Source organism: Lagopus leucura, unplaced genomic scaffold, assembly GCF_019238085.1.
Source record: "Lagopus leucura isolate 7727_CA_CO unplaced genomic scaffold, USGS_WTPT01 Super-Scaffold_100037, whole genome shotgun sequence".
Taxonomy (NCBI): Eukaryota; Metazoa; Chordata; class Aves; order Galliformes; family Phasianidae; genus Lagopus; species Lagopus leucura.
This window is the reverse complement of record NW_024962286.1, coordinates 4063703-4202632: the sequence shown is the minus strand read 5'-3', so window position 1 is coordinate 4202632 and position 138930 is coordinate 4063703. Positions and strand designations below refer to the sequence as shown.

The 138930-nt window shown below is 46.5% G+C and overlaps 8 protein-coding genes and 1 long non-coding RNA gene across 17 annotated transcripts in view; 5 read left to right on the top strand and 4 right to left on the bottom strand.

Annotated features, from left to right (window-relative positions):
* The window catches only part of MXRA8 (matrix remodeling associated 8), a 19172-nt gene extending 5896 nt beyond the window's left edge, over positions 1-13276 (top strand). The window contains exons 3-10 of the mRNA XM_042883244.1: positions 28-336; positions 486-587; positions 1841-2299; positions 6022-6180; positions 6385-6415; positions 7390-7466; positions 8028-8105; positions 8984-13276. Coding sequence (XP_042739178.1) covers positions 28-336; positions 486-587; positions 1841-2299; positions 6022-6180; positions 6385-6415; positions 7390-7466; positions 8028-8105; positions 8984-9009 — 1241 coding nt within the window. The 3' untranslated portion in view covers positions 9010-13276. The remainder of the gene's footprint in view (positions 1-27; positions 337-485; positions 588-1840; positions 2300-6021; positions 6181-6384; positions 6416-7389; positions 7467-8027; positions 8106-8983) is intronic.
* A 5247-nt stretch (positions 13277-18523) lies between these two features.
* On the top strand, positions 18524-75177 carry DVL1 (dishevelled segment polarity protein 1). Of its 2 annotated transcripts, none has more exons than XM_042883278.1 (15): positions 18524-18752; positions 42186-42255; positions 46953-47074; positions 51097-51209; positions 56685-56823; positions 60804-60897; positions 61113-61182; positions 61970-62109; positions 62384-62460; positions 62938-63005; positions 63839-63916; positions 67240-67371; positions 67452-67619; positions 68119-68325; positions 70906-75177. In XM_042883278.1, the coding sequence occupies exons 1-15, from the start codon at positions 18583-18585 to the stop codon at positions 71319-71321; spliced, it is 2064 nt and encodes a 687-aa protein (XP_042739212.1). In that variant the 5' UTR covers positions 18524-18582; the 3' UTR covers positions 71322-75177. The 2 variants fall into 2 exon arrangements, with proteins under 2 accessions (XP_042739212.1, XP_042739211.1); XM_042883277.1 differs by having other exon boundaries at positions 63839-63988.
* A 9-nt stretch (positions 75178-75186) lies between these two features.
* On the bottom strand, positions 75187-82421 carry TAS1R3 (taste 1 receptor member 3). 2 transcript variants are annotated; one of them, XM_042883275.1, is made up of 6 exons: positions 81438-82421; positions 80989-81289; positions 79803-80582; positions 79325-79528; positions 78924-79044; positions 75187-78315 (listed from the first exon to the last, which is right to left on the bottom strand). In XM_042883275.1, exons 1-6 carry the CDS (start codon positions 81641-81643, stop codon positions 77390-77392), a joined length of 2538 nt encoding a protein of 845 aa, XP_042739209.1. In that variant the 5' UTR covers positions 81644-82421; the 3' UTR covers positions 75187-77389. The 2 variants fall into 2 exon arrangements, with proteins under 2 accessions (XP_042739209.1, XP_042739210.1); XM_042883276.1 differs by lacking the exon at positions 79325-79528.
* A 582-nt stretch (positions 82422-83003) lies between these two features.
* LOC122186522 (ceramide-1-phosphate transfer protein) lies at positions 83004-85861 on the bottom strand. The gene is made up of 2 exons (XM_042883279.1): positions 85739-85861; positions 83004-85040 (listed from the first exon to the last, which is right to left on the bottom strand). Exons 1-2 carry the CDS (start codon positions 85858-85860, stop codon positions 84518-84520), a joined length of 645 nt encoding a protein of 214 aa, XP_042739213.1. The 5' UTR covers position 85861; the 3' UTR covers positions 83004-84517.
* Positions 85862-85912: 51 nt separating this feature from the next.
* On the top strand, positions 85913-93396 carry INTS11 (integrator complex subunit 11). The gene is made up of 17 exons (XM_042883204.1): positions 85913-86167; positions 86255-86352; positions 87041-87114; positions 87291-87519; positions 87630-87728; positions 87827-87861; positions 88455-88593; positions 88722-88786; positions 89338-89527; positions 89698-89781; positions 89901-89990; positions 90630-90792; positions 91294-91401; positions 92000-92061; positions 92149-92291; positions 92553-92682; positions 93233-93396. The coding sequence occupies exons 1-17, from the start codon at positions 86140-86142 to the stop codon at positions 93296-93298; spliced, it is 1803 nt and encodes a 600-aa protein (XP_042739138.1). The 5' UTR covers positions 85913-86139; the 3' UTR covers positions 93299-93396.
* Positions 92982-99776, bottom strand: LOC122186477 (lysophosphatidic acid receptor 6-like). Of its 2 annotated transcripts, XM_042883206.1 has the most exons (5): positions 99054-99776; positions 98479-98612; positions 96124-96250; positions 95012-95970; positions 92982-94250 (listed from the first exon to the last, which is right to left on the bottom strand). In XM_042883206.1, exons 3-4 carry the CDS (start codon positions 96126-96128, stop codon positions 95022-95024), a joined length of 954 nt encoding a protein of 317 aa, XP_042739140.1. In that variant the 5' UTR covers positions 96129-96250; positions 98479-98612; positions 99054-99776; the 3' UTR covers positions 92982-94250; positions 95012-95021. The 2 variants fall into 2 exon arrangements, with proteins under 2 accessions (XP_042739140.1, XP_042739139.1); XM_042883205.1 differs by having other exon boundaries at positions 95012-96250.
* A 95-nt stretch (positions 99777-99871) lies between these two features.
* On the bottom strand, positions 99872-123316 carry PUSL1 (pseudouridine synthase like 1). Its single transcript, XM_042883207.1, has 8 exons — positions 123224-123316; positions 122187-122244; positions 116089-116276; positions 111261-111410; positions 109966-110139; positions 103584-103638; positions 101137-101299; positions 99872-100010 (listed from the first exon to the last, which is right to left on the bottom strand). The coding sequence occupies exons 1-8, from the start codon at positions 123280-123282 to the stop codon at positions 99982-99984; spliced, it is 876 nt and encodes a 291-aa protein (XP_042739141.1). The 5' UTR covers positions 123283-123316; the 3' UTR covers positions 99872-99981.
* LOC122186479 lies at positions 106865-109807 on the top strand. The gene is made up of 4 exons (XR_006181135.1): positions 106865-107030; positions 107124-107236; positions 108574-108670; positions 109503-109807. It is a non-coding gene; the product is annotated as an uncharacterized LOC122186479 (long non-coding RNA).
* Positions 123317-125246: 1930 nt separating the features above from the next.
* ACAP3 (ArfGAP with coiled-coil, ankyrin repeat and PH domains 3) overlaps positions 125247-138930 on the top strand; it is a 66227-nt gene continuing 52543 nt past the window's right edge. For all 6 annotated transcript variants that reach the window (XM_042883200.1, XM_042883197.1, XM_042883202.1 and 3 more), the window contains exon 1: positions 125247-125333. In XM_042883200.1, coding sequence (XP_042739134.1) covers positions 125287-125333 — 47 coding nt within the window. In that variant the 5' untranslated portion in view covers positions 125247-125286. The remainder of the gene's footprint in view (positions 125334-138930) is intronic.

The window sequence follows — 138930 nt, the reverse complement described above, 5'->3', positions numbered from 1 at the left end:
TATTCTTTCTTTGCTCCTTGCCCTCAGTGCCAGCTGATGCCTCAAACCCAGACAGCGTTGTAGTGTCAGTGTTAAACATCAGTGCAACCCGGGGCTCGCAGGCTGTCCTGCCATGCAAGAGTTACCGCATGGTGTGGACTCAGGACCGCCTGAACGACCGCCAGCGTGTGGTGCACTGGGATGTGTACAGCACCTACTATGGAGACAACAAGATGGAGAGGCTGTGTGACATGTACTCAGCAGGAGATCAGCGTGTCTACAGCTCCTACAACCAAGGGAGGATCTTAATGCCCCAGAATGCATTTACAGATGGCAACTTCTCACTGGTGATCAAAGGTACCAAACAGGATCTTTTTCTCTTTTATCCCTAAGCTTTGCAAAGGTCTTTTGGCTTCTGCGCAAGCATTTGCTGAATAGCACAAATGACAAAAGTAGTTGGCTCAGCATGAAACGTTCAACTTGTCCTCTCTTCTCTCTTATGCTAGATGTTGCAGAGAGTGATGCAGGTATATATTCGTGTAATCTTCATCATCACTACTGCCACTTGTATGAAACTGTGAAAATTCAACTAGATATCACTAAGAAAGGTAGGTGTGACAGCATGGTGTCCCTTTCTGCAAGGGCAAGACTGGCAGCTGAAGTCCAGTGGTCCCCAGGTCTGAGCTGAATTCACAGTGGGGCTTGTGTGCTGATTCACAGCAGGCATTGCATGCTATTCTGCTAGCATCAGAGAGCACTGTGGATGAAGGCTTTTTGCCCATGCCTGCTCTGTTGCAGCTCAGGACACAGGTGCAACAAGAATCTTGCAGTGTATCAGGAGGCAGCAGTGCTTACTGTGTGGCTTTCTATTATGTTCCCTGAATATCAGAAATTTTGATCAGTGTATGGTTTTATGAAAGCCCTTCCTCTCTTGGCCTGTGCTCAACTCTGCAAAGCCTTTTAATTGTACACTAGCCAGCCCAGTTAGCTAACTGGGCCGTCAATGCTCCAGCAATAAAACATTCCTAGTAACAATCCATCATGAGTCAAGTTAGCCACAAAGATCTGTCTTGTAACGTGGATTGCTGAGCTTAGCTTGAGAAGCCTGTTGTTAAAAAACAAAACAAAACAAAAAAAAACCTCGAATCCAGCTCTGAAAGGAAGTTTCTAAGGGCTGTTGGTACCTCAGTGTGTGCCACCTGCACCTCATAAGCACATAAGTTGTTTAAATAAACCTACACACAGTGCACAAGTAAGGTTGCTGGGGCTGATGGTGCTGGGAAGCAGCTGAAGTGCTGAGTTGTCTAAAAAACTGATGGGATAGAAGTGCAGAAGTGCACCCCTGCTGCTGTTCTCACAGCTTCTATGCAGTAACAACACCCAGGCTGGCCTGTGAGCCCTGGACTGCTCATCTGTGTTTTGATTCCTCTGTTATTCCTTCTTCAACAACAAAACACAGAACAGTGTTCCTTGAACTTCTTCAGTAATTAGGGTATATGTGGGAAGGAAAGCATTTCCTGCTTGGAGAATGAGGCACAGCATATTGAAGATGGAGTCTGTTATTCGTGTTGCATTCATGGTCTGTTGAGAGAATGTTCTTCCTTCATTCTGAAGCGGGAGATGAATTCTTACTTTTAAGGAAAGGAAATGGCTGTGCTCAATGCACCCACCTGGGATGTGAAGATATGGGTGCCTTTGTTCACTGAGTGCTGAACTGAGTGTGAGTGAGGTACGTTACCCCTGTGGCACTTCAGGATCTTTGGAGAGGATGTGTTATAGGATTGCAGGGTCTGAGAGCAACCCGAGGTGTGCATGGGTATCCTTAAGCAAATGGGTAAAGATGCACGTGTTATCTCCACAGCCAAAGCAGCCAAAGAGTACTGGGATGGAGAGAAGGCTGTGATTGTTGCCTTGGAAGGCAGTACTGTGATGCTCCCTTGTGTCAACCGGAACCACATCTGGACCGAACGGCACAGCGAAGAGGAGCAGCAAGTGGTCCATTGGGACAGGCAGCCCCCAGGGGTTCCCCACGACCGCGCTGACCGCCTCATTGACCTCTATGCCTCTGGTGAGCGCCGCTCTTACGGGCCTCTCTTCATTCGGCAGAAGATGAACATCACTGACACAGCCTTTGCCCTGGGGGACTTTTCCCTGCGAATTTCTGAGCTGGAAAATGCAGACGAAGGCACTTATTCCTGCCACCTGCACCACCATTACTGCGGCCTGCATGAGCGCAGGATCTACCAGGTCTTTGTGACAGAGCCAGTGAGAGAGAAGAAGGTGGTGAACCTCACAACCCACAACACTGCCCCGGCCGTAGGTGAGTGGCTTCTGGCAGTGCTTCTGACTGCAGGAGGGGAGGGAGTGTGGTCGAGACAAACCTGTACCACAGACACCTCTGAACTGAAAGTGCCACTCGAAGCAGTGCAGGGGGTTTTCCTGTATGATTTCTCCTATTTGAGCCGTGAGCAATTCCTGCCCTTAAAATCAGAGAATTAGATGAGGTCTTGCCTCCCTCCCTCACTACTAGTGCGGAGCTCTAATGTGCAGGCTGCATTCTTACTGAGCTGTTTCCATTACAGTGGTGTACCTGGGGCTACAAAATATTAGTGAGGATTCTCTGGTGTTGCTTTAACACTGAGCTGCACCCAGAGTGGAGTGTGCCACCCACCAGGGCTGACTACCCTGCCTGCTGTACCGCAGTAACATCATGTCCTGCTGCTCTTTGCTCTGCTCTGCAGAGTTTAAACTCGCTAAAGCAAGCAAACTGTTTTTCTAACAGACTCCCTTTTCTGCTTGCTTTTATGAACCAGGAGAGGGTGTGGAGTAGGGGGTCTGTTCTGTGCTGCCTTTGCTGTTACAACATGCCCCTGTTTGCATAAGCACTTCCCACCCTGCTGCTCAGGGGTTCAAGCTGTGCCAGGTGCCAGACTCTGCAGAATCAACCACCAGGAATTTTCCTCCACCCTTCAGCTTTTTTTTTCTTTCTTTTTTTTTTTTTAAAGCCAATTTTCACATTTTCCACTGCAGTGAGCTATCATTTGACAGCCTGTCCAAACCCCAAACCATCGTGCTTCGTTCAGGCAGAAAAATAAAATCCCAAGTTTAAAAAAAAAAATGCATATATGAAAGTCCCTTAGGTATAGTTCCATATTAACATTTTAAAATAATCACTGTGGCTTAATGTTTATTGGCTGCTTACTACAGAATTTGGACATTACTGCATAGTAATGGTGATAGGAGGACGGTTGGATGTTGATGATGATGTTGTAGTTCCTTCCCAACCTTGTGATTCTATGATTCACACGTTTTTAGATATGTCTGTTCTTCTCTAGCAATTAGTTTTTCTTCAAGTCACAGAAGCCCAAACCTCCCCACTGGGACTAAGGCTGGTGGACAGAAATCCTGGCTGTACTGAAGAGGGGTTGGCCATTGGGGCTGTGCTGACACAGGGACCAGAACACACAAGTATCAGTCTCCCTGCATCTGGCTCTTTTGCTACCCTTGAGCCCTATCTAAACCCACTGTGCAGATGGAAACTACGTTGTTGCCCACCCAGGAATCTTTCTCTCACTGTTGTGACTGTGGCTGAATGTTTACCCCCTGCCCAGCTGGCAGATCCTGCAGGGCTCTCTTGGTTTGGAAGCAGTGCCGCACTGCTGAAGGAATTTGCCTTCCTGAGAAAAGCCATTTTCACAACCAGCTTTGTCCCCTGGGGGCAGGGAAGGATCAGCTGGACTGAGAGCAGTAGGCACCAAAAAAATGCTGAGTCGATGGGAACAGGGAAAGGAGCTGAGATTCTGGAGTGCCTTTTTGAAGCCCTTCGCTGATGGGCAGCCTGTTTGTGTATAGCAGCAAAGGCTGAGATACTGCTCCTCTGTGAAGAGCTGGGCAGAAATTTTCTGGGCTGTAAGTTAAAGCTAAAATGAAACATCAGGAGATAACAAAAGCAAAGCAATGAGGTTTTTTTTTTTCAGCAAGCAGCAATCGTTTCTGGCGTAATTCCAAGGCTCAGAGCTGTTTCCAGACAGGAAATTTCATCCTGTTTTGAACTATAAACATGAGTTCAATTCTGTTCCCAACTCCCAGCAGAAGAAATATGTTGTATGTCTACTAATTTAGTGTATTTTTACTCTGCATTTGTTTTGGAGCAAGTGATTGAAGAATAGCCTATCTTGCAGAACTACTCTCAGTCCTTGCCAGCCTAGGAAAGAAAACGTGCCACGTACCCAGCAGCTGTGAGCTCTCATGGTGCAGCTCTCTCCATCTTTTCCAGCTGAAAGATCTGACCCTTCTACATTCTGATAAAGTAACGTGAAGGCATCTCTTCCAGTTTTTTGTTCCCCACCATTGAGACTTATTTTCCAGCAGTTAGATCATGTGAACGGAGTGGAGGCAGAAGGGAAAACCAAGCTGAGACATACTGAAGGATGCTGGTGATAGAATAAAGCTGCATCTCTGGTTTTGCACCTTGTCATTCTAGTGTCAGAATAAAGTTTCAGTTCAGATCCTACCCTCCCCTGCAGTACTGTGGGAAAGCAAAGGGCCAGGAACAGGATGCATTTAGGTCTGCTGGCTCCATGGCTGCTGCAGTGGCTACCATCTCATTACGGCAGCTGCTGAAGAAACCCTTCGTGATGCAGAGGTTTGTTAAAGTAGAACTGTCACATACACTGTTTGCAGCTTTACAAGTGGCTTTTTTGGTTTGGTATTTCTTAGTGGTGAAAAATACATGCTAGCTTTGAGCAGGACAGCCAGCACAAAGCATCCAGCATTTGGAGATTTGTTGGTTAGCTTAACAAGCTGCTTGCCTGCTCTGCTGCCATGTAGGGTGAGGCTGGACAAAATCAGGGCTCTTGGTGCTGTATTTTTTGAGGGGAATATTTTGTTTCAGGACTCGGCCTTTTTACAGTACTGCGTTGATGGAAATGAGCAGTTTCTAACATTTCCAAATGGCCTCAAAAGGAAAACCAGCTGTTGAAATAATGATGAACTTGCTGGCTTAGCTCGACTGCGACATTCTTGTTCGTGCTGATCAGTTCTGACCTTAACTGGTGCTGGAGATGTGGCTTTGCTTAAAGAGGAATACCAAAACGCTGCTGGGGAAGGCTGTTCGTGATGGAGTACAATTAGCTGGACACAGAGCCATGTCTGATAACAAATGAGACCAGCTGTCTGACTCTCATCCCTATGACTACTTAATCCCAATGTTAAAATCAGTGCTTATTACTGGCTGGCTTGCTTGAGGCAGGCTCACTTCAGAAGGCATTGCTGAATGGCACCGTGGCTTTGGGGATGTTTTCCCAATCTTTCCCCTTATTCCCTCTGACTGGGGTTGAACTCCCAGGAGAACAGTGGTCAAAACCCCTTGCTGGTGCACTCAGCTCAATTCTGAAGGGAAAAGCCTTCCATAGCACAGCGTGTCCTATGGCTTTGTGGTCTGTGCCTGGATTTGTCCACTCCTCTGAGAGTCGCAAGCAGAGAAGTTGCCCTCTTTGTATGTGCAACGCATTGACCTATTTATTTGAGAGCTACAAAAATGTTCCACGTAAAAGTTTAGAGTTACCCTTTCCTGTGCTGAGGAACTGCAGTGCTGCTGCACCCACAAGTGGAATGGAATCTTGGCTTTTCTTTGTGGGCTTTTATTTTATTGATTGATTTTTATTTGATTTCAAAGGGAACTCATTCTTTGGCATTGAAAATTCCTCCCACTCTGTAAATTACAACCTTTGGCCAGGAGTGGCTGCTTCATACTTCAGCTGTCTGGAGCCGAAGCGATGTGGTGTGTGCGTGTTGCAAGGGACCCAGAAGAGGGCTGTGCTACCCCAGAGCAATCCTAGGTTGTCTGTTGTGGCTTCTTGCTGGACTTGCTCTCTGCTGTAAACAAAAGCAACGCACTGATAAGCAGGCAGCAGCATGGGAACGTGCAATGGCCACTGAACATGCTTTTGAGTTCCATGTACGGGCCCACCTGCAAACATGCTTTGCTTTGAATGCCAGTGTCAATTATTGCCTCGTATTCCTTTTTTTCTCTGTTCTCAGATCCAAATGTTGTCAGGGGGCACAATGTGATAAACGTCATCATCCCTGAGAGCCGCATCCACTTCTTCCAGCAGCTGGGCTACGTCCTGGCAACGCTGCTGCTCTTCATTGTCCTGCTCATCATCGTTGTCTTCATCACCCGCAAGCGCAGGCAGAGAGGTGAGTGCTGGAGATCACCACCTCTGGAGTCCTGCTCCATGGCAGGAGAGGTGATTCTGCAATTACTGTGCAGCACAGTGCTTGCTGGAAGCATCACAGCAGAGAGGACTGAGTAGCTGCTATGCGTTGCTGTTATCAGTGGTATGTGGGAGGTGTTGGTTGGATTGGATATAAATGCTCATTCTACTTCTTGTCCTTATTTAGGTTATGAATACAATGTGAAGAAATATGGAGAGTAAGTATCATGATAGAATCTGCTGTCTGTGAGTAGAATACGTAAGAACAAACTTAATGGTCTCTTGCCTCTGTTGTTAAGAGCCTAAAACAGCTGAAGATCTGTTTATGAGAATGCAGCCACCTACAGCACAGACTGTTTGATAGAATTTCTTTGTTTAACACTCTAGTCATTTTTAGGGTGATGTTTCCAGGAAATACATGCTTACTTCGTGGTCGAATATCAGGAAGCAAATTCCATGCTGACAAGGTGTGGAAGGAGAGAATGGCTTGTAGGGATTGTTTGGCACCTCTGGTTATAACTTGGGAACTGATTCACAGACGGTGTTTATGTGAGATGTCATTAGGAGTAGTGGTAAAGGGGTAATGCACAGATCTACTGTAGACTCTGCTGTGAAATGGACCTAAGCCAAGATGGTGTATCTGGGTCCCTTTGTGTTTTGTTACCTGTAGCAAAGTGGAAGAAATGGGAAAGTTCCAGAACAGATTGGTTCCCCAGTTTTCTAGACATTGGTCAGATTTGAGAGGGAAAAGAAGACACGGATTAACCAGAGATCTCTTGGTGTTAGTAGAAAAGACAGTGAAAGCAAGAGAGAGGAGAAATAGATTCCCTAATAAGTAGTATGATCCTGTGAAATCTGTTTGACAGGTTAAGGGCAAACAGAGGAAAAATATCCGTGTGCAGTGGCTGCCAAAGCTGTCATCTCTCTGTCATACTTTCTCCAGGGAAGCTTTGTAGAAACAGAAAAGGATTCTACAGGGATTACTGTGAAAGTCACCAGCATTTAACAAAGAATTAAATCCTCTATGAGTTTTTTCAGCTGTCCTCCAGATGTATAGCCAATAAACAATTTAAATTAATAAAAACAATTTAAAAGTTCTCGAGAAAGCTATTGTGGAAAAAAAAAAAAGTAAGAGGAGCCAGTTATTAAAGGATGTACCAATAACCATTTTTCACTCTTGTTGATTTTCCAGGAAGGATGTAAATCTTAAAGAATTTACAGTCGACACAACAGATCTGACTCAGTACAAGAGTGAAGACATCAGGCTGGGTATGTATCAGCTAGCAGCCATTCTCCAGACCTGTTCAAAACTTGTTACAGCTAAGGACCTCTTAATGACATTTCTGTGTTCATTTTGTAGTAATCTTTGTGGTTGTAAATGCACACTTAGGGGAATCTCACCCCTAGTAAAGGTGCAGCCTTTTAAAGAGCAAGCTGACGTGCTTTGGCTATCAAAATTGCTGCAGTGATGGCCCCAGTGAGCAAAAGGCAGATGTAAAAACTGAGGCAAGGAACAAAAGAGTAGCAGAGGGTGAGCTGCAAACCAGGGCAGCAGCAAACATAGACTGCTATCAGGATGGAAGAATCTGTGGTACCTGTGAGGAGCAGAGAGTTAAAGCATGATTAGTACCAGGAAAAAAATACAACCACCCTAAGATGTAGCCTGTTATTCTGTTGAGCAGTTGATTAACTCTATGAGTTACCCCTAAAGATCTGGAAATGATAGACCTAGGGTGCTTCAAGGAAGGGCTGATCCCTTCCTTGTAAGGCTTTGTTTTCTCTTAATGTTCTAATGGCTGTCTGAATTACATACATTCCTCCCTTATACAGATTACAAAAACAACATCCTGAAGGAGAAGGCTGAGCAAGCCAGAAGTTTCCCAGCAAAGAACATTGATTTAGACAAAGGTAATAATGACCTGCTTCACCCTAATTGGTGGCTGTAGGAACCTTCTGATGGGTTGGAGGAGGGAGGAGGGAAGAGCACAGGATAGCAGTGAGCTGACCAAGCCACAAGCAAATGAAGAATGGTAAACATCATGACAAATGGCAGCAGGAATGAGAAGCCAGTTCTCTTCCTATCCTTTCATCATGGAGCCACAAGATGCAAGTAGTGATTAGGCTTTTAAAAGCTTCTGGCATGACACAAATAGAATTTTTCTTTATTGGGAAAAGAATCCCTAGCAGGGTTGGAATAGTGCATTTTAGATTACAACCTCGGAGAGAGATGCATCTCAAAAATGTACTGGCATGGTCTTTGAGAAGAATCTGCTGTGCAGAAGAGTGTTTTGAGTTGAATTAATTTACGGGCAATAGGCAATCGCTGACTTTATCCAACAAAACAGCTCCTTCCCTCTAGGAGCTGGATTGCCTTTTGTTTACCCAGTCTAAATTCTGGATGCTATCTGTCAGTTTGCAGAGTTGCACTTATGACAAGCTGTGCTTTAGGAAGGTTAGGTCCTGTGACTCCTTTCATACGATTTTAGAAGATATTAAATGTGTCTGAAGTGGCATCAAGAAGAGAATGATCCATAGAGTCCATGAGTTGCCTTGTATTTGCAGTTCCTGATGCAGCTCTCATGATACTTTACGTACATTCTGCAGAGATGATCTGTGTAATAATTTGTATGCCATAAATCTCACTGTGAGGTTTATGAAGATACTGGGAACGTGGCTGACTGCAAATGGTCACTTGTAACTGTATAACTAATTCCATATCACCGTGTGTTTCTTTGGATGGTTTAGTATTTCATTCCAGGTCTGATCTCCGTTTCAATTGCTTTCAGATTTCAGGAAGGAATATTGTAAATGAAGACATTCCCAAGCTGCTGGCTGGACCAGAAGCTTCAATCCAAGATAGATGGAAAAGAGATGCCTTTCATAATACCACGTCCCTCCAGTTACCATACATTTTTCATGTAGAGTTTCTCCCCAGTAAGCATGAGGGTATTTGCAAATGCTTTCTGAAAGAGTTAGGCCATCTGTCTTGCGTGCATTTATGATGGGTTTGGGTTTACTTTTCTTCTGTTGTTCTCCCAGTCCTCCCTCCCATTTTCTTTCTGATATTATTGTTGTTTTTATGCATCAATGATTTTTATGAGCTGAATCAGCAGACCTTTTGCTTTGATGTTACTGCTTTAAATAAACCAACCTGCAACACCAATCTTAGCTATCATTATATCAGGCATTTTTTTCATGCAATGTACTCATTAGAAAAGTAATAGCAAAGCCTGATTGTGGTCTCTCATATGCTGGTGTACATTGAGAGGAAGAGTACTGTCACTTAGCACTTTATATATTCCAGGTACAAAGAATTGCTTATTCAGCCCTGCACAAATAACAATATAAATACCTCATCATACAAACAGGGAAATGTCAACATCCTCATTTTACAGGGGGAAGGGAGGCAGACAAATCTAGTTGCTACCAATATAGTGTTGGGATCAGCTCCAAAGAGCTCTGGGAGTCTAAATTTGTATTTCTCACTCTAAGCTTGTCTGTTGATTTGTTTTTGTTTCAGTGCAAACCAAACCAAATTTGTCAGGAGCAGACACTTCCAGCTGCAGTTGGAGGTACAGTGCTGTAATGCCAGTGTCAGTTAGATCAGATCCAGAAATATTATGGACAGAGCTAAGCTCCTGTGTGGAATCTGGAGCATGATTTTCCTGCAGTCCTTGAGTGGATCCTCCCCACACAGTTCTTGTGAGCTCATCACAGAAAAAGGTATGATTACAGCACAGTTAGACTAACTGTTGAAAAGAATAACTTCCACAAGCCAACCATGAGGAGCAAAACTAACAATGCATTCCACCAAATAGCCTGTCAGGCACTGTCGTGGATCATGGTCCCCAAAAGAAGCAGCCAGGAAGGGATATGAGTTTACTCTTGTAGGTTTTGGCATTGTTCTGGGGAGCGTAAGTGTGAGGCTGTGGGCTGAAGGGCAAGAATTCTGCATCTAATTCTACTATATCAGGTGGGGGTGTCCAAACATTTGGAAGTCAGTAATTACGTGTTACACTACAAGCAAGGTAAAGTGTCAGGAAAGCCAGAAAATATTAACAGCTCCATACAGTCTCTCTGACTGCTTGAGATATGCTGTGGCACCATTCCCAAACCATGGCACACCTGTGGTCCTTTTGTGCATGGATGAAAATAAGGTTTCCTGCATTTGGGAGTGTGCTGGCAACAGCTTGTGTTCTCATGGAAGCATGTAGCTGGCCAGGGATTGCCAGCTTACTCTTTGAGTGTCTGAAGAGAAGAGCAGAGGAAGGGATTGAGCATGGGTAAGGTGACTGGAGCTGGAGCAAGGTCTCCGGGATGTTGTGAGTGGTGGAAGTGTGAAGAGGAGCTTGTGTGGAACTACTGTGAGTGTCAGGAGTGGTTTCAGGCTTGAAGCAGTGCTGTGCTTGCAGCTGCTGCCTCAGTGTGGATTTCTTCCTGTTGTGGAGAATCCTGAGATCTTTGCTGGTGATAAAGTAGCTGTCCAAGGAAGCATCTCCATTTACCACCTAAACAACTGAGAATATCATCTGCTGCCTTCTACAGTGTGTGTCCTGGCAGTTACAGCCACTCTCACCACTTACCACACGTCAGTGCTATGTAATAGGGGTACAGGTTTGGCCAAAATGGAAAGTGATGTCATGGTTGGGTGAAAGTACCTACTGCAGGCACACATACTGTAAAGGTCCAGGGCTTTTTTGAGAGCTATTCAATACTGTGGGCCTCCCAGACATAGGAATCAAGTCTTGTGCAGACCCTTTCTTTCCACTGCTACCAACCTGGATGTCTGATTTACATGCTACAGCTGAGCAAATCCTGATCTTATGATTTGCTCAGTTCTCCTGCTGTTCTCCAGACAATTTCTGTGATTTCTGCCTTTCTCTTCACTTGAAGATACGCTTGTACAAGAGAGTTCAGAGTAGGCAGACTGAAGACTGGTGGTAAGGAGGGCGTGGGGTTGGGCCCAGGTCCTTATTTGCTTTCCCTTCTCCCAGGGTGTTCAGCCATTCCTAGGTTGCCTTTGGCAGGATCTGATTGGAACCCAGGCTGCATTCCTGCAGGTGTGTAAGGCTGCTCTGGTTATTCCATCAGGGTGGCACAGACTCAAATAATTGCCATTAATCTCTTTCTCCCTCCCTTTCATGTCTGTGAGTCAAAGGATGGAGATCTTTACTTGCCAGTTCAAATTGCTTAGCACAGCTCATACAGACATCAGCTCAAAGTGGGGTTACTCATAAACTCCATTTAAATATTTTATTGGACTTCTAGGCTGCAAAATAGCTTAAGGGGAAAGAAATGTATTTGTTCTCTGAAACAAGTGCTAGGAAGAACTTGATGAGTTCCTCATCCTCGCTTTGATCCCAAGTTTGAATTTGGATAATGGTCAGACAAAGCAGTATAACTTTGACTGATCAAAATGGGAGACCAGGTTGAGATCGTGGTCCTTTTTCATCAGCAGAGGCATACGTTGTGTGATTGGGCTGAGGATCAGCACAGTGGCTTTTAAAAGCAGCCTGCCACATCCAGTGTGTAATTTGCTAAGTTAAAATACTGGCTGAAGGAGATCCAGGCAAGATTGCTGGCTATCGACTGGTGTGTTTTCAAACTGTTGAAAGAAACCAGAAAGCTGAGCCCTAAGCTGAAGAGGTTTTTATTTTTGTTTCTTAGTTCAGAGAGTTAACAAGGGCTGTGTGCCCTCCACTACTGGTGAGAAGCCATCTTTTGCTTGTTTTGTGGTGGGGCTTGGTAGGTGATGGTTGATGGTTGGACTTGATGACCCTGAAGGTCTTCTCCAACCTAAATGATTGTGATCTTGCACGTGGACATTAGGAGTGGATCTACAATCTGGATTTGTAGGTGACCACTAGCTCAAGGACAGGACTGTGTTCTGTTCCCACCCTGCCAGAGGCTTGATGTGATTCTAGGCAGGTTGGCTTTCTCTTTCTCCCATCTCTCATCTCAGCCTTTCTCTCTGAGAAATGATTTTGTCTGAGTTACTTGAGACTTATGGTTTTCTTATGACTTTATCTGTCTTGATAGGAAAACTGCAATGCAGGTGGGTTTTTTCCACTGATGTTCATGCTTGTCTTGGCTTTGTTACTCAGTCTGTCTTCTGTAAACTCATTCATTAGCAACTAACTGCGTTTGTTAATCACTCTAAGAATGCTGTAACCTGTAATATATGCTTTCCCTCATTTTATCATTACATGATAATTTGCAGGAGAGAGTACGTGTGTGCAAATTGTAGGCTTAGATTAGTGAAGATGACATAATCATGATCTTAATTGGACGTAAATAGAGAGGAAGGAAAATAAGTACAGATGAAAGAGCGAAGGACCTGCATGGAGTCAGTGACTTGTAAAAAGGAGAAGAAAGTGAAAGAGCCCATTTCAGAGAGTCTGGGGAAAAAAATTTCTTTCCATAAGATGAGGTCTTAATTGAAGAGTAAAAGAGCTTAATTTGAATGGAAGCTCATGCAGCTGTACAGGCAAACAGTGCGTATTGGAAGGTTGGTTGTGACTTCTGCCAGTCTGATCCTGTGGACTGAGAGCATCAATAGCTGGAGCATGCTTTTTCAGTTCAGTTATCTTTGAAATACATGCAGCTAGTGCATTTTAAGGCTGTTTCGTAATGCAAACCAAAGGGTGCTATGTTGGAACACTGGGATTTGTTCTCAGACACAGTTCTGATACAAAGTGCTGCAGCAAATGAACCCTTTGAGTTCATTTGGCTGATACAAATGAAGTTCCAATGCACTTTTGTATTTCTGCAACTGGATGACGTAGAAACAGGGGAGAACTGAAGTGAGGAAACAGTCACACAATGTAACGTTTGTTTGCCAGAAGATGCAGAAGGCCACTGGCATAACAGGCTGGAAATAGAGCCCTTTCTTTTCTGCTCCATGCATGCAATGCTTCCTCTCGAGACTGTGGGGAAGACCTGGTCCGTGCATCTTGTTTCGTTCTTCATTGTTGCAGAATTAATTTTCATGATGATTGTTACTTAACTTTTACCATTTGTCCTTGCTGTGTAACTCTCCTAGCATTTAAGAAATAAAGGAGAACGTAATAGAGTTTCAATTACAGGTTGATTTTATTTCTTGCTTTCTGGAGATCCTGCCTCAGCTATCGCCAGCATTAGCTAATTCTTCCCATTGTTTAATTTCAGAGCATCCTAAAGTGCTTGACAAAGTGCAGTTCTGATGCAGTGAGTTATTCCAGTGATTTTGGTATGGGACGTTCGGCGATTTTGACTTGGGACATCACCATTCGTCTCAGATGTGGGGCTCACAGGCGAATTCTAGCTCTCCAGAATCGTGTGATGAACATTTCTGTGGCTGCACATGGAGTTGGAATCATTTATCAGAGAGATGAAGGCTGGCAGCTCCTTCAGAGTACATAATTTTGCAGGACCAGAAGGGAAGATAACATATCCTGCTGGAATAGTTTATGGCACAGTTTTATAGTTCTCTCCCAGCCCAAATTCCTTCCTTGCAGAACTAACACCTTGCAAAGTTCCTGCTGTGCATTCTGTTCTTGGAGGGCTGCCACCCACTGAGTAGTATCCCAGCTGGTGACAGAGTTCTTTCAGGGACACTGATGGAGGCAGCCTGCATTGCAGTTTGGGTGGATAAAGCAGGGTGCAGGTGCACCTTGCTGAGAGCAAATGACAGCTGTTCTTGAGCAGGTGAAGCCAGGGACCACGTAAAATAAAGGTCTCATCCCAACTACTCTTCCTGGGACTGTTTTAGGACTTCACTGGTCGTGGTTATAACCTGTAAGTTGGATCATTCATTGTTAGGTGAAGACAGATGAGGACTCTTGAGGAAAAAAAGATACTTTGGGCAGAGTGAGATCATCCTGGAGCTGGTCTCTGTTTTTTTCTGCTCCATGCATGCAATCCCACTCACCAGTCCCACTCTGTGTCTCTGTAGGCAGTGGGTCTGATGTTCCAGGAAAGCAGCTGGGTACAAGCAAAAGCTAATTTAGCAACCACAGGGCCTGCTCTGCAGACCACTGAAATTAAATATTTTCATTGTCTTCAAACTGTCCGAAATGAAGTCCAGATTGTCCCCATTTCCTTTCTGCTTTCAAAGTCTGGGGAGAGCCATTCCAGTGGAGAGGGACTTGTTTGTCGTTAGGAACAGATTTCTTAGGGGAAGAAGAAATACTGGGGAGCTGAGAGAAGCAGGATAGTGGTCTGACGAGACATTCCTAAGCAAAAAGCTCCATTGTTCCCTAGAGGTCAAGTTTCTAAACATATGTGGCCCTCTGCACATCAGCTGCTCTGAAGACAATTGCTGCAGGGAAATTTTCCAAGCGCGGCTCTTTGCTTTGGGGAAAGAAAAAGAAAGTGCTGCAGCTGCTAAAAAGAGGTAGGAGAACCAGAAAATGGTCAAGGAAAGATTGAGTGCTTTGTGTTTGAATCCGGAGGTGGTGAATGCCTGCGGAGCTTACTGAACTGCAGGTCTCTTGCCTCCCTCTAGCGGTCCATGCCCTTATTTCCTCCTGAACTGCATCAGGACCGCGTTGTGCGATGAGCTGACTGGCCCAGTTCAGCTGCACGGAGGGAGTATAAGAGGAAACAAAGCATAGGACAGATCCACGAGCAAAATGGCTTGCAGTACATCCTGCTGCAGCATCTTAATTTTATGTGCATCAAACCTGGTTGGTTCCACTTCTCTTTAAGGATCCTTTCCATGTTTAGTTCTCATTCCGTGTCGGTTAATCTTGCTGATGTGAATACAGTGAGATGAAGGGTAGCTGCATGTCTGCAGGTCACTGTGATTCCAGTCTGGAAGGAATCTTCCCCAGCTCGTAGGTGTCATCACTTTGGTTCCACACAATCCACCCTGCTGGCCTCCTTGGACCATCAGCCCCTACAAGGGGATGGGGAGCACGCAGTGATGCTCACTCCACTAAACCAAAAGTCAGAAGAACAGTGGGAAAACTGCCAGCGATGACTCTTGAGAAGAAATAATCCTCCGAGTGAAAGATGATTTTGTTCAGGTGGTTAAAAGATACAAGATCACAGTGTGGGTTCAACTCACAGAGTGTCAGCGAGCTCAGAGCTTTTCTTTTTCTCGTATCTCTTTAAACAAATATGTATTTGCTAAGCACCCAGAGCATGATGAGCCATTGGAATTCACTGAGACAAGCAGCCACCATCGCTCTAATTCAAAGGACCCCTTTTAAAAAGGCTTGGCTCTTCTCTGTGTGGTAATGAAGTGCACTGCTGTATAAATGAAGCAAAGGGTGAGCAGCTTTCATGCCTCAGGACACTATCTGCTCCCTGCAGGGGTCAGTGAGACTATTTGCTCTGTCACGGAGAGCAGGGCACTAATAGCAAGAGATTTTATGCCTTCTATTTATTTTCCACTGAAGTGTTAAGCACTGAACTCTGCAAGAAGCGAGATATTAGCCCTGATGGACCAGTGGTTTGCTCAGGTGGCACATTCTGCATTCCCATGTACGCTCTTTAATTGGATTAGCTTGTGGTTTGACTGTGACATGAAAGTGGGTTATCTCTTCTGTGCTTTATGGGGACGTGGAAGGCTTTTTGTGAGTCATAGATTCAGCCTCATCATGTCTGTTCCAAGGTAGTATTCTGACAATTATACGACTCATTATATTTTCAGTTGTCAAAAGAGAAAGCAAAGCCAATAGAGCAGGAGCAGAGATTTTTTTTTTTCCAGGTTTAATCTTTGTGCAAACACCACCTGCTCCTCTGAGGAATTCGGGAGGTCATTAAGTATGAACTGAAGGGACCAAAGGGCTGGATGGTTACACTTTGCCTGGATTTTGCACTGAAAATACCCCAAAAAGCTCAGTATATCAGAGCATATAGCTTGCACCACAGCTGTCGTGTAGTCATCCCAGAGAGCATTTCCCATTCTTGCCTGGAGCTTCCTGCTGCAGTCAGTATTTCTTTAGGGATTTTTGTATTGACAGTCAACAGTGTCTCCAACCTGTTTCTTCCGTCTCCCCTCCTTTATGATCCTCGTTATATATTCTTACAGCTTCATTTACAAATGCTTTATGTTAACTGGTTTTGCTCTCTCCAGCTCATTTCCCTACCCCCCCATTAGTCCAGGTAACAAAGAGTTGACAGCACACATAGCAGTAGTGATGTACTGATTATCTGAATCCAAGTACCACCTTCATTTTCCATTACTGTAATGTAATTCTACTTAAATGACACCATAAATAGGAGCACAGGAAATAGGGATGTGTCTTTGCTGATCTCCAAGCCTCTAAGAGCATCGACATGTTCTGCTGGTAAAAGAACCATCCCAGTGCCACAGGTAATTCAGTCACTGAGCTGCGATTTACTCCTTCAGAGAAAGCAGATGAATATTCTGAGGCGAGAATGTCCTCTTTCTTTGGAAGTGGGATAGAAAAGAGGTTGAAATCAGCTTGGGATTTTCCTGGGAAGGCTTTTTTTTAATGAGCAGATTCCTTGAAACCCGAATTGCTGTTCTGAAATCTTCACTTTGTGCCTGTCAGCATGGGGGATTTCTAGAAAGAATGGTGAACCCATCCCAAATCTATCAGCTGCACATCTGTCTCACCTGGCAGCAGTGAGAAGCGCTGTGAAATGTAGGAGATGAAGGGTCTGAAGCTCAGTCAGTGCTAAGCATTGCAGTGCAATCTGTCCCAGCAAGCTTCCTCCAGAGCAGCTATTAACAGCAAATTGTTCAGAGCCACAAATATCCCTTCTTTCTTATTAGCATAAGCTCTGGAGAAGCCAACTGCACTGTAGAAAATCTCATGGTTGGCAGGGAGCCCAGAGAACCTACCTCAGCTCTCATGAAATACGAAGGGCAGAGGGAGTCCAAATTCTTGAGGTACTCAAAGGAGAGGAGTCTGTCTGCCACTGTGATGCAGTGGGAACTGTCACTCACAGATGTCTCATAGGCATCTTGCCCATCTCTTGTTGGAAGGAAGCCTCTGGTTGGAAGTTACATCTGGTGAAGAGTATTGATTTAGGTGATAAAGCTTAGAAACAGAATATATATATATAGATATATATATGGTAGCACAATAGGTGTGTGCTAGCATATCCTAGAATCATAGAATGGTCTGGATTGAAAAGGACCACAGTGCTCATCCAGTTCCAACCCCCTGCTCTGTGCAGGTCGCCAACCAGCAGCCCAGGGCTGCCCAGAGCCACATCCAGCCTGGCCTTGAATGCCTGCAGGGATGGGGCATCCACAGCCTCCTTGGGCAACCTGTGCCAGTGCCTCACCACCCTCTGGGTGAAATATGCAGCTTTTCCTGCTGCCATGGCTACCATGGGGCTACAATGGGGCTGACCCCATTGGTACAGTGGCTTACCTGGCATGGAATGGTGCAATGGATTTACCTGGAAAGTGTTCAGTAATTCTTAGAGGCAGAAAGGTTCGGCCTGGAGATAAGAAGGCTGCGGGCTGACCTCATTGCAGCCTTTCCTAAAGGGAGCCTACAAACAGGAGGAGAATCAACTCTTTGAAAGGGTAAATAACTGCAGGATGAGGGGAAATGGTTTGAAGTTGAGAGAGGGAAAATTGAGGTTGGATGTCAGGGGGAAATTCTTTACTGTGAGTGGTGAGGTGCTGGAACAGCTGCCCAGAGAGGCTGTGGATGCCCCGTCCATCCCTGGAGGTGTTCAAGGCCGGGTTGGATGGGGCCCTGGGCAGCCTGGGCTGGTGTTAAATGTGGAGGTTGGTGGCCCTGCGTGTGGCAGGGGGCTGGAGATTCATCATCCTTGGGGTCCCTTCCAACCCTGGCCATTCTGTGATTCTGTGAAAAGGAGGGCGGAGAAGGGACTGACAGCATCAGGAAGCGCTCTTAGAGACACGTGTGCTCCCTGCCCCTAAGTACCCAAAGATCGCAAGCAAAAATGGTTTTATTTCCCCCTTTGGGAACCATCGCTCCGCTCGCAGCCCCTCCCCGGGCCGCCCCGCTGCAGTGCTGCCGTGTCGGCGGGGGGCGGCGGGCGAGAGCCAGGCTGTGTGCGGGCCGAGAGGCAGCAGGAGGAGGAGGAGGAGGAGAGGAGAAGGGGAGAGAAGGAGGAGGGCGGCTCGCCCGCTGCCCCCCCGCTGCCCGCCGGCCCCGGGGCTGGGTGCCGCGGCGGCCCCGCTGCCCAGCGCGGCGGGGGGCGGCGGGAGGATGCGCGCGGGGCGGGAGGCGGCGGCGGAGGCGGCGAAGGGCTGCCGTTCCCGGGTCGGGCAGCTAGAGAGCAGTGCAGGGAGCGGAATCCCGGCCCAGGAGCGTGGCGGCGGCGGCGGCGGCCGGGCGCTACGAGCTGCCTTCCTGTGCGGGGCGGCCGCGGGCTGGAGGCGCTGAGCGGAGCCCCGGGCCGCCTCCCCGCAGCGCGCTGTTCGCCCGCCGCGCTGCCCTCTCCCATGGCGGAGACTAAAATCATTTATCACATCGACGAAGAGGAAACCCCTTATCTGGTGAAGCTGCCCGTCCCTCCGGAAAAAGTCACTTTAGCCGATTTTAAAAATGTCCTCAGCAACCGGCCCGTGCACAGCTACAAATTCTTCTTTAAATCCATGGATCAGGATTTCGGGTAAGCCGGCCGCCCAGGTGGCGATGCCGTTTCGGGGGGGTAGGGGGGGGGGGGGGGGGGGGGTCCCGGTTGCTCCGTTCCGCCTTTCCCTCTGACAGCCCGGATGGGAGAGCACCTGCTGGGCTGGATGGAGGCGGGCGGGCGCTTCCCGCGATGAGGGGCTGCGGTTGGAAGCTCCGCTCAGCGCCCCGAGCCGCGCATTGCGGCACCCGCTGGGCTGGAGGCCCCGCCGGCGGCTGGCGGGGAAGGGGGGGGAGCGGCGGCCGCTAATATGGCGGCCCCGGCTCTGACAGCTCCCCGCCCGGCCGTTCGGAGGCCTCGGCTCGAGCGAGGCTCTGTGCTGAGGTCGGGGCCTGCAAAACGCGTCTCCTTTTGGGGCCGTGCTCGATGCCGGCTCGTGCTGCTTCTCCTCGCGGCTCTCCCAGCCCACCGGCTGCTGTCAGAGCTCCGGTGCCGTTCGGGCGGTGTTTGTGGCCGAGTTTCGCCGTCCTCCCTGCCCGCGTACCGGCCTTATCTACGGTCGATAAAAGAAAAGCGATAAAAAAAGCCGTTCTGACAGCTCGTAACTTTCAAAACCCATTAATCCCTTTGTAGCAAATCGCTTCTCTTTGTACTCGCGTCTGTCGCTGGCACGGCGATTTTTATTTCACGTATCAACGCCTCGCCAGCAGAAAAGAGCAGGTCTGTGGAATACTAACGCCAGAGCCGAGTAACGGAGGGGCTGGGTGGTGAAACACATCGCCCTGTTATGTCCCCTATCCCCGAGACCCAGAGATACCCCTTTTCTGCTCCATCCACCGCGGAATGTGGACGTTGTTTGTTGACACGTATTTCTGATGTGGCAATTCGTTAGCGTTGGCACGCCGCTGTAGGGATTGCTGGCATTGCTCGTGCATTGACTTGTTGTCGATCGGGATTGTGAAAACACGCTTTGGGAAACAGCTACACGAAATGTTTGTTTTCAAAATACAGCTTTTGAAAATGCCTGTTTGTAAATTTCTCTCCTCTCTCCCCCCCCCCCCAATGATGGGGACGTTTAGGAATCCTGGCTCGATGTTTTTGTGGTGCAGCCTCAATGAAGGATGATGGATTTGTTCAGGCAGCGTTTGTGTTCGTTGCCACTGCTTGCAGATGTTGGGTGTGAGGGAGAGCGAAAGCGGTGCTGATGCTGTTGGGTGTGCTGGTGGCATCTCTGGCACGTGTGGGCAGTAAATCCTGCAGTGGATTTGTCTCAAAACTTAAAGGGAGACAGGCTGTTCTCCTTGTCTTGCCCTAGAAATGGTGGAGGATGAAGGGCTGTGAATAGGTGGTTAGGCTTAGCACCTTAAATTCTGCTTCTCTCATTTAAACTATGGTCTCAAATGTAGCCAACCAAGACGGGGGCTTGTTTGTGAGGGATTATACAACATTAAGGTTGGAAACGATTACTAAGATATTAAAATCCAACCCTACCTCCACTGTGCCCCACTGAACTGTGTCCCTCAATGCCACAGGACACCTCCAGTCATGGTGACTCCAGCACTTCATTGGGGGTGGAGGATGACTGCGGACTGCGATGCAGTCAAGAGGCATGAAACTGAATGTGAATCAGTTCAGCAGCAAATAGAGGTTTGTAACTTCGGGGCTAAAAAGGTTCAGAGGACCCCCATAGGATGCTGGCAGCTGAATGCATACAGAGGAGTACACCCCTGACTTTGCTTGGGAGATTTGTGCTGGACCTCATGGTTCACCACAGGCTTCCTGTGAACCCATATGTCACCCTATATTATTAATTCCTGAATTTCTCTAAGCTGTAGCAATCAGTTGTACATGAGCAATGCCACTGACTTTGTGGTGGTAGAGGCACACATCAGGGCCGGGTCGCTTGTAGGATCGGGATGGTGTGTGAACCTGACTTGCGTTCCCACTGACATTTCTAACTGCCTTTTGACTTCCAGTAGAATTTTTATGGCTGAGTTATGATCCAAAATAGAATTGGATTTGTAATAAAAAAGCTAATGCACAATTTCACTGCGCTGACAACAGCACAACCACATCACAGCTCTTTCTCCTTCTGTGTCTGTAGGATGTATTCAGGGTTTTAGGATATCCTAAGAGCAAGCAGCACTTTTCCTTTCTCCCTTTTTCTTCTTCCTGCTATTTGTCACCTTTTCAGTACCATAGAGCACCATCTTATCATGGGTTCATCTCTAATTCCCATGAAGACTGGCTGCTCTGCCCTCAGGATGAAGGTATGATCAAGGCTGCCATGATCCAATCTTCAAGAGTATTCCAACCAGCTTCAGTGTACACCACAGTCCAGGTGAAGGCTCTCACAGGTGCTGCTGCTGAGGCAGGAGCCCATCATCTGAAACAGCTGGAGGTAACCCACACCTCTGAAAGCTGTCAGTCACATTTTAGTCTCTGTTTCACTTGTCAGCCAAACTGTTGTTGCTGGGATAATCTCAATTACCTGTGAAAATTAGAGAATTAGGAGGAATCCACTATCAGTCTCTGCAGTCTCAGCAAGCGTTAATGGTAAATTTGGGCTTTTCTCCTAATCTTATCTACAAGCTGACTTTTGTACTGTTGCAAATAGGTAATTATAGCTGCAGTCACCACTAACCGTAAGAGCGTTGTACACCTAATTTCTGCCTTACCTGCTTGCAGATGCCCTCCAGAGAAGTGTGTTCTGTAAATGGCTCTTCAGCTGCAGTAACATTTTGGTTTTCAGAGCTCTCCTCGTCTGTCCCTGGTGTCACTGCATGCTGGCTGTGCAGAACTGTGATTTGGCACAAGCAGCACTGCTTGGCAGGGTGCTTTGTAAATCCCAGTATGGAGCAAAAAGTCATTCCTGTGTTAGGAAAGCAAATGTTTTCTTGGAGAAGTGGAGCCTCCTTGAGAAGCCAGTGATTGGGAACCAACGCAGCAACCCTGCACATGTTGTTGTAATTAAGGCCCGGCCTTTCCTGGATCCTGAAATAACGCAACAAATAATTGTGTTCAGAAACAGTGGATGTGTTGAATTGTTTCCAGCGGTGGAAGATAGAGTTGCTTACCACTGGGACGGAGCTGGATGTGGACGTGGAGCCATGTCAGGCTGTGCTGTGACAACAGAGCAGCGGTGAGTACCTGCGCTGGGCTGCTTCCAGCTGCCCTCCTTGGAAGGTGAGCTGAGGAAAGCTGCAGGAGTGGCAGGTTTCCTCCTGACTTCAGTTAGCCTTACAGCCTTAATGTTACCCTCTTGGTAAAGCTGTAAAAAGATCTAATGTGTAACTTTTTGGCTTTCCTGGCAGCGTTTCCTTGATAGAAAAACATCTTCCCATGCTGTTTCATTTTCTGTTCTGATTTCTGTGCCACCTCTTGAGGGGATGGACCTGTCTGTGTTCTGCAAGCCCAGGCTTCCCTGTGGACTCTGTCCATAATGTCATATTTGAGATGCAGAGCGGTTAGCTGTGTTCTCACTTGGACTTGACCCTTGGAAGTGCTTTGTAGTTTCTATTTCTGTTCTCATGAGTGGGAAGCTAAGCTGGAACGTCACGGGATTGGATTCATTAATGTGGTGGTATCTACCAAGAGGGAAATGTAGAGAAGGGGCTATTTGTGATGTGTGTTTTATGGGCAGGGAGCGCTGCTGTCGGCTGCCTTTGGTGCTCTCTTTCTTCCAGGGAAGGAGATGGGAGGTCACTTCCTACCACTGAAATTATTGATTCTGAGGTTACAGCTGCATGTCCTTGTAATGATGTATAATGCAATTTTGTTGATTCTCTGATGATTGAAAAATAACAGATAACGGATGCATCTTAGAGGAAGGCTATGGTTTGTGGCGCCGGGGCTGTCATGACTGCAGCTCTGACAGCTGCATAAACTGTGTAGGATCCAAGTGATTCATGATGAATCCGTGTGACAGATCCCGTAATAGAAACACTGATCTGCCTGCTGTAAATATTTGGTATTTTCAGAGCTTTTCTTAATAGCGCTGTTTTACACCATCATTCACTTCCAAAACCACAAAATTAGTAATGCATGTTATTGGAGCGTTCCCACCTTGGAGGCTTCGTTCTGTGGTTTTATCTGTAGGCAGCATAGGATGCTGTGCAGGAGATGCACAGGAAGGGCAGCTCCTTTGCACACATGGGTACAACGTGCTGCTGAATTTGGACCTTCTGGTTTCCTCCTTTCTGTTTGGGGAATCTGTCACCAGGGCAGGGGCTGCTGGAGCAGAGCGAGCCACTCCTGTGCTCTGCAATCTCCATCCATCAAATTCCAAGGGAAGTCTGTCCTGCCATCCTTCTGGGTGAGGTTCAAGTCTTCATTCTTTCCATTGTGTGAACTAATATACTTTTCATTGTGCTTCTTTTGGGAGCACTTTGAGGAGTGGCTTTTAAGGCATTCCTTTGGCATCAGCAAAAGAACTTCCTTTCTAACTGTACTTTTAGGTGCAGCTGTTTCTTGTGCAGAAATTGCTTTTCTTGGTACTCAGTGTCTTGAAAACTAGTGATTGAAAGCAGCAGGAATCCAGCCTGGATGGGATTAAAATCTCAGTTTTTACCTTGCCCTTAAGGGAGATCTGACCAAGAGACAGGAATCACAATTGAGAAGTGTCTGATTGTAGGGATCTGGAATAGTTTAATCATTGGGAAAGCTTCTAGAGACAAGATATTGAAGGAGATACACTGGATGTGTCACCTAGAAAACAGCTTTGATCTGCATGTCAAATTCACAGAAGTCTGCACTCGTGGAATATAACCAGGAAAGCCATTGTAAAAATCCTGCCAGCAAAGAAACATTGGGCAAAGGTGTGGAAGCCGAGTCTGAGCCACACTCCTGAAGGCTTTGGGGCTCAGCTGTGAGCTTGGACAGCTGTTTTCCCCACTGGTTCAGGGCAGAAGTGCCTTTCAGGTGGGGATTTGCCTTTTAGGTGCACTCTCTTTAATGAGAAATTTTTGCTGGTGTTTCAAAGGGATCCTCCAAAGACTGAAGAGCAGCATGAAGAGGTGCATACCTCTGCTGCGATAGTGAGCATGCTGGTGACAGGCTGTATTTTAGGTGGGTTGCAGGCAGGAGATTATCTTGTTTGGAACAGGATAAAAAAGAAGGCAAGGGGTGCCATTTGCATTAGAAAACACGGAGCTGGTGGACTGATGTGCTAAAACTAACAGGTTGGGAAAGTGATCTTTGCAGCTCAGTGACAGAAGCATTGCTGCCGAGTTGAAGACCATGGCCAGGTTACCAACCTGAGTGATGGGCAGGTGGATGAGCAGGTAGGAGGTGCTGTGCCATGAACATTCAGCCTTGAGATACAAGTAAGGATCCCTGACAATACAGCCTTGCAGAGCGCCCCTCTGTGTGCTTGATTTCCCACGTGCATCTCTGCTTTCTGGGTCTCTTTTACCCTCAGTGTTACTGAGGGAAGAGGAGGGCTTAGGAATGAGGAGCTCTGTGGAGGTAGAGATAACAGGGCCAGGTTTTGTGATGATTTGTGTCCTTTCAGGGTTAACCCTCTGCGTTTTCTCCCCCATTCCTTATCTCAGACTGCTTTGTTTGTAGATGCTGGGAGACATCTGAGGCACAGTCAGACTGGAGAGAAGCCAGCAGTTTACTGGGACATGGAGTTAAGGACTGGGGCTTCCACTAGTAATGCAGTCACATAATTAACCATATACGACTTTGCACATGCCTGTGGCATATTTATTGAAAATATCTTTTGGATGGCAAGTGTGTTTGAACAGATGGAGCAGCAAATGGCATCCTTGGTGAGATTTTTTTTTCCCCCCGTCCCCCTTTTTGGCCACGGTTGCTGATCTGTAGGCTAGGAGGGAGGAGGAGGTCTGTAGGAGGAGGGAGCAGTTGCATAATAGTGCAAGTTGTCTTCAGGTCACGCTCGGGCAGCTGCTCTGTGTGATGGAGATAGGGCAGAGCAAGGGGCGAATGCACAGCGTGTTGCTGAGCCCTGGGACCTCTGTGTTGTGGGGTAGCAGGTGCTGATCCCTGGTGAGCTCACCACGAGTCTGAGCTTCTCACTGGGTTTCAGCCAGCTTCCACGTGAGCTATTCTGTCCTGTGAGCAATGCTGGTCTGAAAGTGAAGCTTGCAATGGTAGGAACATGCCTTTTAGTACAGGATTTCCTCCAAAAAAAAAAAGACAAACCCCAACCAAGCTGTTAGGTGAAGTAGGTTGAGTTCAGAATTGCAGGGAATTTAATTTGTTCTTTGAGACAGCAAAAAGAACCAGCACAGGGATGTGTGGTCAGTGAAGGTTTCACCAGTACCTGCAGAAGGTTGGAGTGCTGTTAGTGGTGGAAGAAAACGGGACGTTGCACAGCTGAAGCACTGAGCTGAGACCTGGGAAATTGCAGAATAATTGCACTCAGCCCCAGCTGAGTTAGGGTTGGACTCAGCTGAGCTCTCAGACACACTGAGCAGTGCTGAATTGAGGCCTCTGTTGGCTGCTGGCTTAATGAGGATAGTCTTTGCTTCTTTGGGGTTTTCCCATTTTCTCTGCTGAAATTCACAAACCTTTTTGTTTATACAGAGATCCTGCTCCTTACTGCTTGTATTTATCCAGCACCTGGCTGTTTGCTGTTTGCTGCTTTGCTGTTTGCTGGCATCAGAAAGCACTGTTGTAATACAGATAAGAAAGATGCATACAAGAACACCATGCTAACAGACCCCAAAGGCCACAGCTTTTAACCACACTAGGTTAGCTTATGTGTATTTCATCAAACTGATGCTGATAGCTGTCTGCAGTACAAGCCATTGCTTATTTTAAAGTCCCAGCTGTAATGTGATCCAAATACTTAAAGCAACCACTCTTTCTGCTGGAACCTGAGGACTGCTCTGCTCTGAGGGTGGAGTACGTTACTTTTATTAAAGCTAATGCTATGAAAACATGCAAAAGGGTTACATCAGGTTTGGTCTGCTTCCTGTGGCTAGTGATCAGCAGCAGGACAAGTTAGAAAAACAAGTTTACTACTGTTCATTTAATGAACACCTCCCCAAAGCGAGAGCTCAGGTCTTCTTTCCAGAGCTCAGCCTTCAGCATGTGCACAGAGGCTGTACAGCTGTTGGAAGCATCAACCAGCTCTATAGGATGCGAGTTTGACACCTTATCTACAAGCTTGCTAATGAAAATATGTCTGTGAAGCAGGTTGAATTAAGTGAGACTTATTAAGTAGTATTGTTTAATGATTACCACTGCTGTAGTCTGCTGCAGGAGCGTGAGCGGGCAGCCAGCACCAGAAGCAGACCCACATTCAGCATGGAGGAGTCGGCCATAAAAAGCAATGGAACAGATTCCAATTCTGAATTAAGGAATTCATTTACATGCAGTATTTCAGCCTGCAGAGATTTCCCTGGTAGATGAGGTGGGGCAGAGCTCACGTAACTCACCATACCTTGTAGTCTTTAGAGCTGCTTGGTCCATTTTTAACATCTCTGGGGGAAGTCTGTAGGATGAATGTTTGCAATTACAGCAGGGAGTTGTGTTCACAGCCTGCTCACCTGCCTTGTGAATGGGGAAACTGCAGCTTGTGTTGAGAAGGAGGCACCTCCTTTTGTGTTTGTAAAAGGGCAAGCTTGTTTTGGTTTGAACTTCAGCAGCACAGAGGTGGGTCTTTTCTCTCTGTGTTTATGGGAAGCTGGAAAGGATCAGCGTTATCCTGGAAATTCAGAGTGGTGTAAGAGGTTCTGACATCCAGTCCTGCGTGAAGCCAGGTTTAATTCCAAGTATCTTAAAGCCACGAAACCCTGAATCCCCTGTTTAGCCTTATACATGTATTGCTGCAGCTTAGCATCTAGCTTTTGGTTAAAATGCTTAATCTTAAAATGCTAAGATTTCAGGGTTTTGTTAGGGAAGAAAAGAGGAGCGAGGAAGCTGTTTGGGGAGCACCTGCTGAGCTCAGCCCTGCCCCGGGGATCCCAAGGTCAATGTTCCTTCAGCATCTCCACCTTTGAGCTGCAGGGACCTGAAGAGAACTTGAGAAGGCTCAACGAGGTGGCAGTGTCCTTTTGGTGACCGATGGCTGCAGATAGGTGCAATCTGTGCTTGGTTCCAGGACATCCCACAGGGCCCTTCTCCTGGCAGGACTCAGCCTGCTGTGCACAGAGCACGCAGTGCTGTTGCCAGTCCTTTGTTGCCCTGTTGTGTTTGGGGGTAGTTTGACTGTACTGAGTAATGGAGAAGAGGTGGATGCCCTCTGGTGATGGAGGACATGGCACAGATTGAAACAGATTGGTATTGCTTGGTCCTGTCGTTGTGTTGTGGTGTTTGTTTTAAAGCTTGCTTGTGCCTCTCTCAATTTACTCCTTTGTTTGCATTCTTTTCACATAGGGACTCCTCTGTTATTTACTAAAGCTGATGTCTGTAAACTGCTGCACTGTGCCTAGCAGCAGTCTCTTCTGGTACTGTTTATCAGGTAATTACTTGCCATATCAAGGACTGTTATCTTTTCTTTGGTTATATTATAGGTAAAGGAAGCAGCCTCGTGTTTTGCTAAACGTCTGCTTTCTGTGCTTTGATTGTGATATTACAGAATACCACCGGGGTGAGTAATTAAGCTGGTGTTGATCTGTAAATGAATCCTCTGCTCTGGCAGCCTGGAGTAAATGTCAGAGTGCTGTAGCTTGCCATTGCCAGCGTTTTGAAATCTCTATGTGTAGCTAATGAGAAAAACACACTTGGATCTAGTTGAAGCACAGATATTTGCGTTGAATTGTGCAGAGTTGCAGTATGTGTATGCAACCCCAGGCCCAAAGAACCAACTGTTTTCAGACAAGATGAACTGAGTAGGTGGGTGGAGAAAATGGAAAGGGGGAGCCCAATATTCTCAAAAATGTCTAATATCACTTTTAGTGTTTGTTTAATCAGTGTTTGCTTTCATTCACTTGGCTGGGGTTCTGGCTCTGGGCAGATGATTCAACTTGTCTGTTTTTCCTGTCGCAGCAGAACGTGTTGTTTTTTCACAACCATTCAGGGTAGGTGTAATTCTCCTTTCAGTGATGTTAGAAGAACCATTCCCAATCACCAATTAATGTGCAGAAGCACAGTCTTGTTTGCTTATTCGACTGTTCCAAGACAGGTTATTTTGCATCACATTTCTTTTGTTCAGAGATTGAGCGGTGAATGCTGGCAATGCTGCCTTTAGATTGGCCTGCATTGTTAGCTGGGCTCACAGATCTGGTGTGACAATTGGAAACTGAACGGTAATTGAATCAAATACCCATTGAAAAGCATGTTGTTGATGATAAAATATTTGGAAGTTGCAAGAATGTCCTTTCCCAATGGAATGAAGCTCCGTGTCCATCTGTGGTCTCCAAACAACTCCAACAACTCCAACAACTGTGTGTTGCCCAGGGTGCAGATAGCAGCTCCCCATGCAGTGGTGGTGATGCATAAAAGATGCATACAAGAACACCATGCTAACAGACCACACTTCCCTGAGTGCAGCAGACCTGGTGAGAAAGCAGAACTGAAAAAGCACGAAGGAGGCAGCATCTGTTGGTAGTAACATGATTTCTCCGAGTTCATGGCAGCTCCAGCTGCTTCCTGACCCCCTTTTTACTTGCAGATCTTACAAGAACAAACATTCCTCTCCTTACACACCCTCCAAAAATTGGCAGATGGGTGAACCTCTCCCAGAGCAAAATATGAAGAGGTCAGGTCTGTTGTCCTGAGCGAGTCAAGAGCTGCATCCAGCTGTCTCCTGAGGAGACCCTTTTAGGTATTAATGTTTTCTTGCTTACCCAAACATGAGAATAACCTTCTGGTAGAACTGAACCATTTGCACTGAAATTTTCATCAGTTTCTGGATGGAAACTGGCTTTTCTAGTGGAAGTACAGTGCTGTGTGAAAGCACATAAGCCATTTGTTAGCTGTCCATGCTGCTTCTATCTGTAACCATCTTTATTTTGCAGGATATTTTGTTGCTTTGTCCTCTGTGTGCGTGTCTTTGGACGTAGTGTGGTGAAAATATCCTCCTTTCTCAACTGCAAAAGGCCAAATGGGTATCAGGAATATCGCTGTTGAGGTAGAGAGCAGGGAGAGATGATATGGGCATGCAGCTCTGGATTTTCCTGTGGCCTTCAACTCCCTTCAGTGCCAAAGCTGAGAGAAGATTTTAAGTGTACATCATGTAGAAAACCTTTGATGTGTAGCTGTGCTTTTTCTACCTAGTTACTGCTTGCCTTTTAGCAAGGGGCATTTGGATCGGGCTGCCACTAGAATGGCATTTTCTAAATTAATTAAGCACCAACTGGTGGTTTAATGAGTATGTTGGGGAAGGATGTGACTGGTGATTTTGCTGATGCTGCTTTGGGGTCCCAGCTCTCAGTGCAGGCTGCTGGAACCCAGTCCTCCCATTTTCTGCTCTGGAGTTTAATTGACTGAGACAAGTTGCTGAGCAAACACAGAGGAATTTACAGTGCTTCAGGAAGGAATGACCTAAATATTTGCCCCATGGTTGTGTTGTGGGTTATCTCCATGCTGAGTGTAAGCCACTGACACGAGGGTTACTTTAGGAAATAATGATGGGTTTTGGTTCATTCTCTAGCCTTGGTTAGATGATGTGTTATAGAAATCTTTTGCAAAGGTATTCCAGCATGTAGATACCTAAAGTATTGCAGAGTGATAAGAAGTGCTTTCCACAGGTGCTTTTGACTGTATTTCTGTCTCTTTTGAACTAAAATATCTTTGCTTTTCTCACTGTCTCAAGAACTTTCAGTTTGTGATGTCTGCCATTTCAGCACTCGCGAGCATGAGCCCCAGCAGCTGCTTGGCTGAGAGTGTCTGTGCACATCGATGGATTTCATGGGGGGAAGAGATTCATTCATTCCAGACATGTGCCAGGGATGAAAACCCATCGATCTGAAAGAGCTCAAGTTTGTGATGTGATTGCAAACTGTGCTGAGTCACTCGTGGGGCTCACACCTCAGCTTTCTGTGAGGAGGGGCTTCTGAGGATTCTGCACATAGGCTGCTGTGAGCTGCCTGGGGAGAGTGTGGCTGTGGGGTCATTCACTGCAATGTGCCTCGTGGCCACCCAGGAAAACAACATTTGTCTGCAGCTCATTTTATGCTGTAGGGCAGTTAGCATAGCTGGTCTAACCCAGCCTCTTTCAATGGTGGGGTGGGGGGAAAGGTGACACTTCTTTCTCTTTCCTCTCACAATTTGCTTTGCCTCTTCACAGTTGCTGGTTCTGTGGTCCTTGCTGGGTGTGCTTTGTTGCTGATGGTGTATTGTTTGGACCTGGGGGAATGTTACTCATAACAAAAGCACAGGTTGCTGTTAGATACCTCACTGAGATTACAGCATTCCCCATGATAGCAAAATAGACAATCATCTTCCGTCCTAACAAGCGTCCTGTGGCAGTCCTTACCCACAAAACAATGAAGCATTACTGTGTGATCATAACTAGATGCTTGAAATACTCCATTAATTATCAGAATGTCTGCAGAGGGGCACTGATCATCAGTGATGGCTTGCCTTGTGGCTTGCTGCAAAACAGAAGTGATAGCTTTGGTTTGCTTTGAAAGCACTAAAGGCCCTCTCACTGCTGCTTCCCCTCCTGCCAACTGCAGGAGGAGATCATAAAGGGATGGAGCTGTTATTTCTTTCTTCCAACGAAACCTTGTAGCTGTAGTTAAAAGCGTAAAGCGATAGGAAAAATATTTTGACTCTGTGTCAACTGAATATTACCTGTTAATTTCAGTAATAGTGATACAGATGATTAGAAAGAGAGACAAAGCAGACATGCCTCTGCTCTTCTGCTGCTGTCAGTCGGTGTCCCAGCCCTCTGGGTGTGGGTTGTGCGACCCACGGATGCTGCTGTCTTTGGGCCTTGCACTCCAGTGCAAATGCCAGGGCTGTGTGTCAGGGAGCTGCCATCTGCTCTGTAAGCAGAGCAAGCCAACTGCACCACAGCATATGGAAATTGGTATTCCAGAAGCCCTCGTTCACCAGCAAAATGCAGATGTTCATCACATTTCCCTTTGCGGTTGGTGGTGCACTGGGAAATGTCTTGGTTGTGAGTACTGTGTGCCGCTTCATTGGGCTTCCATGGAAGTTCCTGCAAGTGCAGATGGCACGTGATGAGCATTGCTGCAGACCACGGTGTGCTGTTAGCAGTGGGCAGTGGAGTGGGAAATCTCTGGGTGTGCCAGGCTGGGGCTGCAGGACCTCCATTTGCTGAGCCCAGGGCATCTTTAAGTGCTTGCTTCCATAAGCATTTCTAGCCAGAGGAGTTGATTCCATTTCTTTATACTCTCTACACGATTAAAGAGAAGAAGGCAAAACTTGGAATGGTCTCGTATCAGAACAGATGTACTGCAAGTATCCTAGTCTAGGAAGGAATCCATCTTTGGCTAAACTGTGTGCATACCAGGAAGCAGGTCATGCTTTTATTTTTCCTGTTTATCACCATTAACCAACAGTCAACCTGTTAGGACAGTTGGGAATCTGCCTTCAAAAACTGCCTTGAGTCTTTGCAGTGGAGCTGTGGAGTTTTCCCAGGGCAGCAATTTACCAACCTGTTCTTATGCAGCCCTTTCCATGACTCAAGATAGCTCTTTTGCTTGTGTTCCTTCCTCCATGCTCTGCCTGCACCCTAAGCACTCAGGTTAAGAGCCCGTTGTCTCTCTAAGGTCTCTCACCAGCCTGGGGGCTGCAGCTGAAAGTCTCACAAGCTCTGTGGAGTGAACTTTCTTCTAGTCTTTCTATGCTCAAGCCTCCTCATCCCCTTTCTTTCTCCTTCCCTTTCCAATGTGAAGAGAATGACTGCACGGACAAAGGCACTAGTTTGGGATTTGAGGTTTGACTGCTGTTTTTCTCTCTTCCATCTCCTTTGAATTTGACCTTGAGTAAATGATCCAACCCCTGATATTGCAACCAGTTAAACTCATGCCTCATTTAATACATGCACGTGTTGTACCTTTGGAGGAGACTGTAAGCACATTACAATTACATGCCCAGGCATCTTGTAAATACAAGGCTTTCTCTTTTGGGTTTCAGTTCCCATTTGTAAGATCTTTTAAATAAGCTGAGTCTTGCTGCCAACTGACCCAAGCACTGAGTTTGCAGGCATGGAAGCATACCAGTACAACTCATGGTATCTGATCAGATTTCTTTCCTTTTGTTTAGCTGGATGGCAGAGGCTCTCCCTCCCATCCCCACCCATTGCTGTTCTGTTACAGTTGTTTCAACAGAAGCTCTTTGCAGTGACCAGCTCCTGATCCTTCCACCTCCATCTGGGTGATGCCCACTGTTGAATTTGCTGTTGTGGTGGAATTCTTAAAATTGCAGGGAAAAAAAATAATCATTTGCCAATGCAAAGACTTTTGGGGCTGCTGTCAAAACGTTTATTTCTCGTGACCTATTTTGGTTATAGACCCAAACTGACAAAAACTGAAAAAAAGACAAATGGAACAAAACAAAATGAGCCTGGAGGCTGCTGAGTACAGGGCTGAGGAGGCAGAAAGGATGTGTGACAACATTTGTCCTTATTAGGAAAGGGAGATGCAAAGAAGTGTCTGACACTAATTACATTTTGCTCTTAGCAGGAGAAGGAGCTGCACAGCAGCAGCAGGTGATGGCAGGATGCAGGTGCTGCAGAAAGCAGAGAAAACATGAATATGGAGGAGGCTGTGGGCCAGCTGTGTTGCTTTAACTGGAGATGAAGAGCTGCTCATCTGAGGGAGAGGCAGGATTCCTGATGTCATGGGGAAAGCTGGGGGTATGTGGTCATCACAGATTATCAAGCAAGTGCTATGCTTATAGACGTGCTTGACAAGTTCCTTCGTTCAGCCTATGCAAAAACTCTCATTGGCTTCAGTGGGACTAGAAAGTAAACCTGCAGTGGTACAGTGTGCCTTCCAGAGAGCTTTGGATGCTTGGAATAAAGGTAAAGTAAATAATAGACCTATTGCTTGTGTTGGACTGACAGTGGGTGTAGGATTTGTTTTGCAGTGTCTCATGCAGTGCGTCCTCATCAGCTTTGAATCAATGGTTTCCAAAGCAAGGTGAATACATTTGTTATTCTCAGTGCTTTTTCAGGCCTTGAGCTTGTAAGAATGATCTGTAATGTAGCTGGGAGTCCTGTTCCCTGTGCAGTATTAGATAGATGCATCTGAAGGAGAGCAATCAAACAGTTAATGCTGGAAAGCCTGCCTCTTCTGTCTTTCAAATTGTCCCAGCAGGGGTTGCGTTTCATGGTTGACATTAGCCATGCTGTTCCAGCTCCTGCTTCTTTCACATCCCGCTTTTCATCCCCCCTCCCTCCTTCTGTTTTTTTTTTTTTTTAATACATCTCTTATTCAGTGTGGTTAATAAGCAAATTTGTCATCTGCTTATTTTTGTCTTTGCTAACACACTTCCCCCCCCCCCCCCCCCTTCCCGCTCAGTCCAAATTAACAGTAAGCCAGCGAATTGAAGATAATGCTACTGTGAATTATCCTTTGCTGCAGGGCAGCTTTGCATTTTTAGTGCCAGGCTGACTGCAGTTTGTGCTACCGAAACCAAGCAGTGCTGACAGAGCTGGGCCTTTCCCCTGGCAGGAGGAAAGGAGGGGCAGAGTGGCCACTCAGCAGTGTGTTGTTGTTGGGAGCATCCCCAGCTGCTCGTGGCCTTGGCCTACAAGTCCCCCAGGTGTACACAAGTGCTCCTTTCTTAGGGGGAAAGAACAAAGGGGTGAACATTACTCTCATCCTCCTGGTGTTGCCCTCCCCTGCTGGTGCAGTGTGAGCTCCCTTGAGGAGAATCACTGCTGCTGTGTTCTGCTGCCATTCCTGCACGCAGCGGTTCGTCTGGCCGTGTGCTCTTTGTTTGGGCTGTGCATGTGAAGCCTTGGCTCCTTAAGGCTCTGCATCTCAACCTAAAAGCTGGGAAGGACCTGTTCCCTGGGCTAGGCACTTAATTGGCTCCTATTTGCTGCTAGCTTTTTCAGACCGCTGTAATTACCGTGGTGACACTGATGTGATAGGTGTGAGCCTGTAATGAAGCTGGAGTAAACACGCCAGGTTTTTCAGCTGGTGGGGAAAGGAGTTGCATTGTGCTGTTGTTTGCTCTGGTAACCATTGAGCAGTAGGAAAGCTTTTCAGCTGGGTGAGGGCAGTTTAGGGAATTGAGACCAAAGTGCAGCTCAGTGTGTTTGGGAGCAGGGATCATTGTGTTGTGCTGGCACTGGGGAACAGGCCAGAGATCTCTTGGGAGTGGTGAGGCTAAATCGTGATGCATGGGGATACATTGGCACAGGGTGGTAAAATGACAAAGGGGAGAAATCCACAAAGGCGTAGCCCCTCTCCTTTTAAGGATGAGGTCTTGCTTTTTGTCCTCCAATGAAAGAGAAGAGGAATTAATGGGAAATGAGCGAGTAGAAATTGTAATTACTGATAGAGTGACTGTGGCCTGGAATATACTGGATACAAGAAGCAATTCGTGGCATAATTATTTAGCCAAGCCTGGCAAAGCGACCGTGGGCTGCTCCCAGTGATTGCGGACACGATTAGCTTTGACAACCTTGGGTCTGTTGCTCACATTGCAATAAAATGTGTTGCTTCAAATTAAGCAAAACCAGAACTTTTATCTTTTTTAGCTGTTAGAAAGTTGTGGCTCCTATTGTTCCTTTTTCCCTTTACCTGATGGCTGTTAGGAGTGATGGCAGAAGGGATTTGTCTGAGTTCCAAGCTGCTGCCAAAGCTCCCCACTCTATGTCCACTGCTAACTGGGGCACTGTGAGCTCCCAGCAGCAGATTGAGCATCCTAATTAGGAGCTGTATATGTTTGATTTCTCTGGACTAATGTTATATAGATCAGGAATTGGCTTTGTAATGGCACACGACTGGAACATGTGCAAACACCGATGGCATTACATTAATGTAAATGATAGTGGGTCCTTCTTTTCTCTATAAGCTCAGTGTTGCCTAATGAAACCATTGTCAGACATCTGTCCTTTGAGGTTTGTTTTCCACTTTACTGATCTTTTTTTCCCTGGATGAATATTTAATAAATACACAGCTAACAGCAGAACTAAGGAGTGAGAAAGGTCTGTAGGAAGTTCAGTGCTGGCACTCTGCTGAAGGTGCTGCCCTTGTGAGCCACAGCTTTGGTACTTGCTGACAGCAAGGGGAGCATACTGTGGAGAGAAGAGAGATATTAAGATGTTTTGACTGTACTGACTTAAGTAAAGCTCTGCATGATTAATTGAATTTTATTATGAGTTATTTGTGCAGAATTGCCAGCCTAGAGATAATTATAAGAGCAGTGATAGTTTGACAGATTGCATGAATGACTCCATTCTGACTGGGTTTGCTGTAGTGGGAACAGTTATGCAGAAAGTTTCACCTCTTTTTCACCCATAGTATCTCTTTTTTTAAACAAGATCAGACTCAGCACTTCACCTGCTGCAGCTTTCCCGTGTCTGTTGATGTTGAGCCCATGGGAAGTTTGACCTGTGAAAAACTGCTGTGTGCTGTGGGTTGTGGCTTAGCTGGCAAATGGGATTTTGGTGCTTGCAAACAGTGCAATAGGAATTTGGGCTCTTCTCATTAGTTTCAACCTGATACGGCAGCAGCTTTTGCTTCTCAGATAGGATTTGGAAAGAGATCTTTGGTCCTGCTTTGTGTCTGAGGGTTGGGCACATCCTCCAGTCTAGAGAAACGAGCTGCTCCATCCATTGAAATTAAGACAATAAAAGCAGGAGGGCCTTCTGGTTACAAACTAAAATGGTGGCTGGATTATTTGTTGCTGTTCTTTTTCCTTCTTGTTCAGTTCCTGGTGAAATTCCTCTCTGGAGCTGCAGTGCAAACCCAGCTCAGAAGGACCCCGCGTTGTCAGCCCTGCAGTGCTCTGCCTCGTCCTGCAGTCAGCCTTTCATCTCACCTTTTAGACGATGGTTTTCCCTGCAGAAGGCTTATCTCATACTGTATGGTGCCAGGATAATGAGAGCCTACTTTTTGTTTCACAGGGCTTTAAATAAATAAAGTAATTGGCCCTGTGTTTTCCCCCCCCTCTCTTCCATACTAATGCTCTGAGCTTTATTTACTGGTAAATTAAGGCAAGGTTCCATTGCTATGTTTAAACCTACAAATACTCATTTAGAAGTCAAATGTACCGGGGCTTGGGCAGGTTGGGAATGAAAGCTTTGCATTTTGCTTGCTGTCCCTTCTGCATATGGAAGAGATTCAGTTCCCTCCCTGTGATGCATGAACTCTGAGCAGCTTTTATCTCGCTTTTCTCAGCAGTCTCTGAAACGACTCCTGAAGGAGGTGGGGAACCAAAATGGCAGAGCTGGGCAGCCCAGGAACAAGCAGCTCCTGCATCAGGATGCTCTGCCAACTGCTGGGCACTCCTTAACATGGGCACAGTGTCAGACATCCATTCCTGTTTTGGAGTGCTTGCATGTCCCACCCTGACTTAGAAAGTGCTGGCTTATCATGGTGAGCAATCGCCATCCCATATGGGCACACCTCTAAAGACTGGATTTTGTGACAAATTGCAGCTCTCTTTTTTTGATTCCTGACCAAACTTGTAGGCCCAGTTCCTCTTTGAAGTTGGGGTGTAGGTGGAATCTTGAATGGAAAAGGTCTGATCCAGCTTCTCATTACACTACCAGCTCATCTTGCTACGTTGCAGTCCCACCAAACTGTTAGAGGCTGTATTTGTTCCTAAGGGGAAAAGGGCTTGGAAGGGGTACCAACAAGGGCAACTTTGTCTTGTGATCTGCATTCCAGAACACTTTGGCCATGGAGACCATCCAGGACGCGTGCTGGATAGCTGCAGCAGCCACAGGGTGGATTTACATTGTACCATTCCTGGGCTGCCTTGGGGACTCAGTGAGAAACTGTGCATCAGATTGATCTGTGTGTCGTTTTAAGGCTGCAAGGGACCAGCAAAGCTTTCTGCACAGCTCTGTGGGAGATTTGTCCCTTTGCAGGTGGTGTGGAGGTGAGCACAGAGCTGGGAGCCTCCACCTTGCTGTCCCTGTGCAGCAGGTGTACGACCTGTGCTCCTCACCACACATCCCTGGCATGTACCAAAAGACCTGATGAGAATAAACGCAATGATTTTCACCACAAGGGTGAGCAGAATTATGCCATTTCATTAAAACATGTCTAGACAAATAACCTAGGGGAGAGAGATGTTATCTCTAGTGAGCCTTTGAGGTTTCTGCATGGGGACCATACTAAATAAACTCATGAATAGCTGCTTTTCTCTCCCAGGTATCTGGAGCCACATATGGATAACCTGATTGGCTTTAGCTCCTCGTTAGCAGTTAGGTGAGCCTGCCTCCAAGTCACTGTTCTGTGAGGTATTGATTAGCACTTGTGGATATTTTTTGATTTAGCTTTATTATTATAATGAGTCGCTTTCAGGAGCACACAAAAGGAGCATGTCACAGATGAATAAGAATTGATTCTTATCATGACTTGCTCTGGTGTGTGTTTAGCATTTCTTGCTCTTGTGTTGGTTGACAGCTGACAGCACAATTGCACTTTCATTGAAAATGAATGGAGTACTTGTAATGAGAGGTCTGGAGCTGCTGGCTTGTCCCGTGGTTACACACAGCAGTTGATATAACACATTACCAAAAGCAGTTGATATAACATTACCAAAAATCTGTTTCTTTCACACAAGAATATTTTATCTGTTTTATCTGATACTGGAGCTGCTCAGAACCTTACATGCCATGCAGTCTCTTGCTGCCCATCAGTGGGGCTAAGAGCTGTTGATGATAAGCCATGAAAAGCCTCATGAACCTCATCTTTCAGCTCTCGGGGCTGGGTAGGAGGGTGGCAGCTGGGTTGGAAACTGCAGCACTGCAGTGAATTGGGGTGCAGCTCTCTGTGTGCAAGGTGGTGGTGGCCTGGCTTCAGCTGCAGAGCTTCACAGCAGGCTGCATCCCTGCCTGGGCACTGCATGAGTGTCATCCGCCAGCACTGTTTGGAGAGTGAGTTTTAAAGATAATTGCACCCTGGGGAAAGCAAAATCCAAGCCAACTGTTTCCAATGGGCATTCCACAACCAGCTTGCTGCTGGCCGTAGGCTCTCTTTAACAGTGTTTTTCCTAGGTTGTTTTCAAGAACTACTTAATTTTATGGGGGATGGTTAAATGATTATTTATTATTTGTAACTAAGGCAGGGGAGTTGGACTTGGAAATGTGGGTTTGCTTCATGATTTTGCTGACTTGTCCCTTTGTGTTGTGACTTCTTTGTCTTCGTGGCAGAGCTGACGACGTGTGTCTGTCATTTGGGACAGCTGCAAGAATAGATTGATTCATTAACACTGGTGAGACAGTAATACAGTCAAATAACTTACTAAATAATGTGACTTTTTCTTCTCATCCAAGTTGTGATACACTTTTTGCCTTCACTTGTGCCAAACACAGCCCGGTCACAGCCCTGGGATGCATGAGGACCTCAGTGTCAGTGAGGATGGTGACTGTCAATATGATTTGTATCACTTCTCATTATACTGCGTGCCTTCAGATCAGCCCTTTTGGTATGGAATGAGCCCTGAAAGACAAATTACGTAGTCATGTTTGATGAAGCTTAAAAGATGTTGCAGTACATCATCTTCTATTTATGATCTGCCAAAACAGTTGGCTTAAGGACTGTGAGGTTGCTTGCTCTTTTTATTTATAAGCTTTTTCTGCTGATTGACTTATCATCCCCTCCTTCCTGTCACTGAGTTTATGTATTTTTGCATTAGGTGCCAATGCACATTCTTCTTTCTTACTATATCTTCAGATATATCCATGTATGGCTGATACACTCGGAGGCTAACAAATAGGGTTTGTTTTTTTACGTACATTAACTGATGTCTTACAACATAGAACTGCTGCCAGGCAGAATTGAGGGGTTGATTTGACACATCTTCAGAAAGAGCTTCTTCCAAAAGAGCTTTAACAACACTTCCTTATGGCTACTGAAGTCAGCAGAGCTTCTGCCAAGCCACCAGCTGGCACTGATGGAGTGCAGACCTCCTGCTGTAGCTCTGGCTGTTGGTCCACGTGCAGATATCAGTCAAACCTGCACGGGAAGCCAGGAGCTTCTGAAGGAGAGATTGCTTTTGAGTGGGCTTAGCTTCCAGGTCTGCCAAAGCAGGTAGCAGAATGTTACGACTTCCCTTAGTATCAACTCATTGCAGGTGTGGGCTTAGGATTACTTACGGTTTTACTGATTTAAACACCTCCTCTGGAAAACTGCTGCTTCATAAATACAGGCTCAAGTTGCCCAGAGATGGAATCTTCATACCTGGAGATGCTCAGAACTGGAAGAGATGTGGCCCTGGGCAGTGAGACCTGCATTGGGCAGGAGGTGGCACTGGGTGACCTCTGGTTTTCTCTTCTGACCTACATGATTCCATGATGCTACCAACCAGAGCTCATGTCTGAACAATCTCTTACCTTCACTGTGGTCATTGGAGTCAGTGAACATACAGAACAAATGGCTTAATTACTTCACCTGCTCTCTGAGGGTCTCCTAGCAAGTAATAAAAAGTAGCGAATGAAACTGCTTTCCTCCATCTCCCATCAATAAAGGACGGTAAGAAAGAGTTAAGGAAAGACTTGATTAGGATCACAGTGACAGAATGGGATTAATCTGCTGCTAAGGTTCTATTAGATGTGCTCTTTGTGGCATGGTACTTATTAACCTGGAGTGATAAATGACACTGCGGCTTCATGCAGTGGTTCTGGCGAAGAGAAGCAAAAACTGCTCTGCTGTTTGTGCTTTCCAGGCTCAGAACCTGTGTGGACCATAAGCAGATGGCAGCTGCCTGGTTAGCCCCACTCTTCTGAGTGGGCAGGAAGAAATCTGCTAGCTCAGTGAGTCTTAGTAAGTCTCCCATAGGTGCGCATGATAGCAGTGCAAGTGTCTGCAATGCTATCAAACCAGTGTTTAATAGCTAATTGTCTGCAGGGTTACGAATTGCAGGTTTGTGGGGTCCAGTTGGGGTTCTTAGGAAGGAGTCAGTGTATCTTCTGTGGCAGCAAACGGCTTGGCAGAGGGATGAGAGCAAGGTTAAGCCTGAACAACCCTTGGTCCTAGGGCTAATATCCTCTTTGGAGGAAAGAAGGCAGCAGGGTGCAGGGAGGTGATGCTGTGAGCCTGTCGCCAAAGCAGGTGAGGTGCTGGGAGATGGTGAAAGCTGGATTTGGTGAAGGCAAAAGCACCTATTAGTGCAGGAGGCTGGGAGCAGTGCCAGAAGATCCAGACACAATTCCAGGAAGCAAAAGGAAGGAGGGGCTGTTACCAGCAGTGATTGTTTCGTTTAGTAATTAGTCCTGAATTCTCCTCTAAGGCAAATAAAGCAGAGGATGTGAGCTTCTGAGAGCTCCCCCCTCCTCTTCCCTGCACATCCACACCCTTTCTTGCATGTTCTCTTTCTCAAGTCTGTGTTCACTCAGGTTTGATGGTAAGGAGCTCTGGGTAGTGTTTGTTGCTCTCTTTGCTCTGACTCTGAGTAGTTCCTAACCTGATTTAAGCAGAAGATTGCATATGCTGGAGCGAGGATGCACGCATCTCAATCTTGCCAGCAGCTGCATGGAGGAAACAAGCATCCCCTTTTTTGCAGGGAATCTCCAGCTGTGTGTGAGCAGGGGATGTGTTTCGTGCCGTCAGGTGGTTCTTGCTGACAGATCAGGTGCATCACCTCATCTTCCTCGTGCTGCTGGTTTGAGTGGTTCCAGATTACAAAGTTCTGCTCAGACTGAAGCATGTGACTGCCTCCGTTTGTAGCCCTTTGCTCCCTTCTCCCCTCCCTGAGAGCTGGAAGGAGCTGCTGCTTTAGTGCAAGTCACCATTTGCAGAACGGTGATACTTGAAATTAGTGGCTGCTGCAGCATTGGATGTTCTTGGCACTGCTCGTTGCTACCCAAAGCAAGCTGGGATTACAGTCTGTCCTCCTCTTGCCTCATAGCTCCAGGCTATATTTAGTAGTTGGAGTTGCAACAGATCTGAAGTCGTTCCCCTTAGCTGCAGCAGAAAGCTGATGCCGTGGCAGGGCGCACTGAGGGGGGGTGGCTGGTTCTCCATCAGGAGCACAACTGGAGCAGCCTGTGCAGCACTGCAGGGAATCCCCACTGCTGTATGTGTCAGGTGCAAAAGGGCCCCCAGCACCTCACAGCCAGCATCTTCTCAGTCTTATTCCTTGCGTCTTACAGCAGAACTTCTGGTTGTCACTTGCACTTGGTTGGTGTGTCCTTATCTTTATATTTAAAAAAAAAAAGAATGCTGTCATTCCAAACACGCAGCTATCAAGATAAAATGATTTACAGCATCTTTTTCTCCAGTCCCATTATTGGATCTTTGTTGAACGCTCTCTGCAGGACTCTGAAACACAAAAGGTAACGTCTGAATTTCAGACTGGGGCTGGAGATCTGTGCCAAGCTGAAATCCTCTGTCTGCACACAGCTTGCAGCTCTGGAATTACAGGTGTGAGAGCTTCCCTGAATTCTCAGAGCTGCTTAAGCACTGAGTGTTGATTTCAGTGGGGCTGCTCTTAATTGCCTCTGTAGAGTCGAGTTATAAACATCTAAAATCAGTGCTGAAATCTCATGATCTGTTCCTTATTGCCAAAAGGTGAAGGGAGGGTGGACAGATGCTCTAGGGATTAAATGAATATTTTAAAGCATTTTTTCCCAATAGTAGGAGCGGGGTGAAGGCTGCCTAATATTGAACTGCAAGCCACTAACACTGCAAATACCTGCAGAGAGAGAGAAGAAAGAATTAGAGGTGTTCTTTATCCCTAATTTTCCAAGAGAAATCATTGGAAAGAAACTGTTTGCTCTGATCTCCTCTCTCCTCCTTCCTTTATGGTTCCTTTCTCATTATCTGACCCCCTTCTATGCATACTCAGTTACTTCGTGGCCGTTGTGGTTTTCTCTACGCAGCAACAAGAAAGACAAAAACATAAATAAAGGAAAATGTGGCTGGGGAACCGCAGCCTTGCGTTGGGTCGGAGAGACTTTGGGTTGGCTTCTTTAAAGCTGAGAGATTGTCAGAAGCAAATGGTCTCCATTACTCTGAGGTGGGCTGGGGAGTGCAAGAAAGAAAAGCTCCAGTAGCCCTCCTGGAGGACTCGTGTCAAACATTTGCTTTTGTTTTTCTAAGCAGCTATAAAAGTGGCAATAAAACGGCGTGCAAATAAACTTTTTTGTGGAGTTTCCTTCCACCCGAGGGAGGCTGTTGGGAGCAGACAGCTGAGCTCTGCGGTGCTGGGGAGAAGCCAAGCTGGAGTCTGTGGTGTAGCAAACGAATGCATTCTCTTAATGCCTCATTAGTGAGTGTGTACACCTTCTGCCTCGGCTGGTGTGGCAGGAAAGCCTAGCAGAGTGCTGTCTGTGGGCTAACAAGCCCTGAGGTTCCTTACCACTGCCTTGGTAGCTCATACCAGCGTCTAATTCTGGTGTGATGTTGTTTCAACCTCTTGACTTTCTTTCTCTTGCTGTTGTTTTTCTGGCAGGGTGGTGAAGGAGGAGATCTCGGATGACAATGCAAAGCTGCCCTGCTTCAATGGAAGAGTGGTGTCCTGGGTAAGTCAGCCTGTGTCTGTGTGCCTGCTGTCTGCAATGGGCACAGCAGCAGAAGGGGCGGATGATGGTGGCAAGGGCTTCTCTTCCCTCTGCTGAACCATCAGCTGAAGCCTGGCCTGTGTTACCAATTCCACATTACTTTGTCCATACTCACATCCATCAAATTGCTGTGCTTGTCTGCATCTGTTTGCTGCTAATTGTAGGGGAGATCTTACTGTGAGTTAATTGTTCACAGTTTGGAGCACTTTAATATCCTGTTCCCTGGGATGGAGCAGTTAATTGCATCCATCTATTTTAGGGCAAGCAAAGTTGGTTTTTACCTTTTAGAAAGACCACGTTTGGGGCAGGGTTGTTTCCTTGTTCAATTACCAGCATGATGGATCCCAATCTTCCTTGTCAGAATATGTGCATCAGCTAGTGGCAGATAGCTTGGGATTCTTTCACAAGCCATCAGTGCTATTTGTCATCCTCAGTGTAAATTATTGCAATGTATAGATGTATATTTCTCATCCAGACAACACACTTAAAATTGAAACATTAAGTGCATCCAATACAGCTTAGCTGTCTCCTCCCCCCAGCTCCTCTCTTCACTGATGCAGTGACTACTTTGAAGTTCTCAAGATGACTGATGTTGAGAAATTTGAGTTTCATCTTTTTTAATAACGTTTGAATCCTTCTATTTGTCATAGGTGGGCACTTTGATCTTAGTGTCATATGCAGGACTGATTTCCATAGGAGGAAAGCATTCAAGGAAGGGTCTGCAAGACTTCAGTTGCTGCTTACTTTTGCTGCCCTGGAACTCAGTGCACGGTTAGATTAGCATTAAATTGGAGTCAGTGCACCTCATTAGGTATTTAGACCTCTTCCACATCCCACCTGTGTCCCACTTGTTCTTCTCTGCATCTCATCCTTTTGATTTTGGAATGGGTTATTTTAATTGAATAAATAACACGGGACAGAGGGTTGCTGCTTACTAGATTTATAGATTGCCTTTTCCCTGGTTGACTTTTTGTTGTTGTTGTTTTCAGAAATAGAGAGACTATCGTTGGTTATATGGCAGAGTCCTTCATCTAGAACTTAATAGTGTTAACACAAACATATCCTATTTCCTGCCAGGTTCAGTGAAGACAAAAGGGAGGAGTTTGGAACTCCATGTAGCATGGAAAAAGTAACCATCCTTACAGTGCTGTATTTGAGATTTCCCTTGTCCCAGCTTGCAGAACCAAGAAAATGCACAAAGCATTGCTTCTTGGATGTAATTAGTTGGTCTCAGAGAAGGCAGGCTTGCACCCTGTTGTGATTGATGTCTCGTTGTTGTGTTTTGCCATTTGTTGTCAGAAATCTCACGCAGTTTGTTCTGGACTTAGGGCAGAGTAGGTATTTCTGTGCCAAAATAACAGCCCGTGTCTGGGGTTGCCATCAATCTCTGGCCTGATGCTTTCAGTATTGCAGTAGCAAAGGATGAAGCTTGCTGTTGATACAGATCTTCCCTTCTCGTTAGCATAGTGTTTTAATTTTGCTGCATGCAGCTCTAGATGTAGCACCCTAACTTCCCCTCCCCGCTTCCTTTCCCTTTGGCCAAGTGTGTTAAATCACACAGCGCCCTTCAGTGTAGTTCAGGATGCTGAGCAGCAGCACAGGCCCTCATCAGCTTTTTCCACTGCCTGTTTTGCTTTGGACATTTTGCCCTCCTGCCCTTTTCCTCGTTTCCTTGCCACAGCCTGCCCTCCTGATGAACTTTATCTCCAGAGCCTTTCAGTGCACTCCTGCTCTAACAGTGGCTGTGGTTCTTGCTTTGTAGAAGCACTGAACAAGACGTTTGTGTATTTCCACAGAAGCAGATTTCACTTTGCACAGGGCAGTGAGCAGTCCATCTTTATGCCACCTAAGCAAAATGCAGTGATTTTAGGGGTGTGTGATGTGCACTCAGGTGCTCCAGGCCTCTTTGGACAGGCAGCGTGTGCTCAGTTGTGGCTGCTCTGCAGAGACAACAGATGTGAGCTGCAGAGCCCTCCCTAAGCAGCTCTCTGGAGCTCTGCTGGAGCCCTGGGACAGGGTGTGTGTTCTGCCTTTCATTAGTGTTCATGCAAGAACCACGACATAATTTGTCACATGCAAATGAACGCTGTCTGACAGTATGGATCTAAATTGGGTTTCAGCTCTGCGCTGCTGTGCAGCCTGGGTGGTTTGGGTTCTGCACTCTGTGAACACGAGATGCAGGAATGATCCCAAACTTTCAGTTCCAATTGCAACTGACTTGCAAACAACGTTGCTTTTCATTCAGTGCATCTGATCAGATGTTACAGAGATGCTGTAACAAGTGTTTGAAGATTCAAGGCAAAGTGAAAGAACATGGAAACCAAAACCAAACTGTGTGTTTGGTGGAGTACAAGTGTTGGAATTCTCTGTGGCTATTAGGAGCTGCTTCCTCCCATTCTTTGTAATTACTGGCACGCGTGCAGATGCTGCTTGGCACCAGCGTGGGCTTGTGTGACTTATGGCTGGAGATGGAATCAGGTTTGGGGAGAAAGAGGCGAGAAGGTAAAATTCAAGCATAAAACGTTTTTCCATTCTCCTTGCTGAGGGCAGGGCCAGCTCGTGGTGGAAGCTGGGAATGAGGAAGGAGTTGGCTGGTGGCCACAGCCGGGTCTGAGCCAGCTGCCTGCCCCTGCCAGCCTTTCTTCAGGAAGGCTTTGTGACATCTGGGAGCAGTTCCCTGGCTGGCTGCTGGGGATGTGCACCATCTATTGGCTGGCAGTGATGTCAGAGCCTTCTTCCTCTTTTTTTTTTCCCCTCTATTAGCTAGGTGCCAACAGATAATGCTTGTCCTGTGTGTATGTAAGCTTTTAGGCACTGTGTTTGCAGTTAGAGCTGGGGGTTAGAAGCATTATGCCTTCTCCCATGCTAAGAACTCAGGAGCAGTAGAAGCACTAAGTGATGCTCATCAAAGTGCATTGTTGCCTTTTGACATGTAATTGAGGCCATGATTGAAGATCAGTGTGAACAGATTCTGGTTGGTTTCTGATGTTTAAAATGAAGGGATTTCAGGGCCTTTTTCTTCACAGGTCATATGTGCCCACATTCATCTGCTCACGGACTGGAACGGAGTGCTAGGGCCTCTATGGGAAAGAGGAGGTGGGAAAGGAGCAGACAGTTGGGCAGGAAGAGAGGGGAACTTGAAGGACAGTGGAAAGAATGTGGCAGATGAGGGGAGGCTGCAAGTCTCTGGGATGTGAGGGTCTTCTCTTTGCAAAAGTAAGGCTGGATGGTTCTGCTCTGCTGTGCATGGGAACTCTGAAGTTAGGTGCAGGTGTCTGTGATTTTACAGGAAATGCTCTCAACCTGTAGCTGAGCACAGCACTGTGAACTTACTGTCACAAATACCAGTGGCTCTTCTTGTGTATTCAGCAGCTGCTTTCAGTCCCTCACTCCCCTCTATGGTAAGAGGGGTACTGAGAGCTGCTGCTGCTCCCAGTAGTAGAGGCAGTTCAAATAATATAATTTCCATGCTCACGTACTGCTTGGTGTTTAGGCAGATGAGATGTGAGAGCAGGGCTCACCACTGTTCACTCCTTCCCCTTCCCAGACTGGTTCTCTTTTGACATATTCAGCCATGAGTGTTGGCTGGGCTGGTTCCTTGAGCTGCCTTCGTGTCTGAGCAGGTTTGTTGTGCTGGGTGGCTGCGGAGTGCAGGCTGCTGTAAAAGGCAGCCTTCTCCATAATTAAGCTAAAAGCATAAGCAAATATGGTGCGGAGGAGGAAAAGGGAAACGGAGAGAGGTGAAGCAATGGGTTCAAGGACTCACTGCAGCACGGTGGTAGCAGTGATGAGAGGAACCTGACACTGTGAGCTCCCTGGCTTGGTGGCACTGCTTGGGAGCATCAGCTTTGTTTGCATTTCAGAGTCCGGGTGCCTTCCTGCAAGTGCTGTGGTGGGATGGCATTGGCTGCAGAGCAAACAGCACTCAGTGTGATGGAATGAACTGAATCAACAGTTGCAATTAGTTCCACACTGCTTTATTAACTTCCTCCATGTGAACCACACAGAGGTCATCCACGTTTCCCATTGAAATGCAGCCCTTTGGGGTGCAGCCCAGCAGCTGTTGCACAGCCTGAGCAGCAGCAGCACAGTGTAAGCAAAGAAGTGGAATAAAATGCTGCTGCCAGTCAGAGCTGCAGGGTGAAATCCATTTATCAGGGCTGGATCCTGGCTGTGAGGCTGGGGTTCGCACTGCTTTATTATCATTATTTATAATTGTGGAATCATAGAGTTGTTAAGGTTGGAAAAGATCTCTGAGATCATCCAGTCCAACCATCAGCCCACCACCACCACCACATGTGACATGTCCATCTCTGTGACTCATTATTCCACAGCCTTCCTTGTAGTAATTGGGATATTGGTAGGAAATAAAAATTATATTTCCAGCACTGGTCTTTATGGGGAGAATTTACAGCCTTCTGTGGGGCTCACAGGAGCTTTGTGCATCCTAGCTGATAATGTTTTCACTTTGAGGTTGAGTGTAATATGATTTTATGAAGGGTTGGCAGGAATTTGTGCAAGTGGACACTGAGCACTTCTTCTCTTCTTGTCTCTCATAGACACTCACAGAGTGTGTAGCAAAGCAGCGACCCCCAAGCACGTGTCAGGACGGAGGAACCTGTGCAGATATGTTGTAATTCTCTTCTTTTTCTTGGCAGCTGGTCCTGGCTGAAGGCTCCCATTCTGACACAGGCTCACAGTGCACCGAGAGCCACGCAGACCTTCCACCTCCCATCGAGAGGACAGGTGGCATTGGAGACTCCCGGCCTCCATCGTTCCAGTAAGAGCAAGTTGGCTTTATATTACTTCTTTAAACCAAAAACGTGGTTCCTTGGTGTGTATTCCACACGTTTCTCCCTGCTAGTGCTGCAAGCTGGCTGTTTGTTGGTACTGTTAAAAAGCAATATGCTTGTTAGAGCTAAGGAAGGCTGGTACTGTCGTGCTCTTGAATGTTGCTTACATTAAGCCTGAACTATGCTAAACTTTGAAGAGTTGAAGTGGTGAATTTTATCACTTTCCATTATTATAAATGTGGTGTCTGTGCATTGGAACTTTGCACTGTAAATCAAGAAGCAGTAAATTCACTCCAGTTGCTGCACAGTGAACAGGAGCGATTGGCAGACGAGCTTTCACGAGGGCTGGAGCAGTGATGGAGCACCCACAACTGAGCTGAAGCCTGTGTTCCTGCCTTCTCCTGCACTAGCTGCCAGAATACTGCTTTTTCTTTTCTCTCTGGGTAACCAGATGGTGGTATTCTCCAAGCCTTTCGTGCATCTGTTGTACATTTGCTGTTAAAGTCCAGAAGTCCTTTTTCTGTATGTGTGGGAAATCTGCCCCATCTGGACAAGTGTCATTTGCTAACAAAGCTGAACTGTCAGGGCCTCTCATGTCTGCAGTTTGACAGAGTTTCTCCTGCTCATCACATCTGTGAGTGTTGATGCTCTCATTTGAGGCCCTTTTTGCTGCAGGGACTGCAGTGTCAAGCAGCCCTTGGATGCAGGGGGTTAACAGTTGTTTCATTTTCTGCTCTTGACTGGCACCTTGTGTTGTGCTCTGAATTGCTGACATGAACAAATAGCCAGAAGGATGGGCTAGGAAGGCAGTGATTCGTGTGTTTTGAAAGGGAAACCCAGCCTTGATGTGCCTGTTGTCACGTTTCCTCTGTTGTCTGCAATATCTGTTGCCTGGAAGAGCCCCGGGTGTTCTGCATAAGCCTTTTACAGCCAGATGTGTTCTAGAGGGGACAAGAAATCTTAAGAAATACGAACCCTCCCTGACACTGTGATTTTTTGCAAGGATTTTACTGCCCTCGTGTGTCCGTGAATTGCTTTGTGTTGACCAGGGAAGGTTAGCATGAATACAGTCACACGGCTTGCAAGCATAAGTCGTTCTTTGTCTCCCTGCCCTATACCTAATTGTAATAACTGCAAGATTCTTTTCCAGGAAGTAATTCCATGGCAAGTTAGGCACAGCGCTGTGTTTGTGGAACAGTGTTGCTGATAACTGTATGCATTCAGATTAAATCTTTGATCTGCTCGTGCACCTGCTGCACTCTGGTGTCCCAAAAATCCTGCCTGTGTCAGAATGTCTCACTTGGTTACTTGGCATGAAGCCCTTCTGTTTAGCTGTTTGCATTTCATTTAAGAAAACAACAACATCCATTCTAGGTTTAAAGATTCCAAGTGATAGTTTACTGTATTTTGGAATAGTTTGTTTCTCCTGGATAAATGAAGTAAGTTGAGTTGCCCAGTCTCTAATTATAAAGCATGGCTTCCAGAGCTTGAATTGTGAGCTGTAGTTCTTATCCTTATCCTTCTCTGAAAGGACAGATCTTCAGATTTTGGTGTGATGATTCTGCAGTAGTGTGCTTGGTGCTGTTTCTGCACACTGTGTCTTTAATAGTGTTTCCTTCTAAGAGATGATTACTGCAATCCTGTGACTTGCACAGCCCTAACTCCACTCTCTCTGTGTGCTCATCTATCATGTCCCTTTCTGTGGCCTTGTCTTGTCTTCTCGACTCCTAAATCCCTGATGCTATATGGATGCTATTAAAACTAACAGAGATCTGTCATCTTCTGTCTTCTTTCTGCACTGCTGATAGAGGCCTTATTTATCCAAGAAGCCCCAGCCAAGCTGGGCGTTGTGTAATTGTGCAAACAGAAATGTTTCCTGGTCTACAGAGAATACAAGAAATGGATGGAGCAGACAGGCAAGCAATACCTTCCAAGAGAACGAGATAATTATCAGCAGTGAAGTGATCATCTCAACTGAGCTGTCTGACAGTATTGATATTTTGCTCCGCCACTGATTTCAATCCAAAGAAAATTTCCTTCCTCCCTCCCTGCTGAAGGTGCTGAAGCTCAGCCTGCATTTCATGCTCTACTGCTTCAGCTCTCTGGTTGCCAAATCCACGTCCACCTGAATGGGTGAGGCTGCTCCTGGGTCAGTGCATGAGTGACCTCTGCTCTTCCTTGCTGACATTTGCTCACAGCCTTTGGGTGCGTGTGCTGGAAGCTGGATTTGCTCAGCAATGGGAGAGGAAACAGGCCAGCTGTGAGGTTCCTCCCCTACATTTAATTCTGCTGTCAAACACCTTTTATAAGCTAGTTTAGCCTGGAAAAGGCTTAGGACTGAGTAGTAACAGCAGTAGTCACGAGATGGTGCTGCTGAGATGTCTGGGTGCCTGCAGGGCAGGCAGAGCTCTGTGCTCTTCATATGTGATGAAGGCAGAAGATGCTGCCTCAGAAAAGTGTTACCCCCCTTTCAGTTGTATTAGGCTGACCTGAGCCATGCAAACACAGTTGTGTCAGCACATAAATACGTGCTTACATGCTGGTAGCTTCCTTAAGGCTTGGCCAGTGCATTCAGATATTTTCTTGAATAAGAGGCTGTTTCCTAATTGGTGTGGTGGGCATGTCAGTACATTTCATTCGTGCTGAGAAAGTGTGTGGGTGTGCAGTTGTAGAAAGCTTTCAGCAGCCCTCTTAAATGGAGTCATACAGATGTGCTTGCTTGTGCCAGCTGTTTGCTCAAGGTCCCACTGATGCACAGCAATGAGTGCCTGTCCATCAGACTGTGCAGCTGAGAAGATGCCCAGGTTCACCATCAGTTGTAGAGAAAAGAGCTTGTCCATCATCTCCCTTGCTCCAACCTTCTTTAGTGACTGATCTCTTTCCTCAGCAGTGAGCTTTTGGAACACATGGTTGCAAAGAGGTGCTCTTAGTATTCAGGGTGCTGCACTACAGCTACTGCTCTTGGTTTGCAGACATGTCTGCTGGAATTAGAAGGAAAAAAAAGCAGTGTGGTTTATGTGAATTGAGAAATGGCCCTTTCTCAGTGCTTGAAGTTCAAGAATAAGGAGCTGGAGTTGTTTGTTTAGATTGGTCCCAGAAAGTGGCCCTAAGCCACAGGGCGGAATTCTCTGCTGCCTCTTTGAAACCTTTTGTTCTGATTAATTAGTTGTAGGAACAAGAAACTGGCTCTCAGCAGAGCCTTCACAAGAGCATAATGGAAGAAATGTGGCCGCTGAGGTGGTCATCAGGATCTTTTTGCTTTTTGCCCAAAGCTTGCTGGCTCATAATGGCCCTTCACAGGGACTCATTAGATGAAGTGCCGTGCTGCACTGGCATAGCTGCGTAGCTTTTGGATGGTTGAGAAGATGAGGAAAGGACCTGGGGTCTGCCTGAATGTTTTGCAGACGTGCACTTAATTATTTCAAGCTTTGCTGTGACTTGAAGGACTTCAGCCTTTAAGGTCAGCACTTTGCTTTGCAAGTGGCTGCAGTGAACTACAGCTTCTGCCCCTTTGGCTGATGACAGCATGCTGCGTGTGCAGCTCAGGTTGTTGTCAGGGAAACAAGCCTGTCTGGAGAGGAACAAGCACTTGAGGAAGCATGCCAAAACACAGCTTGGTTTATATATATTTGGAGAAATTGTGGGAAAGGCAGTTTGGTTCCCTGTGTGAGTATGTCCTTGAGAATAAGCCCCTGGTAGAGCGTGTGCTGTGCTGGTTTTAGAGGAGGAGCTCATGCGTGCCTCTGTCTGTATCTTGGATCATAATCTAAAACAATCCCTTTCCTGTGTCTCAGGGCATGGCTGTTGAACTGTCTTTTCACTCTTCAGGTAGCTTTAAGGTGAGCAGAGCAGTCTGGAGGAGCTAGCTCTGCAGCTGCCAAATCTGTGTAGTAGTTTGCTGGATTCTAAACCAAATACCTCACAAATGCAACTGTTCTTATTAAAAAAAAAAAAAAGAAGAAGAAGAAAAACTGACTCCACTGTTTCACTGTTTTGTGTTTTCTAACAGCCCAAATGCTGCCAGCAGTCGGGATGGACTGGACAATGAAACAGGAACAGAGTCAGTTATCAGCCACCGTCGAGACAGACATCGGCGGAGGAATAGAGAAGGGCACGAGGATGGTGAGTGGATCATATGGATCATCTTTCCCCTTTTTCATCTAGAAAATAAAAGATTCTTGTTATTTCACGGCAACAACTAGTTTTGCACGAGCGCTGGAGAAGAGTGTGTCTGCATTCCTGCGTGCTTTGAGGGACTGTTATTACTTTAATAGAGGAATTTGGTAATTGCTTTGAGACACTTTGAAGCTCAGCGTTTTTGAAGAGTTCTGGGTAACCTACAGCAAAGTGGCAGGGAGATACTTGTGGATGATATACAGGATTTCTGTAGTATTAGGAGACTGGGAGAGGATAATGATGTAGCCAGCACTGAGCTCCATACCATCACAGCTAGACTGCCTTGTTCAACTGTGCTCACTTCAAGGTAGAACACATTATCTGTATGAAGTGTTGGGAGTTTGCAGTGCAGACAGTTGGAAAGCTTTAGTATTTTAGCATTGCAAGGTCTGAGCCAGGATCTTCTGAAATGATTTCTGCTGATTTCTCCTGGCTTGGACCAGTCTTGCATGCTGGTATAACTGCAGCACACATATAAACTACAGAACATAATCTCTTGCCTCTAGTCTGTACATCAAAGTGAGCTTGTTTTTTCATTTGTTGCCAGACAAGAATTTCCAGGCCTAATTAAGAATTAATAGATGCCACCCATTGAGTCTAAAATGGTCCAGAATATGGAATAGTTGGACCCAAGAGGTGCCATCACAGGCTTTATTCACAGCTCCACCCAATGAAGTATTAGAAAAGCAGAAGTCACATACACTGTGTGTTAAAAGCAGGTGTCTTCTGTTCATTTTACCTTTCCAATTTGTCAGTGACTCAGAGCGAATGAAAATTACTCAGTGGGTGGAGCAGAGAGCTGTCTTTGCATGATATTGCAGATCCCTGTGGGAAATCACAGAAACAGGGAGAATCTTGTAATAAGCGTTGTGAAAAAATCTTGGTGCTGGAAGAATGTTGAAAGGTGATTTGTTTTTCACGTTAGTTTATTGCCTGCCTCCTTTGTTGCTTCCTCCTCCTCTCCTTAGAAGCTTAGTGAGCCTGATGAAAGGGAAGCATAGGCAGGCAGACTTCTTGGTCTCATTTTTAATTCCCTCTACCCCTGCTTTTGCTCTGCTTCATGTTGCATTCAAGAAGAAGAGAAGTGCTGGGATTCTCCCTAAGTTGCCTGCCTCCTTTTTTGTCCCCCTACTGGCTGGAAACGCCAGGTCCTTTGTATGATTTCTGGTTATGTTCTTTTACACTCTGATCTCTCGGGGCTCCTCCTGCAACTCATTAGGTTGTAAAGAAAGCTGCTCAGCAAAGTGTCCCTGTGCAGAGATGTTGTTGTCTTGACCTCCAGCACATTATGATTCCTTCGTGTCGCACTCAGTTCAAGCCTGGAATCTTAACAGGGAAAATATGTCAAAGCTTCCACGAAATGCAGTTCCCTTGTAGAATCAGATTGTGCCAGTTTACCTGAGGGGTACTGGCTGTGTTTACTTAGGCTGCCAGATAATTTCTTGTGCATTACAAGCTCTCCGAATGGGTTTTCTTTTCGTTAGAGGCTTAATGCTTTAAGGTGCTGAGGTACACTTGACATTGCTGAGTGCCCTTCATTCCTGCTGTGTCTCTTCTTTGCTCATTTACTGTATGGCAACATTAAGCCCTCAGGGTTAATGCACCAAAGAGCTAAAAATACCATCTTCACATTTGCCTGCCTGTCTTAAGCGCGTGTTATCCTTTGTATGCGTCCCTCCCTTCCTGGCTTGCTTAATGTGGCCAGAGCACGTGTTGCAGGCTGCCTTTGGCTTCAGTAAATGGGTCTGTATCATTTCAGCTGAAACTGGCTTCAGCTTTAGGAGGGCAAGCTGAGAGGTATTAGTTAAATGGATATTAAATGGGGGAAGAGTCGTAGAAGAAGGGGGATGGGATGGGGAGGGGGCAGCAGGGTCGTGACTCCTGGTTCACAGTCAGTTCTGGGGGCATTGGAAAGGAGTGGTAAATCCTCTTCTCCTTACAGAAAGAAGGAAACGCTGCTGGTCTGTTTCATCTTGTCCTGCAGAGGCTTGTTGAATACCAGAATTACAGCTCTAGTAATTCATAGAGAGGCAGGATGTGCGTTCCTCACTGGAGCCCTGTGTTGCCTACAGGTTGTTTCGCAGTTATTAGTCATGCAAGCAGCCAAGATGTGTGTGCAGTACTGTCAGCTCACTGAGGCATACAGTAACACATGCCACGCAGTGTTTGCAACTGGTGGAGCTCATCACTGGTGTGAAGTGAATGGCAGAGAGTTACCCACCCTAACCACGAGGCTAAACCTGGCTATTGCACGAAGAAGTACCTGTTTCACAAGAAGAATTCAATAGTTCATTATAGACTTCATTTCAAACAAGGTGAAGAAGGTGAGAAAAGGTGCTGCTGAGCCTTTTGGGATCTGCTTAGGCGTGGGCACTTTGAACTAGAACCTGTGCAGGTCAGGGGAACTTGCTGCACTGATCCCTGACCACAGTGCAGTCGAGTTCAAGAGGATGAGATTCCTGTTCAGACTTGGAGAACCCACGGGGCAGGGAAGAGAAAAGGGAAGCATAACGAAGATCTGCTGCAGATGTAGCAAAATAAAAATCACCTGAAAGCAATGCAGGCAGGGCAGCAGAATTCTGTTGTGAGCTGTGCAGAATAATCCATCCTGTCAGCCTGATGTTTAGGAACCAGTTTTCAGTGCATGGCAAGAGCTTCCTTTTGAGTTTGCCACTGGATTGCACTGAGTTCTCCCCAGCTGCTCACTGCTCAGCTCCCCAGGTTACCTTTATGTGTGTGTGTGTGTGTGTGTGTCTGCATTTATAGATGTATATGTTTTAAGACATCATGGTGGTAAACTGTGGAGGCTACACATGCAGTGAAGTGATTTTTATTTTGGAGAGGCTTTTTATCCAAAGGGGCTTTTGTCCAAGTTGGGAATATGTCTCTTCCTGAACACCTTTCACATCAATTAGTAGGAAAACAATTATTGGCATTAGCTTCAAATAAAATTAGTGCAAAGGGGCTGAGCTGTCAAGATGTCAGGGCTCCACTTTCTTTCTTCATGCAACAAAAGTTCACGTTGCTTTGGGAAGTTGACAAAGTCCTATTAAGTGAAAGTAGAGCAAGGATCTTAATTAGGAGGGTGGGAGGTCTGCTTGGCACATGTTCTCGGGACCCCTCGGTGACTGGAACAAAACTCCATGTCCCTTTTGGGAAACAGGACTGTGCAAGCTCTAATTAGGGAGGTAATTAAGAGACAAGTTTTCTTTGGCGCTGGAGGATTTTTTATAGCTACTGCTTGCTTTCTTGGCACATCTGCAGATGCCATGTGTGGATGCTGGGGCTTCAGCACGGAGTTGGCGGTGTGGTGAACGTAACTGTGATCCCCAAATGTTTGCAAAGAGCAGTTCCAGATGTCCAGTCATCCCTACAAGCCTCTGTGTGCTTTACCATAGCGTGGTGAAGGACTGCAACTACAAAATGATTGCAGTGGGACAGTACAGCACCGACTGTAGCCTCTGCTTGCAGCTGTGAGCTGCACAGATGGAGTTGCAAGTCTTTGTTAACAAGGAGGTAACAATTTCGTGTCAATAATTGGTCAGGACTTTCTGAGGATGGAAGCTCAGCTATGCCTTCTTCCCACACCACTCTCACCTTTATTCTTTGCAGGGTTACGGAGTACTCTTTACATCCTCTTCGAGCAGATGCTGCTTTCTGCTTTCAAGGCCTGTTTGATTTTGCACTTTGATGTGCCTTTGTCCCTCAGGCAGGACCAGCTCTGCTGTTGATAAAAGCCAAGGAAGACATACTTTAACCTCTGAGGCTATACTTTATTCCAATCTCTGTGACACATCGAAAAGCCTTTGTCAGACAGTCTCAATGGGCTCTGTCATCCCCTAATGAAGAAACAGGAGCAAAGGGTCAATGGGGCAGGAAGTCCCTGGTTATTAGTGGGACAGGCATTGAACCAGAGCAGAGTCTGGGTTACACTGAGGGTGGAATACCTGTCTGTGCTTTGTAAATGGCATTACCATCGTGGCTTAATTAGCAAAATCTTAGGAAAGAGAGGAGCTGCCTCAGTTCCTGCCCCAGGCTGTGATGGGGTGGAGAAGTGTGGGTGCTGCGGGGCAAAGCGGGGCTGCTGCTGTCGGGCTGATGGCAGGGGAGATGGGGGCCTTTGGAGCTGCTCACGGGCTGCAGGAAAAGCACAGAAGGAAGATGACTTCAACATGAAGCAGTGATTTTTCCCAGGAGTGGAGGTACGCTTTGCAGGTAGCTTTTGCTATGAGGTGCTTAAACTTCACTGAGAGTTGTTGAGAAGCACTGCTTCCTTCTTCCTCAAGTGTGGAAGTGATGTGGGAGGGTCTGGTGGTGGGGCACAGGGCCCAGGCTGTGTCAACCTGTGCTTTCTGAGGGTCTCAGGTCAAAATCCTGGGATAATACTGTAACTGTTCTAAATTCATTATCCCAGGTGCTGAATGGGAACTCCACACGAGGATGCTGAGACTGTTGCAGTGCTAAAGCTCACTGCTGTTAATGACACTGAAAGCAGGCTCTAATTTACTCTGGTTATCCATTTATTAATAATATTAATAATTCAACAAGCAGTGCTGCTGTGCTGCTCCGTTGGAGAATGTGGTGGTAAGGGTGGTTTGAGAGAGTTTGAGACACGTGAAACAAGATTTCATGTGAGAGTGGCTCATCTGTCAGGTGTGATTGCAGTGTGTGTTACAGAGAGAGAGCAGTGCGATAAAAGCAGCAAAGTCAGTGCAAGTAGTTTTTGTTCTGTCTCCCCAGTCAAAATACGTTGCTCAGCAGATGGGCTGCCTCTTGGGTACAGGCTTCTTTGGGATCATAGCATGGAGGAAGATGCAAATATGTATATATATGTTTTTCATGATCCTTGAGTCTTCAGGACTGGAATTTTTCAGCGTCCCAGCAGGAGCCCTGAACTGACTTCTTTCATTTCTTACAGCACATGCCAAATAACAACTTGTGGGAAGCTCTTGTACCTTTGGTTGTGTCTGTGGGACTTGGATGGAGCAATAGTCCCAGAGCACACTGGGGATTTCCCTCTGTGGGCACAGTGTGGGTGGGAACAGGGTCACTGCCACGGTTCTGAAGTGTTTTGACAGGAGCCAACTGCAGCAGGAGAGGCAGCATTCGTTTTTCTAACACCATTAGGGTACTCAATTATGCCTACTGCTTCTGGCTTTATCTCCTTTACAGCCTGCCTGTGAACTGATACGTAGGCAAGTGGGAATGTTAGGGAAAAGATAGGTGGGCAGGCCAGGGCGCTGGGATTTCCAGCTGTTGGATGAAGCCAGGTTGTGCAAAGAGCTTGGTTTCTGCATGTGGATCCTCCTGCAAAGTTGGCTGCAAGTCGCGGTGTGGAAGCAGTGCTGCTCAGTGTCGCCATTTCTTCCTTCCTTTTCCTCTTTGCCCAGTAGTAATACCCCATTTCTTTTCTTTTTGTAGTCCCTCGAATCAATGGCCATCCCAAACTGGACAGACATCGTGAGCACCCTCCTGGTTACGACAGCTCTTCTACCATGATGAGCAGCGAGCTGGAATCCAGCAGCTTCATCGACTCGGACGATGATGACAACACCAGCAGGTCGGGCACTGCTGTAGTGACTGAGCTGTTAAATCCCATTTCTGTGTTTCCCAGCTGCTGGTCCGTGTATCTGGGCTGTCCTGAAACATGCTGAGAAGTTTTTATTATGTACTTTTTCCTCTTTTCCCTGCTTGATATGATTTGAGGACAGGTAATCCATCAGTAATGTATAAAATCGCTGCTCTGAGAAAAGAGCCAACTTAGTGGGATCCCTACCCAAAGTGCCATCAGGCACAGCTCCAGTTAAGAGGAAGTTCTGTCCCTGTTCTGTCCTTGTAATGGCAGGAATGGTTACATTTTAAAATCTAGGCAGTGTGCAACTGTCTCCTTATTGGTGAAGCAGTGGTGTGGTTATTGTAACAAAATACAGCCATGGTCCATTCCTATGGAGCACGCACCTAACTAAAGAGAACAGTGAAAGAATTCCTATGTAATTGCATGGTCTGAGGCCTGTGGGCAGTAGGAGAATTCATAGGGTGAGTATTATTGCACAGGCAGGCTGTGGTGCCACGTATTTATGACTTCTTAATTATTTTTTTTTCTTTATACTTGGACAGAAGGAATGTGATGAATTATTCCTTGCTTTTTCCAAAAATCATTTCAAGGCATCCTTCTTCATCCCTAGAGGATACTTGTGTTCTTAAAATGTTTGCAAGCCAATACATTGCTCGGATTTAAAATATCCACTTTTAAATAGGCAAAATCAATCAAAGCCTGTGTGGCTTTGATTTTCCTGCCTTCAGTGCCAGCGTTCTCTAAACACCATCCTTAGAGCTGTTTAAAGCATTCAGCCAAATGGGCCATGAAAAGCCATTAGAGATCTGTGAGAGCTGGCAGAGAACAAATTATAGATCCTGTGATTGTAACTGCAGATGTCTGTGAAGAAGGAAAGGTGATGGCAGCGTGGTGTTCTTAAGTTTTAGGTAGGAGAGGAGCAGCAAAGATCCTCTGCTATTGGAGATCTTAGTTGATTGAACTGTGTTGATCGGAGAGTTGACCACAGCTTGTATACATGTTGAAGAGCAATAGCTTCAAATTCTGTTTCAAGGCTGGAAGGGTGACTAAATGAATGTTTCAGGCTGGGTTCTGAATTAGGTTTGAGAGCTTCTTTTGCAGTTACAGTGAAGTTGCCGACACTTGAAGACCCAGAAAATTACCTGCATGCTTTTGTGTTTCACATTGGTATTCATATGCATCAGGGCTGGCAGATCAGAGCCTTCCCAAAGTCTGTAGGGCTTCCAACCCTTCCTTCCCCCATTTCAAAATCAAGAACCAAAACCAACAATGAGAGGAAACCGACAACAAAAACCCACAAACATCAACAACCCTGCAGCTGATTGTGTTTCTTGGACATAACTTAATCATTTCCGGGGCAGGAAGAAATGCAGTAGGGCAGGATTAGCACAGTCAGGGTGGCCTCTGAAGCACATCACTCTAAACCCAGCTCAGTCCTTCTGTATATATTAATAACATAAAGCTTCCTGTGTCTGACCTGCAAAGAAAGTGACTCTTCGAAGCTGCAGCCGAGGCCTTTTCCTTTCTAGGCTGGGGCAGAAGCTGTTGGCACACAGGATAGCTGCCAGGCCAGCTAGTCAGGAAGAACAACTAAATGGAATGCTCTGAGGTATGCTGTTGTGTTACAGCGATGATGCTCTCAAGCAGATGAGAGATCGTGCTGGCAGGGAGAAGTTTCCTTTAGAGGCAAAAACAGCCAAATAGCAAATGGAGCGTGCTGCAGATCTGCTGTGGATGGAGGCCTGGGGAAGACGAGGTTGAAGAGGGTAAGTTGGTTAATTACAGCTGTAGGGTCAGAGCTTGCCTTATGGGGGGGCTCTTTGTAGGGGAGGTCAACAAGTAAGGCAGCAGCATCCCTTACAGCTGGCTTCCGAGTGGAGAGCTTGAGGGTGTTTGTTTCCTTTGTTTTCAGTATGTGATACAATTGAATGCTAGTCTTGTTTGCAGGCAGTAGGTGGTATTTTGGATACACATTGACGTAGGGAGCTTGTGGTAGACGTTTCTGTTCTGTTTCTGTCTTTTCTTAAGCAAATAAATATCTAGCAAATGTGAAGTATGCAGCAGGAGGGTTATTGTCAGCAACTTGTGAATGCTGTTCTTGATTCAATGTAACTGATACAATTCACTGTGACTCTGACTGGGAGCAGAGTCTGAAGGCAGAGCGTTTGTGTGCAGATCGGAACACTGAATTTATGCTGTAATTGGTGGAGGGCAGCTCACAGCTCTCTTACTGCATGTGAAGGCATCTTGTTGCTCGGCTCACGTTCAGGCAGTAGAGCTCCCCCAGTCTCTTGCCTCTGTTCTTTTTGGTGCCTTTTGGGGAGAGCAGGCAGGTTCACTGTGATGGGAGCAGCATGCCTTGCCTTTCTGCAGGTTCTCCCTTACTGCTGCATGCTGGAAGGTTTGAGCTGAATCCTGCGAATGAGGCAACGTAGGGGAGAAGAGGAGCAGAATGAAATCAGAGAGGGGATAGAAAGGATGAGAACACTGATGTAAAATGTAAGGGGGTTTTGTGTCAGTCTTTGCCAGTACTTGCAAAAACAGCAGTAAATGTTGAACGGGCTCAATTTTGGGGAGCCCAGCTATTGAAAGACCTCTTTATTTTCCCTGTGGAAAAGGGAACAAGCTCAGAAAACCAGGTGCTGTGAGCTGCTTCCACAGATGGAGAGCTATCAGATCTTTGATCTCCTTAGAAAACACCACCTCTTGGCTCTTTAAATTAATATGCCTTGTTGGGAGGGGAAAAAGGAGTGTTAACATACCTGAAATAGTTATGTGAGCTTAAAGAGAACATGAAGAGCTTCACGCCCTCGGAGCAGCCCCATCATTGGTAATGCTCAGCTGGGCGTCCTTGACTCAAACAAACCTGGGTTTCCCAGTGTGGTGGGTTGTAACCTCATGGCAGCAAGCTCTGTTTTGGGATTGCCAGGATCAGATTTTGCATGAGGTATACTGGCATGCCTGTGTGCAGCAAGGACTTTGAAGATAGGGACGTGGCAATGAGGGGGAAAAAAAACTGGCACACGTTTTCTTTGTGCCAGTGCCAGTCCAGTTACTTGTGTTGTATTGGGTTGGATTAGTTTTGATCTTAGTTAATAGTGGAGCACTACTTTGTCTCTTTTGCCATTCTGAACATCATAAATAGAGGAGAGAGATCCCTGTGGTGTTGCAGTGGTATCTCTCAAATCCAGACTTTGTTCCAGGCTTCTGAAATGAATTTGGGCCAATCCACGTATCTTTTGCTGTGCCTCAGTCCACTCTCTGTAAAATGGGAATAATTAACTTTCCTAATGTAGGAGAGCCTAAAGGATAGATGTGTAGGATGTAATGCATTTAGGGTGTACAAGTTTGAAAGACCTTAAGAAAAAGAACAGAACATGCAGAAGTAAATGATGTTCACCATTCCTCCGCCGCCAGTTGGTAGTAGCTATTATCAAGAGCTGCTTTATTTCAGTGAGTTCCAGTCTCTGTTACAGAGTGCTAAGCAGCAGAAGAAAGTGAGAGCACCATGGCAAGGCCCACATAGAATGATATGAAGTCATTGTTTAACGTGCAGCTGTTCTTACAGCATGCATTTTTCCTTGGGTATGGAGTCAGGCCCACTGCACAGGGAGCAGAAAGCAGCTGCCTGCAACCTTGGGGTGCTTAAAGCAGGCTGATACACGCCTGTTGCAAGGCATGTTGCTTTCAGTGTTGCTCCAAGAATGAAGCAAGCTGGTAAAATGCTCTCTCTAATCCATGCTGCAGAGGAGCTGGTAACTTCTCTGTGCTCACAGGGGGAGGTGAAGATGCAGCACGTGCTGGGATTGAGCAGCACTTGAGAGCAGTGCTTTGTCAGCTCGCTGCTGGTGTGTGAATGGCGACTCCTTGGTGTTTGTGGGACTCAGCCTTGTTTTTGGCAGGGTGCAGAGAACTGCGAATGGCTCAGCTTAATGGAGCTGACATTTGCTCTGGATTTCCCTCAGGTTGAGCAGTTCCACTGAGCAAAGCACTTCCTCACGGCTCATACGGAAGCATAAGCGCAGGAGGAGGAAACAAAGGATGCGGCAGATTGACAGGGTAAGGCTGGCATCATCATTTTCCAAGAAGGTGAACTGTGATTCTGAGTGTAGCATGCAAATCAGAAAGGGATTTGGAGGCCATAAGAGGTTCCTGGATGCCTCCCAAACAGAAACCTATTAATGAGTTACTGATGAATTAGTGCTCATTAGTTATTTGTCTTGTCTTATTTGGAGCCACTGATAAGCTTGAGAATTTTCTGTTATGTTTTGCAGTCATCCTCGTTCAGCAGCATCACAGATTCCACCATGTCCCTAAACATCATCACTGTCACACTCAACATGGGTAAGAGGATGAGCAATGTTTGTTATGACGTGTTTCGTTATGGCACAGAGGCCTTTGGAGTCAATAGGAAGTTCCTTGGTTTGAAAGAACTCCTTTTGGACTGAAGGGAAGGCAGATGGGAGGCAGCTCTGACAGTGCCTGGGTTCCCAGTCCAGCACTGGATAATTGGAGCCATTTGCAGCAGCAGCTCAGTGTTCTTCCTGAGAAGCCTGGGGAAGGAGCTGGAGCTCTGGACCCAGAGGATGGAGTTGTGCTCGTATTTCTAGGAGTGGTAAAGAGCCAGAGGTTGTCCTGTTCTTGTTCCTAACACTGAAAGTTTGCATTTCTGGAGTTCATGTGTTTCATTGTTTAGCCATATGGAAATGGGCAGAACTGTCACTTCAGTGCCTTTCAGCAGCAGCCTGTTTTTCCTCTTTAAGTGTGGAAAAGCATTGCCTAGTGCTGATCAGCTGCCTATTTTCTAGGTATAGACATGTCTTTTCTATGTTATTTCCCTTGATGATTTTTTAATGTAACTTTTTTAGTGTCTTGTATGAAGCAGTGATGCATGTAGCAGCTTTTCCCTGCTGTCTGTCTCTGAACATGCCAGGCAAACTTACCCCAGCAGGGTAAACTGAGATATTGGGGTAGTTGTGAATCAAATGCAGCCCAGCTGTGTAAGCAAGCAGTGAACTGAACTTTCAGGGCTGGAGTGACCAGCTCTTAGCTCTTCGCTATCATTTCAATCACTTTGTTTGCTTTCTTTTTTGTTTTTTCCCTCCCTACCCTCCACTTTGTCCCTGTATAGAAAAATATAACTTCCTGGGAATCAGCATTGTAGGACAAAGCAATGACCGGGGTGATGGTGGCATATACATTGGCTCTATTATGAAAGGAGGGGCTGTGGCAGCAGATGGACGAATTGAACCAGGAGACATGCTTCTGCAGGTTGGTCTGTGTGCAGAAATATGCACTGCTCCCTTTCACATCGATGGTTTCAGCTCAGCCATCCCAGCAGATCCCATGGAGTTAGTGAATAATCCGCAGAATTCATCCATGCTCAGAGAAATATGGCACAAAAACTGTTGTCACTTAAATCTTTGTGAGCTCTGCTGGATGGATAGTCAGCGTGCTCTGAGAAACAGTATTTCTCTCTGAGTAACTAAAATGTCTTTACTGTTCCCATTGCTAAGCCTGATGGCAGCTCTTTGTATCATTTCAGGTGAATGATGTCAATTTTGAGAACATGAGCAATGATGATGCAGTACGGGTGTTAAGGGAAATAGTCTCCAAGCCAGGGTAAGCATCTTACCAAATCTGCTGCTTATCCTCTGCACTCCTTATTGGTGTTGAGCAAACCTCAAATCAACAGAAACAGAACAAACAGAAATCAGCATTTTGACCTGAATAAGCAGCTGGCATGACTGCTGATTTCAACTCTGAGCTTCTCAGTGTGAGTGATGAGACTGGTTTCAGTGCACCAGCCAAAGCCAACACAAACTGGGAGTTGCCTGGTTTCAGTAGCACTGTTTGTTTATGGAAAGTGAGTTGGAATGTCTCAGAATCTGATCATTCCACAGATTTCACCAGTAGAGCTACGATAAATGGGAAACAGAAACTCAGCTGATGCTGTCTGTGCTGAAAATGGTTTGACAAGCATCTCAAGAACCTCCTCAGAACGTACTTGATAAGCTTGTTTCAGAGAGTTGACTGTGGTAGTTATGACTTCTGTGGGGGAAGCTGAGAGTCTCCCTTACCTGTTTTCTCTCTTCCTAGACCTATTAGCCTAACGGTAGCCAAGTGCTGGGACCCCACTCCCAGGAGTTATTTCACCATCCCCAGGGGTGAGTACAGTTGGTGCTCCTTGCTGAGTTCCTTTGGAGCCATCAAGGTCCAGAACATTTTCAGCTATCTTCTGATTTCCTTTCCCTGCAAGTTCTAATTTCAAGTTTGGATGCGTTGTTTTATAGGTTTAAGATGCTTTTCTTGAGACTGCAGTGCCCACTGAATTCATGGGAGTTTCTCTTTTCATTCACGTGATTTGGGTTAAGCTCTCAGCCTTTTGCTGGCTACATCCTGCTGAGCTTAACCTTTTAATTGATGGAAGGTTTGGGGGAAAAATAGGCTTAAGTATTAAAAAGCCTGCCACATATTTTACCACATATTTTTTACCACTTATGTGCTTAGAAAGAATTTAAATGGATTGTTTTTAAAATTTGAGGCAAGCCACATAGTAAAATATACACAAACACTGTTGAAAATGATGCAGTTTAAGAGTTTTGATTTAATAAATAGTTCAGTGGCTGTAAAAGGTCTGTGTTCATCTGACAAGCACAGCTGCCTCCTGCTGGTGAGAGCTGTGCTTAAGAAGCCAGCGTGTTACCAGTCCTTCTAAGCTTGATAACTTCTTCCCAACAAATGAGAACGTTTCCCAGATGGAAAAATACCACAGCTGCAGGAGCAGGGCTATGTCCTAGCATGGTTATGGCCTGTGAGACTGATGTAGCAGCTCCTAGATTAAAGCAAATACTGCTGGCAAGGTGCTTTCTGTTCCCTTCTGTTGGGGCTGTCTCAGTTGTGACAACAGAACGGAAGGACTTAATTAGATCCTGCTGTTCACTGCAAATTGGATTCCATGCGACTCATGGTTTTTTTTCCCTTTCTGGTTGCTTTGCAGCTGAACCAGTGAGGCCAATTGACCCTGCAGCGTGGATCTCTCATACCACAGCCATGACGGGAGCGTACCCCCGTTACGGTATGAGCCCCTCCATGAGCATCACCACATCTACCAGCTCCTCACTAACAAGCTCAATTCCCGATTCGGAAAGTAAGTCACACTGCGGCCAGCACAGGGCAGGCATCTTCTGCTCAGGGCCAGCAGTGCAGAGCTGTGTGCAAAGCCGACCCCAGCCACAAGCACCATGAAAACGACAGCCATCACAGAGCTCTTGAGTGTTTTCTGAAGTTTGTAATTCCTAAGGGGAGCATAAAGCCTCTTTCTTAAGGTCAGAAGTTAATGCTGCCCTGTTTTGCCAGGGTTCGCGTGCAAGAAGGAAGAAGTGGCTTCCTTTCTAAAGTCACAAGGCAGGCCCCCAGCTTTATCCCTGCAGGTGAATGTGAGGGCTTCCTCCTTGAATTCTGCTGGCTCTCTTTAGAAACTGTAATCATTACCTTCAAATGAATGTCACTGGGTACCAAAGAATCATTTGGAAAGTCTTCACTGATAGTTACATAGCCTTCTTTTATACTTTTTTATTCTCTTAGAATTTATTGAACTGGGAAAAAAACAGAGCAGATGTCCCATGTGAAGTTCTTGTTAGAGTTCAGTCTTCTTTCCTGGTTTGTCTGTCCTGGGCAGTCTCCAATCTCATCTCATCCGTGTAACCAACAAGTTGTCATATTTAAAAGGAAAAAAGCCCAAACATACAAACCAACCCTTTGAGGAGTTAAAAGATCAACGTGAGATCAGTGATTAGTGACAGACTTTCCTGGGCAAAGGCTGAAGCACAGAAGTTGCTTTTGCAGGGCCCAGCTCAGTCCTATCAGACTGCATGGATGTCTGCCTCTCTTTCTCATTCCCTTTCTCTGGTTTTACAAGTGGATTGTTCCCAGTTACACCTCACCTTGTATTGAAAAGGAGGTTGTTTTTTTTGTAGGTGTAGCTCAGTGCCTCTTTAGACAGTGGGCAGCAGCACTGAAGGGACATCTGCAGTAGAAAGCAAGTGGATCATTTACATGATGCTTAATCTTGAGATGTGTTTTCAGCCTTCCAGGTACTAAAGATTGCTGGAATCAATGTATCTGATTGCTGTCCGATGAGAGTCTGTTACTCTTCTTTTTTTCCTCTTGAAATACTCGTGTATCGTGCCTTGACGTACAGTGATGTGATTGGGAAATGTGGAATGCAGACATCCTTTCAATCCTACTTTTAAAATAAAGGTTATTTGGGAGCAGAACCATGTTTCAGGAGACAGCTTCTCATTTCTGTGCTTTCCTGGATGCAAGAAGGGCTTCCCTGTGACCTTCTGTTTAGCACTGCTTCCCTCAGGTCAGTGCTGTGAACCTCACTGAGCACAGCAGGCAGCACTGCAGGGTCCCAAGGGCAGAGAGCACCTGTCCTGTGGGCCTCCATGCCAGGAAAGACAAAGCTGGGGAGGAAGGGAAGATGAGAGGCAAAGCAGGAGAGAAACAGTGCATTTATATCTGAAACGGACTCGCACACGATGGGGCTTCCTCACTTTTCATGTCCCAGTCCAAGATGCTTTATTTCAGTCCCCCTGAGGACACAACTGCCAGTATTTGAAGTGCATGTTACCTGTAGTACTGTGAAGTGCATGGTACCTGTTCTACAGAATCTGGCTGTAAAAGGGGAAGCAGTGAATTAATGGAGTCACGTAAAACAAGTCTGTTTCAAGCTTCCTTGTTTTGAGCATTGTGGATGTACGTTTTGCTGTGTTCATACAGCAAGACCAGGATTAAATAATTCTAAGTGAATTGAGTAATTCAGATTTTCTTCTGGTTAGCTTTCCTTTGTTCTCTGACCTCTGGATCAAAATGGAATTTGTGTATCTGAAATAGTTTCACAGCCACTGCCACGTCAGTGTTAGTGGTTAAAGTACTGGAGATTCTGGGGCCTTGCAAATTACAACACAGTAGGGATTGTTCCATCAGCTGTCTTACTTTTTCAGGCAGATTCCTTCCAAAACAAGAGTATCCAAGCCAAAGCTGGCTGAAGGCAGCCTTTTTGTTTGGGCAAATACACTTCCTCACTCAAGTAGGACCATGTAGGAGGCAATGCAACACAACCAGGGCTGGGTATTTGTATGTGACAGGACTTCATTGCCCCAGGGCACACACCTTTTTTTTTTCTTACCAGGATTTGCCAAAGGGAAAAAATGCCACTTAGAGACACAACACCAAAGTCCTGAGGCGGAGTTTTGTGGGCCCCCCATGGGGTTACACTGTGCTGTGCCTCAGGTTTTCCCATCGCTGTGGAGGTGGTCGTGCCCACAGCTGACAAAGTTCAGACCAGTGTGGGTGCATTTTAAGATGCACCTGAGAAATGTGCATGTCTGCATAGCAGGAAATACTGCTGATGGTTTGGCTAGTGTTGTTCTTCGCAGGCAGGTTGCAGGCCTCCGAGAAGAAATGATTTGTTGCTCCCCTCATTGATATTGAATATTGATTTTTATATGCTTTTGTTTTTTTCCAAGTGAAGATGTTGCTTTTTGCCACTAACCAAACTAACTTCAAGCAAAAGCAAATGTTAGTGTTTGTTCGCTTGATAAGTATTGGAATTGCATGCATGGATGGCATTGGATATTTTCATGAGTGTTAGCAGTGCACTGAAAGAAGCATTCTCAGTTTTCATTGTTTCATGCTCGTTGTACCTTATATCAACATTTTGAGTTGCTGGAAAAGAGGAAACTTGGTTCCCATGTGCTTTGGAAAGGTGGGTGATGTGGGGACTGGGAGATGGGAGGGGAGGAGTGTTCTGAATTCCTCTTGGAGGAGGGTTTGAACTGCAAGCACAGAACAAATGTGCTGGAAGTGAGTTTTCTAGGACTGAGAAGATGGGCAGAAAGTAGAATTGGGTGCCACGTCCAAAGAAAATAGTCCTGTTGTATATGGATAGGTTGACTGAGTTCTGTGCAGTTAGAGCAAGGCAAAAGTCAAAGAGTAAGCTGGAAAACCTCTACAGAGGTTTGCACTGAGCTGTTGGGTGGGTGCTGTTTGTGGCAAGTCGAGATGAAAACTGTGACCATAGAACTCCTCGTGTTTTATCTTGGACAAATCTCACTGAGATGTGGATTGAAACAGTGCAGTGCTGATCTGTAGCTGATGGGTGAACTGAAGATGTGGGGACTTGGCATCTCAGTGGCTGAACTGGTTGCACTGAGCACAATCTCTCCAAGAACTGCCCTGAAGGCTGTAATTTATGCCACTGATGGGGTGAAATGGGGACCTTTTCTGTCTGGTTTTGCATCTGTTGGTGGAGCTGTATCTTGAAATGTTTCATCCAGTCCTTTTCAGACTGTGTTCATTCCAAAGAAGCATGTAACCTTCTTTTGCTTTTAGAATTAGAAGAATCTCCCTTAACTGTGAAGAGCGACATGGCTACTATTGTCAAGGTCATGCAGCTGCCAGACTCAGGCCTTGAAATCCGGGACAGGATGTGGTTAAAAATTACCATCTCCAATGCAGTAATAGGTGAGCACAACTGGTCCTTAACCACTGCCTGTAAATTGATTTGGATGTTCCTAAGTCTCCCATTCCTGTTCTCGTTTTAGGAGCAGATGTTGTTGACTGGCTTTACACACACGTGGAAGGCTTCAAAGACCGACGGGAGGCTAGGAAGTATGCCAGCAGCATGTTAAAACACGGCTACCTCAGGCACACTGTGAACAAAATCACCTTCTCAGAGCAGTGCTATTATGTCTTTGGAGACCTCTGTGGCAGTAAGTTCCACATCTGTGAAGGGCAGAGCTGCACGTGTGTTCTCTGCTGTGCTCACAGGGTGCACAGAGGAGAGCCCTGCAGAGTTTGACAAGTGAGCATTTCAGAACAGATTGTTAGGCTGAAGTTGCATGACAAGTGGTTAACATTTCCTGTTAGAGCAGCAATTAGACCCTTTGAAAAAGAATGGACTCGTGGCACTGGGGCTCAAGGAAGCAGGATTAATGTCTGGAGATACCAAAAACTTCCTGCTTGTCAGTCAAGCTGTTTCTAGTCTGTAAAATGAGAATTATTTCCCCTTGACTTGGAGAAATGCTGCAAAGGTACCTTGGTGCCCAGTGGTGAATATTCCTATCTGCCCTGCCGTGTGTGATACTTTCAGTAAGCTGTCCAGACTGAGTCCCTCACAGGCACACCAAGTGCTTTGTAAGCCATTAGTGATACTCAAGAGTCAGCTCTACAAGGGAAGAGTACAATCTTCATCTTTTCTTTCTTTTCCAGATATGGCTGCACTGAACCTCAACAATGGTTCTAGCGGAGCCTCTGATCAAGATACCCTTGCTCCACTTCCACATCCTGCTGCTCCCTGGCCTTTAGGCCAAGGATACCCCTATCAGTATCCTCTGCCCCCTCCGTGTTTTCCACCAGCATACCAAGACCCAGGCTTTAGCTATGGCAGTGGCAGTGCAGGGAGCCAGCAAAGCGAAGGTAAGCTGGTTAATCTGGTATGTATTCTCACAGCTACCATTACCCCTGACCATTTGCTTGAGTTCCTTAGTACTGTTTGTGCTCCTGTCTCGTGGTTTCCTGTGCTTACTTGCATGGATTTGGTGTGACTGCATGCAGTCAAGACTGTTCTTGTGTGTGATGGAGTGGGTTAGCCTTTCAGCTCTGTATTGAAACTGCCAGCAATGTTTGATCTGAGTCAGTGCTATCAGTGCTATGGACTGTTTCTGGTTGTGCTGCAGTTCTGTTCCAAATGCAGAACGCCAGTGGGAAACTAGAGCCAAGCTGTCTGTGGCATGGGCATCTGTACTTTACCTACCAAACAGCACCACACAGTAAACTGCTGCTTGAATAATGTGAATCAGGCCAACGTTAACATCAGTTGTCCCCCCTGTTAAAACAGATTTAAAGTATTGACCCTTTTCAGAGGTCAGAGCCATTACCAACAGTGGGGGCTGCAGTCTCTTGATATTGCTGGAAATGAGGGTTGCTGGTTGCTGGTGGAACAGGGATTAGGACCAAGGGAACTGAGAGTGCAATCACTCTTTTTGCTTGGGTGAGACAAGTGTGAGGTGAGCAGCAAAGAGGTTACAGGGCTGAAATACTGCTCACAGGGAGGACAGTCTGTATGGTGATATGAGACAGGGGAAAAAAGGATAGTGCTGCATGGATTAAAAACCTGACCTCTTCCTTTTCTGCTGTAGGATCGTTTTGCCATTCATTTTTCAATCTTAGTAAGTGAAAGTTGCATTTTGTGGCTGTACCAACAGGGTCCCACTGTTGGGATGCTTTATAAATCACTTCCAAATTGGGTTTTGTGTTTTTTTTGGCAGCTGGTTAGGTCTCTGCTGCTGGAACAGGAAAGGTATGGTATTTCATCCATGCACCTGTGTTAATGGCTAAGAGAGCCCTGTGGAAGGCACCAAGAGTGTTTAAATTAAGGGTTTCTACTCTTTCCTTGTTCTTCATTTGGAAACTACACTGCTGTGTTGTTTCTTACTTTATAACTGTTATTCCCTTGTTTTGTTCTGAGCAAGCATTAGACTGAAGGATTCATAGAGGAATGGCTGACTCTAGGGGATTGGTAAGCTTCAAATGCCTCCATGATAATAATGACTTCACAGCATGATCATTTAGACTCCTGTGACCCAAATGTTTAGCTGTGTTTTTCCTTTTTTGTCTCAACGCACGCAGTCCAACAGTGTGACATGAGCATACCAAGCTGTTTGCCCCCCACGTGATTGTGCTGCAGCAGCCACAAGAGAAAAGCATCAGGTAGCTTGCTGCCAGCTCAAATGGGAAAACCCTGCCACCAGTTTCTTCACCACCCTTCGTAAAAATAAAGAAATCCCAGCTTTTAATTCACGAGCCTGATGTTGTCCATCAGGATTTTATATATCTACCAGTGCCCTTCAGGAGCTGATTGGCTGAAAAACATTTGAGCAGAAGTTTTGGGATGGTACTGAGAGTGTTGGGCCACAGGGTTTTGCCAGTCACTCTCTATATACAGATTAAAAATTGGGTTTTCTGTGTTTTCTAGTTATGTATCCTGTTAGTTCATAGCTGGTAAATGTTGCTTTGCATCAGGAGACCAAAGGAGATGTCATTCAGAATGACAAGCTGGTCCTTATTCTGCTGGTTGGGATCCTTCCTAGCAGGAAGACAGTCTTGCACTCAGGGCTTTGGCTTAAGTCATAATACTCTCTAAACTGCAGGAACTCAATGAGATGCCATGTGGGTTTCTTGTTATTGTTTGTTTGCTTTTTTTTTTTTTTAAAGGCTAATTAATTTAGAAATGTCTCCTGACATCTATCCCATCTCTGATGGTAATAGAGCACAACCTTCAGCTTCCCTTTTGAATCAGCTCCAAAGCTTAGCAAAGCTTGTATGTAGCAACAGCTCAGCTTACATCCTAGCAGCAGCCCTTGCTTTCCTGAGCTGGTTTAGTGGCCTCTGCTGGGAACATCCTTTGTGTTCCTGATTCCTTATAGAGCAGCTCAATAAATAACTCCAACAACAAAACGCTGCAGTGATGAATTTTAGAAGAGCCTACATAGCGAATGCAACAGAAGGACTTCAGTTAACCTCAGGAGGTTCAGCCTCGAGCAGCAGTCTGCCCAGTTGATACAGAAGTCAAATGAGTTTCCTTTTGAACGACGTTGGCCAAAGGCACGCTCAGGATTCAGTTGAACCTCATTTGCTTGTGGGTTAAAAGCCAAACGCCTGCTTCTTCCTTTGGTTTCTGCTGCTCCCATCTAGGCAGCGAGGCGGCGGAGGAGCTGAAGGCCTCCAGCCCTGCTTATGAGCTAGCTGCTGCTTTCACTGTGCGAGCTCTGTAGGTGTCTCCGTGTACCTGTGCATGGCACAGCCTCGTCCGCTTCATTCTGCCATCTGTCACCACTCAATCCCATCAGCACGCTCAGGCCTTGTCATCACGATTGCCATCACACCAAGTCAGAGGTGGATCTGTGGGTTTGGTAGGTGCTGGTGTTGGAGCCAGCAACGGAACCGAGCTAACCCGCCTTTTCTGCATGTCCTTTTTTTTTTCCCCGCGGGCTTTAGGAAGCAAAAGCAGCGGCTCGAACCGAAGCAACAGCGAGAACAGCAGGAGGGCTCTTGGCAGAGAGAAGGACCGCAAGTCGGCGGGCAGTGGCAGTGAATCTGAGCACACTGCCTGCAGTGGTGGCACCGGCACAGCGCGCCGCGAGAGGCCCGTCAGCCAGCTCAGCCACCGCAGCCACGTCTCTGCCACCCACAGCGAGAGGAGCCACCACAGCCATCATTCTTACGGGCCTCCGGGTGTCCCACCCCTCTACAACCTCCCCAAACTGGGCTCGAAAGTCTACGGGACGAGCGGACCCCCTGGAGGGCCTCCGGTGAGAGAACTGAGCTCCGTTCCTCCGGAGCTGACGGGGAGCCGGCAGTCCTTCCAGAAGGCCATGGGCAACCCTTGTGAATTCTTTGTCGACATCATGTGAGAGGAAGTGCCTTCAGACTCTGCTTTGGGGAGGGCCGGGGCGGATCGTTTTGGGGCCGGGTGGGAAATGTGGTCGTTGTCGGATGCTGAAGGGAAGAAGTTTGTTTTGCATGTCACACCTTCCCAGTTTGCAATGGTGTGTTGCAGAAAAACCAACAACACGAAGCAACAACAACAACAACAACACAAACCCCCCCCCCACAAAACAAACACAAAAAACCCCCAGCAACGCCTAGGATTGTTAAATATCAGCAAGTCGATGGCGTCTTCTCTTTATCCTCCCGTTTTTTCTTTCTTCCCCTCTTGTTTTTGATTGTGGTTGGCTGGTGTATATTCACATCTTAATGAGCTTTGGTAATTGTGGCACCTACTTTCAGTGCAATTAGTGTATCTTTTGGGCTGATCCGAGGACTTATTATTTCACGTGACTTCTGAATTTCCAGTAATGCATAACGGCACTTTTATTTTCCTGTGCTTTTTCTCCTGCAAGGAAAAACAAAGGATTGTTGGCTGGTATCTGTGATACTGCCTCGTAATGCTGGTGCTTGGATGCATCAGTCAGCACTAAGCAGATGCAGCACCTGTGAGTACAGACCATACATGCTTGGAAAGGAGCAGGCACAGACCAGTTCCCAGCAGAAAGCCAAGTTGTGACTGCCTTCTACTGCCTAGAGAGTGTAAATCCATCTTCCTTTTTTCTTCAGATGTCCATTATTCTGTGAAGGAAATGGTGGAACCTTGCTGCTGTATGTGCTCCTTGTGCAGAACTTGTGATGTTAGTTCATTCAGTTTCATGATAGGGACTTTGTAGCTGCAGTCTTTTCCTGGGCATTTCGGTCACATCGCTGCTGACAGATGTCTGTCTTTTTTCTGGCTATGATTTGCACTTGCTTGCTAGTTTTAAAAGTTGTCTCCACAGAAGTAGAATGATTGCTGCAGTGTGATTCTGTTGGCGTAGCTGCAGCTCTTCCCTCTGGAAGGGACATATTCCCCATTCAAGCAGAGACAGAGAAATCCTGGCTCCCACTGGCACGTGGCTTTTCATTTTGACCACCTCTCCTTCTGTTCTTCGTTTCTGAGCAGTATCTTTCCCTTTTTTTCTCCCCTGAAATAGAAACCTGGAGATACCTAACCCCAATTGCTGAGTTACCCACAGGAGCATGTCCTGAACACCAGTGGGAACTAGCTGTTAGCAGAGAGGTGAGAGCAGTCCATGAGTGGCACAGTGAGTGAGACCTTGTGCCGGACACTGAGCACAGCCTGTGCTAAAACTCTGCTGGCAGCTTTCACTTAAGCAGCTGTTTCCAGCAGGTTTTAGGACAGGAGCTTTAAAATCAGTCTTTGCTGTATATAAGCCTGTTTTTGTTTATTTTTTTAACCGATGAGAAGCTTCTTTTTGGTATCTTCCATGCTTTATGGGTGGTGTGACTATCCAGTACGAGCATCAAAAGCGAACACGTCTTTCTCACTAAATCATGCAGTTTGTGTTCCTTTGTCACCCTGGAAAACTGCTCCTCAAGCTTTCCATTTTGTACATGTTCGTTCTGATGGACTTTTATTACTTCTTATGGCAGATTGGTGTGCAAACATCCATCCTTTATACAAAAGCCAAGTCCAGATTTCAAACGTCTGTGTGAAGCAGATGATGAAGTCTCACTTCAAAGGAAGCGAGGTTTTTAGGAAGCAATCACTCAGGCTAGGAACCCAGATTACATTGGAACCAGCTGAGTGCTTTTGGACTTCTTCTTTCAGAAAATCTCCCTAAAGGTGGACAGCATCTTCACAGTTGTGCTTTCTTCATAATCCATCTGATGGGCTGCTCTTGGTGGCAGACTTGCTGGTGGCTCATTCAGAAGAATGGCACTTGCTAACGCTTTTCTTCCCTTTTCTCCTCCCACAAACGCAGCAAAGGCACTAATTAAACCAAGTAAACCATTGTGAGAGATTGACATTGAAAGCAATGAGATAAATCAGGGTTTAAAAAAAAACCACAAAAGAATACTTGTCCTGTGTCTCCAGGAGAACACTGTTAAGGAGTCTGCGACTTTCCTGACAATCACTGGTGGTTCTGCTTTCAAATCGAGTGTAACTTTTCTGGGCTCTTACATCCTAGGATTTTTCTGGCCCACTTTGTCTAAAGGCACAACGTGCAGGGCTGGAGGAAGAGACTGTCATTGTAATACTGCCAAAATGGACAGAACCCGGGGGCTGAGCTTTCGCCGATGGAAGAATTGTATTTAATTTCCTCACGTTTTTTCAGGAGCTGCAGCTTACACACTTTGCTGGCTTTCGGTTTCTTTTTTCGTCTCGTTGTTGTGCTGTTGGCAGAAACTGTTCTGTGTCTTGCTGGTCTTTGCTGCAGTGTTGAAATGACTGTGTTTTATACTTCTGTGTCTGTGGGTCACTCTGGAACGAGGCTGGCAGTGCATGCAGAGGTGTGGGAGAGCATTTCTCTGCTGAGGAACCTGGCCTGAAAGCTTCACCCGTGGATCAGAAGGGCTCTGAGCGCACTGATGGGTTTGCTGGCTGGTTGGCAGCACGCAGAGCCTGCGAGAGCAGCTGGGAAATGTCACTGACCACTTTGTCAGCAGTGCAATACATAATGGCCACTGCATGTGGAAACAACAGCTGACGTTCCTCCCCTTGTAGCATATGGCTGCTTGGAGATGAGGGGAGGATTGGCCTGAAACATTGCCAGCGCTTGATTTTCAGAAGTGATTGAAGACAGAAGATTTCCCAAACCCTTGGCTTTCAATGCATGTGCATTTATCTTTGCAATAGAGGGGGCTGGGGCCTAACTGTGCAAGTTTCTCCTGTTGGGTGCAGCACAAGGTGCAGAAGGAAGTGCTGCTGATGCCAGCGAAGCTACTTGTGATAGAGGTGCTGTGCCAGGCGGAGGAAAGTTGGAAGGCTGGAGTCCTGCAGAACTGTCTCTTATCAGGGCACGAAATTGATGTTAAATACCTGGCACTGGCCGAGCTCTAGAATGTGTGGCCCACAGTGAGAAGCGGTGGGTTTTGCTGTACGGGGCACTGAAACAACCCCACAACAGGAGCCTTAAATAGTTGATGTTTTTTTTTTTTCTGATCTCTGGAATTGAGATCTTCATGGCCTGCCCTGCAGCTGGGCTTAGCACTCACACAAACCTGGCGGCAGCTTGGGATGAGGACTAAGAGGTATGTTTGGAAACGTGGAGAGAACAGTTTGGGATGACGTCTCCTATCCAAAGGGGGCAGAATCTGGGGGGTGGGCAGTGAACCCACCTGATATTTTAACTCTGAGGAGTACCGTGGTTTGGCAAATAGTCTTAAAAGCACTGCTATTGTCTTTTACCTCCCATTCATAAATTTACTTTTCAAAGGTAACAGTCCCCTGGACACTTTATCCAAAGGCCTATTGGATGGTGAGCAATGATGCACAGACATTGACTTTTGATATAATTTTTGTTCTAAGTGGGCAGTCCCATCCTGAGGCTTGACAGCTCATGAGTCGATGTAATTGTTTTTTTCTTGTTTTGTTCTGCATTTAACTGGATTGTAATAAGATTGATTTAAAATTATTAATTCTAATCAGTGATTAGAAATACCTGTAAAGAATTTTATGTACAGTAGAGGAACAAAGTTACATGATTTTAAATAATGAAAACCCAGACTATCACCTCTTCTAGATTTGGTTCTACTCGAAGAGTGACCTCTTAATGGCATGGACTGCACTGTTCCTGTTAAATGTCTATTGCATAATTGAATTCTTTTTTGTAGATATTGTATTAAAACCCAAGTGTCTGTATAGTTAATATATAGCTGCTTATGTGTAAATGCTATTTTAAACACTAAAAAGCTTTTAATTTTATGTGATAACTGCAGTGTATGTCTTCAGTTCTTTGCACTACTGCACTGTCTATAATTCAAGAAGAATGAAAAAGAATCTTAGCCTCTTTTTTTTTTTTAGTTACTTCTGCTTCTCTCTGCCATCTCTGCAACAGAAGAAACGTTCAGGAGCTGATGGTAGGCAGCCAGGAGCCCTGTTTTAATGGTGCTTGTAAATGATCACAGCTCAGAGTGAGACAGGAGCCCTGTATGTGTACACAGCTGAACTGGGTCACAGGTGGCTGAGAAGCTGTGCAGGTAAATGATGTCTGATTGGAAGCACGAGGCCCTGACACTCACCAGAAGTGCTGCAGCTTTGAGCTAGCGATGAATAAATTGGTGCAAAGATAGTAATATAAATCCCCCAAGCTCTTAATTAGCAGCCTTTCCCCTGTCGTGGTTTGGCAGGTGTAAGTATAAAGGAAAGGCTGAGGAACATTTCTGGAAGTAGCAGCGTCCTGTTATAAAGACATGGGATGGAGCAAGTTGTCCTGCCTGCAGACGCAGGAGATGGATCTGCTGGTAGAACCTGTCTGTGTATCCAGCTGGTTCACGTGGATATTCCCTTTCTGCCAGATGCTGCATCCAAACTGCAGCAGATGCAAGCTGAGTGGTTCACCTACAAGCAGCAACCTTGGAGGCTTCAGGAGGCAGATTTTGCAGCTGGTAGAGATCCAGCAGAAAGGGGAAAAGGCAAAGCAGCAGTTATTGTGGGAGCACCCGTTATAAACGGCACAGTTCTACAGCAGAGGTACGTGGGAGCCTATGAGACAGTCCTGCACAGTTGCCCTATGTGCCTTTTCAAACCACGTTAGCTTATGCAGGGCAGAAAATTATCTACCCAGTTCTGGTCAGGTGAAAATGGTCGAAAATTTGGACTGTGCAGCCTGTTAGTGCAGGGGCCTGATGGGTTCCAGCTGTGAACTAGTTTGAATTGCCTGTGAGCCGGTTTGAATTGTCTGCAGGTGGCTGGAAGGAGCTGAGCAACACAATCAGGTGCTTTTCCCTTTCTGCTGTTCTGCTATGAAAACACAGCACTGCAGCAAGGAATATTTCTTAGACCTGCAGGTACCACAGAGTGCTCATGAAGACTTGCTGCTATTTCCAGTCACGATGTCTTCCAGGCTTCAGGTGAGAGTTCTGCTGTCTTTTGGGTGTTGTAAGCAGGCAGGCTGGTAATTAGAGGCGGCTTTGACACACAGAAAAATAGGTTTGGGAAAGTTGGTATGCAGTAATAGGTAATGCTGCCTTGTGGCAAAGAGTTGTGGGGTTTGCAGAGGGTTACACTCATACCTTCTTCCACTGAACCCCACACTCAGCATTTTCAAAGATGATCATTTATTCAGTAACTGATGTAGAGCATTCGTAATATTAGCTAGATATTGACTGGGGATGGTTAGCAAGCAGCTTTTGTCAGGGTCTGTCTGTTTTTTTCCTTTACAAGGATCTGTCATGCCTTCTGAAACTATCAGTTACCCATTTTGTAACTGATATTGAATGGAGCAAAGCACTGCCCTTCTTGGAGCTGAGAATTCTCCTCCTGCGCAGTGAACAATGGGTGTGCTGCAGAGATGAAGGATGCTTCCTGGTGCTTACAGTGTTTGATTCATTCTGTCCCCTTTGCAGAATGTCCCTGTGGGTAAGAGGCGTTCCTCCCCATTGATCTTTGCATGTGATTTGAGATGGAAGGGATTTCTTGGAGCGACTGCGATGGGGTGATTTGCACTTTGTTTCTGTGTGCCTCGTCCTCATTTCCATGTTTGCTCACACGTTGATGAAATACAAATGAGTGGGTTGATATTTGAATGGGTCGTGCACTTCTCATGTCACACATACAGCTGCCCTTATGCCTCAAAATGCTTTCTGTAGTTTTGTGTCCAAATCAAGAATTTACTTTTTTTTCCCCCATGTAAAATACAAATTTAAACATTGGCTTTGGAAGGCTTAGCTTTTTGTTTCACATCAGTTACATTAGACTGATGATCGAGTCTGCATCGTACCTTATAGAGTCACTCTGAACAGAGTATTCTTGCTAAAATGTGGCTCTGGGCAGCCTGGTCTGGTGGTTGGCAACCCTGCACGTAGCAGGGGGGTTGAAACAGGATGATCATTGTGGTCCTTTTCATCCCAGGCCATTCTATGATATGATATAAGATACAGCCAGCTTCTAATGAGGCTACAATAGATCTGGTTTGTTGCCTGTTTATTGAGGGTCTCCTTCTGGCTCCTCTTTGGTGGAGTACTGGAAGTAATCCTCTCTGTTCAAATCAGGCTTCAGCAAGAGGATGTAGCATTTGGGGATGTAGTAGGTCCCCACAATACCCAGACTGACCATCAGAATGGCACCAATCTGAATCACAGGCCTAAGGACTGTCCTCAGAGTGGCAAAGACGGCAACGAAGAAGATCCAGATGATGAAGTAGATGAGGATGGCGAATGTGATGCCCCTGGCCATGTTGTACTTCTTCCCAGAGGTCTGCACCATGAACGTGCACAGGAAGCAGACAAAGGCCAGGCACCCATTGTAGCCATGCATCAAGGCGAAGGCAAGCCAGGACGCGGTGCTACATGTGAGCAGAACCTCCGTGGGCAGCGAGCTGTAGTCAGGCAGCACGTAGTCAGGGCCCAGGTGCAGGCAGCAGAAACAGAAGAGGCACTCAGTGAGGAGGCACAGGGCTACAAGGAGCCAGGCTCTGCTCGGCGTCACCCAGCGCAGGGCAGCGCGGGCACAGCGGGGGAATTCTGTCAGCAGGGCGATCTCCAGGGACTTGGTGAGGAAGGTGGAGAAGCAGGCATTGAGGCACAGGGCATAGAGAATCTGCTGCATCACGCAGAGGTTGTTACTGGGCTTCCCTATGAAGAGACAGGAGCTGAGGCACATCAGCACGAGTGCAAACAAGGCAAAGAGGTTCAGGCTGCCTCCAGAAGCCTGCACGAGGGGGGTGTTGAGGTTCTTAACGAAGAGCACGGCTGTCAGGCAGATCAGGGATGCGATGATGGACATGGATATCAGCAAGCCAACCGTGAGCGGCTCGTCCCAGCGGAGGAATCTCTCGCTGCGGTCGTAGCACTGCGTGCTCCGGGCAGGGGACCACTGATGCTCCATGCAGGGAGTGCAGGTGGAGCAGTCTGCAAAGTACCAGTGAGAAAAGCACGTTGCAGGAGTGTGCTGCTGCCCTGCTGCGTGCAGCCTGTGGGGAAGGATCAGTTGTGAACTTGTCTGGGTGCTGGTTTGGCTGCCTTCCCCCCCCCTTCCCAAGCATATTGGACCTCCATAGCTTTTGATTTTAAAATTTTTTTATTTTTCTCCTCTCTACTTCACTACCTTCCTTTCAAAAGTTGCCACGTTGTTTCTTGGTTTTATTTCTCATCCCAGGAAGGATCACCAGCATCCACCAAATCCCAGAACTCCATCATAGGCTTCTCTTCTAGCTAAGACTTCGGAATTCCATCAGTTCTCCTCTCTCCTGCCTCAGAGATAGAGCATACACCTTGTCCTTGCACATTCTATGAGGGATCATCAGAGGAAGGTCCAGCACTGAATATCTGCAGCAGCAGATATATCTGAATATCTGTTTTGCAGCAGAACAGAACGGAGAGAAACTTCCTGCCCTCTCAGTGCTTCCTGGAGGAGGAGCCTGCAGCAGGTCCTTATCAGCTCTGTGAACCTGTGTGACTTTAAGGGGTAGATAGACACAGTACAAGCAAGTAAAGCCATTGCCTTTCTCAAACCTCACCTTTAGAACTGCAGAAGGTGTTTTCTGGGCAGTCTGTGCAGTCATAGCAGCAGAAGTGGAACCCTTTGTTCTGTCTGATTTGCCCTGGTTCACACTCTCTGAAGCATTCTGATGTGGGCTCCTGAACAAAAGGGGAAAGAAGTGTCAGCTGGGTACCCAACAAAAGACTGGCTATGCTTTGCTGGCATCACATCCGTGTCAGTGCTGAGAATACCTAATTTAACTTAATTCTGGTTTTGTACAGTGGAGATGGATTACTTGTTTGGAGGAGAGCACAGGCTGGGTCTCACACAAATCCTGTAGGAGCAGCATGTAGGCTGGCAGCTCTTCATGGACAGTTCTGATGATGAAGTGGCAAAACAGGTACTTAAAAGCAATATGAGATTGCCCACCCTCTTTACCTTTTGGTGTGTAGTGTGAAATTGAATCAGGGACTTATTGAGGTACAAGGACTCTTGGTAGTCTCCCACAGACAGATATGTGAGGCTGCCATTTTCCCAGTGCCAGAATATAAGCTTGTAGCCAGTGTTTGTGCCATGGGATTCATCAAACCTGAAACTTTGGCCATTCACCATGAATGGGGCGGTATTCATGAAGTGCAGCAGCTGAGGAGAGAATGAGAATTAACAGTAGGTATCAGTGCAGCTCATGTTCTTCCTTGGAGGTTGCTAATGCAGTAAGCTGACTGATGAAATCAGTTCCCCCTGATGTGGGCTAAGGTTGCAGCTATCAGCCTCCTTGCTGTATTCTCAGCTGCTCTGTTTGTTGTTCCAGGCCCAGGTGGTGGGAGCCTGAATGCAGCCCTGGAGAGGGGAATGTGGCATGCTGGCTTAGGGGATGAATGGAAAATGGCTGTTGGTCCCTCAGACCTTTCCTTACCTGCCAAGATCTGATGGATGCTTTGGGACACCCTTGGTGGGTGCAGCCCAGCGCTCTGTGCAGCGCGTAAGCCACGCTGTAGACTGCGATGTACACCGGTTGTACTTGGGAGTGGCTTAGGGTGGAGGAGATGTCATGCAGGGAGATGTGGTCGCACTGTTTGCACTGTGTGCCCAGCATGTCAGAGCTCATGTGGCGGTAGGATTCTCTGGACTTCTGGCAAAATTCATCCTGCTGAACAGAGGTGAGTAACTTGGCAACGTATTTCTGGAAGCCAGGGACGCTGCTTGCTTTCATAATGAAGCCTAAGACTGTCCCGATGCTCTGAATGTTGGGGATGGAGGCAGCTATGTCAGACAACAGCCAAGCTTCAGTGCCAATCCAAACCTTCTTGCTTAGTCCCATCTTGATGCTCTGTTCCAGCAGGGCCTGGGCTGGCTGTTGAAAGGCAAAAAGGATAATAATGTTGACATTGGTCTTGTTAATGTTCTGAATGGTCTCTTCCAGTTGTTTCTCAGCCTTGGGGTCTGTGAGGTCTGAAGGAATTAGGCCCTCATAAGCAATGCAGATGCTACCATTTCCAATTGTGCTTAAGAACAGCTCCTGGGCTCCTCGGCCGTATTCATCATCGCTTCCAATGGTGGCGATCCAGTTCCATCCAAACTCGTTCAGCAGAAGGACCACAGCTTCCACCAGGTTCTTGTCACTGGGAACAGTTCGGTAAAAGGATGGGTACAGCTCCTTGTTGCTGAGCTTCTCACTGCTGGCTCCGTAGCTGACCTGCAGGTTCAGAAATACCTTAGAGCTACGTTCACCTGACTGTGACAGCTTTGTTAAGATAACTTGTTGAGATAACTGAGTGCTTACAGTCACAATTGAAATTCTCTCCCAGTTTCCAATCTGAATTCCCATTTCACGTGGGTTGCAGGGCAGTGTGCGTTAGCCCTCTCCTCTCTGGTGAGTTAAACACTGATGTGTGTTCTAGGAAATTTAACCACCTGCTCAGGATCACACAGGACATCCATGGCAAGGATTGAAAGCTATGCTTCTAATGGTCCCATTCCAAAGACATGGAGCGCACACGGTTGCTGGATTAGAGGTCCCTTCCAACTGAACTAAGCCATTCAAACCCTCCCCCCCCACCACCAAAAAGGACAATTCTCACTTTTCCTGGGAATCTCTTTACCTGTGGAATCAGGAAGAAGCTGAATAGTTTGGCTGTCAGCAGGCAGAGATCTGACTTATGTGGTCCAATCACAGCAGTGACACGAGGCTGGTAGTCGGTGTAGTTGCATGCTATGCCAATGTCTGTTGTGCCATTTTGGGTCACGAACAGCAAGCTGGGCTGTAGGGCTGCCAGTGGCTCGAAGCAGGTGTCGCAGATGTCATAGCCCAGCTCCACTCCTGGGAGAAGTGACGTGGAGTTGTTGATCTCATCAATAGCAAACTTCATCCCAAGGGCCCATATCAGCCCATCTACAAATAGCCTGCAGGAAGAGGGGGCAGGGGATGACGTGATCCACGGGTGCTGTGGTGCTCAGTGTCCTTTGACATCTCAGCATCCCGTCTGCTGCCTTCAGCTGCGCCCAAGTGACCAAATGTAACACGTGCTAATGAAACAGACAGCCGTCTTACCTTTCACACACAATTAAGGTGGGCTCTGATCGTGCTGTCAGGTTGATGGTGTCCATCCCAAAAGGGAACAGGCCTCCAATGATGTAGTCACCAGGCCTCCTAAATTGAGCTGAGAGGCAGCTGGGCTTGAGGGCTGCTGCACAACCAAAGCTCATGCACAGCAGCAGCTCAGGGATCATAATCTCCCTATTTGGGGGTGAAAACATTTCATGAAAGCATTAAAATGCAGGAGAGCAAATGGGGGCAGGAGATGCAGTGTCAACAGTTTCCGTGAAATCAGTTTAAATAGAACCCAGAGAGATGGAAATAACACAGAGGAATTTGTTTAGCAAACTGCATTGAATGTGTAACTCGATGTTGAGTGGCAACAGTCAAATAGGCAGCAGGACTCTGGGTGTGCTTGTTTGCAAACCACTGCCTCATCCTGCTGTGCTGCACGCAGGCAGTGACTTAAGGGCTGCATTGCTTCCCTCTGCCCCCCTCCTTGCTGGGGCTGTGAGTTATTGAGTTATCCCAGAACAGCTGGGGGTGCTTGATGTCATTTATTGTTTTATTTTAATTGAAGGTCACCTCGTCACAGAGATTCCCAAATCCTCCTCAGGACATCATAAGGATGCAGCAGTGCAGACCCCATCCAGGCTGGAGGTTGGTGAGCTGTTAATTGTAACTGTACCAAGATCTCCTCCAAGTCCTTATTAGCCAATCTAATTATTTCTCCCACTGAGCTTTGATGTTAACTTCAGCTTAATGACATAGGTACCAGTTGCCCAAGACAGTGGTTTAAGTTCCTTCATGGTTTGCGTGCCTTTCTGTCAAGTCTAAGGGAAAGCAGGATGGCTCTGAACTGAAAAAAATCATTTTACTGTATTTCTCTGACTCACATTTGTACCATATCACAGACATTGCTCCTATACCTCCAAAGTGACACACGGCTGATCTTCGTTCTGCATCTTAGAAAGTCGGTCCCATTGTACAGGTAATACATCAACATCTCCTTGAGGATAGCCTTACAGATTTCCCTAACCTTTTAGTGGAGTGTTTAAGCCTTAAAATTAAGTTTTAATTATCAGATGTCACTTTAAATGCCTTTAATGGAAACGTAGCTGCACGGAGCTCTGAATAGGATGGGAGGTGCTGGTAAGCAGTTGTTCTTGCAGGTGAAATCCAGGCGGCTCGCTTCGGGGTGGGAGATGGTTTGTGTGATGGACTTTGTGCAGAACATTCAGGCTCCCTCTAGTGAACCTGCGCGTCGTTGCAGCTTTCAAGGATAGAACTCGCTGTAGATGAAGGGTTCTTTTGCTTGTGGATGCGGCTGTATCAGTGACAGCAGAACCTCTGAAGCGGGTCAGAGCTCGGGACCTGAGTTATACTGTGTGTCAGTGAGCTGGGGCTGCTCAAAAGGCTCCTGTCATTTAGAAGCAGGGACATTTCCTAGGGACCCCAAGTGAATGCTGTTTGCATTAGGGGCTACCTTGTTCAAATGAGAAAATGCAGGCTGATAGAAAACTGCCTTTCACTTGAAGCACATATTGCACAGAATTTTTGGTAATGAATGCACAACAGAGCTTTTCCCTGCAGAGAAACTTTGATTCTTTAATTGCAGAACTTCATTTTCAACAGTAATGCTTGCCTCCTACAAGGAACGGCTGAGACTAAATGTGACAATGCCATTCCTGCATTAAATCTACAAGACATCAAATATACCTTCATTTGACACAGATTATGTGATATAATTTAAGGCATTTAATACACTTTACTAGCTGAAATACCAGCACCATCTGTAATCACAGAGTGCAGCAGGAAGTATTTTGTATGTGGTGGAACTGCTCCATTTTAATCTATGGATTTATTCTATTGAACTGTGTTATTTTTGAAGTGGCTTTGGCAGAAAGAGAGTATTTGTCTTTACAGCATAGCAGCCATTCCCCCATTTAGGATGGACAGGCAAATTCTCAGTACTCCATCTGGGTTACTTCTGATGTTGGTTTCACACCTGATCAGTGAATGAGAGACTGCTGGTGAAAGACAGAGATGAACAGATAACACTGTAACTCATCTTTCTTCCAACAGGGCAAGAAAGGAAAGCATTCCTGTAAGGGATACTCTCTAGCAGCTTGTTAATCATGTAATGTAGTGCCCAGCTGACCCCAGTGAGGTAATAGTGATTTCCTGAATCATGCAGTGTTACTTCAAGCCAAAGTGGCTCTTAGTTGAGAGGAAACCAAAACCTGATGGTCTGTGGGATTCTCCCCCAGCCACTCATGTCTTCCTGAAGTAAAAGAGTTGTGCTTTTTCAGCTCTGAAGAAGCTAAGTAAACTCAATTTTACATACTTCATATATAGATACTGGCTATTATATGCAGTGATTGTAGTTAGAGAAGTTACTTTTGTAGGCATTTGACACATTCATTAAAAATAAATAACAAATGACCATTTAGAAGCAAGGCTAAGAGAAAAAATACAGTCAGCTGCCTTAGCTGGGTATGTAGTGCTATGTAGGACACGGGAAGAACTGGTCCACGCCCCAAGACACACAAAGGACAGAAGAAACAATGAGCAAAGCCCTGCAGGATGGATCCATATGGAAAGGAACAGTCTGTTGGTGACCACAAGGGAAGGCAGTTCTTTTCAGACAGGAGGATTCTATTCTGAGTGCTAAAGCAGGTTCTTTTCAGACATGTTACCAGAATTCTATTTTGAGTGCTAAAGCAGAGTGTGGGGGGGAAAGCAGCAGCTCCAAGGGAACAGCTTGTAAACAAAGTGGCCAAGTGAGCTTAAGGTGCAGGTGTTGAGATATCCGGTGTAAGGGAGTTACCTACAGCCTTTGGTGCTGTCACCATTCCGTGGTACAAGTGCTGAAGGTGCAGTTTGGCTTAGCAAGACCCCAAAGCCTCGCACTGGAGCCTGGGGGAGAGAAGCATTCCCTTGACTGTGCTTGTGGACACTTTTCCTCCCTGTAGAGCTGAGGTGATGATATATATATATAACTGTATGTATTTTAGTGCATTTCCTTTTTGTCATCAGACCACAGCTGAGCACCATCAGCTCTGTGTGGGTACAAAAAGGGGATGGGGATGTGCTCAGGGCAGGTTCAGCAGGCGGTGCTGCTCATACAGCTCCTGCGTGATGCCGTACACATCACGGATGTGGGGCAGAGCATCGCCCAGCATCTCCACAGCCTCCTCGGGGCCTCCCACGTTCATCACCTCCAGGAAGGCGTCGCGTGACGGCAGCGCACAGAATGCCACGACGGCAGCCTTGCGGACGACCCAGGGGTGATAGGCAGCTAGCGAGGCGTTGTAACTGTCCGTGCAGATGGCTGATGTGCTGGCATCCTGCCGGGCAGTGCGCAGCCCCTCGAGGAACAGCTGCAGCCAACGCAGGGCGCGGTGCAGCCGCAGAATGGTCCTGCAACCTGAGTCAGGGTGGGACGATCGCCGTTGCAGGTCGACCAGCCCTCTGCTCAGCTCGTAGCTCACCATGGACTGCAGAGTGCGGTACTCCTCCCGCTGCTCCCCGCCGCAGTAGCTCTCCATGATCTGAATTTTGGTCACCGCGTCCTTGGAGATGAAGGAGAAGATGGCGCCCAAGCCATTCAGGAAGCTGAAAGGATAAATGGAGTGTATAGAAAGCAGCAGCTGCCAAGCGTGTATCATAGAATCACAAGGTTGGAAATGACCTGCAAGATCATCTAGTCCAACCATCCTCCCATCCCCATTGCGACCACAAGCACTAAACCACATCTCCCAGCTCCTCATCCGGGCTCCTCTTGAACACTGCCAAGGACGGCGACTCCTCCACCTTCCTGTGCAGCCATTCCAGCACCTGACCACTCTTGAGAGAAAAAATTCTTCCTTATGTCTAATCTAAACGTCTGGCACAACGTGCAGCCATTTCCTCAGGTCCTGTTTGTTGCTTGGGAGAAGAGGCCAAACCCCTCCTCACCACAGCCTCCCTTTAGGTAATCATAGAACGCAGTGAGGTCTGCCCTGAGCCGCCCCTTCTCCAGACCCAACAATCCCAGCCTCCCTCAGCCTCTCCCTATAAGATTTGTGCTCCAGACCCCTCACCACTTTCGTTGCCCTTCTCTGGACACGCTCCTCAATGTCTTTTTTGTAGCGAGGGGCCCAAAACTGAAGGCAGTACTCGAGGCGTGTCCTCACCACTGCCGAGTACAGCGGGACGATCGCCTCCCCGCTCCTGCTGCCCGCGCTCTTTCTAACGCAGCCCAGGATGCCGTTGGCCCTCTTGGTCATCTGCCTCACGTTCGCAACGTCCTCCCCGCCCGGCCCCGCACTCACCGCACGAGTCCCCGCCAGCCTTGGAGGTACGGGCCCAGCAGCACCTCGCGCTGCTCCGTCACGCACGCCTGGAAGGCGGCCAGCACCTCCCGAAGGCTGAAGGCGCCCGGCGCCGCCGCCATCTTGCCGGGCGGGAGGAACCGCGCGTGCGCGGGACGTTGAGGAGAAGGGCGGGAGCGGGGCGGCACCGACGGAGCGGCGTCCGCCTGCGGCTGAGGGCCTCGGTGTTTTGAGCGCTGCTTTCGGAACGCTTTCTATCCAGATCGGAGCTAAATCCCCTTCTATTTGAGCAGCCCTTGCAATGTGGCCGTAAAAGAAAGCGCGCCTCCGGGCCGCGCCGCCTCGTAGACCGTTTCCGGAAGAACCCGGCCGCGCTTTGAGCTTTGAGGGGGGGGGTTAAAATGCCCGAAATCAAGGTGACGCCGCTCGGTAAGTGCCGCCTTCGGGCCCCCGCCGTGGATCCGCGCCGAGCGTTGCGGAGCAGCCGCGTTATGGCGCCCCCTTGACTCGCTGCAGGCGCCGGGCAGGACGTGGGGCGCAGCTGCATCCTGGTGTCCATCGCGGGGAAGAACGTGATGCTGGACTGCGGGATGCACATGGGCTACAACGATGACGTGAGTACGGCAGGGAGGAGCGCACGATTTATCTGTTTGTAGGCGGCGCTGGTTGTCACTCTTGTAGGATCGTAGCACGGCTTGGGTTGGAAGGGACCCTAAGGATCATCTCGTTCCAACCCCCTGCCACAGACAGGGCCACCAACCTCCACATTTAATCTGGACCAGGTTTCCCAGAGCCCCATCCAGCCTGGTCTTAACACCTCCAGAGCATCCCCTGCCTCTCTGGGCAGCCTGTTCCAGCACCTCAGCACTCTCTCTGTGAAGAACTTCCCCCTGACATCCAATCTAAACCTTCCCTCCTTGAACTTAAAACCATTTCTCCTGTCTTATTGTTATCTACCATTGTATGAAGTTGATTCTTCTCCTTTTTATAATCCCCTTCTAAACACTGAAAGGCCTCAATAGGGTCTCCGTGCAGCTTTCTCTTCTCCAGGCTGAACAAGCCCTGCTCCTTCAGCCTGTAGAGAAGCTCATCCTTTTTCCTTCTGACTCTTCCTGCATGTGAGTGAGTATCCGTGGCGTTGCCTGCAGCCCTTACTGTGTTGCTGAGAGCAGCTCAGTCTTGCCTTGAGATGGGTTACAGCATCCAGTGTAGCAGGTGGTTCCTGCTGGTGGTCCCTGCAGTTAATGATGTAGCACTGAGGCTTTGTTTTGGGTTGGTAACCTGCTCTTCACCTCTTTGCAGAGGCGCTTTCCTGACTTTTCCTACATTACTCAGAACGGGAGGCTGACTGACTTTCTAGACTGCGTGATCATCAGGTGAGAAAGCTTCCTTCCTGATCACAGCTGAAATGGGAAGTAGGCAAGTTTTGTTTCTAAAGGGAAAAAAAGAAAAGTTCTTTTATTTCGTGGAGTGCTTTGAAGAGGCGAAGCAAGCTATGAGAACCAGTCTAAGTTGCTATGTGATGTCTTTATCCTTTCTGTCTCTTTTGCAGCCACTTCCATTTGGACCATTGTGGAGCTCTCCCCTATTTCAGTGAGATGGTTGGCTACGATGGGCCCATTTATATGACGCATCCTACCAAGGCCATCTGTCCTATCCTCCTGGAGGACTACAGGAAAATAACTGTAGATAAGAAAGGGGAAACCAACTTCTTCACGTCCCAGATGATTAAGGACTGCATGAAAAAAGTGGTCGCTGTGCATCTTCATCAGACAGTTCAGGTAAACGGCCATTTCTGCATAGGCTTGGATTGGACCTACTGAACTGTTGTGGAAGGCAGAGCAGTTTTCTGTTTGTGAAGTGCTTACCACGGTGTTTGCACGTGTTGCAGGTGGATGAGGAGCTGGAGATCAAGGCGTACTATGCAGGCCATGTGCTGGGAGCAGCCATGTTCCAGATCAAGGTTGGATGTGAGTCGGTTGTGTACACTGTAAGTATGCACAGCAGGAGTTACAGATGCCTACGTTTCCTTTTAATAGGCTGTTCCATTAGCTTGAGAAAATAAATGGATTTCCTTTCCTCTCTTAGGGTGATTATAACATGACACCAGACAGACATCTAGGGTAAGTAGGAAGCTGAGTTTCTGTGAATTGTATTTATTTCAAGCAGGGCAATTTTACCACAGCTTCTGTTAATACATGGGGGCTTACCAGCATTGATCCTTTGTTCTTTGGGAGACTGGGATGCTTAATGATGTCTTTCCAGCAAAGATAAATGCAAGTGTGAATTACGAGGATCAGAGTTAAATTGAGTCCCCAGGACAGACCTTAATATAATCTTTTTCTCTGTACGCATATTAATCCATTTTTAAGTTTGTGTGATAATTGGATTTAATGTTTGAAATGCTTTATTGTTGTGGTATCTTCCACAAGCATTTGCTTTTTAAGAGAGTGCCAGTCACCACCTTTAACACTGCTTTTCTTTTTACTGGCTGTGAGAATTTTTAACATCTACAAAGCTTAGGAAGCATAAAAAAATTAAACAAATAACAGACTGAAGAATTGCTTTTCAAAATCCATGGAGTTGGTCTCTATTCTGAGCTGGGTTAAATTCTACCTCCGCATGGAGATAGTGATGTTCTGCAGCCGAGACCTGCACAGAAGTGATGGATGCTGGCTCTTAATTTGATGACTCATAAAAAACCCTGTTGTTTCAGTGCTGCCTGGATTGATAAGTGTCGCCCCGATTTGTTAATAACAGAATCCACCTATGCCACAACTATCAGAGACTCCAAACGCTGCAGAGAAAGAGACTTCCTGAAGAAAGTTCATGAGACTGTGGAACGAGGGGGAAAGGTAGAGCACTCTGATGATGAGTGATGTCTTTTCTGCTCCCTGGGAAGCTCTTGTTCAGCACTGGTAATGCTGCAGTGCTATCTGTGTGCTCTTCAGGATTCATAGACTAAATCATGTCTCTGTTTCAGGTTCTTATCCCAGTTTTTGCCCTTGGTCGTGCCCAGGAACTTTGTATTTTATTGGAAACGTTCTGGTGAGTGCAGTCTCTTTGGTGCACGTTCTTCCCTCCTTGTCCTCTTCACGTTGATGTCCTCAAGGTTTCTACGATTCTTTTCTGTTTGGTACAAATACCCTCCTTAGTTTTTCTCTGCACGTTGGCCCATAGTGAGAAGTGCTTCTTTCCACGTGTCACTTCTTTATCAGTGTTTCTGACTCTAAGCATTAAACTGAACATGTTCCTCTCCAGGATCACTCCTCCTTCCCCAAGCACTCGGAACCAGCTGTCCATTAAATAGTTTGATGGCATCTTTGCCACATTGTGAAACTGTTTTTATGTGGAAGGGAAGAAAGAAGGATTAAAAAAAAAAGCGTTCAACTTTTTATAAGCATCGTATGGAAATGTTTCTGGTAGTACCAAAGTAAATGCATAATGGTCCAGGATTGCCAAAATATTGACTGGTGGTTTCCTGAGAGCATGTTGTGCCCTGAAATCTTTGGAGACTACAGAGGTTCGTGGACTTTGAGCACTGAGAACTAAGATACTAATTTGGTCCTCACCTGTGTCTGGATCTCTTCTTTCTCCAGGGAAAGAATGAACTTGAAAGCTCCAATTTATTTTTCCACTGGACTGACAGAGAAGGCTAATCACTATTACAAGCTCTTCATCACATGGACTAATCAGAAAATCCGGAAGACATTTGTGCAGAGAAACATGTTTGAGTTCAAACACATCAAAGCATTTGATAGAGCCTTTGCAGATAATCCAGGACCAATGGTAGGTTGGCATTAACAGTTGAGGCCCCGTTACAGCCTTGTTGTAGTAAGTGTGCTGTAATGTGTACTTAGTAGATCCTCTCCACAGTTTTAGGAAATTTATATGTAATGATATTTTAGATAAACACGTATTTTTTCTGCTGTTGTTTTTGACATGTCTTTGGATTCTAGGTTGTGTTTGCAACACCTGGTATGCTTCATGCAGGGCAGTCCCTGCAGATCTTCAGGAAATGGGCAGGGAATGAAAAGAATATGGTAAGAAATTCTGTTTCCTAAGTGATGTTTTGTATTAATGTGATACTGTTGCAGATAGCATTGTAAGAACAAAGGTTTTCCTAAGGTGTGGGGCTAAACGATCCTGGTTTCTTTCTCAGGTCATCATGCCAGGCTATTGTGTGCAGGGAACAGTGGGCCATAAGATCCTGAGTGGACAACGCAAGCTGGAAATGGAGGGAAGGCAAATAGTAAGTTTTATTTTCAATGAGGATTGTTTTGGGGAAGCTTTTTGGGACTTTAGGTGGCAGTTAGACACCATGTGTTATAGATATATATCTATAGGGGAATGTGCTGCATGTAACATGGGAAATACCTGAGTAACATTTCAATCAGAATGGAACTGGGCTGTTTTGTCATTGCTTTGGCAATAGTGTGCCTTCTCAGCCATTCTGTTGCCCACGGTCTTTATCAGAGGAGTATTAATGACTTTGTTTGGTAAGCAGACCCTGTCGTCAGGTAGCAGTGATACAGTTTCACACTGAAGGGGCTATTGAAGCTGATCCTGAGCCTACTGGAGTGTTGTGTTTTGGCAGATGTGTGGAAGGAACTGTGCTCTAAAAATGCAATTTGACTCTGAGTTACTGGGAGCTTTTCTGAGTATCGATGTGTTTCGCTTCTGCTGTCCAGCAGCTTTCTTCCTCACCTGAATTTCCCAGTCCAAGGGCATGGAACACTTGGATTGGGAAATTAGGTTGGAGAGATGTTCCCAATCTAAGTGTTCTTCTTTAAAGTAAACGTGGAGAGGTCTCAGTCAGTTTGCACATGGTATACAAGGCAAAGTGGCTACTGATTCACTGCACCTCTGCTTCCCACCCCTCCTCTTGCAGCTGGAAGTAAAGATGCAGGTGGAGTACATGTCCTTCAGTGCCCACGCTGATGCCAAGGGAATCATGCAGCTGATTCGCCAGGCTGAGCCACACAATGTCCTGCTGGTCCACGGGGAAGCAAAGAAAATGGAGTTTCTGAAGCAGAAAATAGAGCAGGAATTTCGTACGTAGACTTTTGGTACTGAAAACAGTAGAAAGAAGAAGGAAAGCTTTATGTTTACATAATTAATTTACTGGTAATCAGCTTAGAGTTAGGAACAGTGTGATTTACAGGACCTGTCAGCCTCAAGAAATCAGTATCTGTAGTGTATACTGACATATGAAGACCATTCAATTTTGATAGCCATTAGGCTTCAAGTGGTGGAACGTTGTGATTGTGGTGTTACACTGCGATGTTCCATTTGCATTGCTATGGTTCAGCATTTACTGCATTTGTATTTCTTCAGACTTAAAAACGACAGAGGCAGGCATGTATCAGAAATGTTAATTTAGCAACATTAATTATGGGGAATGAAGTCCAGATGGGGTGGGAAAAAATAATTCCTGACTTAAAAGATGAGCAGAGAAAGCAGAGAATGCACGCTGGGTGGCTGTTTACTTTTCAGTACTTTGTTATGGGCATCAGAGTGCTGCACCATCCTAATAGTGTTTCTTTACACTGCAGATGTCAGCTGTTACATGCCTGCAAATGGAGAGACCACGACTATATTTACCAACCCCAGCATTCCAGTGGACATCTCCCTGGGACTCCTGAAGAGAGAAACAGCAATAGGTGACACATTTTTTTCAACCAAGAATCAGATATTTGGGGTCCTGCCCCTTGAATGCAATTTTGGCACGTGAATTAGGTGGAAAGAGCATTGCAGGGCTATTTGTAGCAGTCCTTCCTGTGTCAGAACAGGTTGTACAGTGTTTGAGTGGGTGAGAGGGGCTTCTGTGAAGTGAGGTAGCTGCTGTGCTGGGGATGGGTGTTCAACAGTGCTTAAAAACAACAACAAAACAGGCCCAAAGTTACCTTGCTTGCTTCTCATTGCCCATTTGCTATGAAAATGAAGCTTGTGTGCTTTTGCTGTTGAGGACTGGAATTACTTTAATAAATTCAATGTAATCTTAAAGCTTCTCATATTAGGAAATGATATGGGAAGAGAGAGGCAGCTGAGGTGTAGTTCTGGACATTGTTTCTTACATGTCTGGAGCCCCAGCAATGACTTAAACGCTGTGAGCTTAGTTTTAAGGCATAGATGAACAAAGATGTCATAGTCTGCAGGCCTCAGCTGAGACTTGGAAATCCATGGAGTCCAGAGCAGTTGTCTTAGATGTGTTAAACATGGTATCATTAACCCTGTTGTCTTTCTCTTCCCTTGGCTTAGGTCTCTTACCAGATGACAAGAAGCCAAAGCTTATGCATGGCACGCTGATTATGAAGGATAACGTAAGTAACGCTTGGGGGCTGCAGAGGGGGAAATTAAAGCGTGCACAAGGAAATAGTTTGGAATGAGCTTGCACTCTTCCTCTGCAGAGCTTCCGCCTGGTTTCTCCTGAGCAGGCCCTGAAGGAGCTGGGCCTTGCAGAGCACCAGCTGCGCTTCACCTGCCGCGTTCACATTCAGGACCCGCGGAAAGAACACGAGACCGTGCTCCGTGTGTACAACCACCTCAAAGGGTAACTTGGCTGGTTTTTCCCCTTGGGCTGAATGATTGCATCATTCTTCACAGAGGCAGCCCTTCCAGACTGATTGAAGAAAATTTCCTGCATCCCCAAAGACATTAACTGCTCCAGACCTCAATCTGTTTAGCTACTGTAACCAGAGGAGCAGTTACGCTTCAGTAGCAGGGGCTGCTAATCAGCAGATGCACTCATGGTCTTGGCCAACCTAATGCAGTCCCCTCCAAAATAAATTTAATACCTTCTGTGTCTCACCAGGGTCCTAAAGGATTACTCAGTGCAGCATCTCCCTGATGGTTCTATAACAGTTGAATCCATTCTTATCCAAGCCACAGCACACTCAGAGGATCAAGGAACCAAAGTTCTGCTCGTATCCTGGACTTACCAGGTAAGAATACTTGAAAACATACATTTCAACCAATTCTAATTGGTCTTAACATCTTTCAGTCCAAAACAGGCCTGCAGGGTAGCAACAGAGGGTGGGCATTTTATGAAGTAGGAATAAAACTTCACTCTGGAACCAGAAAGTTCATTAAGACAAAGTTGTGCTCAGATTAGATAGTTGTTTTCCTCAAGAATATATTCCTTATAGCTGCATTTTGAGTGCTTTTTTTTCAATAGAGAGGAAGTGCCTTCTTGAGAGCAGAGCAAAAAAAAAAGAAAAGTAAATTCAACAGATCTTCATTCTTTGCTTTCAAGAAAAATAATCATTTATTCTAAAAGAGAGAACTTGGAGATCCAGACACCTTATTTGACAACCACAAGTTTTAGGTTGGTATTTTGAAAGAACACCTAGGAATACATTTGTGTTAACTGCATTCATTCCCATATTTGAACACTGCTGCTGTTGCATCCAAGAGTTATTTTAGCCTAATTCTAGATAGCAGAAATGGGAATCAAGTGGACAATCGCTCTCAACCTGATTTTCTTTTCTATAGGATGAAGAATTAGGCAGCTATCTCACATCCCTGCTGAAAAAGGGACTGCCCCAGAGCACATCTTGAGCCACAGAGCAGCAGGCACAGTTGGGGCTCCGGAAAAGCACAGATCTTATTTTGTTTACGTTATTAAAACAGAACTAGAGAAACATTTGAAAAAGGAACTTCAGTGTCTGTTCATTAGCCACAGTGAGAGTGTTCAGCAGTACCAGTCTTCCTCTATTTGGAAACAGGGCTAGGTTGGCACTGCAGCCTGTTTTTAAGAAGTCCTGAAGAACAAACTTCACATCACTTACACAGTAAGGTAAGAGAGATTCAGCATTCTTTTTCTCCCACAGCTCGTTATCTTTAAAACCTCAGCAATGCCATTCCAGCTTTTTGTTCACAAACATAACTACAAGCAACAGCCACGCAGTGAGCCCTGCACTGACCTGAAGGCCTGCGTTCTGTGCATGGGGCAGAACAGCTTTCTGGGCTTTAGCCATTAAGGGTGTCATTAAAGGTTATTATCAGGGAGTCTTCTTGCTGAAGGGCCAAAACAAGAAGCTTTCAAAGCTTCAAAATTAAAATGCAAAGCAGAAATATAACGTAGGCACAAGTAAGAAGCTTTAAACATGTTGTTTACCCAGCAGCTTCGCTTTCATTGAGGGAAGCATGAATAACAGCTGACAAGCCTTAAAGAAACCTGCACCTTCTTGATGTAGGTTCTAGTAAAATATATTTAAAAAAAAAAATCCTCTTTTGTCCACACCATAACATTTGTGGTTAGTTGCAGAGAAGTCCCTGCAGTCATGGAAGTCCTTCCACTGTTTGTTAAGGGAGATGGCATAGGAAGATGGCAAGATGTTCAGCTGTTACCAAAATCTCATCCTGTAAAGTTGCTGGCTTTTAAGCACGTTGAGTCAGTCGTGGCTTTCTGGTGTTTGGTAACTCATGAATGATAAATTCTTTCCTCTTGTGATGGTGTGGTCCCACTCTGTGGGTAGAAGACTCAGCAGTTCTCTGAAGCTGTGTGATTCTGTTAATACAGGAGAAAGGGTGAAACAGGTCAGACACATCACCATCACTTCATCAGTCATTAAAAAAAAAAAGCTTTGACGTTTGAGCAGTACAGCACAGTGTAAGTTGTGCAAGTTGTGTAGGAACAGTGACTTTCCCCAGTGACTTTATGGATTGGAGCTTGTTTACCACTGCACAGGGTTAACTGATAAATGCTGTCATCTGTTATCTTCTAATATTGTTTTTAAGAGATGACCAGCTTGACTCTACAGGCATGTGATTGTACAGTGCCTGTACCCAAGTACTCCTCAGGAAGCCAATTAACTGATTCATAAGAAGGGAAGAAGCAGCCCTTATTTGGCTGTGGAATGTAGGCAGTTTGAGAACACAGCTGACTACGGCGTACACCCAGGGAGAAAACACAGGATCCCTCCAAAAAAGGGCAAAGCCAAGCAGGACTGCAGGGATCCACTCAGCTTTCAGGGTTAGCATCAATAAAGAGGCTGGTTTGTTTTAAGTAACCCTTTCCTGTGCATTCCAGAACCAAGCCTTAAGTCCCAAGCAGGCAAGAACACCAATGTACATGAATATGGTGTCTCAGCATATTTGATCTGGACTGCAGGCTCCCTCAAGTGCTGTTGTAGTTGGCTAACAAAAATATATAATCATCAGACACTTTTGTCCAGTGCTGCTTTGATGTAATAACCACTGTATGCAAGAATGATAGGTATCACAGGTTTGATTTCAAGCAACAGTTAGAAAGATGGCTAGTGTACTTACTTGGAGGAGGTCAGTTGATTCCATCTCTCTGTTTTTCATTTTCACATCTCTGGTGTAGTTTATAAATATAGGAGTGCTCTCCGAGTTTCTGATCACAGATGGTGTACACCATTTTAGACCTGAATCTGAACCTGAAGTTGAAGTGCCACGTCCTGCTAGAAGAGGTGAAGTAGTACAGGAAAGGGTTGAGGCAACAGTTGAAACTCACCAGGGCTAAGGTGACCCGTCGCATTTTGTAGATCAGGTTAGTAAATGACTCGTTCTGGATGACCTGGATTCTCATTAAGAAGTGGAGGAAATGGGTGAGGTGGTATGGGAGAAAGCAGAAAGTACAAATGAGCAAGATGATGTAGATGGTCGTCAGAGCTTTCCTCTTGCGAATGCTGTGTTTGATCTGGGAGATCCTCCTCGCAATGAGAGGGTAGCAGATCAGAATGATGGCAAACGGGATGACAAAACCAAAAACCAAGGCCAGGACGTTGTAAAGGGCCATGCGAGAAATCCAGCTGCTCCTTGCAAAGTTCTCAAAACACATGGTGGTGTTCGTAGGCCCTCCGTTGTGGAGGGGACCACCAAGAATGAGCGCAACCATGATGCTTAGGGCAACCACCCAAAGGAGGGTGGCCACCACCACGTAGTGAGTGACCCTGATCTGGATGTACGTGAAGGGGTGCAGCACTGCAACGTAACGATCGACACAGATGCAGGTGAAAAAGACGATGCTTAGATAGATGTTGATGTAGTACAGAGTCCCAGTTATCCTACAAGCCACGTCACCAAAGATCCAGTTGTTCCGATTCAGGTGGTAATGAATTTTAAAAGGCAACATGCAAACAAACAAGGTGTCTGCCAGAGCTAGGTTTATCATGCAGATGTAGGAAGGAGACGTATGCCTTGCTTTGTTAGACAGGAGGTACAGAGCTGAGACGTTTTCTATCAGTCCCAGCACGAAGACAATGCTGTAAATAACGGTAAACAAGGAATACTGGAAGTCTGCTTCCAACCTGACAGCTGTCCTGTTGGAGACACCTTCAGTCCAGGAAACATTTGCCATGATTTCTGTTGAGGTGTAGGGATATCCAGCAGGATAAAAGTTATAAGCCATTCCTTACCTCATGAGGTTCTTGAGTTTGAAGTGTGATTTCTTCTCACGTGGTTAAGAACTAAAGCTGTGCTTATCAGTGATGTTAGATCTGATGGCACATTTCAGGCAGCTATGCTAGGTGGAAAGTGGTGTTGCTGTAAGAGGATAAATCATTTAAAACATGAGCATTTGGAGGTTACACAACAGCCCAATTATTTGCTGGCGTTTCAACACAAGATAGCAGTACTGAGTTAACAGAAGGGAGCTCTTAAAAGAGGAGTCTGTGTTTGAAATAGGGAGAAAGAGGCACTACACAAGTAGGATGCCCCTCATCTAGGTCACTCACTCACATAAACCTGCTGGAGAAGAGAACACTGCTTACATGAATCTGAGTAACTGATCAAAAAGAGAGACACCTTAACTGAAGAAGTCCTTAAACAGAGTGGAAAAAATGAATCCTCATTTTAATGAAGTGTCTCAAGCAGAGCCATTGAAAGCACGAAAACACAAAGGTTGTTCGGTACTTTCCAAAGGAAATGCTGAAATTGCACTTCCTCCCAATAGTTATTTACCTACTGTAGTCAAAAGCACTGAAGATTACAACTGGAAGTTGTAGGGAACAAAACAGTTTCACTTTAGGTAGGCAAAGGTACGTATCTGCTCACACAAGTCTTTCACCAAACAGCACAGTATTTGCATGTACACAGAGGAAAATTAATTAGAACAGAGCCAGGAACGTGCTAAGCCAGAACGTCAGGCACACTGAACTTGAAACAGCCTTTATCTCAGTTTTGCCACTGAACATCTCTGTTCTACAGTTCAACGTGTTGCAGCTGGGGAAAGATAAGGCAAAAAAAGGTAAAATCACTGAAGGAGCAAAGCAGAGAGGGGAGAGATTAGCTTCTGCTTCTCACAAGCACAATCAAGACATCTCTAGATATTACCAGGCAACAGCTCCAAAACAACAGCATTTTCTTCCAAATAGCACTTGCTTATGTTATGGAGAAAAGCATCCCAAGGTTCTCCAAGAGCTGCACCAAAACGTTCGTGTGCTTCAAGCTCGATCAGACTGCTGACAGACTGCCTAAAACCGATGCCCCTCAGCTCCCTGCAGGATGGCTACATGGCCTTACAAAGGCACAGAAGTTGTCTGCACCATGACACTACACTACTATTGTTAGCTGTAGGCTCACTTGATCCCTTAAATCCCTCCTCATCTGGAGTAGGAGCTCACATTACGTCTTGTGTGCTGAGAGTGGAAACTGGGCAACTCTTGAGGCCTCAGCCAGGCAGTAACAGGTGAAGCTTGTGTAAAAACACTGACTGTACCTTGGTGCAGCCTGTCATGTATTCAAACCCACTGAAGCTGAACTACAGCAAAGGAAGCAACGGGAAAAGAGGGGGAAAAAACCTTAAAAAAAATCAGACATCCAGTATTTCACATGTTGGTCTTTCAGCCATTTCAAAACAGTTAGATATGCTGTGTGTGACACCACCATGTATTGATCTGCTTGAAAATGTTTTCATTCTCAATGAGAGAGGTAATAGAAGTGATGTAGGCTAGGAGTAAATTATTTTCCAGGCATGTAGCCAAATTCATCTCTTATAGTAATGTATGATTTCCTTACCTACCACTTTAAAGCAAGGAGTCTGACCAAATTCCACATCCAGCTTTGCTTCCCCAGAGGTAATTTTCTCCAAGGAGGAGTGGGGAAGGGCAGGGGCTATCCCTATTTACCTTCAAATATTTCCTATGAACAACTGGAAAACACCATTGTACTTCCGTGCAAATTACTTGATTTACAAAACTACAGCAAATCATGCATCAAAGTTTACACCAGACTTTGAATTCATTAAATTAATAGGATTATCTTCATATAAAACCAAGCTTTTTTCTTTGAACCCTAAGTCAAGCATGAGGTTTTTCTGGTTTTGGCTTCAAAGCGTCGCTGTCAAGCACTCTGAACGACAGAACAGGCCTGTGTTGGATGCCCAAACTGCTCCAATTGAAAGGAACTGGTAATGCAACAACAGAAGGAAAAGAACACCAAGCCCCCTCCTGCTGAAAGCTAACACTCAAGTATTAGTGACAAAAAGTACAGTTCTCTCTGCTAAGTGCAGAGCCAGCCACCTCCAGCCCACTGTGGATAGCTGAATTTGGGTTGCTCAGTTAGCAAGCCCATAAGCACAATTGGTTTTTTGACTGTAACCAGAACTTAGGAAACATTTGCAGAAAGCAGGTATTTTTGTACTGCGTTTATTAAAAGCTTGCTGCAATACCTGAGCCTGCAGTAGGAGCTAGCTTGTCTGAGGAGCGTTTCTCTTTGGTTCAGTTTTCTGCCCAATAAAGCTGCATAGTAAATCAATCAGAAAGGTGACTTACCAGACCTCAGGCCATCGCCTCACACAAAAGCTGCCTTCTCAGGGTCTCCACTCACAGCTACAAGGTCACTGCACGCTGTGAACACCAGAACAAGCTGTGCTGATAGACCCACAGCTGAGCTCACCCACACTGCACTGCAGAGAAACCACAGGAAATGAAGAAGAAAGAAAAGCTGTCACTGCCATGCAGGCGCAGCGTTTGCCCCACCAGCAAGACTTTCCCTTACAGGACCAAGGTGAGGATGCAGCCTGTGACCAGCAGCAGTGCGTGCTATGCTTCCCTGCACGTATTTGCAGGCACCCTGCTCCCACACACAGCCACCTTCAGCCTGCTTGTCAGCCACAGGAGAGCACAGCCCACCTCTGTGCCAGTGTTTTAGCCCAACGCTCTCACTTCCCTTCCCTTCAAGGGAAGGAAAAGCAAGACTTAACTGCTGTTCCCTGTCTGAAACATGGGCATGCGTTCAGGTTTGGATCACAAATGGACAAGTGCCACTGCTTGCCCTGAAAGCACAGCATCCATACCTCTAGGTACTTAGGCACCAAGGCCCTACCAGGAGAAACACAAACACATACCATACTGGCACCACAGTGGCTTCAGTTCTCTTCTGTTAAAACTCCTCCAAAGTTCTGTCTTTGGAAATTGGTCCCCAAGCAAGTAAGAGTAAGCAGAAGTTTCCTCCCTCTCCTTCTCATGCTGTCAAATGTTGGTCTCTGGAAGCAGAGTGAGGGGATATGCATCACTTCACACTGGGGAGCACTCAGAGATGGGCTGGCCTGTCCTCTGCAGCACCAACCACTAAGCTCAGTCTCCCTGCTGAGGCCCTTAAGAGAGATCAGGGAGGTGCTGCGTCCCACCTGCACCTTCACCACCCACCCAGTGCATGGAAGCTCCTTAATCCTTCAGGGTTATTAATATTCCTCCTTCATTACCTGCATGCTTTGAATTGCCACGTAACAAAGGACATCCCCTCACCAGATGGGCTACGATGAACTCTCAGCTCTCTAATTCTTCTCCTCCCACAGACAAAGGAGAGACTAATAATGATGGTACCAGGCATTTGAGCTGCACGTGGCTTCCACTACAGGAAAGTGTTTAAATTGGGCGCTGTTTCTTCAGAAGTCACAACTTTCATCCACTTTCCTGTAACTCAGCATTCCAAGAACCGTTTTATAACCCAGTGATTCTGGTGTCATTCATGATTAAAGAAAAAACAATACAGCAACCCACACGCATCACCCAACACATGTGCTGTTGCTTGGGCAAGCAGGCAAGATTGAAACAAAACAAAAACGTGAGAAAACACATCAGGGAAAAAGGAAAATAAAAGCAGTAATCTGAAAGCAGCATCATTCTTACTTTCCCCTTAGCAAACAAACGATGGGAAGATGCCTACAGTCAGTGATGTTTATTGAGACAAGACCACGTATTGCATAAAGAGCTCTGCAAACCTCCATCCCATATCCACAACAACAGTCCTTTCAGACATGGCTGACAGAGCTGCTATTCTCCCGGGGCCGCTGTTTGCAAATCTGAGAGGGGGAAAAAAAAGAAAACATTGATTTAGGGAAAAAAATGGGAAAAAAGTCTGTGGTCTTCATTTCCTGCCTGGGCTCCCTCCCCACTGGCACAGGCAGCTCCACAGCCAGCATGAATAGGAAATGCACCACCAGGGAGAAAGGCCCAAAGCCACAAGCAGCAGCTGCCTCTTCATGGCCAGGCCAAGTGTTATGCTCAAGCTCCCTGTTCCGCTCACTGTTGCTTCCCTTTCCCTTCGGTCTTTAAGCCCCAGTGTGTGCACAGCTGCAGCAGGAGACAGCATTCCCAAAGCCCACTGCAGGAGGTCTGTGCTCTGCCTGGGACGAGGCAGCCTGGAAGAGGCCTGCAGTGTGCTGGGAAGTCCTTTTTATGCACTGGAGTAACTGAGGAGTAAAAGGGAGAAGAAGCATTTGTGGCTGTGGGAAGGATTACTGCTGAAACAAAGCAGGCAGCAAGTGCACAACTGAAAGCTGAGAGCACCTCTCCCTCAGCACTGCAGCAGGAGAAGTGTGGTGTTAGCCCCATGGTGGGCAGCACATTCATCTCAGCAACAAGAGAAGGGACCATGGTTTTAATATTAGCACCTCCTGTAGCATTAAGGGAGCCAGGAAATAACTCCATGCCTCTGCCTTCTGGAGATTCTCAGTGATCTCATCACAAGCAAGTGAACATGTTTATTGCTATAATTTTCATTTTTAGTAAGACAGTAACACAGAGTTTGATTTACAATCAAAGATGTCTTTGCTCTCAACATCGTTTTACCAAATTCTGCCTGCATTAAATTCCTTGCAATATTTAATACCTTCCATCCCTAACAAGAATACCAAACTTTGCCGATATCTTCTGCAAGTTTGCCTTTTTATTCTTATTTTCTAAGCTAAAAATCTTCACTGCTTATGATTTAGATGCTGTTAAATTAAGAAAGCTAATATGTGAGCATGATTTCTCTTTCACTACCTTGCAAGTAAGAAGAAGAAATCTACCAGGAAAAAACTAACACTCATTTTCCATAGCAACTGCTGTAAATGGCACAAAAAGGAGGACTGTGGGGGCTTCTGTTCCTTTCGGTATGAAGCCTGACTCCCACACACATAAAGTCACTGCCTGGCATTCCCTTACCTGCTTCATTATATTCCACTGATTTTAGGAAGAGTCCGGACGATGGAGCCATGGCAAATGGTGGAAGAGCCCTTGCATCCTTCATCTCCAGCAGCTCCTTTATATGATGAGGTGCCAACTTTCCCTGGCCAACTGCAACTAGAGCCCCAACCATTCTTCGGACCTGCAAGGACAGCACACAGCTTAGGAACTGCCCCCTGTAACATGTAAGAGGTTAAGAGTCCTGCACTTCTTTGTATCAGCAGTGTTTTGTGTGGTGGAACAGCCCCTTCCCTCCCTACAACTGTGGGCACTATGAAAATGGAGACCTGTAACACAATGTAACACAACAATCTCCAGTTCCGCTGGCTTGGAGCAGGCTTGTTCTCATCACAGAAGAGAGCTGAGCAGACATGGTTTCTATTTCTGAAGCAGCAGCAGCCACACGCTGCCTGTGGCAGGAAGCTCACTTGCTGCTGGGCGAGCTGGGCTCACACAACCTCAATGCACAAGCAACAATTTCCAGGTGGGGGCTATGTGGGGGCCAAAAGCAAAAGGAGAAAAAGCAACAACGCACCCAAGTGAGAAAGCCCACCAGCTAACTAACTCGTCAAATCGGCATTTTGAACACCTCCGCACCTCACAGCTCCCCTCCCCTCCACACTAAGCAATTCCAAATCTACTGGGTTGGCACAGATTTCACTCCCAGTGCTCACCTACTATCACACCCTCGCACTGCAGCATCCTCCTGGCTGAAAGCCACCCTTCCCTGGGCTGCCCTCAAGCCATGGTGCTCTCACCACATCCTAGTGGCCTTTCCATGCCCACCAAACTGTCCCCCAGTCTCAAGTGCACAAGCAGATCCTTGTGGAGGAGTCATGGCAAGCAGAGATGGGAAACTTAAACCAAGTACAGTGTTTAAAATAACATTTACAAAAGATTAAACCAAAGCCTACTAAACAACCTCATCAAGTTTATCCCCGTTAAAGAGCAAAGATATATTTATCCAAAGGTAGGCACTATTTTCACCTACTTGCTTGGAGCCTAAGCTGCACTACATGGTGCCCAGAGCCTGCTTTGTAGCCATTCTAGTGTCGTGGAGAAGCAGCACAGATCAGTGTATGTTATGTTACGTGTCCCTCGCTAGGGGTCATTGCATGCTGTGACTTCAGCTTTGATGTCTCCACACTTGGAGTTAGCTGGATGGGAGGCATCTGAAACAGCCTCGTGCTCGGTGCCTCCCCGCTGCTCCACGTCCTTCAGGGAGAAGATACACATACAGTTTCTGAGGCTGTTTAACCCTATTCTCTAATAAAAAACATCCAGATGGTGAAACTTAACATAGCAGCCATAAGAGATGAAATCAGAGGTCCATCTAACACAGTAAGGTCTCTGTTACAGAGTGCAAAAGCAGATGCTCAGGTCTGAGAGTGCAGGTTCACCATGTACAGTCTGTTCCTGCTCCCCTGGCTTGCTAGCTAGCTCTGAGGCTGCTGCTGAAAGCCCCACTCACAGAGGGCACCGGGCTCAGCATCACTGTGCAGAGAGAGCTACCAATGTCACTAAGTCACATCCAGACTGAAGCGTTAAATGGGTTACCAGCATTTTCTCCTTGTCACAAGAGCATCTTGTGAAGCAGATCCCTGCTATGTATCAAGCCTTCTCAAGCATGCTATCGTCCTTCCCCTGCTCATATCCAGACACCCACTGTCAGAGAGCTTACGGAGCATTGCTTGGCACAGGATAAAAACAAATCTAGTTTGTCAAAACAGAACAAAAAATAACTGTTCCCACAAAACACCCCCTCTCTCTTCCAAAACAAGCCTTCCCATGCCTATTCTGTCTCCAGAGTGTGACTGTGCCCGGAGTAGGCAGACAGAACAGCCAATTGTTTCCTAATGAGGTGATCCATTAAGTTGTGGAGAGAGCCGTCTCCCTTGAGGACAGCAGCAAAAACCTCACTGGAGTTATTTCAAAGGAAACCCAGCAGCACGACAGCGGGAACGATCCTGCAGTCGTGCCTGCATAGCTGAATCAGGTCTTCCCATCTCTCCTTCATGCAACACTGAGAATTACCTCACGCTCCAAAGCCAGAAAGTAAAATTCCAGGCAGCCTTCACTGGGCCCAGTGCCATTCAGCAGAGCAAGAACATATGTCTCTTGGTTTTCACCAGTCGGACTGCAAGGACAAAGACTGGGGAAAACAAAACTTTCCATCCTCCCACATGATTCTGTGACTTTGGTCATTGATTTCAGACACAAACCAAAGATAGTCTGGTTCTAGTGGATCAAACAGTGAACATGGAGCCTCGCTTGACAGGGTTCTTGTGTGCATCATGAAGCTGTAGCACCAGCTCTGCAACAGAGATGGCACTACAGATGGATGCAACACTGCCAAATCAATCGTGTTACAGTGAGAGTGATATCTGGGTTCTTGGAGACAAAGGGTGCACAGAGCAGAGCAGTACCTGTCGGTAAAGAAACGATCTGCTCTTGAACTTCAGCTCCCAAAACTGCAGTCCCCTACAGAGACAAACAAAAAAAGTGTTTCAGAATCACATCTCAAACGTGAGAACTTCTTACAAGAACAGCAAAAGCCACAGGTGAACACAAGCAGAGTGAACAAGTAGCTGAGATCCATGTCTGTACTAAAGATCACTAATTAGAACCATAAATAGCCAACAATTCTAGATCAAATGCTGCTCTTTACCTTTGTTGGGAACAACTGCACAGGTCGGTTATGGCTACATTGAAATAATTCATACAACTGTAAGGGAGAGAATTAACATGAATGAGAAATAAAGAAACCTCTGTCAGAAAGGGAACAATGCAAGTGTATGAGAAAAGCAGATTTGTTGTCTTAAGAGTGAACAGAGCCACATGAAGCACACAGTGTACAAAGCCAGAGGCAATCATTTATTTACTGCTGGGATGGCACTGGAGTGAGCTGCTGGAAGCAGAGCTGTCTGAGGACAAATGTGCCCCAAGGCAGGCAAGAGGACACCATGGCCCACACCATAATGCCCCAAAGCTTCAATTCCCACAGAGTCTTGCATAAAACAGGGGTGCATCTTTGCTCTGAGGCAGGGTGGCAGGGCAGCTGGCTGTGAAAACACCAATGCTGTGGCAGAGACTGTGTAGGTGAGCTTTGGGTAAATGCTGTTCTACATGGGAAGAAAAGCTCTGACAGAAGCATGGCAACAGATTTGGGCTCTCAGTTGCTTTGCCATTCATTCTGGGCACAAATAACATTTTCTTCACCCAAATTTCAAGCATTTTAAAGGGAAATTTTACAGCAGTATCTGGTGGCTTAGTGCCACCGTTAAGCAGTGCTGGAGCATCAGCCTTCCCCTAAACCTCCCTGTGATAAAAAATAATCAGTTTAAACTAACAGGATTTGGAACAAAAAAAGAGTTATCAGTAAGAACACCTCCAGGACAGCTAAAGGAGATTAAGGAGCAACAATTCAGCTACAAATCTTCTGAAGCCTTCGGATGAAGAAGATGTTGGTAAGCACAAGTTCTGCTTCACCGCTTCAAGGCCCAGCCTGCCAGATGGATCTTCGGGCTGTTGCAAAACACCACCCTGCAGTTAGAGCCCATATGAGGACTGCTGGTTCAACAGCAGGGGCAGATGCTTGCTGAGATGTAAGCTACTTTGAGTCACTGACTGCCTCAAAGCCAACAAGCTGCTCTTTTAGAAGTGCAAACTGCAGAGAGAACACAGAGAATTTGCCTTTTTCCTGGGCACCACTGAAGTGCTCCAAACACCACCTCCGTTTAGGCAGAGGACATGCCTGCTGTGCTAAAGGAAAGCAAAGACTTGAAATACCTGCAGCCTGTCTGACCTGATCGGAGGAGGTAGCTCCAAGGAGGAGGTACAAACTGCAAGATTCCTTACGAGACAAAATAGCCCTTAATGGCAGCATTATTTTTTAACAGCAGAGGTTTCAGTGCTTAAGAATGGTCTTTCTCTAGACATTTTTAAGAAGGAAGTGAAATAAAAACACTTAGAGTGGCTGAGAATGCTACCACAAAGCCAGGTCAGCTCCCAGAGCTCAAACACCAGTCTCTGTTCTGGTCAGGAGATGGTTTTACTTAGCAAACAGAAAGCAAGGTGACAGCTGCACTGACATCCATGCGCTCTGCTGCTCTCCAGGAGGAGAGGATGGAACGACCCAAAAGGAAAGAGATGAAGGCATGGTGAGGGAAGGATGGCAGAGGGCCTTCTGATGAGTGCTGGGTAAATCTGACTGGTGTCAGGGGCAAAACGGGCACTCAAAGTTCTGGTAAGTTGGCAAATTCCAACCTGAAAACCCATTTCTCCTTTTCTTTGCAACAAACTCTCCTCTGCCAGATGTTTTCCCCAGAACAACAGTTGGTAGAATTCCAGGAAAGATCAAATCCTGATGCGGACAGCAGAGCAGCAAACGTTTAAAAACCTGCTGCCAAAGTGGAGCTCTGCAATGTCAGCACTGCATCTCACCCAAGAGAAGCGCTTACGTCGTGTCAGGCTGAAGTGAATGATTCGCCCTCAACAGCATTTCTGCCATCCCATAAATCATTCTGGACGTGACTGAACATTTCTAGCTCTGATAAAAGCTTTTCACTTGTCAAATCACAAACAACACTTATACAAGCTCTAATTCCACCATGTGCACAGCCTAGCAAAGACTGTCCCTCAGCCTTTTCCCATAGCACTTATTCAGACCAAAACCTTTGCACATTGAGAACAGCATCCTTCAAGGAGAGAAGAGGAGAGCACTGAGGCACAGGAAGGTGCTCAGCACTGCTATGAGCATCTCTCCACCCTGCAGCTCTTCTAGCAGCAGACACATGGAGGGCTGCAAAAGCAAAGTCTGCAGGATGTGTAATTCAGTGCCAGGATGGGGAGCAAGCATGGAACAACAGGGGTTGTGGGGAGTGCTTTGGGGGATGTTACATTAAGGGTTCATAGTGAGAAAAGATTGAATTTTGTGCGTTGTTTGGATGAAGGCAACAAGGAGAAGAGAATTCAAAACCATTAGGATTGAGACTGAGCAGTGGGTATCTTGTGGCAGGGGGAAATAGTGCAGACAAAACAAGGCTCTTGTAACCAACTGCAGCAACATCCATCATTCCACATCAGGGATGCTTGCAAAAAGGCTGCATTGATTGCCTCTGATCTGCATTTCACAACAGGTCGGTCTCCTTTTCCACCTCTCTCCCCACACTGCCCCTTCCTTCACCACTGCCCACAGCAGGCTCAGGAACTCAAATCCAGACAGGAAAAATAGACTTTTGAAGAAGCCAGCTGCCTTGCAAAGAATTCAGAATGTAAACCACCCCACAGCCTGCTCTGGGCAGCAGTTCTGGGGTAGCTGGAGGCTAAGAGTAAGCAGAGCAGGAAGAAGCACAGCAATATTTGGGGACGGATGGATAGATACCACTGCATGAAAACACATCTTTTTCCCCTCTCCAGATCTGTTGATACAGCTGTCATTATTCAGAAAGTTTTATGGTGATAAGCAGCGTTCCCTACAAGGACAAGACTGTCAAACAGTACTAAAAATCTATAGATGCCCACACACAAAACCTCTTTTCCTTTCTCTTGCCATGAGCCCAGTCGTGTGGAGCTCTGAAGACTTGAATCAGCGGTGGGAAAAGCACAGCTGCAACATATTTGGGGGAATCAGGACAGGCTGGGTTTGCTGGAAGCACCTGAGCATAAAGGGGGGGGCCTAGAAGACAGCTCTTGTAAGTGGTAGAAAAAGATGAAGCAGGGACAACGTGATTCACAGCCTGCATGGGGCGTCAGGGCAGGGTGAGCAGGAAGAGAGACGGTGAAATTATCGCCCCGGGGAGCAGCTGCAAGCTGTTTTCTCACAGGATTCACAGATAAGTTACTGCTTTTAGTCCTCCCTGTTGTGAATGTTGGTAAATGCAAAGGCAGCTCCTGCCCCCAGATTCCTCTTTGTGTCAAGCAATGACACTCCTTCCATCACTTACTTCCATCACTTCCATCACCAGGTTTGCTCTCCCTGCAGCAAGGAGGATGTGGCACATAGACATGTGCAGCGCTGGGCACGTGCATGAATACCCACCACATTACAGCCAGGAGTCTGCTCAGCTCTTCAGCAATGGTAAGAGATGGTTTGCATGTGTTATCTCTAGCCAGGGTCCTCCTGCCTTGGGTGTCTCAAGCAGATGCACTAAGCTACAAAAGATAGCTTGAGATACTTCAGGAAAATATCTTGTAGAGAACAAAATATCTTTCTTAGAGTGGGAAACTTTCTTTTTCTTGTCAATCTCACAAGGAATTCTGCTTACCAGCACAAACTCTGTCTTTTCCACTTAGCAGCAGCAGGCAGCACCTTGCAATGAATAATACATATTCAGCTAGAAAACAGGTGACAGAGCAATCACTCCCTGGGAATGGGGCTGAGGCTCTAAGCACATCCTTGGCATTAAAAAGCATTTCGGATGGATAGGACACTAACTCCACTTCCAGTGTTGCTGAGCAACACTGGAGTTTGATGGAAGGAATCATTTCAAAAGACAAGCAGTCAATTCAGAAGATTGGTTTAAGTTCAGAAAGGAAGGGAAGAACGCGAATGAAAAGCTGCATTATTTCACTAAGAAACCTTGGTTTATCATTCTGCAGATTCCTCCCTCTGAAGCAGAAAATAAAGCTCCTTAGACTTATTACAAGCTTATAAATAGATTATTTTTTTTTTCTTGCTATCACAGCCCTTTCATTGCAGGACAGTTAATCCTGCCACTGCAGGGAAGAAACACACATGCATTTCAGGCACTTGCTGTCTTATTTGCAGTATGGGCAAAAGCAAACACCAAGCTCCATGACTGCAGCTGTCCCCATAGGGTGTATTGCAGATTAGAACTAGGACACTGCAACAAACCAAAATCAGCCAAAGAAAAACACCCCCTCAGCCTGTCACAAACACATTCACTCCAGGACTTTATTTTTCTTTAGATCAGAAAGCTCATGGTTTCAGTTAAGGCTTTAGTAACTAAAGAAGGACTGTAGGAGAGTTAGGTGCTGTTTAAATGCATCAAAACAAGGCTTCTCAATGCCACCCCCTTCAACCTAGATGTTCTGGAAATCAATCAATATTGGCACATTAAAAAAATGACTTGTTACAAAACACAACTTGGGGCTGCATGCGTCACCAAGCAAAAACATGCTATCAGCAACAAGCTTGATGCCTTTCATCCCATTTCTCGGTTTGCTCTCTCCTGTGAGCTGTTTTTGGCCTTGTGTGGGATGGGTTTATGCAGCAAGTTATGCAAGGAATGGTAAATTCCTTTTTTTTCTTAAATAAAATTAAGGATAGAAAAAAGCTGATCTGTATCGAATCTCTGTGGGACAATCAAGCACAGTAGGTCTGGATTTTGAAGATAACGTGACCTGCAGGCACTCACAGGTGATCTTGATGAGACTGTTAATGCTTATTTTCAGGCCTGCTCAGTGGCAAGGCACTGAACTTACTTGTGTGGTGGTCAAACTCTCCAACCAGCAGTGGCAGCCCAACAACAGACAGCAGGAATGCAGCCAGGTAACAGCACCCAGCTTCCCTTCCAGCCCTCCTTTTCCAATGCAGGCAGTGTTTCAGCTGCAAATAAGCAGGAAGGAAGCGACCCATCTGGCACTCACGGCCCATGTCCTTGTACTTGCACAGCACAGAGCTTCAGTGAATATGCCATACCCAACTAGGTGGCTTTTTGTGATGCAGCTGTGTATTCACAGCACCAATACTGTGCAAAGAAACCATGGATCACACAAAATGCCTTTTTCCTCCTGACCCTGAATAGGGAGACTGAGAGGAACTGAAAGACCAGGGCTACTCAGAGCATACAGATCTCTCTCTGTTTTTGCAGTTCCCTTCTGGCTTTTATCCTACACTATTGCTGGCAAAACACACCATCCTAGGACAAGGGGGGAAAAGAAAGAGCAGGCTATTTGTAAACTGCAACGAGGCTCAGCTGAAGCTTGAAGCATGGCCCTTACTGTTGCAGACTGCTCAGTAAATATTCAAACCTAATGGAGGACTGCTGGAGGAAACTACAAAGAAAAAGGTTTTCTATTATTTGGAAACAAGGAAAACGTGGTTTGGGGACAGACAATAGCAATGTCTGCTTTCAAGCTGGAACACAACAGCCATGTTTCTCTGAAAGAATCCAGCATGAGAGCAGGGGCCATGTTCAGATGGTAAATACATGTGATCTTTCTGAGGGGGAAAAAAAACCCCCTTCAGTTTCTGCTAAAGAGAGACAATGCATCCAGCCACTTCATTTCAATACTTGCAAGATCTGGCCCTGAAAGAACCTGACACACAGCAATCTTTTGTTTATGTCTTAACTGAGGAATATTGAATTTTCTTTCATCAGCATCCCCCAGGAAGGCAGCAGGAGTTACTGGTGTGAACTGAGAGGATATGTGTAGTACAGCAGTGCCCTAGGTGTTGGGTGAGTTATTTTTTCTCCTATTTGCAGCCTCCAGGCAAAGCTAAGACAGAGGCAGGGCCGAAAATAAAAATCCCATCCCCTGGCAGTGCTGATCTTCAGCATCACACAGGAACTGCTGTGCCAGGTTTCTGACATCCTGCTTTACTGCACTGACAACTGGGCCAGCTTCTCGCCCTCAGCCTTGCTCATCTTTCTCCCTGAGGTCATTGGGAGAAGGAAAGAAATATCCTTCCCAAATTGTCACTGGGCAGAACCCTGCTGAGACTGTGAAGGCAATGCAGTGAGAGGAGGTCAGTTCTCAGCACAGCCCTGGAAAGCAGCTTTTCTGACAAAGCAAGCAGTAGCTGATCAGGGCAGCTCCTCAGCTGAGTATCCAGGCTCTCACCTGTATTCATAGTGGTGGGATAGGAAACCAGAAGAGGGTTGGATGTCTGCCTGTAGGATGGTTTTGACTGGAGACCGAAATGGGGTTTCAGAGTTCAGTGAACGAAAAGTGCTGAAGTCGTGTGTTCCCAGCAGGAACTGTGCTGCATCCTGCATGGCAGGCACGTCGAGGTAGCTGAAAAGGAAAGGAGCATTAGGAGGGACTGAATGTGTTATGTGGGTCAAATTCCAATTAACTGATGAGAGGCCTAATCTGAGCATGCAGACTGAACGTGGCAGCATTGTGGACGGTGGAGTTTTTCCTGCAGGAGCACAAACCAAGATGCCAAATGACCTGAGGTCTGAAGGTGCTCAAAGCCCCAGGCCAGGTGAGGGGTTGGCAGGCACACATTTTTTCACAAAGCTTTATCCTGCTGTTCTGCTTAATATGGTTGAATTCACAATAGCTTTATGGCTAGAGTGGAGGAAAAGAGGAACAAAATCCTTTGCAGTACCTTGTAAACTCAAAAAGGTGTTGCCAGGTAAGAAAATATCTAACATCATGATGGCTTTCCAAGCTTGTTTTTTGTATAATGTGAAAAACTCCAGTGTTCTTGAATGTGTAGTGTATTTATCTCAGCACAACCTTGTCTAAAGGGCAGTAACTAATTTTCTTCTGGGGTCTGTTTTTTATTTTCTTGCCCGCTGTTAATCATGTCTTAAGTGTTTTTAAGAATACATGTGAATGCAGATACACCAATTAGTTACTGTAGGGTTGCTCAGTCATTGGCTCTCACTTATTATTCAAACATAAAAGCATTCAGTCAGGGAATGAGAGCAAAGATTTCATGCAGCCGTCACCAGAAACAGGATGAGAAAAAGAAAAGAATTGCCAGCCTTCATTGTTGACTGCCTTCTTTGTATGGTCACACCTGAAGCTGTGACATCTGCCACGTGATGCATTTCTGCCTGCATTGTTGAGAGCGTTGTCCCTTCAGCCAGCTGTCAGAACGGGTTTGCTGTATGAATTGGCAAGGTTATCTGAGGAAACTGCTTCCATGCAGGGCACACAGAGTTGTTCATGGATGTGGCCCAGAGCCATTGAGTACTTCAGCATGTTAACAACATCTACAGCTGACTGTACAATTAAGAAGAACTGTCTCAGGCCTCACTGAATGTAACTCAGTGCAGCTCCATCGTTCAATATCTCCAATATGATGTGGGAATCTGGTTTCACGTGTGGAAATTACCCCTCTGCACCTCTTCCAAGCACCAAGTCCTTGCAGAGCTGCCCAGAGGCGTATGAAAGACACTCACCCTCCAGTGGGAGCCCAGCACAGGTCCCTCTCAAACACTGGTATTTCAGAATGGTGGGTGCAGCCCATCAGCAGCCGATAAATGTAGGTTCTTGACAGCGCAGAGAAACGTGCATGGAAACTCTTGGTCACTCGATAGGCACTCAAGATGCTGTTATGACAGAAGAGAGTGAGAGAGACAGGAATGCCATGAACTAGTTCAAAAACTTGTGCTGGTCTCCATACAGGTGGAATGAAAACATGCAATGGATTCTTTACTCATGCTGTGTTCTAAACCCACACACTTCCTAGCAATCTCACTGTTGGAACTCTCAGCACCCTGACCCAACCTTCCAGCCAATGATCAACTTTGGCTGCCATCGGTTTTCTCTTCAGCTGTATGCTGTGTTCTGGTTCCTGCTCTCAGGGATGGCACCATTAAGGAGCCTGCATTATTCCCACAGGCAGCTGGGTGCAAAGGCACACGTGCACGTACATGTTTGAAATATTCATGTGCATGTACAAATGTGAATCACTTGAGGGAAAGTTTTGCAAAAGCAAACAAGCAAGACAATGTTTGAGGTTTCCTGAGATCCTCAGGATGAAATGTATCTCACATATGGAGAATATTATGCTCTGCTAGCTCATGACCCACTTTCCAGTGGCTGCTGCAAATGTCAAATGTGTTTTTCACAAAAACTCTTACCAGTTCTTTTGTGGTATCCCTATTATGCTAGGAAAATGGAGAAAATAGCCATTATTCCTCCTTTTACCAAAGCAGCTGTAGAAATTCCCTTTGGATTTTTTCATCCGCTACCTTCTTTAGCAGGAAAACCAAAAGGAGAGGGCTGGTCTCCTTTGAGCCCTGTAAGAAAAATTTTCCTTTCCAGTGCCTCTTACCCAGACATGCTGATGGCCAAGGTAACATTTTTTCAGAGATCTAACTGAATACACAGCCATAAAGGGACTTTCTCCATGGAATTTGACAGGCACACAAATACTCTGTCCCTCCTCTAGGCTCGCCAACAAGAAACTAGCTATTGCAGCATCATTCCCAAGTTGATGAGCTCTTCCAGACTATTCTCTTGGCTCACAACTGCCCTCATGCAGCTGTGAAACACTGACTCAAAGGACAGAGTGTGTTTGTGCTTGCCTTCAAAGGCATGCTGGCCGTACCCAGAGCCCTCAAGTCCACAGGACAGCATCAACTGAGGTGGAAGAGATGCAATGTGGATGATAAAACCAGATGTCCCAACCACAACAACCATCAAGAAGGACTTTCAGTGCACTATTTTCATGGTGATTTTTTTTTTTCTTCAGCTTTTGTGTCACCTATATTAAGCAACAGAAAACAGCCACCTTCCTGTTTTGCTGGTCAGACTCGTCACAAAGGCAGATCTGTGGCTCCACTTTTTCTGGTAATTGATCCAGTTCTAATAGATAAACTGGTAAGAAGAGGGAAGAAACCCAGCAGATTTAATGAGCCTGTAAGAGAGGTCTCATAGCCTGGGCCACCTTATTTTTCCTGATACTCATGAAGCACTTTCTTGAACAAGCATCCACCTGCAAATACTAGAATACAATCAGACACTCTAAGGCTTCCTATCTGTTTCACCTTAGCCTTGCTGCATCCACAAGAAGGGCTGCTGTCACTCTCTGTGTGTAGACAGACAGGACTTTGCACTGAAAACCACACAAGAATAAGCCCAAGCCCTGTTGCAGAGCCATGGCCCCAGATAAGAGCATGAAGGACCTCCCCATGACAGATACCTGCATACCCAACGCAGCACTCTGTGCTCACTCCTAAAGGCAGCCACGCAGTTCATTGTAGCAGATGGAAATAGTGGAAAGTAGGTCACTTCCCTACCACCTCCCCCCACAACCTCCAAGATTTTGCCACGGCAATGAAAATAAAGGAGCATCCCACCTAGACTGCTTCTGTCTGGATACAGCAGGACAGGTATCCCCCCATTTCACACATGCAGATGATGGCTGTAGGGAATGGCTATGCCCACTCATTTTGCATTGGCACTGGGCAGTTATCTCAAGAAGCAGCTTGCAAGGCTGCTGAAGGCTCCTACTGCCTTCTACAAAAGCAACTGGGAAGAAATGCCTGGTGTCCCTAAGTGAGGGATGGCTTAGTAGACAGGAGGTTGCAAAGGTTGGCAGAGGGGAAACAAACTTCTCTCAGGCAAGGGAGAAAGCAGAGCTTTCCTGTATTTCTGCACATCCCCAGAGCACTACAGCTGATTTGAAGGTGGCAGTTTTTGCTGGATTTTATTTTCCCATAGCCCAGAGTTGTGGTTTGTCATCATCCTGCTGGGAGCATCCAGCAAAGAGGTGCTGTCTCAGAGGTATTCTCTCGCTGCAGACACTGCTTTAGAGGATGCCTCTCATCAGAAAGTCGTTTTCCTTCTGTCATGTGCCCCTCTGGTTTTGGAGCTTTGTAAATGGAGGAGAAAGGATGCAAAGCAGCCAAAAAATTTGATACCGTTTGGGACCGAATAATAGAGAAAGCTATTTATTTACTTTTAAAATGTTGGTGCTGCAGGGAGTTTTGTCAGCCTAAGTGCCTCTGGCTCACACCTCTTCACTGCAAAGGCTCAGACCACAGAAGAAATCAAAGCTGAGCCACAGCCTCTGCAAAGATTTGCAATAACAAGCCAGAAGGCTGCTTCACTGCTATAAACTCCCATCAGAAATGCAAACTACATCCTCCAGGCCTGCAATGGAGTTTGAACCCAGGACCTCCAGTGTCTTCTAAACACAGTAATATAATTAAGTATTCCATTTATTTTCCTCTGTCTACACATCTCCACAAGCATTTCATCTCCCTTGAGCTTCTCCTGTTAACACTTAAGTGATTTTTATTAAATAACCATTCCTATTATAAACTCCCATAGAACAATTCTTTCAGAAAAGCCCATTCATACTCAGATGATTCTTCACTGCAGACAGCCTTTCTTGCCTCTTCTGGTAGATGCAATTGCTATCTTGGGCTCTTTCTAGCTGGGAGTCTCTTATTCCACCAGTTCTTCAAACACACTACATTTCAAGCCTTGTTAATGTCTCCTTTTTTACAAGGCTGCTGGTAAATAAAGACTGAGAGCATTCTTCAGCTTTTTGGCAGTGTAACCTTCACCAAATTGGTGGAAACCAATTAGCAGGAGGTCGGATGAATCCCAGATCTGCCTTGTTGCCACCCAGACATGGAGCACTTACCAAACTGGAACCAGAAATAGAAGGCAAGAATCTACTTTACCACTCTATCCCTACTTACATGATAGCAATGTCCTCCTCAAGTTACCCATCTGCAGATTACACTCTGATCTTTGCAGACGAGATCCTTTCAAAAATGCTTTGCAAATGTAAAAGACAGATCATTTCCTAGAAGAGACCCATCATGCAGCAAAGCTACAAAGAAGACCATTATTGCTAATGATACAGCCAGCCAGTTTGGAATCTGGTCTCCTTTTCAAGCTCTATCAACAACGAGTTCTCACAAAGATATCTCTCTCCATCACCCCCTGCTTGCAACCACATGAAAGTGCTGGGTTTTCTATCCAGCATTAGGAGAGAATTCTTGGCAAAGTAATATTTAGAGAGGGAGGGGTTGGCTGCTGATCCATTTAGACTCATGCCTGTCACCAAGCTCCTTAATGGAAAGCAGCTGAGCCCTTTTGCAAAGGGTTCAGATTAAGGGAAGAGGGAGAAGTAGAGCTGACTGCATCCTGGTAAACTCAGAGTGTCTAATGATGAGGACTGTGGTCAGGCACGCAGCTAAGGCCAGTGAGCACCCCCAACAGCACAGGGCACAGCTTCAGCCAACTCACAGTCTCTCTTCACTTCACACAGCATCTGGGACCTGCACAAAGAACCTCCTGGGAGAAAAAGTAACGCCACCATTCAGATCTCCCTGCTCAGCCACTAAACTGTTTGGGTTCCTGCAGGTCTAGAGCTGGGTTCACTGTTCCCCAGGCCATGGAGAATTGGAGTCCTCCCTTGCAAAATGAAGGGCAGATTCAGGCATGATGTCAGCCCTCAAATCCCAGGCCTTGCTGCGTCGGCATTTGGGTCAGGCCCTGTTTCACAAAGAGGAGATTAGAAAATAAAGCAGACTGGGTGAAGTGGGAAGGGGGAGGGTGCTGCATAGTCAGGCTGCTATTCTTACAAAAATCCCTTCATTGGGTGGGGAGGGATTTGCTTTTTTGTCCTGGGTTCTTCCTCTGGCATGGGGAATTTGCCTCCATAATCTTCCTTTACGCTCGTGCCACCAGACTGCAGTAACATGAAAGAGAGCAATTGGGTCCCCTGAATAATCACCAATTGGCCTCTTGCATCCAACTTCTGTTGCTCATCCCAACACCTCCTACAAATCAGCCATCTTCTTGTACAACACACTGAGGTGCCCTGGCACACTGCTTGTTAGGCTGCTGCCCAGAGAGCCACGTCTGAGTGCAACAGATGCTGCACAGACACGGACAGTCTGCGCCTTCAACTGCTTTTAGTTCATACAAAGACAAAGTAACACGAGAAAGAGTAGAGAGCAGCTCTCTCTAGTCATTCACATGACTACATTTACAACTGTACAGGACAAAAAGGACTGTTTATCAACCACACTGAGCAAAATCAATCCGATTTTGTGACAGCAAGATTGAACTGGAGCTCTTGATGCCACTTCTCTGAATCACAACATGAGGTAGCCTTGGTGTAGCTGGGAAGGGAAGAGTGGACTCTGCTAACACTAGCAGCCATTTTATTTCATGGGTGAAGAGGGGAGAGCGTTGCTACATCTCTCCCCTTTTTCAAACAAGAAGAAAAGAAAGGATTTTGACTTGCCACCAACTCACCGGATTGGCTCGGGCTTCAAGTGGTGATTCAGACAACCAACTAGCATTCTCTCTTGAAAAGCTGGCTTCCCTGGTGCCCTCTGGATGTCAAAGTGAGCAGAGTTGCAGAGCGCGTGGACACCGCTGTCGGTCCGGCTGGAGATGTGGAACTTGATGGGAACAACGGGTTTTAGGTTCTGTGCTGCCTTCTGCAATCCAACATGAGACAGAACCATGAACAGGAAACTCAGAGCTCTCTAGGAAACAGTGCCCTCCTCCTTGCTCAATACATCGTGCCTCCTTGCTGTTTCCAGAGAAGTAATAGGGAGTTTTACTGTGAGCTGAAGAGATGGATGGAGGTGGGCTGTTGACTTCTGCTAGTACTATTTGGCTTCTCACCTTCTGTCCCAGAATCATTTTAAAGGGAACATCCAATGTGCCACGTCAGCTTAAAACATACATATGAAACATACATAAGATATATAAAACGTATATAAAACAAAGCGAAAAATATTTGCCTCCCTGTCCTTTGCTTTACTGGGCAGAAGTAAAGAGAACAGAGAATCCCTAATTTAAATCCAGACACAACCCCTGCATCTGACCGCCAAGAACTGCATTCAAGCTGCATCAGAAGCAGGTAACAGCAGCACAGTGCATGCTCTTAGCTCCAGAACTCAGACAGAAACAGCACACAGGGATGTCAGAGTGACTTTACAGCTACGAGGCCTGATGGAGCTCAGGCTGCAGCCTTTTGTTCCATTGCAGGCCAACATGATGTCAAATACAGCAGCTTATTGCTGCTGGCAGAATTTTTTTCCCATCCACAACAGGAGCAGGGCTACAGAGGGCAACGTGCTTCCATCAGTTGCTCAGAACAGAGGAGGAGTCGGGGGACCAGATGAGAAGTAGCACAGCACTGATGTAATGCATCCATTGGTCCCACTGAGAAACAGCTCAGAGAACCAAGGCACAGCTCTAATAAGACACAGCATTGGAGGAGCTGATGCTGAGCCATCCCAGCAGGTGTAAATAATCACAGGAGGGAGAGGGATGTTAACAGAGATAATTAGATGCTACATATATAAGGGTCTCAGATCAGTCCACATTTAGCAAAGCTAGGATGAACTCTGGTAAGGGGCAAAGGCAAACTCTGCTTGGGGTTCTAGTAACTTACTAAAGCAATGTTAAAACCACAGTAGGTCTTCTGTACAGTAGGGTTTAGAAGTAGGTTACTGCACCTGCAACATACAGTTTTAGTCTTTGTGAGGACAGGCCCTCAATGTGATTTTTTATGGTGTATGAATGAAGTATATCTGAATAACTGAAGGAGAAAAAAAAAGCAGGAAACCAGCTGAATGACTGGAAATTTCCTTCTCTCTCTCTCTTATCTTCCCTCCCGAGTGGCGAACCCAGTAGTGGTCTTTATTACATTTCAATCTGGTACCAAGAGTCAATAAAGCTTGAATTGCTGACTCACAAATGCCTTCCAGATTCCTACAACTTGAGCAGACAGGATTCTGGGCTCTCAGAAGCATATCATTATAAAGCACAGAAAGGCAAGAAAAAATGTAACTGAGCTGCAGGGGAAGGCTTAGGAAACAGAACAGAAATGACCCTAGACTTCTCCCCTTCCTAATCCTTCTATTTGGACTTCACATATGGTTACAATTAACAACAAAAATCTTTATTTATCACCCTTAAGCAGAGAGAAGCAGACAGAAATTAAGTTAAGTTTTATGCAGCAGACCATGTCTCGTGCCTCGACACTTCGTCTTTAAGCAGAAGCCGTGTTTTAAGAGAAAAAAATCTGCAAATATATATTTGTATTTTGCAGCCTCCTCTCTTTCTCCAGCCTTTTGCCAGGCACAAATCAGCCAGTGTGAGCACAGCTGAGTGGAACAGAGGGAGAGAGGGCAGGAGAGAACATCGTCCTTTCTTGCTATGGAGAAGTTTGGATACTGCACTCCTGCGGATCCCCACACTGCATTCTATTTCACACCCCACCTCTGAACAAAGCTGGAGAATAGGAACACTGAAAAGTTGGGGTTTCTTGTCTGCCAAAAGGGTTAAGCTGTTTTGGAGAGCAGACTGGAGAGGAACAGAGGGTCGAAGGCTCCAAGGCAAACCTGATTGCTTCCCTGCTCAAGCCACTGAATCCACAGAAGTAAAGGAGCGAATGACAGGTCCACCAAAGCTGTATTTTCACAGCTGCCTTTCTGCAGCACGCTTACCTCCCAGGCACAGCTCTCTGGAGAGATATTTGTGCTGGGTATGCAAGGAGAAATGTAATCACCATCAACAACAAACCTCAGCCTGTGAATGCTGAAAGCTTCATCTGGGGGCTCTCCCCCCCAGCCCAGCAGGCATGCAGCTGATAAGAGTCCACTACCAACTGCTGCCTCCATTTAAATATTTAAATTAAATATTCCATTTAAAGCCTACCCTAATTAATCTCCTTGCAGAGAGAATTTCTGAACTGCTGAACTTCTTCACGGGCAATTCACTAATGACCCCTTCACCTATGCATATGTCCCATCTCTGCACCATCCAGATGGCCTTTGAGCCTATAGACATCTGTTACCTTCCTCCACTGGTTCCTGTATGCTCTAAGCCATTAATACAACCCACGCTGATCTGCAAAAAAGATGCATTATTTACATCTAGTAATTGCTTGAATGGCAACCTGCCCTTTCAGAGGAAGGAAGGGAAAAAAAAGAGCCCCTACAAGAAGCAGGCCTTTCATCCAAGGAGCTCCCAAGGCTTTACTGCTGTTAATTCTGACCCTTACACTGTTGGCTGTCATCTATGGATTCCAATGGGGGACAACTGGGACAGTTAGTTAAGCAATTTACCCATGGGTGCTCAGCTAAAAGGAGGAGATAAAGGAATCCAGGAGCTGTGTTCTCTTATGTCCTCAAAGTTCACAGGTCTCTGCTTCCTTCTTTAGGCCACACAGCATGCCAGCATTCTGCTTGGCAGGTTACAAACACCGGATCCTTGACTCAACACGTGCTGGAGGTGCCTCACTGAGACAGATCTCACTCATTTTCATGATGTCTTTACTTCTAGAGTCACAGTTGTTCCAGACATTCATATTTTTGGAGCAGCAACCAGAATCCCTGGGTGTTTCTCTATGCTTCTAATACTCTCCCTACCAGTAAAGCAGAGGAAAGCATTACTTGCATTTAGTAGGTCTGTGCTGCTAACAGGTTTTGTTCACTAAACACTTCCATATTTTGAATCCCACTGAAATTTCCACTGTTGTGTGCCAGAGCGATATGAATCCACACTCCAGGTTTCTCTTATTACTCACAGCCCTGTTCTCTTTTCCCTCTGTACAAATGTTGGAGAGGCAAGATGAAGAACAGGCCTGTCAGTGCACACCGGCTATGTCTGGGAAGCAAAAATTCATCCACGTATCTCCCTGAAGTCTAAATAAAAAATGCTCAAGATGCTCAGCCACAAAAGACCCCTGCAGAGCAGCTGGGAGCTACAGAAGGAACCTGTCAAGTCAATTGTAGATGGTTAGGTTCAAGAGAGAAATGTGCAGTAGGAGTTATTTTGGAAAGGTGTCTATTGCTCTTCCACAGCAGCTGGATTGCTTATTGGTGCTGTCATTGGAAGACACCTCCAATGGCATCAGATGCACAGACACAAGGGTTTGCATTGCACTGCTGGGGATGGTGCACAATTTGCAAAGTGCTGTGTTCTAATAAATAATAATGCAGGAGCTTCTGGTTGCAACCTTGCTGACTCAGTGGGCATTATGTCAACTGAAACTAATTAAGAATCTAACTCCTTCCCAGAGAAAGAGAGAAAAGCCGTAGAGAAAACAAGGAAGAAAAAGATGAGAAAGCAGCTTCTGCTGGAAAAGAGGGTTTCTAAAGCAACCTCCCAGGCTGCTAGAATGATTATCCAAACAGGTGATGAAGTTAACAGTTCTCTGGGTCAATTTTCCCTTTGTTCCTTGTATGGGGACTGTTGAGTCATGGCCTGAATCACTGATAGAGCACCTGAAGAAAGGACCGGGTCAGCCCTTGGAGCATAGGTGAAGGCAATTCAACGGTGTGATCAGAAGGGTTGGAGCCTGGCTGCACCTCACCTAAGCTTCATTTAAGGGCTGACTGCCATAGGGGAAGGATCTCTGGTTGGAGATCCTTCCCTTGTGGAGTTTTCCCTGCAGGCCTAGGTCTTCATAGATGGGTGAGTCCTTTTCTTTTGTAATACCATTCCATTCATGTCAGTTCCTTTGCTATTGTGCTCCTGTATCGCTCTTCCGCTGCATTAATCTTTCTGATTGTAGCATTACTGTTTTGTTGTTTTTTTCCTGGAGGAAAGAAGCTGTACCAAAGCTGTTTTGCGTAGCACAGAGTTTGTCTGCCTTCTCCTTCTCCCTCTTCTTCTTTCATGAGGAATAATACCCGGACTTAGCACAGAGCTACAGAGCTTCATGCAGGAAGATTAGTTTTAGACAGAGTTACCTAGCACAGTGGGAAACAACACGCTTAGGAGGTGGTTCAAACCAAATATGAAAGGGATCTTAATTCTGTAGATCCTACCAGGCCTTGCATTTGGTGCCTGGTAGCACAAATAAGAGCTATTTACTTCAGCAAAAGGTGCTACACGGGATTCTCATTTTCAGGAGGGACATTTGTAAGAATTCAGACCAGAGTGCAGAGTCCTACAGCACATACAAGCTTCTCCTCGTTGGAAGGAGCCAAGTCAGCAGTTTCAAACATCCCGATTTGGGAAAGCAAGGTCTGGAATTCTGGCTTGGACTCATCACTAGCAAGCTGGGCTTCCAAGTATTTCAAGACAAATAGATTGTCTCCAAGAAGGAAAAGTTTTGTCTGCAAAGCTCATCCCCATCAAATACAAATTAAAAAGCTCCTTCAAATACCTGCATTTGTCACTGAGATAACACAAGTTTCTATTTCTTCCGTGCAGTTCCAAGACTCGGCTATATAGAGAACTGAGGACTACAGAACCATTTGTGTTCTCTATGATAGATGTGGTGACAAACGGCTGCAGCCAGGCTTCCTGCTCAGCTACAGCTCTACCCTCTCACCTAGAGAGCTGCATGTCCTGCTCCCAAAGCAGCTCATTACACTGCTAAGGCCACTAGCTGTTGATACATGAAGTCTACACTTCACAGGTTATTTGCTTGCCTGTAACTGCAAACAAAACAGATGTCTGAACATAGGAAGAACGGAACAAGGATCTCATTACAGATTTAATCTTGCTCTTCCCTTCACTTGCCTTCCTGGCTTTGGAAATGAGTGTTATGAAGCTGCGCAGAAATGGAGGAAGGAAGATAAATTCCTACAGGCCCCAGAAGTTTCCTATTAAATTTGCTTTAAGACATCCCATGTGGTTCTAATAGCTGCAGCCCTGCTCAGCAGTGCCCAGCATCAATACCACCACATGAAAGCAAAGCACATATCCCAGAACTGGCCAGCGAAATGCTGATACTGTGAAAAGACAACACCGAGCAAGTTTATCTTTTTCCTTCTCTTTGTCTCTTTTTTTTTTCCCTTTCTTTTCCTTTAATCACCCATCCTACCCATTCCCTTCTTAAAACAAAGTTACTTGGATAATGCAAAACAACTGCTGGGCTCACCCAAAGTCCGGCGCCTGAGGCTGAGACACTGGATGGTTCAGAGCATTTTAGATAAATGAGATAGAAAGTCCTTTGGGGCTCTTCTTTCATGACTTGCACAATATTTATACACTTTCTCCACAATGGTCTCAGGCAAGAAGCCATACAAATACATCCTGAAAACTCCTCTTCAAGCCATAATTCATCACACTTTCCTTCTGCAGGCTGCAGACAAAGCAAGGATACTCATCTTCACTCAGTCAACACAGGCATGATGACTGGAAATGCCTTGGCCATGCTCAGAGCTTTTGGGTGGGATATCTCAGCCCAGTTCTTCTACCTGCCTACCAGCACCATTCCTAAAGCACTTAGACACTCAGTAAGGCATTTGTGTGCTGCTGAATAGTCATGTTCTAAACAATCAGTGAAAAATAATATTTGCTCTCTATAATATCCATAGCTAAAACAGTGTGAGCACAGAAATTTCATTTTAATGTCAATATGATTAGCAAAAACGTACCTCCAAATAATTCTGGACTCCAACCCCTGACTGCTTAGCTGAGGTTTGCATGACCCCACTGCAGAGGAAAGCAGATACAGCAGTTACTGAGACGTTATCAAGACTGCATTTTCCACCCAGTGTCTTGACAGAGAACCCACCAGAAGTTACTTGGGGGCAATCATTGAACTGCTTGCTGCTGAGAGACCTTTTCATACAACTCACAGGGATGTGGCAGTGGGAGAACAGACAAGAAAACAGCTGCAAGAAATAAAAATCATCATTTAAATGCTAGTCTGTGTACCAGCCCTTCAGATGGAGGCTGGTGGGCTGGGATGATGAAGCAATTTGCCCTGGATGAGAGTATGCAGGTAAAGCAGTTTCAAGCCCCATCTGAAATGCCGTTTGCAGGATCCTTTATTGTGGGCATGTGGATGTGAAAGCTGCAAAGACCCAATTAGTGCTGAGCTTCTTTCCCTGCTCCGGGAGTCACAGCCATTCACAAACAGTTCAGAAGTGCTGAGGGATGTCCTGAGGCCAAGCCTTGGCCCACTCGCAACCACGCTGAATAACTGAGGCCGGAGCCCACAAGGAAACAAACCGTACCCTGAAAAATAAGCATGGCTTTTGGCACATGACGGTGTTATTCTGCAGAACCCTCGTGTCCATAGGCGTATTGGGGCTGCACAAGTTCTCCCACAATCTCTTTGTCACGTAAACAAGCACAGCCACCTATGTGGGATGCTTAAGCCTGGGGAAAGCAGTGCGATGGAGCAGCTTGGCTCTGTCTCCAGCAATGCATCTGAGCCGCTCAGAACCCAGAGAGCCAATGCAGCAAATAACACCACCGGCTGTGCTGCCGTCACCAGCCTGCCCTTCTCTCTGTTCTTTCCTGCCTTTTACCCGATTTCCGTGCTTCCTGTCCTACCCAACACCACAAAGCACAGCACACGACCTGTCCCTGCCCCAAACCCTCACACGCACCCATTTTTACCTATTTCCTCCATGCAACCTCCCCCGGACCTAACAGCGCAGGGCCGACCTCTAACCGCACCTACCTATATTTAGTGCCCCAGTACTGAAAGAACACTAAGTATCGGGTTTGGGGAGAAACCATCTTTGCTGCGCTACGGGCTCGGAGGCGGAGCGGGGCCGGCTTCCCCTCAGCGGCCCTCCCAGCACCGCCCGCTTCCGCTGCGCGGCCATGGCTGCGCCGTGCGTGAAGGGCCGAAGGCGAGGGGCTGCCGCAGCCGAATCCGAGCTCCGTGGATTTCAGCTTTGGAAGGGAAGGCGACTCGCAGTCCCTGCTGTAACACCGCCGTGTCGTCGTCGGTGCTGGAGGAGCAAAGGGAAACGCGTTGATTTGATGGAAGCAGGTGGAACAGAAGCCAGCAGAGGTCACCTTGCCCATTCTGCACTGATGGGCTGAGCTGAGCCTTCCGTGTCCCTCAGAACCCTCTACCATTTTAATGTTCAATCGTGTCAGGCTGCTACATGCACACCATCCTTCCAAAGCACAGCAGACAAGTGAATCACAGAATGAGAGAATGCCCAGGGTTGGAACCCCTGCCCTCTGCAAACCCCCTGCCACACGCAGGGCCACCAACCTCCACATTTAACACCAGCCCAGGCTGCCCAGGGCCCCATCCAACCTGGCCTTGAACACCTCCAGGGATGGACGGGGCATCCACAGCCTCTCTGGGCAGCTGTTCCAGCACCTTGCCACTTTCACAGCAAAGAACTTCCCCCTGATATCCAACCTAAATCTTCCCTCCCTCAGCTTAAAACCATTTCCCCTTGTCCTGCTATTATCTACCCTTTCAAAGAGTTGACTCTTCTGCTTATAGGCTCCCTTTAGGTACTGAAAGGTTGCAAATGGAGCAGGGCTGAGTCCTCAGACAGAGCCAGAGCCTGGCCCGGAGGCAGATCATAGCAGCAGTCAGTGTGGACGTGGCATGGAGCATCTTCCTCCCCCTGGGTTTGTCCTGGATCTGTCCGTGGCTGAAGTGATGCCTTGATACGCTGTGACATTGAGGCACCCCTGACCCTGGTGTTGCTGTGAGCTGTGGGTTTAGTTCAGGTCCTTGTTAAACAGAATGCATTTGGGTTAGAGATTTACATCAGGGCACTTCTCAGTCTTAAATTCAGCGATTGGTGTGGTCTGTGCAGTTCTGCCTGTGGTGAGTGATGGGTGGAGGATCCAAACGAAGCTCGCTGTAATTAGTCTCATTTATCTGTGCCACATCACACTGCTGTGTCCGGTAGCAAATGTGATCTGTTCCCATGGTCCTGCAGGCCCAGATGTCCTTCCTTGAGTGATTACATTGGCTTCAGTGGAGTTACTGCAGATTTACTGCATGGCTGATGGCAGCAGCAAATCCACTGTGTACGGAAAATTAAAAACTAGATTAAGCAGTAACAGGATTGATGCCAATCCTTTTGACACTAATGGCAGGGAATTGCTGCGTGCCTCCTCTACAGGTCGATTTTTTTTTTTTTTCTCAGCTGTGGCCATAACCCCGTGGCAACCCGAAGGTTGGGCTGTGCTTCCAGCGGCTGAATTAATGCAGAGACCTGAGGGGACGGTCAGGATCTGAATCATAGAATCACAGGATGGCTGGGGTTGGAAGAGGCCTTAAAGCCCACAATCCCAACCCCTGCTGTGGGCCGGATGCTGGATGGACTCCATCCAGCCTGGGCTTGGGCATCACCAGAGATGAGGCACTACGCCGCTCTGGGCAGCAGTACCAGGGCCTCACTGCTCTCTCTGTAAACAATTTCTTCCTAACATCCAACCTCAATCTTTCCTCTTTCAGTTTAAAGCCATTCCTTATCTCTATCAAACCAGGCACCCAGGTGCTTTATCAAGCTCCCGTCGACTAACTAGAAGGCTCAGTGAGGTCTCAAAGCCTTGTGCGGGAAAACCGGGGGCACTCTCCTTCTATAATAACTGGGAGCATCTGCAGTTGAGCTCCCCGCCCCGTGCCTCCAGCCGGTCCCTGCCCTGCCCTGCCCGCCGGGCGGTGGTGGGGGCGGGCGCAGCGCCGTGCCGTGCCGTGCCGCGCCTCGCTGCGCCGCCGCCGGGCGCTGCGCTTCCTCCGCTGAGCTCCGAACCGCGAGGATGACGGTGGAGTTTGAGGAGTGCATCAAGGATTCGCCCCGGTTCCGGTAAGCGCCGAGACCCTCGCTCTGATGACAATAATAGTAATAATAATAATAACAAGCGGAAGGGCTGCGTGGATAGGGGGAGAGGTGGGAAGCAGCTACCGGCCCCGTGCGGTGGGGATGCGGTGCCGGCAGCCCGCTCGGGACGTTCGGCTCAAGGCTCATCCCAACCCGCTCCATAGCGCGGGGGAACCGGCATCGTCTCCCGGAGCTGCTGGATATGCTGCCACCGCTCCCGAAGCCCGTGCTCAGAAACACGGCGTTTTCCACTCGCTGGCATCGCCGTCTCTCGGAGGGTGGATTCTTTTTTTATTTAGCAGTCTTGAAGGAATCCGAGCTCTGATAACAAAGACTCCGTCGTGGCTGTGCTGCTGTTGAAATCGGGCCTGTGAGCGCTGCTCGGGGCTGGTGAGGAGTCCCTGAGCCCGGTGCGGATGCTCGTTGTGCCTGCAGCACCACGGCTGGGTGTCTGGGTGCTGTGGGATGTCCTGGTGCTCGAATGGAAAGATTGGAGCTTCCACAGCTGGCGATCGCCTGCTGCATTCACACTGTGCTTGGATGGGGACAGAAGGAAGCAGACAATAGCCTGCAGGAGCAAGTTGGTTGGAAATACGTGCAGGGGGACGGTTACCAAGGGGCTCTCCATCCCAGCAGGCATTTCTCATTGCTCCTCAAACGTTTTTGTTTATTAAATGGGATACTTTGCATTTTCCCCCACGTGTGTTTGGAAAGATTTTCTCAGAATAGAAGCTTGGTACAAAAGGCTGCAGTGGTCTGCTGTTGTGGCTGCTCTGAACGGTTGTCATGCTGTGTATGCATTCATGTGGCTGCGTACGGCTGCAGGTAACATAAAAACTCCAGGCAAGTGCACCCTGTGGGTGCTGCAGCCCAGGTCTGGGGATCCCCAGGGCTGTGGGGAGGGTCCTCCTCCACACCTTGCAGCTGTAATTGCACGGTGAGATCCTGCTCTTACTTGTTTCAGGGCTGTTTCTGGCTTGGCATGGGCAGCACCCCGTGAGACGATGGGCTGCTCCTGTTTGCGTGCCTGGAATCACAGGAGTTTTTTATCAGGAAAAGTTAGATATGCAGGCAGGCGGGCAGAAGGTACGAACCAAAGTCCTTAAACCTCTGCTCACTCAGTATCAATTAGAATTTATTCTTTTTTTTTTTTTTTTTTTTAACTGTCATTTTATCCTGTGGTGCTGCCGAGCATGTGAACTGCTTGGTGGCATCCGTCCAGAGCAGTGACCTCACTGTCCAGATGTCTCCTTCCACATGGCAGTGACCCTTTTTCCCTTGGTGACGTCAAGATTGATGGAGATGTTTATTTATTTATTTTGCCTTTGGTGTGCGTGGGCTCCGGGCCAAGTTTCTTAGTATGCAGGCAGCATCATTCTGCTCTGTCTGCTCCATCTGTAAAAACAAAACAGCCCTCAGAGTACTGTGCTGGACCTTTATCAAAAGCCAGTTATTTAAGCAGGGAATTATGAACTATTTCCCCAATGGCTAGACGCAGTCTAGAGCAAGAGATTGGGTGAGAGAAGTGAGCCTGGATGATTCAGGAGGGCCGATATGTATTAATGTAAGGGGAATTTGTGACAAAGTACTGACATCTGCAGGGTTGTGGTGAAACCAAAACTGAATGCTGTGTCATAAGTTCAACGGTGAGCCCTGGAGAGAATCAAATCGTTTTCTGTCTGATATACAGAGGGAGAAAAACCAAAACCAATTGCATGAAGGCACACTGTATCAGGCATCCCATAATAAGGCAACCAAACTAGTCTACTTGAGCAATCAAACCCAATTACATGCCAAAGCACCCCGAATCAATACTCAATATGCAGTCAATCCGTCCTTGCTTCCTATTTCATAGGGCACAGTTGCTGACCCTTTTTCCCCTCCTTTTGATTTTCGTTACTTAAATGCATTCAGATCTCTTGACTGGCAGATAAACCTTATTTCTGTTGGGCATCTTGTAGAGACACGTATCTTCTGCCTCAGTAAACAAATGCTAATTACCTTGTAAGACCAGTTTTAGCACATTTGAATGCAACCCCAGTGGATGTTGTGGCTTTCATCTCCCTGCCTGCCATGGGAGCCTCCTGTTGGGCCAGCAGCAGCCTGGGAAATCTAGGAACACATTTCTGCTGGTCCTACTCAGAGATCCAGGTGCACTTGGCACCAAGGGACAGATGGGGACATCATCAACTATCCTGAGTGTGAGGAGCAATCAGGAGGACAAGGGCAGAGGAGGAACAAGTTGCTGGGGCTGGTTGCAGAACTTTGTGAGCCATAGAAAACCCCAAATGCCTCTGTGGTAAATCCCACGAGGGAGGGAAATAAATGGTTATTTCCTTAACTAGCACTGCTGTTGCTCTTAACTAACTTCGTTAATCAGGCTGTGAGCTCAGGGTTCCCAGCAGGCTGAGCCACCTCTGATGCTTGTAGCTCTCATGGCCAGGGAAACTCAGGCATGGAACTGCAGCTCCAAGAGAGATGCAAGAAAGCAGTTGTCATCTGCCAGAGGAAGAGGACGTGAAAAGACAAGGACGTTCAGGAAGTGTTTTCTCCCTCAACAGTAAAGTGTTTCAAACAGAATGGGAAGGAATAAAAACACTCAACTCCAACTGATCTTGCTAAGTCTGGTAACAGATTGAATCGGACAAGTTCAAAGCGTGCATAACAACTTCAGATGAGTCCATGCTGCTTGATCATGTGTTAGAGAGAAAGATCTTCAGTGCCTTGTGTGACTTTTGGCTATTGTCACCCAGCTCTGCACACTGCTGCCATGCAGCCTGATGTAAGCCAAACTTATTAGCTGAAGTTACTTGAAAGCAAAAGTAAATTATACCCAGAATGGCAAAAGCAAAACTCTTCATTTGTTTAACTAAATCCATTTAACAAAAAGAGCATATGCATTGATTTGAAGCTTACACAAGGCTTCTTATGTAAGCAAGATCCTTGCTACTGATGGTGGTTGCAGGAAGATATGCCCACACAGAGAGCTTCTCTTTGAATCAATGCCTAATGAGTACCATTACCATCACTTGCTGGTTTAGTTGCACGAGTGAGAAGATGTTATCACAAAAGCAGCACGGTGCTATCTGTATCAATCATAATTCCTGCCTTTATTTATTCTACTTCTCATCTCTTTATCACTGCGCTTCCAAAGTCACAGGGGCTGAGGTATGCGAAGGAGGAGTCAAAGCAGAGATGTCACAGTGAGTTTCTTCCTCTTCACCCCAGCTGTGAGATGCTCTCCATGCTGCAGCAATCCATCCTGTCCATCCAGTTCCAAGATACCTGTACCTTTCTCAGGTGCTTCACGCATGCACTGAGGCTTCCTTTCCTCTCCTGGCTCACAGCCTCACCTACTGTGCATCATTCTGAAGTGAGCCCAAGGCTAACGCAGAGCCAGATCAGGCAGGTTGGACTTGGGCATGTTTTATGGTGGGGTCCATCCCCAAGCTAGCATGGTGGCTTGTCCCACATGTGATTTTGTCACCATATGTGCTTGTGCCATACCAAGGCCGTGGCTATGACAGCACCACCCAAAGAGGTTTTCTGTGCTGCATTTCAGCTGCTCTTGTGTCAGGCTCGCAGCAGATCATAGCAGGACCCTCGTGTGGTGCAGGCTTTATTGCTCTGTGGGTGGTAACACAGAAGCATATGGAACGAGCATTCCTTTAATTGCGTTTCCCTGTCATCAAAGGTGCCACGGGAATCCTGAAATATGATTCTATGATTCTAAATGCTTAGGAAAAGCTGCAGTCCAGCTTGTGTTACCATGGGCACGTCTGAAGGTATTTCTTCAATGGAAGTCAAGGAAAATCCCCTGGTATTAGAGACTGCCTGGATGAGAACTCAACTGAGATCTCTGGCTTGGCACTGATGGTGGGATTTGATGCCAAATTTTTTGGCAAGTGGTTTCCTGAGGAATTTTGAACTGTGAACTGCATGAGCAGAGTGTCCCGAAGAGCCGGGGATCTGAAGCTAAAGCCCCACAAAGCCATCTCCATGTTCCAAGTCAGTAAGGGACTGTTTGTTGTGGTTGCCAAGACAAAACTGGCCAGATGCAGAAGCTGTGATTTAGCAGTGGATGGTATTAAACTCAGATATGCATTCTCTCAGGCTGCTTGTGAGAGAGAGCTCTTCAGTTCCATGATGTAGCACACTGACAGGGGTAATTTTGTTGTTTCATAATTTGGCCAATTGACTTTGTTACCGTAATAATGTTCTTGTAGCATGCTTTGTTGTGTAACTGCATGTACCTTGTAAGAAACATTTGCAAACTGAAGTGTTTCTGGTTGTCTGACAGATCAGTATGGGAGTTCAGCAGCTGCTCCTCTCCATGTCCTTTGCTTGCCGGAATGTACATGCCTCCATGGAGATGGAAGTCACCTCTGCAGGCGTGGGATAGGCTTCTGACATGCTTCCCTCTCCCTCACAATCCTGGTTGCCTTGAGATAAGTGTAAGGAAAGAGCTCTTCAGTCCTAACGATTTAGCAGGAGCTGAGCTCTGGACTGTGTTTCCTCAGAGCCTTCCAGAGGGCAACCACAAGGAACCCTAGGCCTTGTCCTTTTGGGATGGCCAGAAGCCACTGAGAAAGCCTAGATCAGGGTTTTGCAAGTTGCTAGTTGTAGCTGTAACAAGGAATGTGAGAGGGTTGCAAGTTAGTTGATGGAGCTTGCTAAAAGGAGAAAACACAAAAGAGCAATAAGCCTGTGGTAGAAGAGGATAATTAGACCCAGAGAGATGCTGATGCTGGCTTTTCTGCGCTATTGAAATGCTCTGTGGAAGAGTCAGCCATTTGCTTTGGGCTCTGCCACATGCCTTGCTAATGGTGCTCTGCTGCTTGTCCTGGTTCCATGTGTTGTACTTGGATCCCAGTCCTGGTCCTCGAAGGACTGCTGCTGAGCCAAGGGAGCACATTATCTGTGTCACCAGGGTCATGGCCACCATCAGCCCAGTGCAAAAGTTGCACTGTCAGTAGGGCACTGCAGCTCGGAGCTATCATCACTGGATAAGGAATAAAACACTGTCTTATCTGCTAATGCACTGATCAAGGCACTGTAAATTCTTCTGCAGCTCTTCAGTTAGTGATATCCATGCTGGGGTATCTTGCAAGTCTGTTTCTTCACTTAACCAGTGTCTTCTGATTTGTGGGGGTGCATATTCTATGCAACATCTCTACTGTTTCTCATCTCTCGTCAAGACAAACTTGCTGAAATGGCCATCCCCATAAAGCCTCAACTCTGAGCCTCCTAACTGCCCTGTCTCTTTAAAACTTGCCTTCATAACACTGAAACTTCAGCTAAAGTATTAATTTTTTGCAGCAGGAAAGCCAGTGCAACTGTGAGGTTTTCTGGCTTCCTAAGCACTGGCTTTGCTGCAAAAAGCAAGCAACTGCTCGTTTTGTAGCTCTGGTTATTCAGGATAAAGAAAAGAGCTCTAAAAACAGACTTCCAGTCCTTGTTTGGTTGAATTTTGGGGACAGTCATCATGTTTCCTTGGAGCCAAGAGTGCTTGCTAGCTTGCAGTTCACCACTGTCAGGTGATCAGGTCTGTATTCTGATTTCAGACACTAACAGTGATTCCTGGCTGCTGTTTCCCAAGTGTTTGCTACACACACAACTCCACCCTTAACAAATGTGCTGCTTGTCTTCTGTAAAGCTTGCTTTAAATGTGGGGGTGGAGGGAAGTAAAAAGGAAGGTAAAAGAGAAGGCAGATTCAGCTCTGTGCTAACACAATGCAGTGCAGACATTTCCTGTGTGGAAAGGAAGAGGAAACGAGCAGAATTTGCTTCCTCTTTGACCAGCAATTGCAGATTTGGAGAGGGAGGAGCAGGCATCCTGGCCAGCACAGAAAGCTGGGGTTTGTGCCTGCCAGGAGCTTTCTAATTGTTTCTTCCTCTTCTCTGAGGCATTGTTGAGCCTGCCCTGTTAAGATCCTGGAAGGAAGGCATGGAACTGGAGCTACAGCACCGTCTGTGTGTTGGAGCTCTAGCGAGCTTGGTGTCCCAGGCCAAGGGGTTGGAGGCCCTGGGAGCTGTGTGTACCTTCTAGGAGATGCATTGCATCCCTACCCCAGAGGACAGAGAGCAGAGCAGGGTTCCTGGATAGTTATTCCTGTGCAAAGAGTCTTCCTGTTTGTTTCTGAACCTGAAAGCTGCCTGGAACAGATAACCCCAAACCTATTTTGCAATGGCTGCAAGGGAGGTGCTGGATGGTGGAGCAACTGGCTCTGCCACTCATCCAATGTGTATGCACAGAGCCTGGGCGTGCGTGCATCTGCCCTGACAAACCAGGTGAGACAGCGGCAGCACAGATCACAGAAGCAGTGAGTAAGCAGCACGTGTTGCTGCAGGAGCTCATTGCTGCTCATTGCTGCTCTGAGCCGCTCCTCCCAGAGGAGAAAATAAGGCCACAGGTAATGGCCCTATTCAAGCCTCGTGGCAAAACGTTCTGGTCTTTTCACTCAGTGGGATACATGTTTAAGTTTACTGGTGAAGGTTTGTTTTAAAACAGCGCATGGAGGGATTTTGTTGTTTTTGCACGTTGCTGTCTCCTTTTGCAAAGAAAGGAATTCAGCACAGAGCTTGATTTATAGGAAGGGAGAAAGGACCAGGAAAGAAGCAATGGAAAGGTTGTGTGTGTTCTCAACAGCTCATGTCAACCCACTGGACACAAGGCCAGCCAGCCTCAGTAAGATCCATTTACAGCAGTGTGCCCACACACGTACTGCATTCTTGTCTTGCTTTTGTTATCTACAAAGCTGTTCACTTTGCTTGTATGTGAGGTCTCTTCAGGGGGCAGAGAGCATTCTGTTGCTCTGATTGAGTTAAGCATCACTTATTTCTGGGGAATAACACACACAGACAGTGACTGGGAGTGGAAATAGATTGGATATAGCATGGGCCGTGTGGTAGGGAATGGCTCAAAAGGGAAGCAGTAGATTCATTACAGTGGATTAAAGCAGTGATGTCAGAACTCATGGGTGGCACATCACAGAGTGAAGTGCTCATTCATTCCTTAAATAAGCAGAAAGTGGCACAGCCTAAACAGATTATATAATATCAGAGAGTGAGATAATCCCTCCCCTGCATACCCAGTCTGCTTCATCACACTGTAGCGAGGCTTAATGGTTTCCATACTGTTTATTAATAGAAACAGCATGCGTGAACACGTGTGTGAATGTATATGTGCACATGCAGCTCTTCCAGGGGCTGGATACATCTGTCTTTCGATGAGGAAAGAAGATAGCTTATGGGAATAAAATGTGTGACCTACACACATGCATTCAGATGCACACAAACACAAATACATAACTTGTAGTCCTTTCTCAGCATCCGAGCAGCTGTGCCAGTCTTTATTTAACACAGCAGACTGACATGTGGCTCTGTCTGCTGAATCTCCCCGTGTCGGGCTGACAATGCAGTATACAGCATGGGGGCACTTACAGATATATATAGCTGCTGTAAAGCGGATCTCCATGAGCACAGGGAGCAGCTGAAGGAGATGTATCAGTTCTCCCAAGACAAAGCAAGGTTATGTTGTGCAAGTATGTGGACTTGTGGCTTGACCTGAGGCTGTTTTTTGCTCATACACGTGAGAAGAATACCAGCTTAACATCGCCATGATCCCACTGCATTCACTGTGCTGTGGTGATGCTGGAGTCTCAGTAACTACTTGGAGAACAAGGCAATTTGAGCCTGGCAGTTGTTCTTGCTCCATTCCAGCATCAGTGAAACAATGCTTTTTCCCACAGCTTGCTTTCTTCCCGGAATATCACCCCTTTGTCCTCTCTGCTAAACCCAGTTTTTGGCAGGAAGGCTGAATTTGTCCCCACCCTGTAAACCTCTCCCCAGGATGTAGGAAATGGCCACAAAGATAGCGCTGACATAGCAGGAGGCCCCTTCCCCTTTCCTGTCCCACTCCTCTTCCCACACCCTTCCCTGCTTTCCCTGCTTGCAGGCTTGCCCTTCAGATGGGGCACTTTGCAAGGAAGCAGCTACCTGAGAGCTGAAGGATGAGGAGGCAGCAAGCTGGCATTTAGGAAGGCTGCTGCCTTCAGTGCTCTATGAGCAAAATGAAAGAGGTTCAGCTGGATGGAGTTAAGGAGTTTGGAGTCATGGAAGTCTCTGACTCATCTGAACTTGGAGATAACGCAGGAAACTATGGGCCAACGGCAGGCTGGTTGACAGGACTGCATAGCTCCATGCTGATAGATCCTATATGCTGATGGATGGGAAGTGACTTCTCTCAGAATTCAAACTGCTATTGTCTCTGGGCTCATCCTTAATCTTTCTTTACTTGTGTTTACTAGAGTCATTCCTGATTTAATACTGCAGCCTGGGTTAGAGGCACCAGTGCAGTCAGGACATATGGAGGTGGATTCAGTGCAGAAAGCAGAGCATCCCATGATAGAGCTGAAAGAAGATTTAAAACATAAACTGCAGAAGTGACAGTAAAATAGCAGTTCCTGTTTGGTACAGTGGAAATAGGAGTTATCTGCAAAGGTGCCTGACCTCTCCCCATAATTACTGTGCTCTATGCTTCTCTTTTACCTGCACTTCTGAACTCTGTAGGATGAGGTGTGCAAGATGCCAAGAAATCAAGAAGAGCTTGAGGTTTCCAGCTGGTTTAACCACAGTGGGAAGGGATGGAGGATGCATACGTGGGAGTCCCTCAGAGTTGCACGCTGTTGTTCTGACCCTTGACTTAGTGCTTCAATTCTTTTTCTGCTGCTGAGGCTTGGGTACTACAATGCCAACTTTGTTCCCCCTTGCTTGGACCACATCAGCCAGCACAGAGAACCTATTAATTTTTGCTCTAGGCAGCACTGGTTCCTATTTCCTGCCCAGTAATTCCCTCCACCCCCAGCATTTTGGCTTTTTGTGTGGGCTTGGGAATTTCCTCCTTGACCCAAGGCCCACCATCTCATCTCCAGAGCATGGCCCAAGACAATATTAGGGATGACCAGCACAGCAAGATTCTTTCTACAAGGATAATTTACTAGCTGAAGTGTGCTGGACATGTGATTGTCCATCATATGGGGCAACAGAGAGCAGATAAGCGATCTGTGGCTGCTAAAAGTCGTGCTATCAAGAGACATCTGGCAAATCTTTCGGGGTGCAGCAAAGGGTGAGGGCCCTCCTGTGCTGCCCCAGTCGGTCAGCACTTCCAGCACTGCTGCAGCCAGAGGGCAAGACCTCGCTGCGTTTGGCAGGCAGCAGCACAGGAAAAGCCTTTCAGATGAAAGACAAAAGGAGCAGAGAGGTTGGGAAGCTCCATTCGGAGCCAAGGCCCAGGGAGGGGAGGAGGGGGGGAAGAAACAAGGAGTTTTCAGTGCTGAAAGATGCCTGCTGGAGGAGAGTGGTTTGAGCTGAACTGTGGACGAGGGGAAGTCTCAACAAAGCCTTCTGAATCTCCTCCAGCCCTGTTGGTAAATGGATGCTGCTGGGTTCACTTAGGGGGAAGAAAGAATTGTTTGATACTAGTTTATTGATAAATCCATTTTGCTTTTAAAAGAAAGCTAACATGCTGTCTAAGTAGAGGCATGCCCACATAACGTTTCTTTTTTCAGCTGAGGAAAGAATATTCCTGTGTGTGGTCATAGCTTTGTAGTTTCCATTTTGCTGCTGCAAAACCTTAATCCATTTAATTGAGTCTCGCAGCTGTGTCATCTTCTGCAAAACAAGTACTCAGATCAGAAAGGAAGGTAAAGGATCCATTCAGTTTGACAATACAAATTATTAGCTATCAGCGTGAATAGTGCTTGCTCTGATGAGCAAGAATAACAAAGCTTCAAAACAAAGCCCATCTGGTAGCTGCCACAGAGCAATTTCCATCTCCAGATTCTGCTGTGGCTGGGGTATTTCTCATTACATTCATGCATGTGGAGGACTCTTCAACAGCTAAGAATGAGGGAGGATGCTGCAGGGTGGGTTTGGAGTGGCCACTGAAGAAGCACTGTTCCTCTAGTTGGCCACCTCTTACACACAGCTTTGCAATCCTAATCGTCCTTGGGGTTTGCACCTGTCATGCATGGTGGAAACTGGCCAAGGAGTGCTCAGCTCCTTTGAAAATGAACAGAATGTTGTAGTGAGAGGTTAATGTAGTTTGGGTGCCTTGCTTGGAAATGAAAGTTGGCAAGTTGTGCAATAGAGTCTGCTGGGTCTGAGCTGGAAGTCATTTTTTGGTTTGTTGTTACAAGAGAGTGAGAGGAACGTGCTTACCTGTTCTGATGCGTAGCCTCCTTTGTAACCTACACAGGTTTGGGATGGAAGTGTGCAGTAATTAAGTTATTGAGCTGCCATGGCAGCCAGATGTTCTCTCCTCCTGAACATGTCATCGTTAGTTGCTTTGCTAATTCATCAGCACCAGTGCACATGGTGCACATGGCTGCTCTGTGGAACATTCCACGTGGAGAGCCCATCACTGAAATGACTTCTGATCAACTGAACCATGGGCAGCAATAGAAAACAGTTTGCTGTGATGTCTGTCAGGATTTTCTCCCCCCAGGCTGTAATGGTGAGTGGTGGAAAGTAAACTGCTGCCTGCATGGCATTTCCTCTGCCTTGTGCATCCATTCTCGACTGCAGGCCTGGGGTCAGACAGTGAGCATCCAGATGCTCCAGATGCTGGGGGTGCTGTCTCCTTGAACATTTGGCTGTGGGTTACAAAAGAGAAGCTGAGGGGGAAACATATTATGAGATACATTACATAAGGAGTGCATTAAAGGAGCTAAGGGAAGATTTCATCTTTAAGCCATTAAATCCTAGAGTAATTTAGGTTGGAAGAGACCTCTGGAGGTCACCCAATCTAGTGCCCTTCTCAGAGCAGGTCCAGCCAGATCGTGTTGCTTAGTGCCTTGATTCTAGAGGAGCTCAGACTGTAGCTGCCAGAGAGCAGAGAGGGAGAATTCACTGAATGGAAGACTGTTCAGTAAACTCAAATACCTCGCTGCATTTTAACAGGCCTTTATATCATCTGAACGTAACTGAGAATACTAGAAGAGGTCTGTAATTGTGTAAATATAGCATAGTGCATAGAAGCCATATCTCTTGAAGAGAGTTGTCAGTTTTTGCTAAACATTAATGTACTAATTTGGAGTCAGCAGAGCACCACGCAACCAAAGCGTGAAGTTGTATTCATCTTGCTTCAAAACTGTCTAAACATACACCTCCAGCCACTCTGCTGAGGGAGAGGAGCCATAAACTGACATTTAGCATGTTTCAGACAAAGAATGGCATATTTCTGTAGCTGTGAAGAGCAAAATGTGCAAAAGGCTATGAGCACTATTACCTAAACTGGAGCTTGGCTGTGTTCGGGCACTGAACCTCTTCGCCCATGAGAAGACACACTGGAAGCTCTTCTAGGGTTTGTGTTTCCACACCTAACCAAACAGAGCACCAAATACCACAGAAACATCTTGCATAAATGTAAATCCAAAGAGGGCTTCAGCAACAGAAGGTTGGCAACAGAACTGCAGCAAAACAAGGCAGTCATCATTTTGCTTGCACGTTAGCATGTCAGCGATTGGATTCAGTGCTTTGTGTTGGGTAATGACACGCTGCCATTCGGTAACGTCCTGATTAAACAGATCCACACCACTGAATAACCGTCCTGTGAACTAATTAAGGTACAATTTCTCCCTTTTTTTTTTTTTAATAAATGAAGACACAGATTGAAAGGCAGTTTACGATGCCTATTCAGCATGAGCAAATCATGTTAGTGGGAACAACTGTTTATACTAGTGGGACTAAATGTGTTATCCTCAGGTCCTTTACAGCCTGCCCAAGTTCATGGAGAGCCACACTGCATCAAGTCACCCCATTTTCCACCCTAGAATGAAGCCATCCTCTGCTATAGTTGCACCAAACATAGCAATGCATGAAGGATCACAGCTTAGTATTGTTTAAATGTGATGTTACCAGAAAACTACATGGAAGACTGTACAAGTTAAGTGAGGGCTCAGCTCTGACTCTCTGCTGTGTTTATTTGGGAGTAAGATTTATGTTCAGCAGGAAGCAAAATCAGGAATTTGGGACATTGAGACTGCATGGTTTTCAAGTGCAGGACTGCACAGAGCTTGCAGGGAACTGTCGCTGTCTGAGCTTCCCGTCTGGCTCTGATGGGAACTGCTGCTCCCACATCCCCCAGCACCCAGACACTGATTTCAGTTCACACACCAGTGAAAAGAGAACTGAGCCGTGTGGTTTTCATGTCTCGATGTACTTTATCTGCTTGGAGGTTCTTGTAGGACTCAGGAACCCTGCTGAGACCTCCTGCTTTCACCTGCAGAGCAGGGAGCTGAAGGCACGTGCTGGCTGTGTGAGTGTGCTCTGTGCAAAGTGCTGATACCCAAACCCCATCCTGCAGTCCCTCCCTGCACTGCCTGTCAGGACTCAGAGGAGCATGGAGCTGAGCTGGCTGGCTGCTTGTAGTCCTTCAGCAGGAAAGGAGCCCAAGCTAATAGCTCTGATGACAAGTTCAAGTGTTTGAGCAGACAATGGGCTCAAAAAAGAAAAATATTTTTTTTCAGTGAAGCCTTTGGGAAAAAAAGCAAAACCAAATGAGAATGAAGGAGGGACACGAGGACCCTGCATCTCATCATCGTTTGGGTTTTACTTACATCAGCAGAGCTTCTGCTTCCTCACCTCTGTTTTTTACTGCAGAAAACTCTCTCCTGCTTCCAGGAGCAAAAAGCATTGGCGTGACCTTTCACATCTGCATCATGCTCATTGCCATCTGCAGAGAGATTTTAGTCAAGATTAGAAATACAGCTTATTCCATTATCCTGGAACAAAAATAGGAGACTGGAGCCACTGAAAACAGCTCCATTTTCTCCATTAAGCAATTGGTGCTGTTTATCCCAAAGACACGAGGTTTAATGATGAGCAAAATCCCCTCTACGCTCCTTAGTTCACACGAGCGGCAGAAAATGAATTGCTATTTACAAAACATTGCGTGAACCTCAGATAAGGTTATAAAAGCAATTCGGTTCAAGTCGTGGCTTAAATGAGTGGCTTGTATAAGGTGTTTTCATCTTTTTTTTCCTCACTTCTCCAAGACCCAGCTTAGATCTCAGTCTGAGCCAGCAGCGTCCCCAGGGAGAGGATCTGCAGGGCTCATGTTGTGCATACAGGCTGCTCTATGGTGCACCAAAAGGGAATGGTCTTGTGTACAGCAGGGATCTGAGAGCAGAATGGCTGTGAGGAAACAGTTAAAAAGAACAGGTAGCAGAAAGCATTGCTGCTCCAGCGAGCAGAAGTAGATCAGACTGGAGCCCAGAATTAGCATCACACTTACTATAAATAGATTTATCTGGGCCAGAGGAAATCTCGGCCATTTTGACCAGAACCACGAGTCACCTTTAAATGAAGCAGATCCTCCTGCTAAGAGATGCTTCAGCCTGATCCACAACCAAGGGCTGGTGGGAAGAAAGCAGAGCAGGTCCTATCACAGAGCCAGGGACACCTTCCATGCCATTCACTTCCCATGACCTGGCTGCAGACCAGCTTGATGGCACTGAGGATGCAGAGCTGTGGCAGTCTCCCTGCAAAGCTAAACTGAACCGACCACAGCTTCCTGTGT

Excerpts from the sequence above, each read along its gene's own strand:
- DVL1 (XM_042883277.1), top strand. The coding sequence starts at position 18,583 with ATGGCGGAGACTAAAATCATTTATCACATCGACGAAGAGGAAACCCCT. Across the intron at positions 18,753-42,185 it reads TCCATGGATCAGGATTTCGG|GGTGGTGAAGGAGGAGATCT; the intron begins GTAAGCCGGCCG and ends TTTTTCTGGCAG. Across the intron at positions 67,372-67,451 it reads CATCTCCAATGCAGTAATAG|GAGCAGATGTTGTTGACTGG; the intron begins GTGAGCACAACT and ends TTCTCGTTTTAG.
- TAS1R3 (XM_042883275.1), bottom strand. The coding sequence starts at position 81,643 with ATGTTTTCACCCCCAAATAGGGAGATTATGATCCCTGAGCTGCTGCTG. Across the intron at positions 80,583-80,988 it reads GCTTCTTCCTGATTCCACAG|GTCAGCTACGGAGCCAGCAG; the intron begins GTAAAGAGATTC and ends CTGAACCTGCAG. Across the intron at positions 79,529-79,802 it reads CATCCATCAGATCTTGGCAG|CTGCTGCACTTCATGAATAC; the intron begins GTAAGGAAAGGT and ends TTCTCTCCTCAG.
- LOC122186522 (XM_042883279.1), bottom strand. The coding sequence starts at position 85,860 with ATGGCGGCGGCGCCGGGCGCCTTCAGCCTTCGGGAGGTGCTGGCCGCC. Across the intron at positions 85,041-85,738 it reads GGCTGGCGGGGACTCGTGCG|CTTCCTGAATGGCTTGGGCG; the intron begins GTGAGTGCGGGG and ends TTATCCTTTCAG.
- INTS11 (XM_042883204.1), top strand. The coding sequence starts at position 86,140 with ATGCCCGAAATCAAGGTGACGCCGCTCG. Across the intron at positions 87,115-87,290 it reads CTAGACTGCGTGATCATCAG|CCACTTCCATTTGGACCATT; the intron begins GTGAGAAAGCTT and ends TCTCTTTTGCAG. Across the intron at positions 88,787-89,337 it reads ATTTTATTGGAAACGTTCTG|GGAAAGAATGAACTTGAAAG; the intron begins GTGAGTGCAGTC and ends TTCTTTCTCCAG.
- LOC122186477 (XM_042883205.1), bottom strand. The coding sequence starts at position 96,116 with ATGGCTTATAACTTTTATCCTGCTGGATATCCCTACACCTCAACAGAA.
- PUSL1 (XM_042883207.1), bottom strand. The coding sequence starts at position 123,282 with ATGGTTTCTCCCCAAACCCGATACTTAGTGTTCTTTCAGTACTGGGGC. Across the intron at positions 110,140-111,260 it reads TGCTGGGCTCCCACTGGAGG|CTACCTCGACGTGCCTGCCA; the intron begins GTGAGTGTCTTT and ends TTTCCTTTTCAG. Across the intron at positions 101,300-103,583 it reads GATCGTTTCTTTACCGACAG|GTCCGAAGAATGGTTGGGGC; the intron begins GTACTGCTCTGC and ends CTGTCCTTGCAG.